At 55.6% G+C, this 141048-nt stretch overlaps 1 protein-coding gene across 6 annotated transcripts; it reads right to left on the bottom strand.

Moving 5' to 3' along the window:
- Nucleotides 1–26112: 26112 nt before the first annotated feature.
- St3gal1 (ST3 beta-galactoside alpha-2,3-sialyltransferase 1) lies at nt 26113–99951 on the bottom strand. 6 transcript variants are annotated; one of them, XM_027950437.2, is made up of 8 exons: nt 99736–99951; nt 57822–57876; nt 40979–41861; nt 35157–35353; nt 34099–34278; nt 32833–32878; nt 31673–31792; nt 26113–30060 (listed from the first exon to the last, which is right to left on the bottom strand). In XM_027950437.2, exons 3-8 carry the CDS (start codon nt 41282–41284, stop codon nt 29887–29889), a joined length of 1023 nt encoding a protein of 340 aa, XP_027806238.2. In that variant the 5' UTR covers nt 41285–41861; nt 57822–57876; nt 99736–99951; the 3' UTR covers nt 26113–29886. The 6 variants fall into 6 exon arrangements, with proteins under 6 accessions (XP_027806238.2, XP_027806247.2, XP_027806256.2 ...); XM_027950446.2 differs by having other exon boundaries at nt 99648–99737; XM_027950455.3 differs by lacking the exon at nt 99736–99951 and adding an exon at nt 63792–63951.
- Between the last annotated feature and the right edge of the window lie 41097 nt (nt 99952–141048).

Below are 141048 nucleotides of genomic sequence, written 5' to 3'. Positions count from 1 at the left end.
ACGCAGAAGGGAAGTGATTTCTGTCTTATCCAAAGAATCTCAAGGACAGGCAGCCTGGGCTGGCGTGGCAGTGTAGCAGACTCACCAAGACCCCAGGGTCCTCTTTCTGTACTTCTTCCTTTACACACAGAGTTTACTCCAGGTCTTCTAGCCCAGGATGGCTGCCACAGCTCCAGCCAAAACAACACCCACATTCCAGGCTACCATCAGAGGGCAGCAGATCAGAGTTGCCTTAAAGGCCGCTTTCTGCAGGTTTTCTATCGTTCTATAACACATTTCCATGACTCTAGCAGCTTAGCACCATCCGCAGTCGGTTTCTGTGGGTGGGGTCAGGCCTGGCTCAGCTGGGTCCTCTGGTTTAGGGTCTCCTGAAGCTGCAATCTAGGAGACCATGGGCTGCCGTCTCCTAGAGGTGGCCTGTTGCTCCTCCCCACCGGCCTTCTTGTTGGGTCCCTTACTTCATCCAGGGAGCAAGGAAGACTGAGCCTCATTCTCGTCTTCCTCTCAAAATTGGAACCACCAGAGGACAGGACCACAGTGGCCCTGTGACAGCTGTGGCTGCATCATAAGACGCTTCTCCTCTTCCCATCAGCCAAACCTGGCCCCACAGTCGCCGTGGATGGAGAAGCTGGGAACCTGGTGCCTTAGCTTTTCAGTCGTGTGTCCAGGTAAGGATTGGGGCTGTGCTAGGACAAAGCAGGCCCAGCACAGCCCAAAGCCACCTCACTACCACTGGGCCTTGTGACAGAGTATGTGAAATTGAAGAAGACCACAGGCATTTTCTCTTTCCCCGAAGATTGTTCCTAATGCTCATACTGTTTGAAAAAAGAGAAAATACAAAAAAAGAGAAACTAAACAGGATCGGTGAGACAGCCCCATTCGGGAGGAGGTGTCCGGTGGACATCGTCCTGCGTTGCTGGCTTCTCTCCCGTGGGACCCATTCTGGATCACCAAGTGCTTTATCATAATACTCTTATTTCTTGACAGTCAATAGGAGAGGCAGAAATAAACTGAGATGCCCAAATAGCTTTGGGACGTGGCCACAGCTTGATGTCCAGCTTTTACCCACTTAGTGATGAGCTGAAGCTAAACCACAGGTGGTAATGTCCAGCTGTCCTAAAACTTAGGTTCACAGTGTTTTTTCCCCACAACATTCATATAATAAAAAAGTGCTCATGGTGTATTGGGTAAATAAAAAGTAGGATGGATAACTGTATACTTAATACTATGATTTTGTTCATGTGTAAATATGGTCACGCAAATCATCTCAAAGACACGTTACAAAATGTGGACCATGTTAATCTCTGGCTGGTGGCATTTCACGTGCAATTTCTTTCTTTATTTCCTTCTACATTTTTACATTTTCCAGACTGTATAATAAGGGAACATCACTTCTTTGGTTTATTTATTTTCATGTTTTTGAGGTGTTTTTCACGGGTGCGTACACACTGGTGGAATTCGTTGCTGTATGTTTGTACATGCACAGGACATAGCCATATAATTTGGTCAACATCATTTCCAAGCACCTCCCCTAGCAAACATCACTTCTGGTGTCATACAGAGGGAGAGATGTGGACACTCCGGGCGCTGAGGCAGGGCATGGCTGCGCCCAGGTTGAATGGCATGGGTGGGTCACGGTTGAGATGGCAACTGGCTGGAAGTGCCCCTCATCAAGCTGAAAATTCCTCCCAAGAAACTGTCACCTGGTGCTGAGTGAGGGACTCTCCACCCAGTAGACTTGAGTCTCTTTCCTCGGCCCCCGTGGTGACCAGGTGTGGAGGAGTTGAGCTGGCCTCGGCCAGGGTAAGGCCGCCCTATCTGGCAAGAGCATGCTGGGAAAGCCTTTGCATCTCACCTGCTGCCAATGTCCTGTCCTACTCCCCAGCAAACAGTTGCTTTCTATCCAGAGCACTGGGGTGCTGTCATGGAGGGGTGTGGCCAGAGGCGCCAGGGTGCTGGTGCACACAGAGCCAGCTCCTTCAGCTGTCAGTAGCACTAGCTAGGCCCCTGCACTCCCTAGGACAGCCCAGGCCACCCGCAGATTAATGTGTCCAGCAGCATCACACCTGTTGCCCTCTGCCTTTCTTCCTGATTCCTGGGCTTCCTGGGCCATTTCCTGAATCCACGACCTTCTCAGATCCCTGTTAGTTTGACTATTGGGAAAGAACTTAAGCTCTGTCACATCCCCCTGGTCCTCCTACTCTAGGGACACAGCAAAGCCCCGTCTACATTTGGAGCATGGAGCCGCAGGAGCTGCCAGAAACAGGCTAATGAGAAACAGGGAGATGTGGAAGGAGCTCAAAACTAAAGAGAATTACAGCTCTGAAGCAGAGAGCAAGTTGCATTCACCCTGGTTTTGAGAAAAATCAGTAATGAAAAGCACAGCAACAGACAGTGGGAAAGGAACACAGCCCAAACCCAGGTGAGGGCACGGACTTCCTCGCCTCATACATTGGGGCGTCAGTAGTTGCTGCTCCCCATCAGAATGTGTAACAACAACCCCCCTGAACCCCATAACGTTTTCCCTTTGTCATTGTGCGTGCTTCAAGACAGGGGAACGTGCTGAGGTGTGTCGCTAGGTGATTTCCTCCTGGCGGACACCATAGTGTGTACTTCCATGGACCTACAGGGTGTAGGTCAGCCGCTCACAGGGCCTGCCAAAGCAATCAGGAGACTCAGGAAACACGAGATCTAGGCGGCCGCTGCCTGCGTAGCATGGCGTATTGTTTACAAGATGCCACAGAAATGTGGGGAGTATGGTCTGAAGTCAATAAAGTACAGCAGAGCAAGCCCACAAACCACCGCACAGTCGGTGATTACATAGGTGCATGCACTGCTTTGGAAGACTGGCAGCAACCCCGGGAACACAGGAGATGGGTGGATGGAAGGACGGATGAGTGCATGGACGGACAGGTGGAAGAATAAGGGCAGAAGAATGATGAGCTCAAGGATGGACAAGAGCTGAACAGATGGGTGGACAGATGTCGATGTGAATGGGGGGAAGTTGAACTCAAGAACAGGTGGATGGATTGAGTGCCTGGAATGTGTGGTGGATGAACTGAACGAGTGGACGCGGAGGCGGATGGATGGATGATGAGTTAAAGATGGATGTATAGTCGAAGGCGTGGATGGACAGGTGGACGGTGGTGGATGAGCTAGTCTTGTCCTGTGCACTCTACAATCATGCTCCATCCTGCTGCTGTCACTTAGAATCCACTAGTCCCACCCTTCTCAGAACCTGACTCTTCTCTCCGTTGCCTGCTAAATGAGTCCAGGCTCTTCAGTGTGGCACGTGATGTCTCTGATTCTTCCTTTCTCTCCATTTTCTCAGGGCAATTCCAGCCCTGATGCAGCATCTTACACACAAGGACCTGCTGCTCTGAGCTGTAAGCCTATGGATTCCTTGACCTGGCTCCCCTGGGTGCTCCCCACCCTTACACGTTTGCTCCCTCTGCCCAGGACTTATTTCTTCCCAAGATCTCTTTCTCTCCTCATTTTGTCTCTCTTTTATTCTGCATAGAAGTGCATCTTTGCATCTCAGACGGTTTGAGTTTTTTGATTTGTTTGCCTATTTCTTATTGGCATAACCCAATGAGAAATTCAGAATAAGGTATTGTACTGCACCTGGCTCGATAAATATGTGTTAAGATATAATAGTGTTGCTGGGCACTGTGGTGCCTGTCTGCAATCCCACCCACTTGGGAGGCTGAGGCAGGAGGATCCACGTTCAAAGACAACCTCAGCAACTTAACGAGACCCTGTCTCAACATAAAAAATAAAAAGGGCTGGGGAGGTAACTCAGTGGTAGAAAGACCTCTCCGTTCAGTCCTCAGAACCTATGGGCATGTTACTTCACATGGAAAAGGGACTTTGCAAATGTGATTAGGGATTTTGAGGCAGGGAGATGGTACCAAACCATCCAGGTGGGACTGTGGTTGACACAAAGGTCCTAACAACACCTTTGTGGGAGGTAGAAGAATGAGGGGAGGAAATGTGAGCATGAGGGCAGGTGTCAGTGACGTGGCTGCCGACCTGAAGACGGAGGAAGGGCCACTGGCCAGAGAATTCAGGAAGCTTCTAGAAACAGGAAAGGGCCGGGAGACATAAATTTCCCCAGGGCCTCAGGAAGGAAGGTGACCCTGTGGACAGCTCCTCTCATCCATGAAGTCCATTTAGAAGTTGGGTCCCTAGAGCTGTCAGGTGATGAGCTGGTGTGGTCAGTTTGTCCAGCAGCCATAGTTAGCCAGGGCAAGCGGTCACTGCTCGCTTATCCTGAAGGCTCCCGTGGCTCAGCATGTGACATCTGTTGCTTCACCTGGTTCCTGAAAGCTGAAAGACGTGACATAACAGCCACTGGGACCTGGGCAGTCTGGCTCTAGAGGCCCTGATGTCAACCAGCCCTCTGAATGAAAGACGCTGGAGACAGGCCTCTCTGTGGTCCACATACTCAGTGGTCAGCACTGAGGAAGAATCTAGAAAGAATGGCTGAGCTCCTTCCTGAATCCAGACCCAGGTAGCTGCAGGAACTCTTGTTCCTCTCCACCGTCCCATCAGCAGGCAGGAAGGGCCTGGGCTGCTTGAGGCCCAGACAGTGCCAGGAGAGCCCAGGGAAGGGGCGGTGGCTGCTGGAACCTCCGCCCTGGCCGTCCCAGTCGAGGTCTCCCACCGAGCAGCAGGCATCGTGGATACCTTTGGGTGCCAAGTCAGTCCCGGGCACTGGCCAGGTGGGCTGTGGCTTTTCCCAGAAACCTCCATGCTATGCCAGATTCTCCTGGAACCCGCTGTGCCGCGTGAGCCACCTCCATGAGGGCAGCAGTGCCAGGTGGCCGCGAGGGCCGACTGTCCAGGCGTGACCGCCAGCCCTGCTCCAACGCAGCACTTGGGGTCTGCACCCTCGGCTCCCGTAGGCTGCAGGGCAGGGAGAGGAAATGGGAACAGCTCATGAAGAAAGAAACAGCAGCTTCCCAGGAGCAAGCAGAGGACTCCCTGGTGCCACCAGCACATTCTAGAAACTCAACAGAAGAGAACACAAATACCAGTTCTCCTGCAGGTCCTGGGACACACCTTCCACAGGCTGATTTAACTTAAGTCTTCCTCTAAAAACCTCTTAACCCTCTGCCCCACTGACCCTACTTGTAGGGATGCAGAGAAAAAAATAAAAAACAAAAATCATCATTGCAGAATTGATTATGAGAATAAAAATTAATAAATAACACATTTGCCAAATCATGGATAAAATATTCGATGATTCCATATCAGAAATCCATATGATGGTATGCTAAATAGATTGAATATTAAGTGAAAGTTTTATAAAACTTTTGAGCTTTTTTCTGATAAAGGGTCATGCAGAATAAAATACAAACATGTCTATGATGCATGATTCCAAAAGGACACACATGCGTGTACCTATGTATGTGCCCGTGCACACTCAGCACACACACTCCAGAACACAAGCAGGGTCATCTCTGTGGCTGGGTTGCAGGTTTTTTTTTTTTGTTTGTTTGTTTTTTTTTGGGGGGTTGCAGGTTTTGATTTCCCTTCTTATAATTATCTGTGTTGTCCAATTGAACATATTAAGTTTATGGGTTTTTTTTTTTTTTAAAGTGCTTCTTGTTTAATGTAACAAATTCAAAAGACGTACAATCAGACCTGGGTGGATTGGTTCACCCGGCCAGGGAGGACCACAGACAGCTGGAGGAGACTCAGGTCACCTAGGACTAACCAAGACCTGCCTCACTGCTTCTAGGGGTCCTTCTAGACAGCACCAGGGCTGGACGGCCAGGCAGGGCACAGGTGCCACAGGCATGGGCTGGCTCTGCTCTACCCCAGGCTGCCAGGCAGGTCTGCACGATTTCCATGACTGTCACTGTCCCATCTAACAAGTCTCCCACTCGCTGCAGAAAAAGGTCCTTCTGTGGGGTCCAGGTGACTCCAAATCCCTGCTATCTCCAGAAGTGGCACCTGCCAAACTTTCTCAAGAAGGGTTGACCTGCTTCAGGGCCAGAGAGATAATGACGGTCATCTTGTTGCTCCTCACAGGTGGCTCTGTGGGTCCATCAAATCTGGACCTCCACCCAGAGGCCACCAAACCCTGGGGCTGTTGCGCATGGTCATGGTTCTGAGGAGCGAGGTAGAGGGTGGGACCCAGGAGAGCTCGGCCTCCACAGCCACCACCGCGCGGGGACCTCAACCTTGTGAGTCAGCATACACACAGCCTCCTTCATCCATCACCAAGTGCCTCCGTGGGGCAGTGCTAAGGAAGCCAGGAGCTGTGGAGCTTGGAGTCCTCAGACCTGTGCGGGTGAGGGCTGGACAGGCCAGTCCTCAAACTCGCGAAGCCTCAGTTTCCAATCTGTGAAACAAAAATTTGAAGCCGAGAGGTCAGAGCCTCTTCCAGGTCTAACGTGTTTTGATGGTATCAGTGGACACTCTGAAATGTCTTTGGCCTTTCGAACTCTCTGGATCTCAAGAACAATCTGTACTTCTGGATGGTCACAAGGATGCCTCCAGCAAGGACACACAGCCAGGCCCTCTGTCCTAGAGGGAGGCAGGTCTGTGGAACCAGAGTCCTGGTGACCTCGCTACCTCACTACTCTCCCCCACCCCACCCCATGGCTCCCGGTCTCCCCAGGGGTGGGCTGCCCTGGGGCGTGTTGCTTATGGCTTTAGGACATGAGAGAACACCTGCATATGCCATCCGGAGTGCCCATGCGCAGTAGTCCCGTCTCTCCACGGGGAGCTCCCTAACAGACACGTCTGGCCACACAGGACAGGTTTTCTGTAAATCGTCTCCCAGTCCTCCTGGCAATCTTGGGGGCTCCACTAATTCTGCTCATTTTAGAGATGAGGAAGTTGGGGTTCTGATTCAGAGGGTCCCTTTCTTGAGGATGCACATGGTGCTGTGTGCTATTTGACCCATAGCCCTCACTGAAGCTCAGTGGGGTCCAGGATAGTAACCTGGACCCTGTTCACCTCCCCGCTCTCCTCTTCCCGACACCTCGCTTAGAGGCCCTGTGTCTCTGGGAAGCCTTGATAGAAAACCCACACCACTTACATTGGTGTCCAGGGCTGGGAGAAGGGGGTTTTTCATCTCTGGGTAATTAATTATTAGGTGCCACACTTTCCCTCATCTGCTGTTCTTCCACTGCATCCTAAACCCCTTAATAGACCACAGAGCTCACAGTCAAGGTGTTCATTGAGTGGACACAGGCACAGCCTTCCAGACAGAAATGGAGGCTCCAGAAGGCTGGACACTCTGGTACTGTAAGGAGAGCAGAACTAAGACCCAGACCAGCTGGCTCAGGGCTAGGTCCCTGTCTCCCCAGAGGCCACTTCTCAACCATGTCAGGTGTGCCTCCCTGTTCCGAGTCCCCAGGAAGGTTAGGGACAAACAGCTGTGTTTGTAGAAGCAGGTGTGGAAGCCTCAGGACCCTGGTTACTCATTACATTTTATTAAATGCTGATATCGCAAACCCTCATAAATAGGTCAAGGGGTGGCAAGTCACCAGAAGGCCAAGTCAGACAAACAGGAGCCTACTTATTAACTAACCCCAGCCTGACAGCTGCTCAGCAGCCCGGGGAGGCCAGCACTGCCACCTCTGCCAAGGTGGCTGGGGAGGGGCTGGCCTTGCACTCTGGGGCCAGTTCCCTGGGAATCCAGAAACGAGTGGCAGGAGGACCCTGCACTTTGGCCCCAATCCCTGGAGCTTCTCCCCAGCCCTGTACCTGGTGTGTTCAGCTGCCCCTCGAGTCCTCCACTCTGACCTTGAGGCTCACGGTGGGGACATGTTCTGGCCTGGCCCGCTCTGAGGCTTGGCCACCTTGTTCTCATTGCACCCAGGGCCTTGGTGCCACCTCTATTTCTACCCTCAAGCTGGAGCAGAGTCAGGGACACTGTCAAACACTCTCAGGCACCCCCAAGACAAGCCCCAAAGTCCTCTCGCCTTCAAAGTGCTCATGAGTATTCTTTGTGGAGAAACAGAAAAGGGGGAAGAAAAATGATCACAAAAGGAGAAAAACAACAACACTAAAGAAAAATTCTGAAATCTTTCAAAGTCTCCAGAGTTGCTGTCTTGGTTGATGGCTGTATGAGATTCATCTGGCTGCTATAACAAATTATCATAACAAATCATCACTAACCTAATGTTTCAAATAACATCCATGTGCTATCATGAAGTTCTGGGATGTTGGAGGTCTGAAGTGGCCTGTGTGGGCTGGAGTCCAGCCAGGCAGCATTCATTCTGGAACTCCAGGGGCCATGTCCTGGTTCTCTGGAGGAAACCACTGTTCCTTGGCTCAGGGTGCTCACCCTCTAGGTTTGTGTGCATCATCACACCTCCAGCTCTGACCTGCCCCAGCTTCCCTGCTCCAAGGGCCCTTACGATGGCGTTGGACCCACCTAGGTAACCCAGGATCCTCTCTTCATCTCAAGAGCCTCAATTGTTTTTATCTGTTCTAATTAGTTATACGTGACAGCAGAATGCATTTCATTTCATTGTACACAAATGGAGCTCAACTTTTCATTTCACTGATTGTACACAATGCAGAGTCGCACCACACGTGCAATCAAACATGCACCTAGGGTAATGATGTCCTTCTCCTTCCACCATCTTTCCTGCCCCCATGCCCCCTCCCCTTTTCTCCCTCCCCTTTGTCAATCCAAACTTCCTCCATTCTTCCCATGTCCCCTCCCCCCATTATGATGATCCTCAATTTAATTATACCTGCAAATCCCTTTTGCTATGCCAGGTAACACATCCTCAAGTCCTGGATATCAGGGTGTGCACCCCATCTCCTTGGATGGGCTTGACTTGGCCACTCATTTCCTGCTCAATACCTTCTTCATCTCTTCCCACATTTGTCCCATCCTTCCCTGGATACTCAGCTGGACTCCTCTCCTAGCCGTGTGTGCAGTGAGGTGTCCCAGGACTAGGCTTTGGCCATGTGGGGACACGAGCTGGCCTATTTCTAGCTAGACCTGACTCACTAAAAATCCCCTGTGATCTGCCTGTCTCTGTCTATCGGGCCAAGTGCAGGGGGTCCAGTGAAGCCAGGAGTCCCTCACTGTAGGTGGGGTCACCAAAAGAACCCCAGATCAGGGGGGCCTCCTGGTACGCATCCCCGTTGGAACTGTCTCCACCTGACATTTTTACTCCTCTTTGCTTACTTGTTTATGGCCTGTCTTTCCCTTTGAAATGTGAGCTCCGTGAGGGCAGGCCCGGCTATCTTGCTCCCTCTTGTTGCCTGGGCAGCGGGCACCGTCTCTGTAAATTGGAGGTTCACATCAAAAGCTTGTTCAATCCATGAACAGGTAGAATTGGCCTCACTCCCTTTCTGAGCTCTGGGGGTGCCCAAAACCCACCCCAAGTTTCTGCAAATTCCTAAGGATTTAGGCTCAAGGACTCAGACTGGGCATTTGGCTTTGCATCTGCTGAGCTCACTCTGTCTTTACTCATGTGACGATAAGCCAGGCCTGCAGCTCCACCCCGCTCCTTGCCCCACATGCCCAGGGCCTTCGAGTGTGCAGGACACTGAGGTGTGTGGAAGGCAGGGGAGGGCGTCCCCCTGACCCACACAGCATGCCTGCAGCGCCAAATGAAGACAACAACTCATTTTTTAATTCCAGGGCTGCTCCACTCCCTGCTGGACAGTCTATTCCCATTCCCTCCATGTGTGTTCCAGCCCAGGCCAGCTTCCTGTCTGTCCTCCCCTCGTGGGCTTCCCTCCCTCTCCTGGACACAGATTATGCTTTCTTCCCAAAGGTAGTTGCGGCTGCCTAATCTCCCACCTTGAAGGCCCTCCTCCATGTGATCTTGCCACCCTCCTTCCAAGAGGTGGGGTCTCTGTCCCCTTCCCACGGTTTTGGACAGGCCTGTGACATCCCATGACCTCTGGGACACTGAAATTCTGCCTCATCTGCTGGAATGCTGGCGGCTATGTTTGAGTGTACCCCCAAGATTTATGCATGGGAAACTTGGTCCCCAGTATGACAATGTTGAGAGGTGGGACTTTAAGAGGAGAGTAGCTCTGCCCTTATGAACTGATTAATGCCAATATATCAGGAGTGGGATATGATGGAAGAAGTCTGACTCCCTCTCTTTTCTCCCTTGCCTCTCATCCCCTCCTCTCTCCTTCCCACTCTGACTTTACATTCTCTTGCCCTTCTGCCTTCTGCCATGGGATTAAACAGCACAGAGTCCCTCACCAAATTCATGACCTTGGACTTCCCAGTCCCCAAAATTTTAAAAAATCAATTTCTCTTTTTTATACGTTTTCCAGTCTCAGGTGTTCTGTTACAGCAATACAAATGGACTAAGCTACTTGCTTTTGGAAACCTGCACTGACAACCCAGTACAACTCTGCTGAGGCCGTGATTCTGTGAAGACGTTCTGACCAGGTGGAGAGGCCATGCTTGATGGCCTGGTCTCAGCACTGTTGAGGTCCTGTGTGAAGACACCTAGTGACAGCTCCGGCCACCTGCTATTGAGCCCCCAACCACCAGAGTCTGCCCAGCCAAGTCCCCAGACATCTTGGAGCACAAGGAAGACCTTTACCATACCCTACTCCAGCTCCTGACCTACAAAATAATAAAACAGTAGTCTCAATGTCACTAGTCCCCGTGCTTTGCTTTACAGTAATACAGCGACAGAAACCCCCTGCCCTGATCTCACAGGCGAGAAGACCCGCCCTGTTCCTGAGCAGAGCTGTGCAGTCCTTACTTCTGTTGCTCCAGGCCCTGCCCTCTGGGCTGGCATTCTGCCCACGTGGCTTGTGGAGATATTTTCCTAAACAAAGCCCTGGGGAGAGGTGCTCCGATGCCAGCAATTAAAATAGCAAAGTCTTCTCTCTGCCAGGTTTCCTAGTCCCTGGAGCCTACTGATGCTCAATTAATGTTGGCCCTGAATTCCTGTCTTTCTCTAACTCCCGGGGTGTGGGAAGGTGAGGAGGAGAGGACGGGGCCAGGGAGTTAGGCTGGACTCCAGAAAATACGCTGCTGGATGCTGTTGGGCCTCGAGTAGGACCCAGCCACAGAAGAGCTCCTACCGGGAAGCTTAGCTGAGGAAGTTGAATACGGAGAATTAGGTGGAAGGTGCTGGAAGAGATGGGAAGCCTTACGGGCAGAGCTGCCAGATAAAACACCAGATACCAGTTCAACTCACATTCAAGGAAACAATGGTTTTGATTCTTTCTTTTCTTTTTCTTAAAATTCATATGAGTATATATCCCATAAAATACTGGGGGAATGATTATATGAAAAATTGATTTGCTGTTTACCTAGAATGCAATTTGAACTGAGCTTCCTCTGTTTTCATTCCTGGTCTGGCCACCCTGCTCATGGGCTGCAGGCAGCTCAAGTCAGAACAGCAGTGGCTTCCTGTTCTTGGCTGGAGGACCGTGTGACCAGGGTCCAGGGGCTGATGCTGTGTGTGAGGTGGGGCCTGGCAGGGGCTTCCTGGCAGAGCTGACACCGGGGAGGGGAGCCTGGGCCACGTGGGGTGAGAGTCCTCCCTCCTGCCCTTGTCTCCCCAGGCCTCCTCTCAGCTGCTGGGGGAAGTCTGGAAATGGAGTGGAAGTCAGACCTTGGAGACCAGCAGGACAGGGGCACAGGGCCACAGTATACATTTTACCCTGCTTGTCAGAAATACAGCGTTAGCCATCTGCTACCACTTCCTGAGCTCTCCGGTTTTGTGTCTCCATTTTTAGCAGCCTGTATCACCCCCTGCAGCGTCTTTCTCACATTGCACACATGAGGACAGTAAGGATCAGAGAGGTTAAGAGTGTGTGGCAGGTCAGGCCCTTGCTTCAGCCGTGGGGTTGGGGGCAGGAGGAGGACAGGAGTCAGGGAATCTGTGGCAGCGTGGAGTCACCAGGCCAGGCTGCTCTAGACCGGCCACGTGGCCCGGCTGACACAGTTCCTCAATGCCACCACCTTCTCTCTGCCTGAGCTCTGAACTCCTTAGCTTGCACTTTTCAATGTTCAAAGCACCACACTTGGATGGAGGGGTTCAGCAGAGGGTACAGTGACGAGCTTGGTCTTCCAGACAGCCGACCAGTTCCAATCCTGCTCTGCCACTTACCAGCCCTGTGACTTGGCCAAGTCACTTGGACCCTCTGAGCCTCATTTACACAATGGGGTGATGAGGAGGAGGATGATAACGGTGACAACAATGACCTCCTCACCGTTGGCAAGCCCACCCACGCAGTCGCTGTTGAAGGTTGCTTGTGGGTGCACGGGACCGGCTGGCCACAGTCCTGTCCCCTGATGTGAAGGATCACTAAATCCAGCAGAAGAGAGCTCTGGCCTGTGCCGGCACATACTGGCTCTGATTATGTGTGTTACAGAACCAACCACTGCAGGGTGGTTTGCTAAGGACTGTGGCTGTGAAGGCCAGGTCCCGTGGACTGAGTCACGGGGAAGTGAGAGGTGGCAGGGACACTGTATGTTGTACTGATTCACTAGCCTCAGGGTGGACGGAGGCAGAAGGGACCAGTTCAGGTTGGTGGTGGGTGGGCTGGCATTCCTTTTAGGCCCAGGAGGAGGAGTCAGGCTGGCAGACAGCACAGGACAGGGCATTATGGTGGAGGGGGCAGGGCCAGGCAGGAGGAGGGCATTGGCCTGGAGGGGAGAAGGGGAGATGTGGGCCAGAGGGAGGCACCGTGAGGAAAGGGGGTGATGGGAGACACAGACGCCTGGGTCACTAACGACTGTGGCTTCCCTCCAGGACAGGGAGGGGCTCATGCAGAGCTGACCTCAGGCCACACTGTGGGGGGGGGGCAGGGGTGCCACCTGGAGGGAGCACTCTCCCGAGGCCTGTCTTCCCCTTGGGTTCCCATTGTTCCCTGTCCCCTCCCCGTCCTCACCTTCCCTTTGCTGCTCCTCCACCCCTACCTCCAGATAGCACCCACGCTGCCAGGACGCTGCATCCCAGAGCCCCCAGCCCAGCCCGAGCTCTTCAGCATGGGCCTGCCTGGGCTGCCCACCCTTGGTGCCTGCCAGGGCCCAGGAGAGCCCACTGGGTGGGTTCCCTAAGGGAGGCTGGGCGTCCTGACTTAGCTCCTCCAGGCCAGTTTTGCACGTGAGCAGAGACCCTCAGAGTCTGAGAAGGGCAGCCATGCTGTCGGCCTGCTCCAGTCCCTGCACTGCTCTGATGCAGAGCTGGTGGCCTCTGCCTGGTGGCCTCTGTTTGGTGGCCTCTGTTTCCTGGATCTGCAAGAGTGGCTGGACACAAATACAACTGGGAGCACTAAAGAATTTGGGAAAAGTCAGGGCTTGGAATACTGCACCATATTCTGGAGGACACCTGGATCCCCTGTTCAAGGCCAGTCTCCCTGCCTCCTAAGTGGCCACTTCTGGGAGAGTCACTGTCCAAAACTCCACTTTGAGACTTGGCTCTTGGGAAGGTTCTCTCTATCCCATGTAAAGACGTGGGCTCTGAGCCTCCGAGAACCTCAGAGGGGTATCATGCCACCAGCCACCTTACCTGGAGATGAGAGCCTGGGCCAGGGAGGCAGCTGGGAGGGATGCAAGGTCCCTTCTAATGTCCTTCTTTCCATTCTGCCTCCACACGTCCAGGCGTCCATCTGCCTGTTCACCCATCTTTTGAAAAGCGATGTTCCTTTCCAGTCCACTCAACGTCCCCGAGAACATGCCCCACCCTGAGAACACCCAGGGAACTCGGAGCCAGAGGTCCCCACCAAAGGAGGTAGACACAAAGAGAAGAGCACTTCTGATGCCACATGGCGATTCTCCGGGTGCTTGGAAGCCGGGGAAGGGGTAGGAAGAGGAACGGACCCTTTGTTCAAGGCTGGAGGGGACAGGGAAGATTTTCAGGAGACCAGGAGGCCTCACTGTGGGTCCCACCGCAGCCTATAGAACAGGCCTGAGGACAGCGCTGGGGGTGGGGTCACTTTTCACCACAGCTGGCCTTGATTCTGCAGGTGCCCTGGGAGGAATCTGAGCCCAGGGACAGCCCGACCAGCCCTGCGTTCCCTACACGCCCACTCAGCCATGCCTACGTGCGTCGGGACAGCCAGACTCCTGCTGTCTTTGCCACAACAGCCCAGAGTGGCCGCACGAGTCTCATGAGCTGCATTTTTCCACCTTAATTTGGAAAGTTTGCTGTTCAAGGAAGCACGTTTGTGTGAGAGGAAGTCCGGTTTCCAGACGTGGCGTGCCATCACAGCTCTACTTCTGGAAGAATGCCCTGGGCTCTGGTTTCCTCAGAACCCCAAGAGAAACCTCCACAGGCCCATGGACAATGGGAGGGCTCAGCTTTCCACCCCATTTTTCCTGATTCTGAACCTCCCACCTCTTCCACCTGAAAGGCTGGCCGCTGGGAACAGGAAATCTGAACCCCTTAATCAGGGCTTCTGGAAGAATCTGCACTCATGGAACACGGGCCACCAGGAGGCTGCCAGGCCCTGGCCCACACCAAGGGCCTGGCCCAGAAACCCTGTGGCCCCTCTCCTCCTCTGCTGGGAGATTGAATGTGTGCTGACCCCCACGGCCACCCTCCATGGTCACTCTGCTCCCCTGTGTTGCAAATTCAGTCACACGTAGGCTCTGGGGGTAGGAAAGATAGTCACACCTGCATTTTTTCTTATGATGAGGTCTACTGACCCCCCACAGACACCTGGGCTTTGAGCTGTGGGGACGAGGTCCTAATCATAGTCCTGAACAACCTAGCTTTGGGACCTCGGGGCAGTGGTTCAGGCTACTATGCCTTGTCCTCCCCATTGTTACCCCGCGAGTATCACTGCTGCTGTGGCTGCAGAGATCTGGGACATCAGGAGCAGGCAGTGGCCCATTTGGAGGAGGAACTCCTAGAACCTATAGGTGGCCACTTGTAAATATCCTTGGATGCATTTCCTCATTTTTAAAATTTAAAAAATTTTAATGGACCCATAACAATTGTACATATTTAGGGGGTACCATGTGATTTTTATTTTTCAGTTTTTTGAGATGAGGTCTCACTGTGTTGCACAGACTGGCCTTGAACTCAGGGTTCCCCAGCTCAGACTCCTGAGCAACTGGAGTTTCGTGCTTATGCCACCATGCCCAGCCATTGTGATGTTCTCATACGTGTGCACGTTGTGTAATGTTCAAACCGGTGTAAACAGATCTGTCTCCTTGAACATTTGTTTTTTTGTGGTGAAGACATTCAAAATCCTTTTTGAGCCTTCGTGGTATAGACAACATGTTGTCATTATCTGCAGTTCCCCTGCTGTGCATTACAACACCGGCTTCTCGTTTTACAGCCAAGAATACCAGGGCCAGGCAGATCTGGTGCAGAACCCCGTATGTGCCACCAGGTCACCATCCCTTAGCAGATGATTGACAGATCAGTTCCACTGAATGTGAGCCACATTAAATATGTGTTGGATAAGAGAAAAAAAATGCCTTAAAAAGAAGTTTGTTTTGATATTTAAAAAAATTTATATTTGCATTTGACAAATAAGTGTATATCATGTACACCGTACTGTTTTGAAACGTCATCATACCGGGGAACGGCTGAATTGAGCTCGCTCCCATAGTCACTACCCCACATACTTAACATTGCTTTGTGGTGAGAACATTTAAATCCTACTCTTTTAGCAATTCTCAAAACCACAAAGCATTGTTATGAGCACACTCACCGTGTTGTACAATAGATCTCTTGAGCTTACTCTAAGAGATTCTTATTCCCCTGAAACCCTGTATCCCATGACCAACTCCCCTGCCTCTGATAACGTCTTACTCTGTGCTCCCATAATTCCAGCTCTTAGATTCCATGTGAGCTCCCTCAGGATCGGCCTTTTTTGTGCACAGCTCATTTCACTTAACACGGTCTCCTCCAGGGTCCTCCGTGACAGGACTTCCCTCCTGTTGAGACTGGAATTGCCCCGGAGAACACTGGAGTGCAGGTGTCTCCTTGCACCTTCCCTTTCTTTTGGCTTTGTACCCAGAAGCGGAACAGCGGGATCATGTCGCAGTTCTATTTTCAGCTTTCTGACAACTCTGCATACTGTTTTCCATAATGGCCGTGCTCATTTACATTCCCACCGCGTTGGTCCTTATCTTGATGTGGGAGCTGGTCAGGGCCTGACCAGGTGGACAGCAGGAGCACATGACAGGTCAGGTGAGGTCGCAGAGTCCACCTCCACCCTTCCATGGCTCTGGGGACAGTGCTCTTCCTCACGTCTGACTTTCAGATTGGCCATGGCTCTAATTAGCTAATGCATGTAACACCCCAAGACTTAGGGTCTCAAAACAACGACACCTCAAAAATCCCCATCAAGATGGGCCTCGGTGGAGAGCACAGCTCGGGCCACACGGTGTGGAGCAGCTCTACTGGGCTGGGAAGTATCTCCTAACACGGCCCACTCACGCCACGGCAAGTCGGTGTGGCCTGGGTTCCCTCCTCACCTGGGATGGGGCTCTGGGAGGGAGTGTTCCAGGAGACAGGAGCTGGGAGCTTGCAGGTTGCTAGGTCCTGGCATAGCTGGCGCAGTCTCTTCTGCCATTTGGTATCCATCAAAGGGGCCACAGAGCTCATCTGGATTCTGAGGCGATGTGCACTGTTAACGGGGGAATGTCAAAGCCTTTGCTGCTACTTTCCACCTGCCTCAGCAGGAGACTTTCTTCAGCAAACCTGGAGTTAAAGGATGTGACAGAAATCATAGCTGAAACGTGCTCTCGTGGTGGTTTTTGGCCCATGTGCCCCTGCCTTCCTCAGATGCACGCGGCAGGAAATGCAGGCTGTGAGAGAAGGTCTGGATTCCCCTGCAGGCTGCAGCCACACTGGAGCAGAGCCTGCTGGGTTCCCTAGACTGTGGGTTGTTACGCAGCATCTTTGTGACACAGCTGACTGATACAGTGGGGCTTGGGTTTTAGATTCACGGGCATGGCAAGAGCAGAGAGTGGCAAGACAAGTAGCAGAGAAAAGGGATCCATAGGGGTTGGTCTTTGATAGCATCAGACTGGAAGATAATTCTCTGCTGAGGGAGCGGGCTGGGAGAATGCAGATTTGAGCAACAGGTGTTTTGGAAGCAGCGACAGGGCTGGGGGTGGAGTAGCCGGGGGAGATGAGGGCGTAGCGTCCAGCAGGGTGGTGTGGCCTCTCCTTGCAGGACGCAGTGTCTCTCCTGTAGTGAGACCCAAAGAGTAGCAGCAGGGAGGGAGGGACTATGGGACCTGAAGGGGTTCCAGGAAACCAAGGGGAGCTTTTCAGAAGAAGGTGAATTTGGTGAACCGAGTGAGGAGGAAAAGAATACGTGTGGAGACGTGAGCACAGGAGACAGAGGAGGAGGGCAGTAGAGGACAGAGGAGGGCCACGGGGCCAAGGAGGGCTGCGGGGCCTGCAGCCAGGACGTCCCTTCCCTGGTTTCCTGTTTGGGGCACCCAGCTCCGCGTGCCCACCCTCCCTTCTCTGGGCGGCTCTAGATTGGCACTGCTGACACCCGGGTCTGGCCCATGCTTTTGGCTGAGGCGACACTGAAACTTCTGGCCCCCCCTGGGTCCCTGGACTGGCCCTTCCTCCGTGATGAATCTGCCCACGGGGCTCCCCTCAGATGCCTCTGCCTGGAGCAAAGCTGAGAGGCCCCCGTCTTGGGCCTTGGAGGCGGCAGGGAGCCGTGGACCCTTAGCCAGGCCTCCCGTGGCTTCCAGCACATGTTCTCTCCCAGCTCGGCCTGCACTTTGCTTACACAGTATCAGGTGGTTTCGGGGTGTGTCTGGAGGCTATCTGGGGGTGTGCAGTGCAGGCGCAGAGCGCCACCGCCCAGTTTGCATTGGGATCCAGGGCTGCTGAGCTGTGCACCGTGGGCAAGGGGCACCAGAGTCCTCCTCAGTGGAACTCCCTGCCGGGGGTTGTGTGAGGAGCAGATGAGGGACCTCATGCAGACCTGGGGGTGGGCTGGAGTGTGGAGCCCCCAGAGCATGCTGGCTTTCAGTCCACCTGCGTGGAAAATGGAAGCACCAGTCCTGGCTGTCTGCAGGAAGCAGGTGGACCGGTCACCTGGCAGGAGCCACGCCATCCTTCCAGTATCTCTTCCCTGATGCCCAAATGGCTGTGCAACATCTCTGGCAGGTGGGCTCCTGCCTCTGCTGGAGTCCCAGATAGAGTGCACGTTGCCCAGAAGACATCAGCTCAGGCCGTGGCTGGAGGGAGTGCCTGGGGGTGTGACAGGGAAGAGCTGTCACACAGAAGGAGCCAGGGAAAAGTGGCAGCTACAGTCACCGGAGCTGAGCAGCCTCCACCCCACCTCCTGGCCTCTGACCTCTCCTGGGCTTGCCCTGCTCTATTGACACCCCCTGAACCTGCAGATCCAAGAGCTCTGTCCCTGCCACTCAGGATTGACCTGGGCAGAGCTATCAGGCCTACTGCCAGCCAGCTCCAAGGACGCAGGGTCTGTGACATGAAGACAGAGCATGGACAGAGATGGTTAGCGGTCCTCATGATTCCAGGTGCTCCATTTGACTCTCCAGCTTTCCTTGCAGTTTGGTTTGGACAATGTCAAGGTGAAAACGAATGGCAGCCTGGGTCACCCTAGGGCAGGCCCATGTGGGAGAACCACCAAACCCCTTAGACAGGCTCAGCAAGAAGTAAGCTTTGGTGTTTTGTTCCGCATCCCTAGGATTTGAGGAGCTTATTTGTTATTGCAGCATTCATCTGACACATCCTGACCAATATAGACAGGTTTTTAATCCTGGCGCATCAGTCATGAGCTGTGTGGCCATCAGCAGATGACGGGCAGTCTCTGTACCTCCAGTTCTCCATAAGGACAATGATCCTATCTGATTCACAGGGCTCCTGTGAGATTTCAGTGAGAAAACACATGTGAAGTGCCTGGTGCACAGGAAGGACTCAGAAAGAAGTGCCTGTCCCTTTGTTTAAGCATCTATGTCATTCAATATCCATTTCACAGAGTAGGAAACAGGTCTCTGGTCAGGTTTCCCCCAGGGGTCTTTCTCACACGGCTCAGTCACAGGAGAGTCACACCTGGCTGCACTCAGCTTTCTGGACTTGGCCGTCCACCCCACTCAGCTGCCCCGCCTTCCCTTCCTGGTCCCGAGGTCCGGGTGGACGGGGCTGTTGTGCATCGAGGCCATAGGACCCTAGCAACAAGGTCACTGCTGTGGAGCTCTGGCCTTTGTCAGCTGAGACCAGACTTTCCTCCTGACCTGTTGACCTGGCTGGGGACAGGGATATGTCTCTTATCTGGACTGTGTTGGCTTGTGAATATCCAAGGCGAAGTCCTCCTCAGGTTCTGACCTTACACGTGGGGGTGACTTTTCTCCTGTCCTTTCAAGCTGCTCCTGGGTCCCGGCCAAACCGTCTTCCAAGCAATCTGGCTGAGGGCGGGTCCACTGTGCCCCCTGGTGGCCACCTTCACCAGGCACGCTGACAGGCACGGCCAACACTACAACCTGCAGCCCTGGGCAGAGCCAGCTCTCGCACAGAGCACCAACCCGTGGAGGCACGTCTCCAGAGAGCTTCAGTGAGAGCACAGCTAAGTGTCCCTTGTCCCCATGCTTTTGAGGGGAACAAGGTACATGTCACCATGGTCCAGGACTCAAGAACCCCCTGGGCTCCTGTGCCCCCCTCACCTCTGATCTTCTCACACAGAGACCTCTTCTGGTGCAGCTCTGCATCTGCAGCCCCCTGTGACCTCGGTCCCATCAAGTGACACATGCGTACAGTGGCTTGTGACCCCCCCCCCCCCCAGGCAGGCGAGCCAGGGGCTGTGACTCCCGCTCTGAGGAGGGGTTAGAGCGGAGTGTGCCCGTGGTCCCGCCACCCTCCTACCTTGGAGAAAGAATCTCCCAGCCTTCTACAAGCCCAGGCCAACTCTGGCTCTCTGGTTTGACAAAGCTTGAGGAAGCCGGGGCACAGGGAGGCATCCTCAGAGAGGACTGGGCCTGGGTCCTGTGGGGCCAGGGGCCCTCAGCATGCTGAGCTTTCCACGCCATCGGCCTCATGGAAGTCCTTTCCCCAGCATTGGAGAAGGAGCTCCCCGGCTTCCGTGGGCCCGGTGCTGAGGCATCCAGGGAGCTACCAGCCCTGCTGGGGGTGGTGTGTTCCCTAACTTTGGAACATGCCGAGAGTGTCCTGAGGACCTGCAACTTTGTCCCCTGCCACTGCCCCAGCCTGCAGCTGCCCTTGTCCAGCTCCCACAGCAGTGCTCAGGAGAGGACCACGTGACCACCTGGCCGCACTCAGCTTTCTGGCCTTGGCCGCCCACCCCACCCAGCTGCCCCGCCTTCCCTTCTCTCCTGCCACCTGGCTGCTCTCGGTCCCTGGGTCACCGCAGACTGCAGACCAGTCGGCGTGTTTCCTCGCAACTTGGAATCCTGTCCTGTGAGGCGGTCATGCCCTGGGTGCTCACACACAGCTCTGGGGACAGGCGACCTTTCCCGTTGCTCCCTCTCATCTCACCTCCTTGCATGGTCTCCCTCCTTACCACCTGCCTCCCCTCTAGGCAGCTCCCGCCCACACCTGGAGCTTCCAGATCCACAGCCCAGCATGGCCCAGACCTCAGTCTCTAAGCAGTGGGGGTTTGTCCCCACAGGCTCTGAGCTGGTGGGAAGGCGATCCTTCTGCATGGGCACTGAGCATTCTCTGAGCATGTGGCTTAGAGTGGCACCAAACCGTGTACGCCCCTCCTCTTTATCACATCTAATGGAACTGGCTTCTCTGTTCACAAATGCAGCCTCAAGCCTGTGGTCACCAGGTCAATTGGCTGGAGGAACAAGGGGTGCTCTGCTTCCAAAAACTGACCTGAGCTGGGCTTCCCTGAGAACCCTGGGTCCCCGTGTGTGCCACAACAAACTAGCACAGATGGGTGCCTACACAGCAGGACGTAATTTTCCCGGAGTTCTGGAGGACGGGAGTCTAAGGCCAGGAAGCCAGGATGGTTGGGTTCTGGCGAGGACCCTCTTCCTGGATTGCAGAAAGCTGTGGCTTTCTTCTTACAAGGCCACTAATCCCATCACGAAGGCCCACCCCCTCCTCGAACCCTAATTAACTCCCAGAGGCCTCATCTCCAGTCCCACCCAGATTGGAGCTGGGCTACAATCCAGTCCATAGGCTTGGAACTGAGTGCCAATAAAATACTAGGAAGTCATGAGCAGTAGATGACCAGGAATTTGTGGATTCTGTGAGAAACCAAAGTCCAGCTGGTAGAGGATCAGGAGGGCTTCGACTTCTGACGGTGGAAGAAGAGGCCTCACCGTGCTCTCTGGGGCTGAGGGCTTGGACCTGCCCGGTGATGGGCACTGGAGGGGGAGGGTGTGGCTGGGCAAATAAACACATCACTGGGATCCTCCCAAGGTGGATATGTTGAGGTTCTGGTAGTTGAACTTGACCCTCAGAGGTGCTTGACTGCAGTGGGCAAAGGACCAGACCCTCCCCAGACAGCAGATGGGGTCCCAGGAATCAGTTGGGCATTTCCTGCCTAGGTCCCCTAAAGCATAGGCATGCTGGGCCTCGGATGACCACAGATCTTTAGTAAGGGATAGGCCTCTGAGTATATAGATGTCCCTCTGAATCAGCAGGGGATTTGATTCCAGGACCCCCTGAGGATGTCAAGATCCGCCTGAAGATGCATGGAACCTATTCACAACCTGTACTTTAAATCATCCTCTCGATCCTTGTCATGTAACACACAATGGAAATGCTCCATCAAGAGTTGTTGAACTGTATCGCTAGGGGATAAGGACAAGAAAAATCTGTACCTGCTCAGTAAAGGCGTACTCTAGAAAACGTATTTTCACTCTACAGTTAGCTAAGTACAAGAACACACGTGGATACGAAGGCTGACTGAGTATGTAGCTTCTTCTGGTGACAAGGGGATCAGTAGTGGATTGCAGGGATGATCCAGATGCCAGAGCAGCCTGTGTGCATCCTGGGGAGCCCGCTCACTCTCGGGCAGAGGCATAGGAGGCTTGTCTTAAACACTGGAAAATCAGCAGCCCCGAGAAAAAAGGAAAGAGGGGAGGGAGGAGCCCGTATGGAAAACAGTGGGACAGAGCCTTGGGGGAGAGCAGGTGGCTCGCCACATTCTCCCTGCAGTCCCTGCGCACACTGTCAAATCCTTACACAAAAAGACAATTAGAAAACGCCGACTCAGAAACTTCTTCTTAGTCCATTAGTCCTTTGCTGAACAACTGAGCATATGTGGAAGACAGACCATGGGTATTCCCAGGTTTCCCAGGACCAATTCCCTGGAGGGTCTGTTTGTGACAGTTGGGGTGTGCAGAAGCAGGTAAGTGGCGGCTTTGGCTAATGTGTGCAGGAGGTGCCTGGAGAGTCCTGAAGGAGTGTCTTTAGATGGTCTGGGCTTGCCAGGCTAATCCCTTTCCATCCTGGGACCCCCTGGGATGTGCAGGGGCCAGGCAGTTGGGCACCTGCAGAGCTACCCAGTGGGAACAACTGCAGTGTGTTGCCACCTTGTGGACACTTGCCTGTATTGCAGCTGTAATGTGAGGCCAAAAAGGAGCTGATGGGGAAGCTTGTCTTTTTTCTTTTTCCCTTTTTAAATTTTTAAAATTTATTTTAATTAGTTACACATGACAGTAGAATGCGTTCATTCATTTTGATATGTCATAAATAGATGGATACAATTTCTCATTTTTCTGAGTGTACATGTTGTAGAATCATATTGGTCATGCAGTCACATATACACATATAGTAATCATGTCTGTTTCGTTCTACTATCATTCCTACCCCCACATCCCCTCCCCTCCCCTCCCATAACTTCCCTCTACCTAATGTAAGGTAATGCTATTCTTCCCTAGTGCCCCCCTGCCTATTGTTAATTAGCATCTGCATATTAGAGAAAACACTTGGCCTTTGGATTTGTGGGATTGGCTTATTTTGCTTAGCATGATGTTCTCCAACTCTAACCAGTTACTGGCAACTGCCGTAATTTAACTCTTCTTTAAAGCTGAGTAATATTCCACTGAGTATATAAACCATATATTCTTTATCCATTCATCTATTGAGGGACACCTAGGTTGGTTCCATAGTCTAGCTATTGTGAATTGAGGTGCTATAGACATTGATGTGGCTGCGTCACTATAGTATGCTGATTTTAAGTCCTTTGGCTATAAACCAAGGAGTGGGATACCTGGGTCAAATGGTGGTTCCATTCCCAATTTTCTGAGGAATCTCCATACTGCTTTCCACGGTGGTTGCACCAATTTGCAGTCTCACCAGCAATGAATGAGTGTACCCTTTTCACCGCATCATCACCAACATTTATTGTTGCCTGTATTCTTGATTATTGCCATTCTGACAGGAGTGAGATGAAATCTTAGAGAAATGATTTGCATTTCTCTAATTGCTAGAGGTGTTAAACACTTTTTCATATATTTGTTGGTCAATTGTATTTCTTCTTTTGTGAAGTGTCTGTTCAGTTCCTTAGCCCATTTATTGATTGGGTTATTTGTGTTTTGAGTGTTAAGTTTTTTGAATTCTTTATATATCCTAGAGATTAATGCTTTATTGGAGGTGCATGTGGTAAAGATTTTCTCCCAATCTGTAGGCTTTATCCTCACTTTATTAATTGTTTCCTTTGCTGAGAAAAAGCTTTTTAATTTGAATTCATACCATTTATTAATTCTTGATTTACTTCTTACATTTTAGGGGTCTTGTTTAGGAAGTCAGATCCTAGGTTGACATGGTGAATATTTGGGCCTATTTTTTCTTCTATTAGGCGCAGGGTCTCTGATCTAAGTGCCTAAGTCTTTTATCCTCTTCAAGTTGATTTTTGTGCAGGGTGAGAGAGGTTTAATTTCATTTTGCTACATATGGATTTCCAGTTTTGCCAGCACCATTTGTTGAATAGGCTGTCTTTTCTCCAGTGAATGTTTTTGGCACCTTTGTCTAGTGTGACATAGCCATATTTATGTGGGTTTGTCTCTGTGACCTCTATTCTGTACCATTGTTCTACAAGTCTATTTTGGTGCCAATATCATGCTGTTTCACACTTGGTTAACAGTGTGAACCAAGCTCTGTCTATACCCTCCACGTGTGCTAGCTCATTTAATCTTCAATGTGTGTTTTCATGTATACTATAGCTCTGTAGTATAGTTTAAGGTCTGATATTTTTTTGCCTTCTGCTTCACTTTTCTTGCTAAGGATTGCTTTAGCTATTCTGGATCTCTTATTTTTCCAAATAAATTTTATGATTGATTTTTCTAATTCTATGAAGAATGTCATTGGGATTTTGATAGGAATTGCATTAAATCTGTATAACACTTCTGGTAGTATGGCCATTTTGACAATATTAATTCTGCCTATCCAGGAGCATAGGAGATCTTTCCATCTTCTGAGGTTCTCTTCAATTTCTTCCTTTAGTGTTCTGTAGTTTTCATTGTAGAGGTCTTTCACCTCTTTTGTTAGATTGATTCCCAGGACTTTTTTTTTTTTTTTTTTTTTGAGGCTATTGTGAATGGAGTAGTTTTCCTAATTTCTCTTTCAGTGGATTCTTCGCTGATGTATAGGAATGTGTTTGATTTATGGGAGTTGATTCTATTTCCTGCTACTTTGCTGAATTCATTTATTAGTTCTAGAAGTTTTCTGGTGGGATTTTTTTGATCTTCTAGATATAGAATCATGTCATCAGCAAATAGTGATAGTTTGAATTCTTCTTTACCTATTTGTATCCCTTTAATTTCTTTCTTCTGTCTAATTGCTCTGGCTAGAGTTTCAAGGACGATATTGAATAGAAGTAGTGAAAGATGACATCCTTGTCTTGTTCCAGTTTTTAGCAGGAATGCTTTCAATTTTTCTCCACTTAGAATGATGCTGGCCTTGGGTTTAGCACATATAGCTTTTACAATGTCGAGGTATGTTCCTACTATCCCTAGTTTTTCTAGTGTTTTGAACATGACGGGGTGCTGTATGTTGTCAAGTGCTTTTTCTGCACCTATTGAGATGATCATGTGATTCTTGTTTTTAAGTCTATTAATATGATGTATTGTCTTTGAAGGGAGGGGAGAGGTGGCCTGTGAACAACTGGTGAGAGCAGCGCCCTGGGGTGGGGGCGGGGTTCGTGGACAGGAGTGATGGGAGAAAGGCAGAAAGGATCTCAGAGCTGAGGAAGCCACTTGCAGAGGTGCAGAGGTAACATAGTGGCCCCAGCCCTGAAGGGGCAGCACAAGGATATGCAGGAAGGGAGGGGTGGGGGTCAACTCAGGCAGCAGGACCCTTGCTCCTTTTGGCCCCTGTTCTGTTCAGTAACAGTGTGAACCAAGCTCTGTCTACACCCTCCACGAGTGCTAGCTCATTTAATCTTCAATGTGTGTTTTCATGTAGATGCTATATCACCCCCAATTTAAGGTCAGGCACAGACAGGTTAAGCAACTTGCAGCAACTCGCAAGCTAGGAAGTGCCCTGGGCTGCTTGGCCACCTGGTATCTGGGGCTGCCTTTGGAGGAGCACCATAGGCCCACGTCTAGAAAACTTGGGAAAAGTCCTATTGCCGAACACAGGGGAGCGTGGGGCAGCTGGCTGCCGAGGAAGCTGGGTCTGCGTCCCGTCTCTGCCTCCACCGTGGCCAGCCTTGGCAGGCTGTGGGGAGAATTCAAGGTCATGCCCAGGAAGGGGGTGTGCAAACTTGAGGACCCCCATTGGAGGTATCATTAACATCTACAATAATTTCACTGCAGGGGCTACTACTGGGTTTCTGGATCAATTTAAAAAAAAATTGCAATGGGAGGTTTGTGCCAACTTTAGACCCAACTCATGTCCACATGCCTGTCTCTGTGGGCGACAGAAAGACATTACCTCAGCCACGTTAGGCCCCTAGACCAAGCGAATACGCAGAGCAGTGGGCTTGTGCCTGCTGGGGTGGTCCCTTGCCCCAGGGGTGACACTGACAGATGGGACAACCACGGGCTCTGGAGGCTAGGAGACTCATTGTCACAGAGCAGGGAGTGTCACAGCCGAGTCCAGCCCTGACGCTGGCTCTGTCTCCCAGGTCTCTCTCCACATGTGACAGAAATGACCCAGGAGGCTCCCGGAGATCTCGAAGCCTCGAACCACTCAGGACTGAAAAGTTCTAGGGAATGGAAACATCGGGCCAGGACCGAGCCAGGACACGGTAGAAAAGCACCCACCACAGCCAAACGATAAAATAGCTCTTTTTTATTCACTTCAGTTCGGATCATTGGAAATATTCCACAATAAATAAAACCGAGCAGGGGCTGAGAGACAGACTCGCCAACGTCAGGTCACTCGGATGCATCCAGGTCACTCACTGCCCTGGGAAAATCAACACGGAAGGGGGCGCGGGGAGGGGAGCGAGATTTAAATCACCAACAACCAAGGGAGGAGATGGCAAAGGAGAAAGTGCTCCATCAGCTTTGGCTTTAAGGGGAGTGGGCCAGGGCTGAAGGAACCCCCGGAGGGGGGACCCCACGCCCACCCCTGTGGGCAGCTCCTGATGTGGGGAGATTAAAGCTACCGTCCTGGTCCTGGGCCCTGGCAGGGGGGCAGCTGAGGGCAACTGGTAGAGCTGAGCTGGGGTCGGGGGTCCTGGGGCGACCAGGAGCTGGAGGCTGGTGGGCTCTTAGGAAGGGAAGAGGCTGGGCACCCTGCTGGGCAGAGGCCTCCCAGGAGTGGCCCTGACGTCTCCTCCCAGGTGTCAGGGGGCACCAGGGACACAGATCAGGGACCCTCCTGACAAATAGAGAGATCTGACAACTTCAAAACTGGCTGGCCCAGGCCACAGGGGGGATGAGCAGCCCAGGGCACGTGGCCACAGACTAGAAGTCCACACTGGACACCATGGTATCAAATAGGGGACTGCTGCTGGTTCCTGAGGACACGGTAGGCATCCGGCCCTCTAATGGCTGGACAGTGGCCATGCAGAGCTGGGTGTCCCTGGAGAAGTGGGTTCCATCATAGCAGGTGTGTGTGTGTGGGGGGGCTCCTTGTTCTTACGCTGCCTCGAGGGGAACAGAGAAGCACGGGAGCCAGGCTGAATGCTCTCTCTGGTTCTGTTCCACCTTTGACCCAGAGGCCGGAGTCACATGGAGGTAGGATTGGCTTCTAGGGCCCTTCTGATGCCACAGCACAGAATTCCTCAACTTGTCCTTTACGGGAGAGTGTCCCTGGCCCAATGGTGCTCCCTGCCTGGCTTCCCGACTCCGCCCCCTAAGCCCAGCCCACATGGTCTGCTGGACAAACCCGGTTTCAAAATGTTGAAGAATTGTTTCTCTGTCCTGTGCTCCTCCAGGGAGCCAAAGGCTGCAGACCTCTCCTTTTCCTAGCAGTGGACATGGGCAGGGATGTAATGCAAATCACTAGCAGGTCAGGGGCCGGCTCGCTGGGGACCCTGAAGGACTGGAAGTTGCTGAGATCTCGTAGCCCCACCTTGGGGGCTTCGGGTTCACTGTGTGTGCTGCAGGCAGGAGCCCCCTGCTCCCCTGCAAGCACAGAGCTGCTTTCCACCCCCCGAGGGGCACTTGCAGTAAACTCTGTGGACACAGAAGAGCCTGTTCACCTGCAGGTGGAAAGACCTGCTTCTCGGCCATCCTCACCCCAGGGCCAATCAGAGCATTGCATTCTGGCCATGTGACTGGCTGCCATGTGGCTAGGTACCCACTGCTCAGCCAGGGAGACGAAGAAGGTTCTGCATTTTAAACACGGAGCCAACAAGGCCCTGATCTTGCTCCAACTCTTGTGCTCTTACAACAGGGGCACTTTCCCTAGTCACATCCCCTCTCTGGGCCCTGCTTTGCTCATCTGTAAAATGAAGAGCTGAACCCGTGGGCTGGAAGGTCACTTGCAGGAGAGAGCAGATGGCCACCAGACTAGCGACCCAGGCGGCATCCAGCCCAGATGCAGGCGGACTGCAGCTCTGGGACCTGCTCTTACGCCGTAAAACCCAGGAGGTAGCCTGTCAGCCTGGACCTGTCACCTGAACACCCGAGCTTTTAGGAGATGGTCAGGCGGGGCCCGGGAGTCAGCGCCCTCTCTGCACCAGGGCCTACCTGTCTCCAGTTGGTCCCTGGGGTGGATCAGCGACCAATAAGCATCTGTGAGTTCTTTACACCACCTGTGACGGTGACCTCTAGCCTCAGAAGATGCACCCAGGCCTCACGGCGACCGACCACCCTTTACCCAAGGATAGAGTCTCAAATAGGGGAAGATCTTAAAGCTTAAACAGATTTAAAACAAAACAAAACCAAACCCCCTTCTGGATCCCGAATCTTGAGTGTCTATAAAGAATACGGAAACTCTCCCATCCCAAAATACTCCTATGCAGACTTGGGAAAATCACAGTCAGTGTGCAATTTCTGAGGACCCTTGTGAATGGCCTGAAGCCACGTGTGGCTCCTGACAGAGGCCCCCAAAGTCCCGTGATTCTTCCCTCCCCATCAGCTGTGGGGACCCTGAGCTGGGGAGAGCGGGCCCTGCGGCTACCATGACGGCAGCCTTCCTGCTCCACGGGGGCACGGACCTCCCAGAGCAGCACTGGCCTTTGGGGAATGCCTTCCAAGGGAAAAGTGGTTCTCTGATAGGGCATCAGTAACTGCAGCCAACCGTCACTGTCCCCTGTGGCTCCCCACCTCCAGCCCCAGGGAGGTTTCATTAAGTCGGGAGTCGCCTGGCCTGAGACTGAGTCGGGTGGGAAGGAGGGACGTGAGGACGGGGTGCGAGTGGGGAGGCAGGAGGGGACTTCCAAACTCCACCAACACAACCCTGGGCCGCCCACCGCCGGCCCCCAGCCACTCACATCCGGGGACTCCCGGGCCCTTCCTTTAAGCTCTCCGCCCCAGCTGCCGGGAAGCAGCGAAAGCTCTGTGGAAACCCAGGAGGGTCGCAGCCGCGTGCGAACAGCTGAATTAAAAAACCAATCAATAAATAATCAGGAAGGTGACGAGGCGGGAGAGTGACGAGTGAGGAGGTGAGGTATGTGCAGGTGGCCGATCCATCCGTGGGTACCCCATTCCACCCCAGGACACCAAGAAGGCAGCCAACACAACTGGCCCGGAGCCCAGGCCCTTGGGAAACAGGCACCAAACCCAGTGGTCCATGGAAACGAGATTGGAGGACCGGTGGCCGAGTGTCATCCCTCATAAACCAGAACCCGAGTCCCCGCCGCCGTGGAGCAAGGGGGTGGCTGGGGGTGCCCACCTCGCGTGGGGCCCTTGGGTCTCTTCAGCCGTGCGTGCATTTTCCCCAGTACAAAGGCACATGGACGTGGTCAGGTCTGCTCTCGGCCACGATCAGAACCACGGAGATTGATCACTCCAGGGAAGAGTTTGGGAAGAGGCGTCTGTGCCCGTGGGAAACCGGTGGCCAAGCAGCTGTGACGACCTCCAGTGTCAGAGGCCTGTCCCGGCCATCCTCAGTGAGCTTCAGGAGGGGATGGCAGGACGAGAGGCCAGGACGAGAGGCCAGGCTTCGTGCACAAGGCAGGTCTCGCCCCAGTGCTGGCAGGGCCCAGTGGGGCTCTGGCCTAGAGGTAGCCGTCACTCACGCATCCCAGTAAGCGTCAGAGAGTCAGGCCTGGCCAGCCTCTTCCCATCTTCCCAGGGGTCACCTGTCTTTTAGAGTAGGGGGTCTTCGACATTGGTCCCCTCCACCCCAGGAGCCAAAATAATTTTCACTTGCAGACTGAGCCTCCCAGCACCTCCCCAGCTCCCCCAGCTCAGGGCAGCAGAGGGGCTGCTCCCACCTGGGACAGGTTCTAAGCCTCGCTCTGGGGCCCTGGCAGAGTGGGCAACTCTGCTGGGTAGCTGCTGCTGAAAATAGGGTGCAGAAGGCTGTGCCTGGCCCTGGGCACACCACCAGGCTGGCCCTGGGGGCTCCGGGAAGGGAGAGACTCCAGCAAGATGCCGGGGCTGGAAATCGAGGTGCCACGTGTGTGCGTCCTGATGCCTTCGCAATGTCATCTCCCCTTAAAGATCCGGATTTTGTTGATGGCTGCCAAGGTGGCGGTCACGTTGGACTCAAAATCGGCATCATGCACCCCTGTCTTGCGGAAAGCCCCTGCTGATGGGTTGTTCTCCCAGTAGTGGTGCCAGTTCCCCTTGCTGTCTGCCCCAAAGCCATACAAGTCCACCTGGGGGGCAAAGTGAAGGTAAGATGAGACACAGGACCTGGAGCAGAGACTCCAGGCAAGGGAGCCCACCCTGAACCCCACGTCACAGTGGATATCCAAAGATTCTAGAAATCCTTCTCCGGGTCCCCAGGGGCTCGACAAACACAAAGCAAATCAAGCAAATCTCAGTCCAGAGCAGCCTGGAGGCCTCAGGAGGCACGGCAGGCGGGTGACCTGAGGGCAGCCCTCGCCAGGGCGACCTCTTCTCCACGCTCGAGGGCCTGGGCAGGGGCAGTGGAGAGTGGGCTTGGAGCCAGGCAGAGGCTCCTGACCCAGCTGGCCCTGGGTGTGTCGGGTCCCTTCTCTGCACCTCACTTTCCTCATCTGGAAAATGGGCCAGGAATGGTGGTCACAGGAGGCAGGTGACAGGAAGTGCTCCTCCCCCGAGGGGAGGCCAACATCTCCTGGTCTGGAGCCCTCGCTGGCCAGAGGCGTGGTCCTCACATGTGGTAAGCACTAGTGAGCAGGCCTCCCATGCCCAGCGCTGGCTGGATACGTCAGAGCTGGGTAGCCCTCTCTCTGAAGCCACCAGACAGGTGACATGGGAGTCAGCCTTGTCTTCTGGGGAGTTTGGGGCTTATGTTGTCACCAGCTGAGCTCCTCGGAGGGACTAAGGTTGAGCTCAGGGCTCCCACGGCACAGAGGAGGCAGGACCCAGGCCCCAGGGGCGGAGGAAGCCCCTCTGAGGTGGAGACATTGGAACTGGGTCTTGGCAAGTGAGTAGGAAGGGGCCACATGGGTCCTCCAGGGAGAGGAGGTGCCATCTGGCCTGGAGGACAGGTTTGAGGGGAGGGGACAGCTCTGCTGCACGTGCAGGTTCTCAGTAAGTTCCTCCACGGACCCAGGCTGACAGGAGGACAGACAGGAGAGGAGCTGAGGCAGGACCCTGGGTGGCCAGCAGCCGGCTGGAGGTGGGGGTGGGCAGTCCCAGGGGGAGGGACATGGGAACCTGCCCCTCAGGGCCACTCCCTGGGATTCCAGCCAGGGACCAGGCGGGCTGGGGGTGGGCACGGGTTGTATATGACAAGCAGGGACATTGGAGTGCCCTGTCTGAACCCAGGGCTGAGGAGGAGGGCAGGTGTGGCCCCAGGTCCTGCTCCTCAGCTACGTGGACACACAGACCCAGGTGGGCAGACATCTCCACAAGGTCATTGGTCCTCAGCCTTGGTGGGAAAGGGCACCCGTGGGCACCCGGCTCCCACTCCCACTCCCAGAATTTCCAGTGCGTCTGGGCCGGGATGTGCCCGGGTGCTGCCTGGGCCGCACAGACAGTCTTCAGGAGCACCTGAGGTCACGACCATGAGTCAGCCAAGTGTCCCTCCCAGAGTCCACACGAGTGTGAGGCTCCACCACCCCGTCCTCGTGCTGCCTTGGCCAATACCCAGAATGTACCAGAACCCTCACTCCTGAGGGCCACCTCACAGAGGGCCGTCCCTCCTGGACGTTCCCCAGGAGGCAGGCCTCACGGGCCACGTGGAGACACAGAATCTGAGCCATGAGGAGCTGGTGGCCCACCCTCCCACCCGCCTCTCTCAGGACTGTGCCAGGGCAGCCCTCGTCCCCAGGGGCCTACCTCGTCACAGATGTGCATGGAGAAGATGACCGAGAGGATGCCAGTGGACGGGTACCGCCCGTGGCCCTGGAGCCAGCTGTCGAAGACGTACTTGATGAAGGCCGGGTGGTAGATGAGGATCTGTGGGGGGGGTCGGGCCCCGAGGGGCTCTGGTCAGCAAAGGTCGCGAGTGCTACTGGCCAACACCATCGTGGTCAGGGGGACACGGCCCTGGAGAGGGCTTGCTCACATGCTGGTGGGAAGGATGGACCCTGCCTACATTGTGCGGTGGCGCCGAAGGGCCGCAGAGCTGGGAGAGACCCAAGGAGGCCCAGGAGTGAGAGCTGAGGCCTCCCACAGAAGGGGTCCCAGGAAACAGCAGGAGAGGGAACCAGGACCCCGGCGTGGCTGCTCTGCCTGGCACCGTGGGGCTCATTCTGACCCTTCAGTGGCCCGGGATGGTGGTTTCCCTCTCCTCCTGCCACAGATGAGGAAACCGAGGCTCAGGGAGGCACGTGACCAATGCGAGGGATCAGTGTCAGGCCACGTGAGGACATGGGGGCACTTCTCAGGCAACAGAGCTGTGCACGTCCAGGAAGCCTGATGCTGCCTCCTGACTGGACTGCAAGGGAGGGTCTGCAGTCTCTGGGGAGCAGTTCACCTCTCAGTCTGGCTTCTAGGTGTTGCCACCTCTGCTCTCCCTCCCTACAGACTCCTGGTGGTTTCCCCTCAGGGCAGGCACAGGGCAGGGTGTAGGAGGAGCAGGGAGACCTCGGTCCTAGCCCTCTCACCAGCTAGCTGTGTGTCCCTGAGCAGGTTAGGGACCTCTCTGAGCCTACTTCAATGTGACGTGTGTGTGAAGGGCCTGCGGTGGGCACTTGGCTTCCTTCCTTCTTTTGCCCTTTACCCGTGTCAAGTCGGCACAGGAAGCCCCCTGGAAAGACGGAGCCAGCTGGGGCTCGGCTCAGAGCCGCTCGGGGAAGGCAGGAGCTGCCCTCATGCAGCCCACACCCCGGATTACGGGGCAGCACCTCGGGTTCGGGGGCAGGTCTGGGGTGGCCTGCAGACTGCCATCTCTGCTGCTGCTGCTCTGGAGACCCCACTTTGAGGCCCGTCTGCACTGGCCTGGGCAACGCAGGGCTGAGCAGGAACCCTCGGCCTACGGGGCAGAGTCCACTCACCTTGTCCTGCTTCACCTTGATCTTCGAGGGCACAGGGACGTAGGTGCTGCAGGTGGGGAGAAGATGGTTAGCACGTGGGAGCAGCTGGAGCCCCCGCAGCCCCGGGGCGTCCACTGGAGAGCAGGGCAGGCAAGGCCAGGGGGGCCTCTCCATCCCACAGGTGCCTCCCCTACCTCAGCGGGGCCCGGCCAGCAGCAGACCCACTGCGACACCAGGGGGCGGCCTTGGCTCAGCAGGGGACTGTGTGGCTGGTTTCCCAGAAGAGTCAGGACTGGGATTTGTTCCCAGCACAGGCTGAAGGACCACAGGGGGACCCGTGAGGCCTGGAATTTGAGGTCCACAGTACCTGTGCTCAGTAGCTGGGCTGCTGGCTGGCGACAGGCGCAGGCTGATGTGGCCCCAGCTGGCCTTGCTCACCTGGGAGGTCAAGGGCACCCACCCAGAAGCCAGAGCTCCACCCACTGCAGCTGACTCGGCAGAGCCTGGGACCACCACCAGGAGACCACTGCTGAGGCCCCTGGGCCCTGCTCCTCCCAGCCCTGGACTCTTCCCTGCTCCCTGAGCCCTGGGGGCACGGACAGCCCAAGCAGTTCCCGAAACCCGAGTTCCTGGCACTAACCGCTCCTAGGAGACCTGGCCTGGGACCAGGCAGCATGTGGAAAGAGGAAAACTGAATCTACTCCCTCCTGGGAAGAGCTCAGGCCTCAGAATTGGAACCAAATGGCTGCCCAGGCACCGGGTCAAGTTTGATCTTGAGCATGTGGTCGGGCCAAACCCTGTTTCCTCCCTGGGAGAATGGACCTAAGGAGGACCATGGCATGGGATAAAGACGATCCCAAGCTTCAAGTGCCCTGTGTGGGGCCTGGTCAGAAGACGGGGCCCCTTCCCCTCCAGGAGCCATTCCTGCTTGCCCATGCTCAGTGCCCACCTGACCCTGTGCCCCAGTGCAGGCCCACTTTACAGTTCCTGGAGCAATGGCTGTGGCCCTTGGGAGCTGGCCAGAGCTGTGGTGGGGGTGGACAGAACATGTGTGCAGTCTTTGCAGCAGGGGACCCGAGTGTCCAGGGCCTCTGGGGAGTGGACCTCGGAGGTCCACTCAGGAGTCCCCAGTAGGATGGTGAGGCCTGTGTCTTTGTGGAAGAGGTTGGAGGCGGAGCCCAGTCAGAGCTGGCCTGGCCAGGGGAGGCAGGAGGAGTGGGGGGCAGGTGCGTGCCCGGGGGCTGGGAGGTCAGGCCGAGCCCCAACCAGTGCGCAGTGGGGACTCACTGGGAGATGGTGCCTGTGGTGGTGGCGCTGACCACCCATTGCAGGTCGGTGATCTTGAAGGGCACGAGGACCATGCTGACGTTCTCCCCAAGCTCCCGGAAGCTCTCGGGGTACACCAGGTGGTGAGTGGTCTTGCTGCCTACGTCGGCCTCAAACCCCGCCGTGGGGGCCTTGTTCATCCTGGGAGAGGAAGGGAGGGAGAGTGCTGTGTGGCACAGGTCACATGGTTTAGATGTGCTGTGACCTCGGGTGTGGCCCCTCTTCCCTGGGCCTCAACTTCCTCCCACGTGCAGATTAAAACAGGGTGAAAGGCTTTCGACTTGTCCTTCTGATCTCAAGGGAGCCACCACCCATGGTTGATGGCCTCTCATATGTAACACCCAGAGGTCTCCATGGTCCTTTATCATGGTCCCTGAGACCTGAGGTCGGACAGGTTGTCCAAGCCATGGAGCTACCCAGTGGCAGCCTTGACCTCAGGTCTGTTTGACCCCGAATCTGACTCTGCCTCCACCACAGACGTTCCCACTGGACACCAGGTACACTGAGAGCCCAGTCAGGGGTCTGAGGACATCATGTCCAGGCACAGAAACCGGGGCTGTTGGAGGAGGTGGCTGGGGAGCGCCAGCCCACCCAGCGTTGTGCCCTGCCCTGGGGCCCTGGTGAGCAATGCGGCCAGGGTCACAGGAAACCCAGGGTAGACTTGGGCCTCTGTGGGGATGTCTGTAACTTGGGACAAGGAAACAGGTTGACATTAGAAGCCTACGGTTCTGTCACAGCCTCGACTGCCAACGGGGTATGAATTTGAAAGACCAGTGTCTTCAGACCCCCGCCCTCTCTCCAGGGCTCCCACGCCAAGCTCCCAGGAACCCCAGGTTCTTCTCTGCACCCACAGAGGCCCTCCTGGCCCACTCAGCCTGCAGAGCAGAGCTGGGGGACACAGGGGAGTGGGCCCTGGGTGCACCTCGGGGCTCCAGGATCAGAACCTTGGCCTTCTGACCTGAGCCCCGCCAGGGCCCTGTGTGCAGCCAGGAGGCTGGGGCTGGGGGTCCGGCCCTCACCTCAGCACAAAGTCGTGGCTGTCTATCTCAGGCCCGTAGGAGGACTCCTTCAGGTTGCCCGAGTTGCCCACGACCGCACAGCGCCGGCAGCCCACCAACCGCTTCTCCAGCAGGGGGTCCACGTCCCCGGGCACCACGCTGAACAGCTCCTTGATGGTGTCGTTCAGGCTGTTGGGCTTCTTCTCCCGCTGCAGCTTCTGTGGAGGAGGGGACGGTGGGCCTGGTGCTGCTGCTGGCCCGGCAGACTCTGTGCCCCGGCCACCTGCCCACCAGCGGCCAGCTTGCCTCTGCTGGCACCTCCTGCTGCCCTGCCTGTGGGCTCTGGAGGTGACAGCAGCTCAGACACAGCTGCCCACCAAGGAGCCCAAGGCTGCTCAGGGGACAGAAAGGACAGTGCCCTCATTCACTCTGCCAATGTCCACAGACGCCTCCTGTGTTCGGTGGCCTGTGCTGACAGCCAGAGGCAGGACGCTGGCTGCAGGGGAGGGCCCAGGGAGGCTGGGGCGCTGCACCCCTCATGGTCCCACAGCCCCTCACCCTGGCCCCCCACCCTCTGGAGTGCCTCCATCTCCCTAAGGTCCCAGTAGAACCTCTGGGGTTGGTCACACTCCTGCCTGCTCCTAATGGCTCCCAATTCTGGATGCCAGGTTCCTGGGGCTCCAGGCCCTTGGTCACGCCTTAACAGAGCAGCAGGGGTGGGCTAGCGGGGCCTGGGACACATGGACTGCCCACCCCACCTCTGTTGCCCTCATGCTCCCACCCTCCGCAGCCCCAGGACTACTGCACCTCCCCATCCTGACCAAAGGGCGGCCACTCATTGGAGGCACAAGGCCCTCCCTCGTGTTGACAGCACACGGCTTGCAACTTCTGAGTCCAGCTCAAAGGCCCCTTGCCCCAGGACTCCTTCCTGGTCCCTTATGCAGTACTTCCTGGGCGCAGTACTTTTGGTGCTAAAGCCAGGACAAGTAGGTCACCCTCTTGGTCCCTAAGGCACTGCCCAGTCTGAACGCTGTCTCCGGTGACACTTGGGCCCTGGAGCCCTCGAGATACGGTGTGAGCTGCGTGGCACCTGGCCCACGAAGACACAGGTGAGGAAGGTGCTCTCAGCGAAAGGTCAGGTGACTTGTGCCACATGCAAACCAGGAACTGAAGCTGGGCTTTCAAAAATCCACCCTAGGTTTCCCCCAAACACAGCCGACGACCTCCAGCCTTGAGACTTGACCTTCAGAAAGCCCAGCCCTGTGGGTGGGGTGGGGGAGATGCTGCGCTATGGGGTGATTCCATCAGCTACTACCCTGCCCCAGGGACGGGGTGGCTGGGAGAGGAAGAGGAGGCCAGAGATGAGGGAGATGAGTACAGAGGTCCTCAGAGTCCAGTCCCCGCCACATGGAAGGGATCCAAATCCCCCCAAAGAGGCGCGTGAGGAGACCCTACTGTTGCTCTGGTCTTCACCAGCTTAGCATCTCCTGGGGCAGGAGACGTGGGACAGGCGCTCCAGTTTGGACATGGATTGAGTGACCCCAAGGCTGCATGTGTTGACACCTAATCCCCGTTGTGAGGTCTTAAGAGGATGGAGACTTCACACGACCATGGTGTTCAGCTGTTGGGCCACCTTGATTAGGATTTAAAAACGACATCAGGGTGCAGCCCCCTGGCTGAATATTTGTGGCTTTACAAGAAATGGAAGAGAGAGGAGGAGACCCACACATGTGCCATCTGTCTATTGTCATGCTCGTGCTGTTGCCTTGGGACTCCACTGGGAAGAAGGCCTTCTCCAGATGAAAGCCCTCATCCTCCAGAACTGTGAACCTAAACAGACCGTTTTTTCTTTTTATAAAATGGTCTCTCTCAGGTATTTCATTACAGTAATGAAAAATGGACTAATAAAACAGGCCACAGGGAAACTGAAGGCAACATTACCTGTAGCACGCGTCACCCCCACTAGCACACTTATAATTTTTAAAAAGGAAAATCACAAAGGATGTGGAGAAAATGGAACCCTTGTGCACTGCTGGTGGGACTGTAAACTGGGGCGGTTACTGTGGAAGACAGTGACTCCTCATGCCATGCCATTGCCAGCTGCCCAGCCAAAGGAGTGGACACAGTCCTGAGCCAGTGTGGGCCAGTATTGGGAGACCTACGCCCATAGGAGCACCGTTCACCATAGTCAAGAGGTGGACAGACGCACGGGTCCAGACGTGGAGGGGCAGATAAGCCCAGTGTGGCCTGCAAATGAGACAGAACATCATCCGCTTACACAGGAAGGGGATCCGCTCTAGGCTGCCACTCTGGGCCTCAGAACGTCACAGTGAACCCGCCTGACGGGCAGGGCAGCTGGCAGGAGTCCCGTGGAGGGGCATTTCCTGGAGAGTCAGACTCACCAAGGTAAGAAGCCAAGGGCGGGTCCAGGGGCTGGTGGGGCGGGGGCAGCTGGCTTTGTGGTGCCGACTTTGGGTGGGGGTGAGCAGTGGTGAGCCACAGGACGCTCTGAGCATGAGGGTGCTGGTGAACTGTCCCCTGACAGGTGTCAACATGATGGACGTCGCGCTCCGCGTGCGTTACCACAACAGCAACCCCATGTCCAGGGTGGACCCCGGCTCTGATAAGATCCCTGGGGCCGCCCCACCTTCCCAACGTGCAGACAACCTCCCGGGGACCCTGCCTGTCTGACAAGCTGAGTGGCACCACTGCTCCTGGTGTCTAGGGACCACCCTGCGCCCCGGGGTAGAGGACCCCAGCCAGGCCCAGGTGGGAATCTCAGTGGAGGCCATCAGAGAGGGTTGCTGTGCCCGCCTCCTCGAGACCAGGTGCTGGGAGCAGCGAGCGGCCTCACCATGTGCCCTTACCAGGGAGCAGGCACTGCGTGTGCCCGTGTCCCCAGCAACGACATTCCCTGGGCACCTACTGTACCGCACACGGGCTTTGCAGGGGCAGCTGGGGCTGAGGGCTTGGGGTCAGCTGTGCGCCCGGCTAGAAGCACAGCCCATGCCCACTTGGCGCCAGGGCAGGGCAGCGAGCGCTCCCACGGGACCATGCCAGCGGCGGTGGGAAGCGTGGACCACAGGGTGGAAGTGAAACTGTCCTGCAGACACAGTGGAGACCGGACAGTACCCCAGGCGCCCGCCCAGTGTGTGCGCGGCCACACATGCTACCCTCTCTCTGTCAGAACCAAGACTGGCCAGAGCTAGAGATGGGGGGGACTTCAGGCCAGGTGATGGGCAGGGAGCCCAGCAGGAATGACCGCAGGTGCCCACAGTGCCGTGCCCTGATCACCTGCCCGTCTCCTGCAGCAACCCTGTGTAGCCCACTCTGCAGGGACCCTGGTCTGTCCAGCTCTGCACTGGGAGGCAGAAGCAGAGCCTGCGTCGGGGAAGGGGCTCGGAGGTCAGCTGGCGAGAGCATGAGGACAGACCCAGGAAGAACTCGGAGGAAACCCGAGCATCAGCATCTGGGATCTCGCACATACGGCATACAAGGGGCGGGTCACTCAGCATTATGTCACTGATGTCACTGGGGGGACAGTCTGTAAGCCAAACACAGGAGGGAGGTTAAGAAGTTCACACACCCTGTCCCTTAATGTCCTGGCCTGTTTCCAGGTACATGTCCAGTGCTGGACAGGGCTTGCTCACCCCACAGCACCACATGGAGAGGCACCTGTCTCCCTGCAGGTGAGTCCCAGGCCTCCCAGCCCCGCCCTGCGCTGGGCCTGTAGCCGCTGTCCCATCTGCAAGCAAGGTGGCCGGTGACCCTGTCAGTCCAACATCAGTGGAGCCAAGGTCAAGGCTGAGCCCCTGCCCTGTCCCTTCTGTGGCTGAGCACACCGCCTCCTTCTCCAGACATGGGGGTCCCCACCGGTCCTGCTCTGTGTCACATCCCCAGAGCCCACTCAGGACCTGGCGCTCAGCACAGGTTACCAGGCCAGGTCCAGCTGGGCTCCAGGCCCACCCCGCGCTGGACCCCCTGAGGCTCACGGGCGTCCCCACTCCTGTCAAGGAGGCCACGTGCTCCTCCCACGCAGGGTTCCTCACAGAAAGCGCCGCGAGGGCAGCCCTGCCTCTGCAGCCCAGTGCACTCCAGGTGTGTGAGGGGTCCTGAGCGCCCCAGGCACGGGTGGCCACTTGCTCGTGATGCCCCTCCGTTCCCGCACTCTCTCTCACTCCTCCAGCCCGACGCACGACCCGACCCCCTGCCCGCAGGGGCCTCACTGCTGCAGAAGTCATGGGGACAGCCTCTGAGGGCCCGGGGGCCAGCTGCTCCTCCTCGGCCTCTGCCCGCCCCCCTCCTGCTCCACACCCCTCACCCAGGCTGGGGACTGTGTGTGCACTTCTCCCTGCACAATGTCGCCTATTCCATCTGCATAGACTGGGCCTGCACACAGAAGTGCTCAGCAGTCCCACACTGGGGCAGATTTCTCACTTCCCTTCCATCCACTTTGCATTTATCAACCAGAATGGCCTTTCAGATGAAGAGGTCAGGCTCGGCTGGGTGGGGTCCCACAGTGGCTTCCTGCTGGACTTCCTTCACTCGGGGTCTTCCTCTTCCTTGCACCTGCTCTCCTAGCACCCCAGCCCCCGACCTCCTCCACCCCCCAGCACACCAGCCACCCCCAGGACTCTTGCACATGCTATCCCCAGGACCTGCAGCACGTTCTCTGGAACTTCTCATGCCTGGTGCCTTTTTTTGCATTTGGGTCTGAGCCTCAGAGTCGTCCCTGACCACCCCATTTACAGTATTACGTCATTAATGTCACTGAGGGGGGGGGGGATATTCTGGCTTTCTCTGTCCTTTGTGAATGGCAGTAGAAGCCCCACAAGGCTACTGATCCGAACCCAGGAGGGGAGGTTGAGAAGTTCAGACACCCCGTCCCTTAACTTCCTGGCTAGTACGTGTCAGTCCTGGACGGGGCCTGCTCACCCCCAGAGCACCACCCCGAGGAGGCACCTGTCTCCCTGCAGGTGGGTCCCAGGCTCCACACTTGTCATGATGACACATCTCAGGTGACCTTCCTGAGAGCACTTCCTTCCAAGGCTACTTTGCTTGCACTGGGCCCTCCAGGCTCATGGGTTCTGCATCCATGGGATCAACCAACCGCGGACACAAAATAGCTGAAAAAATCGCATCTGTACCACACAATGTGCATTCAGGTGGCATTCAGGTGGTGTTGGGGACTATAAGTCATCTAGAGATGGTCAAAGCTCATGGAGGATGTGAGCAGGTTATAGGCAAATGCCCTGGAGCCTCAGGGGCTCACCCCCAGATACGGAGGAACCCCTGCAGTCGGTTTGCTTCTTATCTCTACCTTCCCATGGCAGTGACCTTGCATTCTGACTGCACCACCTGCCACGGTGAACCGCTGGTACCCAAATGGGCCCAGGGGCCAGTCCCCAGAGCCCGAGAATGTGGCCTGGAAGTAGGGCCCTGCAGGAAGCCGTGAGGGACCTCTAGAGATCAGCCTGGACACTGGGTGAGCCCTGGCTCCAAGGACAGGTGCCCTCATGGGAGGAGAGGGATGGGACACAGGGAAGCATGGCCCTGCAGGTGGAGGCGGTACAGCTGCCAGTCAAGGGACAGCGTGCTCCCCAGAGTCCCCCACAGCGCCACGGAGGAACCGGCCTGAGGACATCGCGACCTCAGACTCTGGCCTCCAGCCCTGAGCAGCAGGCTTAGGTGGTCCTAAGCCTCGCGGTCCTCGGCAGTTGCTATAGCAGCCCCTGGAGTCGAGTGCCCTGGACTTGCTCTGACGCACACGTCACAGGTGCTCGCAGGGCTGGCGTGTGGCCCTGGAGCCCCCGCCCCCGCCCCGTGCCCACTGCAGGACTCACCAGCCACCACTGGTAGGTGTCCTCCTCCAGGAGCGCGTTGTGGGCGTTGAGCAGCGGCGGCGGCGTCTGGTTGAAGCGCTGGTCGAACCAGGCCGACAGCCCCTGCTGGCTGACGCAGTGGGCGCAGGTGCAGGGCCGGGGCCTGAGCAGCTTCCTGAGGTTCTCCGAGAGCTCCAGGACCATCTGCTTGGGGAACCAGGCGGCGGGCACCGTGGTGTGCGAGTAGTTGAGGAAGAAGGAGGTGAGGAAGATGAGGAGCACCAGGAAGGTGAGCACCTTGAGGGTCCTCCTCCGCACGGCCACCATCTTCACTGTCTGCGGGGGACCGCTGTGACGGGCCGGAGGAACCCGCCAAACTGAGCAGGAGCACAGAGAAGGTCCTGGAGGCGCAGGCGCGATCAGAGGGGAGGCTGGGGTCCCCAGGAAGGCCTCAGGGGCGGTGAGCGCCAGCTGCACCCCCACGGAGATGCGGCCGCCCCTGTGCCCTGGACACGCCTGGGCAGTGCCCAGAGCCCATTCCTGGGGCCTGGCTCTCGGCCTGCAATCGGTCTTTTAGGAAATAATGTGGCCTGTTTCTTCTACGATCCCAAATGAGCTGATAATGTCTCTTGATGAAGTTTTAATTAAATGTAATAACAGTGATTTCCTTTCCCACTCAGAGGGGCTCGGGGGCAATTAATCTTTGCAACAGTCCAGGGACCCTCGGGGTGAGGACCTGGAAGGACGGGGCTTGGCCCTGGATGCAGGGCGCCCTCCTGGCTACCCTCCTCCAGAACGCGTGTTTTTTGGTGATCCTTAATGAGAGCCGTGTCGCTCCATGCTGTCACCAGGGATGTGGCAGTTGGGCAGCCGTCTTGATGACCACACAGAGGTTGTCCGTCATCTGCATAGAAAAAGAGGAAGAAAGAAAGATGACATCTGGCCACCTCGCTCTCCTGCATGGCCCCAGATGGATTCTGGGGTCTCCCCTCTGTGTGTGGCCAACCTGGGGGGCTGCGGGGACTGGTTTGCCCTCCTGAGCCCCAGGGTATGTGTGTGTGCAATGGGAAGTTCCTGTCTGTCTGAGTGGCTACCAAGGCCAAGGGGGGGGACCCCTCCACGCCTGGCCCAGCCCGAAGCTGGGACAAGGAAGCATTCAGCACAAGCCTGCGGGGTGAGTCGGGGGCTCGGGGTGCACCTTGCACCCAGGATCCCAAACACTTTATCTGACCACCTGTCCTGAACTGCAGCAGCAGAAGCCGCAAGAATCACAAGAAAAATGTCACACTTAGCTCACGGTCCCCGCCTCTACCACCACAGCTGGGCTTCCCATGGCCACCGTCAAGCTCTGCTTGAGCAGTGTGTGGCCGCGGGAAAGTTACTCAGCCTTCCTGGCCCTCGGTTTCCTCCTCTGTGAAGTGGGACCCCCTCCCACCCACATCGTGGCTGTGAAGAGAAGATGAAGGAGGCTCTGGAGCTCGTCTCTCGGGCCTCTGCTGAGCTCAGCTTTTTCCATGTGAGAGTGTGTGAACGTCCTCGATCCCTTCAGGGCCACCGTGGGGCTATCTCCAGATAGTCCTCAGAGCCCACCCCTCTAGATACCAGTTTCCCTGTGTGTCTTGGAAGAAACTGAGACTCAGGGATGGTAAATGACTCTTCCAGGGTCGCAAGGTCACAGGAGAGGAGGACGCTGGATCTAAGCCCCAATCCATAACCCCCTGTCCATTCTTGGTGGTCTCTCCGAGACCACAGCAAGAGGGGGGCAGTGACTTCTGGGGCCCCCACTGGGGCCCTCTCATGGGTCGTGGCTTGGAAAGTCCCCATTCAAATGCCTCAGTGCTGCGGCAAGTTCGTCATGGAGATGTGGAGGTCAATAGCTTGTGGAGGGACAGGGGAGAGCTGAACAAGGCCCAGACAAGTAGCGGGACAGCCCAGACCCAGCCATACCTGCAGCCAGCCCCACACCTTGACTTTCCAGTGAGCTGAGAGAATAAATCCCCGCCTTCATGAAAAGCGGATTCTTTGTAACTTGAAGCAAAATGACTGACCCACGGGTGACAGGTGCTCCTGCCCAGGCCGTCCTACTGTCCAGAAAGCCCAGCCCACTGTGCCTGGCTGGCTGGCACTCACAGGGCTCAGCTGGTATAGAGTCCTGGGGAAGCCCGCTCATTCCGAGGGTCAAGTATAGGTCTTCCTGGCCCCACAAGGCCCCAGCTCCACTCTGCCTGCACCGTCCACTCTCCTCCCTGGGCAGGGAGCTCCGGAAGGACAGAAACTCGGCCTCAGCCCTGTGGTCCTGTCACCTGGCACATACCCTGTGCTCAGTGGAGTTCCATGGCCAGAAGGAATGTGGGAATGAAGGCCAACACAAGGTCTGGCAGAGAAGCACAGAGCAAGAGACAGAAGGTCTGATTCTCGCCAGGCGGTACCACCATGCACTGTGTGACTGTGGACAGTGACCTAACCTCTCTGAACCATTCATTCAACTGCAAAACAGGGCTGATAACTGATTTCTGCTCAAGTCCTGCCCTTCCATCCACCAAGGTCCGCCCATTGAGCTAATTCATTCCCTACAAATATGCTGGTCCTCATGCCATTCCAGGCCCTGGCTAGATGGTCAGGATGCATGATTGAGGCTCCCAAGGCAGCAGCAGGCCCAGGGCTTCAGAAGCAGGAGCATCAGGGTGGCAGGCTGCATGAGAGGGGGTCGGGCTGTGGAGGCCAGTCGAGACCGGGTCGTCTCTGAGGGACAAGGACCCTTGTGTGGGTCGGAGCACAGGGGTGACGTGGTCTCACACACCTGTCTTCATAATGAGCAGGGCTTGAGACGTCCTCACGGACCCCAGTGCGTTGGTCACACAGGTCCTACGTGGAGATGAGGCCCCCAGGCCCTGGCAGGGCTGGGAGACTCCAGCTCTCTGGGTGGATGCTGGTTGGGGTGACCCCATCCAGGGAGCAGAGGGGTGCGACCCCGTCCCTGCTGCAGAGTGGCCATCAGCCCCTGGCCCCGCGGGAATCCTGGAGAGGCGTGGGGTGTGTGCGCCTGAGCAGGTCACTGGCACAGTGGGACTCAGGAGTCGGGGCTGCCACCAGGGGGGCCTCTGGAGAGGGTCAGCACCCCCTCCCCGCCCCGCAACAGGGAGCTGGGGACAATTAGCAGGGACAAAGAGGACATCTTGGAGCTCGTGGACTGTGAATGGAGAACAGCGCGGGGGGAGGATGTTCACTGAGCCCCTGTGAACGGCGGGCAGCGCTCCCCACGCCCCGGGCACCACCGCAGCTGCAGACAAGCCCCAGGGAAGGGGGCAGGCACAGGCAGGACAGGCTCTGCTGCCGGGGCGCCCACAGTGGTGTCGGTCACTCCTCTCCTGGGCTCTCTTCTTCTTGCCATTTCTTGGGTTCATTTCTGGTCTTTCCCCACTTGTCGGATGGCGCCCTCCACAGGACCCTGCACAGTCTGCTGGAATCACACCTCAGTCCTTCCCCGGGTCACATTTCTCTTCCTTCTAGCACGTCCGTCTGATCACTGTCGATGGCCTCCGGCTCTCAGTGCCTTCTCCGTCTTGTCTGTTTTTTAGCAAGTGACGATCGCAGTGTCTTCAAGGTCCACCTCGGCCGCCCTGGGGTGGCTGCTTACAGTGGGGCTGCTCCTACCACCTGGCCTCTCGCCACCCTCTCTGGACGCCTGGTCCTGCGCGAGGCTTGCCCGGCTGCCGTGGACATCCGGGGTGAGGCGGGAGGCTGGGGAGGGCAGTCAGCTGACGGCGGAGGGACCCAGGGAAGGTGCTCCCGTTGGGCTGGGCCTGCCCTCCTGGGCACCTGGCGTGGTTCTGGTCACCGTTCCCGAGGGCGCAGGCTTCTGAAGCCTAGACCTTCCTCACAGCCCTTCTTTCAGGTCTCTGTCCCCTGTGCCGTGACATGGCCCCACCCCAGGGTGGCTTGTCAGTGTCCCCGCTGCTCCTTCCTGCTTGGTTTTTTAAACTCTGAACCCAGGTAACTCGGACACTGAGGACGCCCGACAGGAAGAACAGGGGCGCAGCCGTGAATTCCTCTGTGTGGTCCCCTCGCTCCAGCTTCTTGGTCCCCTGGAACGTGGCTGTCCTGAACCCACACACGTGCTCATCTCCCTACCCGTCCGTTTTAGCTTCTCAGCTTCTATGGTCTAACGCAGCTTCTGCCATAGCCAGACCCGGAAACCACGGTGTCCACCCCTGCTCCTCTGTGTTCCTGGGACCTGGAGGGGTGTCCTATATGTGTTAGGGGCCTGGAAGATGCAGAGGAGACTGTGGGGGCGGAGGGCCCTCGGGTGCCCAGCGTATCTCCTTGCACCAGCCACGAGCAGACGGGGAGGGGAAGCCCTGCAGGTCCACAGGCTGCAAAGTGAGAGATCAGCGCAGCCTCTGCAGCCACCACCTCCCTGTTCCCAAGGCCAGCTCTGGCAGCCTTCACTGGGTACCAGAGGCCCTCCACACACACCAGCTACCCCCACCCATGTGACTTCCCGGTCCCTTCTGGGTTCCAGCTGCTGTGAGCCTTCTGGTCACTAAAAACCAGGTCTTCCTGTGTCCTGACCTGGGGGGACGCTGGCTGGCTGGCTTCCCGTGGTGGCACAGGGTACGCAGAGTAAGTCTGGCCAGTGGAAGGAAGAACAACTTTTCCAATCTGCTCTCCAGCCCCAGCCTTGTCGCTGGACAGTTGGAATCCATCAACTGTGTTTGCATGAAGAATTTGCCAATGGATCCCAGCCAACAATTGTTGGGATAAAAATGTCACATTCAGACCCAAGTTTAATTCCCAACCCTCCTCATTCCTGGCTGTGTGCCATAGGCCAGGCACTTCACCTCTCTGATCCTTGGTTCCTGAGTCTACACAATGGAGCTCATGATGCTCACCAGGGCCTCCTGTAGGATGCAGTGACTCGCACAGTGAGCAGCTCAGCCCTGTGCGCAGAGTAGGTGTGCGACGTAGATCAATTCTGTGCTTTGGCCTGTCCTACTGCCAGAGTTACGTAAAAGATGGAGGGAAACCAGGCACCAGCCAGTACACACCGGCTGCAACCAACAGGTTGCCTCTGACCCACAGAATTCCTTGCTTCCCTTGCTCAGGGCTTTGGACCCTGGCGCTTCATTGCTTTCTGCTTCAGTGGCCAGGACCTCTCAGGGGCTGCCAGGAGGGGGTCATAATGCACTGGAGGGGCCCAGGTCTCCAGACCCTGAGTGCTCAGCAGCAGACGTGCCTCAGGACAGGATGCAGTGGCCTGAGGGACAGTGTGGGGGGGCTGCAGGGACAGACCCGCCTGAGTTGGCGGTTCTCTCTGGCCCCTGAGTTCAGCTCCCAGTCACTCCAGTTTTCCACTCCTGGATCCCTGGGATCCTCTTCCCACAGGCTCAGGAATGCTGGTGCGCCACCCTCTGGAGCCTCTGGGAGTTACAGCACCCAGCACAGGCCAGCCCCTCTCAACTCCGGCTGCCAGTGTCCCACGGGGCATGCTCCGGGCATTGTTCTTCAGTCTGCAGATTCACTGTCCCCATTTGAGGCCACAGCAGCCCTGGGTGCAAATGCTGTATCAGCTACTTCCTGGCAAAGGGACCCTGGGTACAATAATCTACACACCGCACCCCCACCTCCCAGATGAGGAAACAGAGGCTCGGGGTGAGTCCCTGCACCAGGAGAGGCAGAGAGGGCCTGGCCCCTGTCTCCCTACCAAGCACCGTGTCCTCCAGACGTGGGACCGATGGCTGACTCTGCCCCTCCCTGCTCTCTCCTCCCCTCCTTTCCCATCCACTGCACATCTGCTGGTTGCTAAGCCTGGGTTTCCAGGAAGAAGGTGCTGGCTCTGGAAACGGAGTGTACCCTGCGCAGAGTCCCTCGTGCCTCTGAGCTGTTACAGGGAGTGTCTGATTTCTGCTCTATTTCCCTATTCGGAACATCGGCCGAGGAGCAGCCGCAACCCAGTGAGTCAGAGCTGCAGGCTGCGCCTGCCCGGAAGCCTCGCTGGGTGGATGCAGCCCAGCCCTGGCCTGGGCCTCCCGCCACCTGTCCCTCCCCTAGGCTCAGGAGTCCTTCTGGCCACATGTTGCCGTCACTGGATGATCAGACCTTCTCCCTGCTCATGTCTGTGGCTCTGCAGGCTCCCTGGCTGTCACGCAGGGGGACCTCTGTGATGGAGATGTGCGGAACCTTCAAGGAGACCTCGAGGAACTTGCAGTTATGATCCAAGGCCAGGGTCGGGGCTGACGCGGGGGCCAGTTCACAGCACAGATTCTGATTTGGAGATGTAACTGCCTGTGCCTTGACCCTGTCTGGCCCGGAGCTCTTAGGGTGTCCTGCTTCTTGCAGGCCCCCAGTGCAGGTCACTGTCTGCTGGAGTGGGCCTTTGTCCCCACCTCCTCCATGCTGCCCCGGAGCTGCAGGGCTGGAAGCCGGGGCCGCAGTTTCCTGCCGGCAGGGATCTCGATGCCTCAGTCGGCCAAGGACGCTGGGTGGGCAGCAGAGGGACCTTCCTCCTGCCTGCACGGGTTGGGGGGCTGCTGGGCAGCTGCAGCTGCCTACAGACCTGGGTACTGGCCTCCAGACCCATCTGCCTCCGTCTCCAGGATGAGGACCGTCTTGGTCTGTGCTGGCCTCCTGAAGCCTGCTGGCCTCAAAGCCCCGGGCTGCAGCACTGGGCCCAAGCATCTGCAGGTCTTCCAACAAAGGTGCAGCGGGGACCACTTGGAGTTTTGCCTCGGATTCCTCATCTAGAATGTGGGGATGGACTAGTCCCTGCCCCACGTGCTTGTGCAGAGAGGGAAATGAGTCGATGCAGCTCATACATTCAAAATGGCGCACTGAGCCCCAGCAAGGAAGTGCAGAGGAGGGGTGCACCATCCCTGCTCCTTGGTGGCAGCATCATGGTGCACAGCATGTGCTGTCCAGCTTGGAGCAGGTGGCAGTCAGCATGAACCCACCTAATCCCCACCCACCCTGAAGGAGGCAGCTGCACTCCCCTGGCTGAGCTGCATCCGCACACTCTCGCCCCCGCCATCAGACCCAGCTTCTCCAGAAAACCAGAGACATCTGCCACTGCGAGGGAGGCCCGAGAGGCGGCCTTGATCTCCATGATAAGGAGACGGCCCTCCCCAGGGCATCAGCCAGGAACCACCTTAGGACTTCAGGTAGCCAATTCTCCTCTGCAAAATGGGACGGTGATCCCAGCCCTGGCTCACTCTGGGCTCACGGAAAGAGCAATTTATCAGATACTCAGTCAGCCCTGATGGTCACTTCACAAGACCCCTCTGCTATAACCAAGATACTTAGAATCTGGAATATTTAATAGACATCAGAATCAGCGCTGTCCATCTACGGATGGCGAAAAGCACCCACAACAACTCCCGACCCCCAGGAAAGGAGGGATAGTACTGGGGCCATCGGGAATTGCTTAAGGACCTTCTATGCGATGGTGGTCATTGCTGTTGTCTATGACACTGGAGCTGTCATAGCCAGCAGGGCACAAGTATTCCTGGTGACACTGGTACAGACAAGCCTCACCACTGCCAGCATCCGACGCCGAGCAGGGCATGACCTTGGTAAGAGCGGCACTAGTTGAGCCCATGACCTTGACATCGGCATTTCACCAGTGCTCGTCCTAAGAAGAAGCCACACTGTTTTGCTGGCAGCCACCTCTTATGTCTCATGTTCACCAAGGGTCTAGATGGCATCGAGAGGCCACCTCGGTGACCGTCCACACGCCTTTGGCTTGGCAAGGCCTCAGTGACAGTCACAGGATCATGGGAGCGCACAATATGGCACTTCTGAGAAGGGATCCCTGTCATCAGAAAGCGTGTGACTATACTGATATAGCCAATGTCACCTGCCCTGGGATCACCGTTGCTAGAGGAATTCAGTACTGCGAGTGAGGAGCACGTGTGCGAGCACTGGGTGTGGAGAATACATGCTCGTGAGCGCGACACGGGCCGCCACCCCCATGTCCAACACGTCGCCTGGCCATGGCCACCGCTGCCTTCCTCCTTTGCAGATTCCCCTCTTGCTTCCTTCACCACTCACTGGGCACTTGCTGCCAAGCAGTTGCTCCGTCCAGTGCTGGGCAGCTGATGGCCAGGATAAGGAGAGTGACCTCCAGCCTCACCTTCCTTTAATTCAGCCTCCCGGGGTTGGGGCGGAGGCTGAGGAAATTAGGGATCACACAACACTCTGCAGTGGGTGGCTGGATGGATCATCTCAGCTGGGCCACCGTGCCTGGCAGTGTGGCCCAGCCAGCCTGGGGGCTGGCGGGAAGGTGTTTAACAGATGTGGTCAACATCCACAGGGAAGAAAGGAGGGTCTCTCATCCACTGAGCAAGACCAGCCCCAAGACTGAGGTGCGAGGCAGGTCCTGCCCTGCGCATTCCTGATTGACAGCCCCAGGCAGGACTGCGTGAGCCGACTCCTTAAATGAGGCGCTGCACAGGCGTCCATGCCGTGGCCTCTGCCCCTCTGGAGACCCCCCTGATACAGCAGACTGCCCTACCATGATGGGCCAGCAGTTGTCCTGAGCACCTGGCAGTGGCCAGGGCCAAGCAGGGTGGGCAGGTCACTGGGTGCAGAGGACAGAAGCCCCCCAGGCGTGGCAGCAGCAAAGGAGCATCAGGAGAGCAGGTGAGTCCAAGAAGCTCAGGAAAGGTCAGGGGCAACGCCCAGCGGAGGAAGGATGGCAGGTGGGGCTGAGGGCACAGGCAGCCGTCACTACCCATGAGGGTGTGGGCCACATCCTGGAAGCCAGAAGCAGTCCCAGGGGGTTTCTGACTAGGTGTGGGGTCACAGCTGGTGGCAATTCAGGCAAAGTCAGGTGTGACAGAACGGCCCCGCCCACGGGGTCATCCTGTGCCCTGGCACTGCCTGCCAGGGAGGGCTGCCACGTGTGTGCTCAGGCAGCCGTGACCACCCGGGCTCGGGCAGCGAGCTGGGTGTCTGCTCTCCTCTACACGTAGTCCCCCACCTCCTCTGCCCAAGTGACTCAGGGGCTGAGTCCATCAGTGGCTCCCACAATCCCAGGCACGATGTTGGCCCTCGCCAGAGAGGACGTGGCCAGGAGCATGGAGGGAGGGCACTGGACTGCACTGGGCAGGCTGGTCACTGCCTGGAACCCGCTCTGTGGGGCAGTCAAGGGCTGATGGCCTCTTGCTTCTGTAAAATGTCCTGCCCATACATGGGCTCTGTCGAGGGAAGCAGTGAGTCTCTGTCCTCTCGTCCCTTGAGCTCAGGGCTGGAGACACCCCCACTCTTTCCATCCCAGGGACCACACCACCCCTGTTTCCTCGACCACAATGAAACTTTGTAAGTGACCCTTCCACTAAAGTGCCCTCCTCGGCCACCTAGAGTGCCCTATCACCATCCCGCCAGCACAGATGGCCCCACGGTCCTGTTTGTTGTACACTCCAGGGGACACTGAGGTGTCATCTCTACAGACAGCGCCCTCAGGTGGCCGGATTCCCCCTCCACATGGGAGAACCAGGCTACTCCTCCAGAAGCCTGCCAGAGAGCTGACTCCCTCCACCTCAGGTAGCCCCTCTTTCTAGAATCCTCTCCAACCCCATTCAACTGCTGCCAGCGCTTCATCAACTGGGGCGGTCATCCAGGCCTGTCACTGGTGTGGCCTGTGGCCGGCACAGAAGCAAGGTCTGTCCTGCAGCACTCAGGTGCAGGTGCCCTGAATTCCTTCCTGGGGCTCCCTGTGACAGCCACCAGCCCCTCCAGAGCACTGTCTGCCATAAAATGCCCAATGCCAGCAGGAGGCACCCGGTGAGGTGGCCGCAGCCCTGGCTGCTCCTGGGCTGGCTTCAGCTTAGCCGCCCTCTGGGTCTGGCCCCTGTCACCTGCATCTCACCCCTTCAACTCCTGCTAGGCTGCCAGAAAGGATCTTGGCTCTAGTTCTTGCAAAAACCCACAGGAGGTCTCCGGCCAGATCTGGGGCCCCTGGCTGTGCCCTTCCTTGTCCAGACCTCGGGTCTCTTTGGCAGCCCCGACCATCTCTTCTTGTGTGCGCCTGGCCTGCCAGTCCGGGCAGTGTCCGTGTAAGTGCCCCGGGTCTTCAGGCAGCTGCTCTGAGCTCCGCTTTGCAGAGGAGTTAGCTGTGCGGAGAGGCCAGGCCTTCCTAAGGCCACACAGCTCCTGAGGGACTGGCCAGGGCACAAACCAGGCAGATCAGGGCCTGGGGGTGGGGCAGCCAGCCCCAGTTATAGACTGCCACAGCTGGCTCATGACCAGGGACTGCGGTGAGCACAGCGGCACAGGGAGCCTGGAGGGAAGGGCAGCTCACAGGTCACTCCATGGGGATCCAGAGGGCAGCCCGTCTCCATCTAGTGACCGAGGAGGCCTGTTCCTTTGGGGTCTCGGTTTCCCCTCTCCTCCCGCACCAACTCTCTCTCATCCCCTGCCCTCGTCCGTCGCTGCTGTTCATGCAAACCCTCCTCCTCTAACCCAGCACTTCTTGCTGGGGTCCCCCGAGAAAACAAGCACTCCCTTGAAGCAGACAGAGGTTCAGAAGGGTGGGTTGGAGACTCGCCTGGGGAAGCTTGTCACCGGGATCAGGGCCAGGTGAGGAGGTGGTAGCCTGGCTGTGTTCTCACATCCACAGCTGCACACAGGGAACTTAGATCCACGGATCTTCTCATGCACCTGCATCCAGGGGAGTATGTGGAGCCCCAAAGAGATCCCTGCAACATGAGGAGCAAGAGGCCTGCACCGGGAAGCAGAGGAAAATTTGCCCCTGGGCAAAGGGATTTCTGAGCAAGTCCACTGGGGAGACTGGGAGCGTAGGGGCTGGAGCGGAGGAGCAGGCCCTGGCACTGCAGGGATGGGGACTTCAGGCAGCTGAGGCCAGGTGGCCCTGGTGAGGTCACGGCTGGAAAGAGCAGGGTAACGTGCCAGTCAGTCCAGGCTGCAGAGGCCAGTAATACTCGAGCACCCAGGCGGCTCCAGAGCCTGAAGTAGCCAAGGGACAGGAGGCTTGGAGCCATGGAGAGAAATCCTAGTGCTGAGGGGCAGCCAGGGGCAGCCAGGGGCAGCCACGGCCAGCTGGTCCTGGGGAAGTCCACACACTTTGCCAGCCGAGGAGGGAGGGGCAGGGACCTGTCCCTGCAGTGCACAGACTCGGGAGGAGGCTCCTTTGATCCTCATAACAACGTTGCCCTTTCACAGCACAGAACTGGAGTCAGGGAGGGCTGAGGCCACCCACTGACTGATGGCCACACAGCAGGCAACGGATTCCAGAGTCAGAACCGGATGAGAAGCCTGGGCATGCAGGCTGTGCCTGTGAGGAGAGCCACATGCTGGGGCCACACACTCTAAACCACGCAGTCCTCTGGGGGCTGGGGAGCACCCCAAGCTGTCCCCCTCTGCTGGAACCTGGTGGCCCTTGTTCTCACTTCCTGCCTAGTGCCATCAGTAGTCACGAACTGCTCAGAAGCTGCTGCTTGTTTACTTGCTCAGGCAAGTTCAGGGACATCCTGAGGTGGAACCCAGACCTGGATTCCTTCCCAGCAGGGACAGACAGGAGGCCGGGGCTCAGCAGCTCCAGAGCCTCATCCGCCCGCCGTGTGACCTGGACAAGTTTCTTGACCACAGCCAGACACGTCCCACTTCTGCATGCAGAGCAGAGAGGAGCACTCGGGCAGTCCGAGTGCAGAATGGAAAGCAGCGCCCTGCCTACCAGGAGGGCCGTGTCCCCGCCAGACCCTGCCCCAGTAAGAGCCGACATTCCCGTGGTGCGCGTGGTGCGCGTGGCGCTCGGCAGGCCTGAGAACTTTCAGGTTGGTTCCACTGAAACTTCACACACCCACTTTACAGATGAGCAAATGAAGCCTAGAAAGCTTAGGTCACGTGGCCCAGGGTGCGACATTCTGTACCTAAAAGGCGATCCAAGCAGACTGGCTCCAGAGTCAGGTCCTCCCGGCCCCCCGAGAGCCTGTCCACATGACAGGGAGCTTCTCCCACCCAGCCCCCTCTCCTCCCAAAGTGATCACACAAGCTACTCACACTCCACTCCCCCGAGGAGCTGAGCTGGTGGGACAGGCCCGCTGAGCAGGGAGACTCGCGGCTGCGGACGGTCAGCCGGCCAGGAGGTGGGCACTCAGCACTGGGTTTTCCCACCATTCCATGCCAATGTCCCTTCTGAGAGCTGGGGGTGGAAGACTGGACGGCACAAACCCTGCTGCCCATTAAAGCGCCTCCCACGTGGGGCGCGCGGCCATCTAAAGACACCTTGTTCTGCTCCATTTGCTTTAAGACACACAGGTGGCCTTGAGTTCCTAGAATGTGGTGCGACAAGCGGGCCTTCAAAGGGCCAGCTGCTCTCCTTGGTCTTGAGGAGGAACCAAGGCTGACAGTGGGAGGCCTAGAGCTGCTCCTGGGAATAGGAGGACACACGGATACGGGCCAGAAACCCCCTCCAAGACCCCACTAGCCCCGACATCCGCAGAGGGGCTGCAGGTGTGTGTGAGGGCTCCTCCCAGAGCCTGTTCAGTTGTGCAGGGCACAGGGGCCGCCTGGGTTCTCTGCTCCCTGTGTTCCGCCCTCTCCTTCCTTCCCTCCACGAATGACCCCCCCACACACCAGGGAAGACACTGGCAGGCACATTTTGTGAATGGCAGTTTCCACGGGTACGTGTCTGGTGTCCTAGAGCCACGTCCGACACCATTGTTCTCAGTAAACAAAAGGAACAATCACAACCTAGGAGGTTTTTTGCTTCCTCATGTTAATGTGGGTAAGAAGTTTGTTGTTTTTCAGATTCAATCTGTATCTTGAGGTCCCCACACTCTGCCTAGGCGCCAGGGTTCTCTGCCTTGCAGGTGTGACATCAGGCTGGAAGAGAATCAGAGTTCCTGATACACAGAGACCTGGATCTGTCCCACGAACGTTTACTTTTTCTGTTTAGTGAGCTCAGCCCCCGGGTAGGCTGGCTGAGCTGCAATTGTCTCCCAAATTTAGAAAATATCTGATTGAGCTGAGGCTCCATACACAAAAGGGGTGCAATCTGCCTCCCTTCACAACAGTCTCCTTTCTGACCCGACAGTCTCCTTTCTGACCCGGGCGTCTCCTGTCCTCTGCCAGGCCCCAGGCAGGCTATTGTTAGCTTCTGGCTTTGAGGGGATCAGGTTGCACATGGAGGCCTCTCCGTCCCTCCTTTTCGCTGTTGCCTGCTCATGAGCCACCCCCACCCAAAATTCTGCAGGGGTCCCTCCACACTGAGAAGGAGACCTGGGGCTCACGGGGCAGCTGCGAGACCCTACACAAAGCAGCCCCTGCCTCTGTCTGACTGCCTCCCATGCCTTCCTGGCCTACCCTCTTGAGCCACATCGGCCTTTGGGCTAGTCCTCAGGCTCCCAAGTGCGGGAACCATGTGTGGACTATCCACCCTGCCCAGAATGCCCTTCCCACAGACTCAAGGCCTGTCCTTCACTCAAGTCAGGATGCTGCGTCCAATGCCAAGTCCACGGAGAAGCCCCTTTGCATGGCCCCCACCTTGGAACCTCTCACCAGCTGCCACCACCACCGGACAGGGTCATGCAGGGCTGAACGGAGATGCAGCTGAGTCCCTCGTCCCCACCGTGCTCCCTGAAGAGTGATCACACCCGTCTTTAAGGACTGCCTGGAAGGCAGGCACTGTGCCCATTGAAGAGACTAAGAGAAGTTCAGCAATGGCCGCTGGTCCAACCCCACAGCCCAAGGTTGTGCACAGAAGTGTCGCAGTGGAACTTCCAGTGCCTGCCTGTGGTTGGAGACCCTCCCTCTCCCATCCTTGCAGGTCTTGCTGGAGGCATTCAGGGCCCAGGGGCCCGCCACTCTGTAGCTGGTCCTAAGACACAAGGCAAGGCCTCCTCCAAGTAGAAACTTCGCTTGCTTGTTGTTTACCACAAGATGGGTCCCCAGGTGGGGCCCAAGTGGCCCATGTTGCAGCCACTGCATGGCAGGCGTCCATCTCGGCCTTCTGCCAGACCCCTGGGACTGAGGACACAGGGGAACAGCTCAGGCCACCTGTAGAACAGAGTACAAAGTGCCTGCAAGTCCCTGGCCTCAGGGGCAGGGGTCTTGTGTCTGCTGCCAGCTGCCATGAAACACCCCGGGCTGGGGATTAGCTGGTCGGTGCACACAAGCAGGGCCAGGCTGTGCCCCTCCACCCTGAGAACAAAACCCGAAGCTCACGTGGCAGCTGCGGGACTCCTCCACTCTCCACACAGTAAAGCACTGTACTCTGGGTGGTCTGGCCCTGTTGAAGGAATGACTTTCCATCCCTCCCCCGCTCCCCCAGGTGACTTCCCCGGCTGAGCACAATGCCCCAGGACCCTGCCCGGCCTCTGGCCCTCTTCCTCCTTCCAGGATTCCCACGAGTCGGATGTCCCCAGGGGACAGGCCAGGAGTGGAGTTTGACTGAGGGGGAGGGATGTCCGCCCTGGCTAGTGAACACCGCCCAGTGGAGCTGATGACCTGGGGCAGATACTGGGGAAAGCAGACGACACAGAGAAGCAGACACTTTTGCGTGTTTACATTTTGTGATGGCGAGGGGCTGAGCCAAGGGCTCTCCGACCCACCGAGAAGGAGCTCGGGTGGAGCTGCGCTGTCATTGGGGGCGCGGGCACACAGGGTCTTCAGTGCTGTATTCCCAGCAGGATGCCCCTGCCCGCTCCTCTTGGTGGCCCACGTGATATCAGGTAGATGGACAGAGGGCAGACCCAGCGGTGGTCGCAGAGGACGGAGCGCGGCCGACCGCTGGGCAGGCTGCCCCTCAGGGACCAGCCGCCCCTCGGGGACGAGCCGCAGGGCTGGGCTTCGCACCTCCCGGGCTGCAGGTTTTAGAACATTCCTTATGAGAAACTTGAAGGAGCTCACAGACCAGTAACCAGGCAAAATTGCTTTCTGATTATTATTTTTCCAGCTGAATGAGACTCAGTTAGTGGAAGGCTTAATAAGCCCTTCTGGGCCCCGAGGAAAGAGCCATTCTGCTGCCTGCGGAAATGAGTTTCTGGTTGTGTAGCCGCAGCCCAGGCGGGAAGGCGACGAGGGTCTGTCTGCAGCTCTGGGCAGCCAAGGCAGGACTGCGAGGCAGTGCCCACTCACGGGGGCCTCTCCGCGAAGTACACAGCTCTGCAAACCCAAGGGCAGACGACGGGGAAGAAGGCTCATCCCCACGTCTGCTGCCGAGGCTTGGACGCAAGACTAATGGCATTTCGGGATCCCAGGGAAACACATGGATGCCTCCACCTCTCTGCGTCATCTTCGGAGGCTCAGCGAGGGGAAGGATCAGCCCAAGGTTGTGCACAGACTGCAGAGGCGCTGAGACAGAACGGGGGCCCCTAACTCCCTGAGTGCGTCCTAGCACGCCCAGCCCCAGAGGCTGCCCACAGGAGCCTCCAGGTGCCAATACCACCATCTGCCAGAGGGTAGAACGGAGCCCACCACCCAGAGCCTCAGTCTGATGGCCGCATCAGGACAGGTCTGCACGCCCCTGCACCCGACTGGCCCCCTGGACTCTGCCTGCCAGACCTCCCTCCCCGAGGCCAGCGTGAGGTTAGCCAGGCAGCCTGTCCTGTGGTTGATGAATCCAGGCTCTTTGTCTGCTTAGAAAGATGGGCCTGAAGCAGTAGACCACAGCGTGCTGCAGGGGGTTAAGACAAGCAGCTTCCTGTTAGAGAGGCACCTTGCTCTGCCTGCTCCACTGCCTGAGTTTTCTCGGAACCCAGCCCCCACTCCGTCCACACTCCTACAGGCCCTTGGCAATGACAGGAGGAGGAAACAGAGAGATGAGGAGCTGCTGTGCAGGTGGAGGGCCAAGGCAACCAGAGAAGCAGCGTGGGATGGCACACTAGGTGTGTGCCGGCCCCAGGGCCTTAGTACACACTGCTCCCTGTGCAGGAATCTGCCCTCCCCGGAAGGAATCACGGAAGGAATCCACGGGGCTGGCTCCCTCCCTGCACTCATGGCTCTGCCCAAATGCCCTCCCTGGAGAGGCCTGGCCACCCTGCCTCAGAACTCTGCCACTCGGCCCCAGCTCACAGCACACAGAATGACTTCACCAAGAAGGCCGCCCCTCACCACCCGGCCCCTGCTGAGAACGGCCCTCAGCAGACACTGTGGACCAAAGACAGAGGGCCACGACGCAGCACAGCCCTCAGGACCCGGGGAGCAAAGCCTGTTCCCGGCTTGTGCATCACCAGCAGCGGTCACCTTGGTCACCTTCGGGCCCCAGAGTCCTCACATGGAGGACCGAGTGATCATAATGACAACCACGAGTCAGCCTGGACAGCGTCCCGCGGGAGCAAGTGACTCTGGTCTCTGACCCTGTGCTGGACGCTTTCCCCTCGTGGCTGAGCGGACTGAGCAGATCAGCCATCCTGGGGGCAGGGGGGGAGGGCAGGACCCGGCCCACGAAACCACCCTGTGGCCAGTGAGGGTGGCAGGCCCTGCCCTCTGGGCTCCTGTGGCTGGGCAGGGTGAGGCCAACGGCCCATGAGCAGAAACCTGGCCCCGCTGTGAGCCGGGTTCCTAGAGAGGCTGGATCCTCAGAGGGACTTTTCGGGTGGGTGAACTTGGGCCTCTATTAGCCACCAAGGGCTCATTCCTGAGCAGATACCCATGGGGAACAGGGCGACCTGTATCTAGTACAACCCCCTTCTCAGCTCTGAGCCCTGGGGCTCTTCCCTGTCCCTCCAGAAGCCTGCATGAGCTCACCAAAACAGGATAGTCCCAGGTGTCCCCTGTTGAGAGTCCATCTTTTGGTGGAAGGGGACAATCAGTTCAACACAGTTTTAGGCAAAGAAGTCAGGCAATCCAAGAGCACAGCTTCTGGAGTCAAAGGGAGCTGAGTACAAATCCAAGCTCTGCTACTTACCTTCTGTGTGACCTCAGTGAAATTCCTTAACCTTTCTGAGCCTCAGTGTCTTCATCTGAAAAACAAATGAAGTGTTCAGAATTACCACCAGGAGAGACAGTTTCTACAATGTGCTTGACTCAGACATACAGACAGAGTAAAGGTTTTCTGCTAGTGAGGTGGCCTAGCCCTGTCGAGAGCTGGTGAGAACAGCACAGTTACCTAAAGAGCGCTGGGCGGGAGCAAGCAGGCCTGCGCTCACACTTCCTGTCCCAGAGATAACAGGAAAGCTGGTATTGCACACTTGAGCTCTGAGACCACTTCCTGTTCTGAAATGCTAGTTTGGAGTGCCCACCCCAAGGGCGTCACCCAACCTATGAAGCTGGGGTTGGCGGAGCATAGCTGTCCCAAGAGCGGGGAGTGACAAGATGAGCAGACAGAACACGAGTGGAGAGCGTGCCCCCTCTCCCGGCCCCACGTGTGCGGGCACCTGGCTGAGCCCATTCATGCACACCCACCTCCCAGTTGCCCTAGAGGCAGCTCAGCCTCCCGCTCTGCAGAGAGGAGGCCAGGGGAGGCTGAGCAGTGGCTGGCTCCTGGCAGTGAGGGCGGGACTGGGGTCCGAGTCCCCACGCCCCCCCACAGAGGTGCCTGAAACAGGGCTGGTGGCAGGTCACAGGTCACCGTGGGGCAGGAGCAGCAGGGATACTCTAACTGGCAGGAAACAGGCAACTACGCGCCCCGCTGAGGGGGAGAGCTGGGTTCTGAGCACGGGGCAGGGGCTACTGTGGTCCTGGAAGGCTGAGTGGGACAAGGGGCCTCACTCAGGAGGACAAGCGCGGGCGGGGCCTGCAGCTGCCTCAGTCACGGCCACCTGTGCCCTGTCCCCAGCGAGGTGTGTCCTGTGCCTTCCCCCCAGGGGCGAGGAGAAAAGGACTTCTGAAGGGTCCAGGCCCCTGGACTTCTCCTCACGGGGCGGCCCCATGGCCAGGAGCCTGAGCCCACTGCCTGCCGCCTGCCCATCGCGAATGCGTGGCCGGGGCCACGGACACTGACGTTAATGTGGTGCTCAGGAGCCAGGCGGCCTGGCTCAAGGTCCCGGCTGTGCTCAGGGGCTGCCCACCTTCTTGTCACTGCTTCTGTTTCTTCATCCGTAAGGGGGGACGATGCTGGGGCTAAACCCTGGGCTGCTGAGGCCATTCAGAGAGTCAAGGTAAATGAAGGACTGTCTAAGGTCACCATCGCCCAGCCACATCAGGCAGAGGACATGGGAAGGCCAGCTGACTGTCCGCTGATCTGCCTCCCAGCTGACAGGGGCCTCAGACACAGCTCCTTGGGGCGAGGCCAGAGATGGGGGCAGAACACGGCGAGGAGGGAAGTCGGGGTTTCTAGCCTCGCTGCTCGGATCCAGGCGCTGCCCAAGTTCACGACCACACTCAGGCTCCCAGCAGGACTGACAGCCCAGACACGGGGCAGGGTCCCTCCATCCCAGCCCTGCCATGCACGGTCATCACTGTGCCTTGCTGGGGGACACAGGACCTGTGGAGGGGACTTGCAGACGCACTGTCACTTTGGAGCGCCCGAGATGGGTTTTTTGAAACAGATCTCCCTGGGTTGACCTTGGCCTGAACATGCCCCACTTCCTTCTGTGGAACAGGCACAGGAGGTCATAGGAAAACAAAACCCGCTGAGATTTTGCTGACAAAGCATTCTGTGCCCTAGTGTGCGGAGCCTGGTCGTGTCCCAGGTCACAGGGCTGCTGAGCAACGTGGCTAGGGGACAGCCCAGGGTCCCTCCAAACCCTTTGGGTCCTGACAGCTGCCTCATGGTTCCCAGAACGAGTCCAGAAATTCTCTTTTCTGAGCCCAGTTTGTGCCATGAACCGGGGTGGATTTCATGGGTGGAGATATAAACTCGAGGAGGCGCCACCATTGCAGAGAGGCCGCATCAGCAAACGGGACAAGCTCCCGGCAAGGGGCGGGCAGCCTGGCTGTTGTTCAGAGCTTCCTCGGAGTGTCTAACCCACCGACACCATCACAACTCCACAAAGAAGCAGGACCTGCCTGTGCGTCCCTTCTCAACCCCTAGGTTGAAGTCCCTGTCCTCGAGGGGACTGCATCTGGAGACAGGGCCCTCAGGAAGGGGGTGAATGAGGTCACGATGTGAAAAGGCTGAATCCAGTGATCTGGGGACCTTCGGGGAAGTCAAGCAGCAGAGGGATCTCTTGCTGTAGGCAGAGAGAAAAGGCCAGCGAGGGGGGTGAGAGCAGGCCAGGAAGAGCCCCCGCCAGACCCCGCCTGCTGACGCCCCATCCCAGGTGCCAATCTAGAGCTGCCAGGAGAGCCATTTCTGCCTTTGAGCCCGGCCAGGGGTGCTGTATTATGGCCACGCTGGACGGGTCAGGGCTGAGGCTTCGGCCGAAGCTGGGCAGGGTGGGCTTCGGTGAAGCAGGTGCCCGCACTCCTAAGGGATGGAGCCTCAGGCCAGATGTGGCCAGGCCTGGAGGAGGTGCATCTTTATCCCCACCCCCAGCCCCGCCTCGCTCTGGAAGGACAGCACCTCACCGACCCCGACATGGTTTTGGCCAGGTCCTTGCTTCTGCCCAGGGTGTGTGTGAGCAGTTGCAAGGTGTGCGGCCTCTGGAAGAAGGCTGGAACGCCACCACTCCTTGGTGCGTGGTCCCTTCTGTTGTGGAATGAACCTGGCACGCCCCAGCGAGGGATGGCCTTCAGCCTGGACCTGAGGCTGAGAGGACCCAGAGAAGAGGCCAATCCACAGCCGCCTGAAGGCAGCCACCACTGGCTCATTGTAACGTGAACAAGATCCATTACCAGCCACGGAGCTCCAGGGGTGGTCTGTTATGCAGCAGAGCTGACCAGCACACACCCTCTTCCCACTCCAGGATCCCTGAGCAGGGGCTCAGGACATCTGCCTTCCACGCGGCTTTGCCACTTAGCAGCTCGGTGGCCGTGCAGGAGCACTTTGTCTCTGAGTCAGTTTCCTCATCTGCAGAGGTGGGTGACAAGAGTACCCGCCTCCTGTGGTAGGGCGGGTAGTGCTGGGTACGTTGCGTGGCGGCTACGGGCAGGGGCTGGGTCCCAAGCCAGTGCGGCTCTTTCAGCAAATCCTCAGGGCCAGCGCTCCCACTGTGTGGGAGGTGGGCGGTGCAGGGCCAGCAGCCAGAGCTGGTCCCCCAGGCAGGCGGCAGGAAGGAGCTGGGAGGAGGGGAGAGGAAGGCTGGGCACCCCAGGGGGCACAGTCACAGAAGCACAAAAGGACAGGTAGGGTGGGAGGGCTGGTGGAGGGTCTGACTCCTCTCCCCAGTGACGTCCCCAAGGTCACACAGCTGGCCAGCCTCAAAGCCTGGACCAGAGTCCCAGTCTCCTGAGGCCAGCCTGGGCATTACTCCACTGCCTCCTGCTCCCTTAGCAGGAAATGAGACTGACCCCTTCCACCGGCTTGAAGGCCCAGGTCCAGCTCTGCCACCTCGTGGGTGGACTAGCTTGAACTTGGCACCATTCCACAAGCCCTTGTTTGAGTCACTTCAAAACCACTTCCCTTCCCTTCGGGGAAAGAGTCGAGCCTTCCCTCCCTCTGTCCCTCGGTGCTGGGGGTTAGTGGTCAGGGAACCTGGAAGTCCATCCAGGACACAAAATGGGTACTGTGGTTTCTGGTTGGTTTCAACTCGTGCCCCGCGGTAGGTAGGTAACACGGGGGGGAGAGTGGACAGGGAGGGTAGTGCTCAGCCCTTGAGAGGATGGGACAGGATGCCATGTGCCAAGGAAGAGGGGGGCAGTCAGCAAGCTGGGCTGGGCAGGGCGGGCTTCAGGCTGGAGGTGAATTCCCCTGGGAAGACGGAAGGAACATGCCTACAAGGGAGCAAGGGAGACCAAGACCCCAGGTGTGGTGTCCTCTGTCCTGGGGAAAATGGGTGGGAGACTGTGATATCAAAGTTCAGGCCGTGGGGTGGCAGCGAGCCTCTGTCTAGGCTAAGTGGGGAAACGGAGGCCAGCCCCATGGACCCCTGGACTGTGGCCAATGACGTAAACATGAAATAGTGCAGAGTAGCTGCTGTGGACATTTGGGGTTGAGCTGCCAGGAGCAGCAGCCACTGTTCGGAGACAATCCCTGGGGGTCCCCTGCACTGCCTCCCATCTTACGAGCAGAAGCACCAGTGACCTTTCCCTGGACTGTCCTCCTGCGGGTGTGCAGAGCAGGGCACGTAGGAGAAAGGCTGGCGAGGTTTGCTTTCAGCCCCTTTAAAAGAACATGGTTCCACATGTCTCCGGCCGTCCCACAGGGCCAGGGGCTCGGGGAAATGAAATGAAACCCGAAACCTGCTTTTCCAGGGAAGTGGCTCCAAGGGTCACTGCCAGTAACTTGCTACCTAAGAAAAGCCCAGCAGCAGCTCTTGATGACCAGCCCTGCCTCTCTGCGCTGGCTGCTCAGGCTTCCTGCTGTCTTCTGGCCAGCCAGGGGCCCAACAGGAGCTGCTTCACCTGCAGGCGACCACTCCCTCCCGGGCCACCACCCTGGACAGCCCACAGGCCCACGGAAGGACACAGCTGCATGAGGCTGGAGCAGCTTGCCCTGCAGGAGCGGTGCTCCCAGGCCCCACACAGATCAGGCGGCAGGACCCCTCCAGGGGGCGGACACGTCCTTGCCCAGGCACTGCTGCCTGGTCCCCTGCCCTGCCCTGCGCCCGGATGCTTGCTCACAATCCCTGGGGACCACGTCCCTGCCTCAGGCTCCAGGGAGAGGAGCTGAGACCCTGCAGGAGGCCGGGCTGAGAGCAGCGGCCATCAGGAAAAGCCAGCCTCCAAAGTGGGTGCTCTTCCAGGTTCAGAGAATTTTCCAAGAGCAAGATCCTGAGCAGGGTCCTGATCTAGGCTCTTGGCTCTTGTAATGGCTAATTGGAATTCTCAACCTGATTGGATTAAGAGGTCAAGGATTAAAGGGCTATGGGTGTGTCCGTGAGGGTGTGTCTAGGAAGGATTGGCATGTGGGACAGCCAGCTGCAATGGAGACCCTCCTAAGGTGGGCTTCTAAAGAGAAGCCAGAAACCATTGGTCATCCCAAGAGAAACCGAGAACCACTGGGTCTCCAGAACACGCCAAGACTTTTCTTGGATGCTGGTGGTACCAAGCGAACCAGATAAACCCCCTTCTTTTCTGCAAGCTTGTAAGTCAAATAAAACAGGGCAGCTAGTAGGAAACACTTTTGCAGAAAACTCTACAGGATGGGGGAGGCGGGCAGAAAGGCTGCAGGAAGCTCAGGGTCCTGGGTGCTGTGCACAACAAGGTCCTCTCTCTGATCCAGGAAGCTCGCGTCTACTGCCACATCTGCCAGCAGAAAGGGTGACAGCTAAAGAACCCAGGAGCCTCAGTCACCTCCTGTCCCCTGGAGCCACGGGAGTGCGGTGAAGGCCACCGTGGCCTCCTGCACTCTGGGCACCGCGTCTGGGCACCTTGTCCGCACACACAAGCTGAAGTGCAAGGGCAGGGGGCAGAGTAGGAAGGAGCGAGGGGCGGCCATCCCGGGCCTTTCGTCAAGCCTCACCCTGCGTGCTCACGCAGGTGACCCGTGACCTTTCCCCGTGGGATTTTAAATGACAAACAGAAGAGCTCCCAGCCGCTGCAGAAGGAGGGCAAAGAGCCGGAAGCCTTGTCTTTTCCCTCTTGAAGTCTGCAGCCTTCTTTCCCAGCGCCTCAGTCAAATCCTTTTGATACACTTGCACATTTGGGCGGTAAATACTGATCTCTGGGGTTTTAAAAGACCCACAAACACATTTTGAAAATTCTTATTAAGCCAAAGCTTGGTAAGGACAGACAGGCAAGGTTATCTGGGCTTGGGGCCCTTAATTAATGGTGTTTGGGGGGAGGTGGTGATGCATTAAGTCTGCGATCCTTGCAAAGGAAGCAAAGAGCAACAGAATGGAGTTTTTCCAGCATATTTAATAGACAGAGGTGGTTGAATTTATTGAGCACTTACTGTGCACTTGGTACGCACAATGACTCCTCAAACCCTTCATGTGGTTCAAGCTGCCTGATCTTCCAAACAACCTATTAACAGAGCCTTATTGTCACTTCACATTCAGGCAATGCAGAGGCAAATCCCCTCATCCTGGGTCACGCGGGTCCTAGATTGCCAGGGTGGTACCCGATCCAGGTGGGCTCCGGAGCTGGTGCTGACAGCGACTCGAGATCTCAGCCCCTCCCCTCATATGCCCTGTACCTCCATGGGCTCACTAGTCCCCCCCCAGACCTGAGAGGAGGCCCGGACCCAGAAAGGCCATGTGTCCTCACAGGCTCTGTGCAGCCCCGGGCCCATGTCTCCAGCATGTCACAAGGGCAGCTGAGCAGAGGCCTGGGGAAAACACCCCTGTCACCTGTCCTTTGCAAAGCCAGTCGGGATCTTGATCCATAGTTCACGACGGGCACGTTCTGTCTTAAATACCACACTGGGTGCAAGAACATCCCAAAAACTGGATCAGAAAAATGGGGAGAGGGTTTTCCTTTCCTGAGTGTGAAATTCCCACTCAGACCTTAAATCAGACCTGACATTCTCGTCCCTGGAAGGTACAGGCCCCACAGGAAGAGAGGGAAAGGGGAGACCAAAGCTGGGGGTCCTCCCCGGGGCTACCGAGACCAGGTGGCTGAATGGACACGTCTCTCAATCCTCAAGGCTCCTGAGAAAGCACTCACCCAGGTCAGTGGTGACAGCAAAGGTCAGAGAAGGGGAGGGAACCCATTGGAGCATGTCCCCAGCACAGCCCTGCCAGGCCCCCAGACCCGGCATCTGTCCCCTCACCCCCTAGGGACTTGGGGACCCACCAAGATGCAGGCCAAGGCCAGCATGGTCACTTAGCCTTGCCCAGACTGCCCATCAGAGTTCATCACTCCTGGGGCTTTTGCCTTATCTGGTCTTGAAAGCTTTTTCTCTTTTAAGTTTTTGCTTATTCATTTTTCTTTCATTTTAATTTTTGGCTGGAGAGGGCTCTGCTTATCAAATCCTACTGTTACATAAAGGGACGACTGGATACTTGGGAACTAAGCTCTAAGGCAAAGGCCAGCAACCGAGACCCAGCAGGTGGGCTTCCTGTTTTGTTAATAAAGTTTTATTGGAACTCATCACGCACACTCAGTTACATGTGGCTGAGTCCGCTTTCCTGCGGCATAGATGAGAATTGATAGCTGAGACCACTGGCTCTAGAGCCTAATGGTATTTACTGTCTGGCCCTTCACAGAAAAAGTTTGTTGATTCCTGCTCCACAGAGTTAAACGCCCAAAAGGTCATGAAAAATAGATGGCAAACCAGGAAGTACCTGTGCAACGCACATCAACACCTGGCTGATTTTCATCATATGCAAAGAGCTCCAATAAAACAACAACCACACACACAACACACACAAACCCTAACATTTAAAAAAATGAGACCTAAAAGGCACATAACCCAGAAGGTCTGCCAACGACCAGTAAGCCAAAAGGAACGCTCTGCCTCACTGATATTGAAAGCAACACAGCCAAGAGAGACACGCCACGTTTGTGTACCGAGTATCTAAGATGCCACGTCAACCAGCCCTAGCTCATCTCCATGACCGTTTCCTGCCCAGTGCTCTCCTGGGCAACAGGCAGGGGCCCACTCAGCCAGTCTCAGGAGCACAGAACGTGGGGCTGGGACTCACCCCCTGCCAGAGAACTGGGGGCAGGAACCGGGGAGGGCGCAGGGCCGCCTGCGGTTGACCCAGACCATGGCCCCCACAGCCACCCCCTCTCTGCTCTCTCTGGAGGGCTCCTCCCTCGCTGTGCGCCCCCTGCAGGATGAGAGACCCCACTGTCCTCCCAGCAGGGCCGGGGAGTCCCTGGTGTCTCCCTGTGGTTCTTCCTGCTTCTTGGGCAACCTGGCGGGGCCCCACTTGTGCACAGAGGAGCGAGGCCACAGGAACTGCATTGGCATCCCCGAGACGGCGCATCCCGGGTCGGCTCAGAGCCCTGACCCTCCGGGGCCCGGCCTTCGATCCACTCCTCTCCCAGCTCCCAGGGGAAAGGAGGCAACCTGCCCAGGCCTCGCTGGCCCCGAGCTGACCCCAGCCCCAGAGAGCCGTCTCCTGTCTACACGGCCAAGCCCTGCTCACACACACTGGCAGGCGGCCACCCTGCCCCTCCTGGACGTCTTCCGGAGTACCTGCCCTCACCACTGGCCTCTTCGTTTCCTGGACCCTTCTGCTCTTGCCCACGTGGCCTGGGTGATGGGCGTGCCCCAGAGGTGAGCTCCTCACCACTGTCCTGGGGGAGAGCTGCTTCTGGTGAGACGGCAGGCCGCTGGCCACATCACCGCCTGGTCCACAGGCTCTCCCTGCTCTCTCTGTCTGGACATGCCAGCTCCATTTCTGCTCTTCACCTCTGCAAGTTCATCACTGCCTCAGGGCCTTTGCACAGGCTGAATTTTCTGGCTCCTTCCTACCATTCCTGTCCCAGCAGCTCAAACATCATCCTCCAGGGAGAAGGAATTTCAAGGACAAACACAGTTGACATTCCTTTAACCCTTTCCTTGCCAACTCAGGTCCATGTGCTCAACTGGCCTCTCCTTATAGGATGCCAACAGGGCACCAATCATCAAAAGAGCCAGCCTGCAGTCACAGCCAGGGCATCCCGAGCTGGAACTGCTTACGATGCTCCTGACCCCAAGTCCAGGCTCACTGGCTGAGCCCCGGGGACGACCACGCAGGAGAACAGTCCCTTTTCAGTCTGGGACTCTCCAGGCAGATTCTTAAAGAATGTCCAGTCAAGGGCAAGAGCAAGTCCTTCCACCAGACTCCAGGCTCCTCCCAGGAAGGGCCTCAGGGTGAGGGCAGAGTGGACATCTGCGCCTTCAGGGTCACCCTATTAGTTCTGCAGACACCTCTTTCCCCGGGCAGCGTCCTGCCCACTGGCATGAGGGCTGCTTCCTGCAGGCCGGCGGGAGTCAGGCTGCCCCGGCGTCAGTGAGGCCAACACAGGGTGGTTTCTGGCAGGTGGTGGCTGACAGTCTCGGGGACGTGGGCCTGGATGCCCCAGCCTTGCTCTGGATTCTGCGGTTGTGAGCTGTGTGACCTTGAGCAGGTCCCATTCCCGCTGTGGAGAGGACCCCCAGGGGGCAGCATGGCCACACTGAGATGCCTGCTTGGTGTCCACCAGGGTCAGGGCTCCCTGGGGACTTCTGGGAGTCCCTGAGCTCTGAGCCCCAGTTTCCTAATCCGTCAACGACCAGACTGAGTTGGAGCAGTGGACACGGTGACTTTACAGGCCTCTCCTCTGTGCACCCGATGACACTTCCCATTAGCTGCGACTGTTAAAAATCAGAACCTTTAGCCCAGCAGCTTAGGTTGAGGCAGAAGGAAGGCGAGTTCAAAGCCAGCCTCAGCCACTTAGCGAGACCCTGTCTCTGAATGAAATTAGAAGGGCTGGGGATGTGGCTCAGTGGTTAGACACCCTGGGTTCACTCCCAGATACCCAAAAATTAATTGATTAACTTTAAAAAAGAAAACTTAGAACATTTCACATAGAAACGTAGACCCCTGGCTCCCTGGGGGAAAGGAGTCCTGGGCTCACGGTGCCCAGGGCTGAGCAGCAGCCTGGTCCTGCCCAGCAGTCTTTCGCCACAGGCCTCACCACTCCCTGCTGCCTGGCCCATGCCTTGGCACCCATCCGTATTACCTGCGTGGCCCCTGCAGAGATGTGAGGCTGTGACCTGGGGGCTGGGGACTTAGGCCTCCTCTGCTCTTGCTCTCCCTGCTGGCAGCCCTGTCATCCCTCATGGGGTCGACAGTGGAGGGCCACCTGGCTTGAGTCCTCCCGGGCTGCTCCCTCTGCCAGGATACGGGTGCCCTGGTCAGTGGAAAGATGAGACCCTCCTCAGGCGGCCTCTGCGTCAGGCACCGCCCGAGCGCCCCGCTGCAGTTGCGGGCTCCTTCAATTACCTGCGGCGGCTAACACAGGCCCTGTCAGAAAGCTCAGGGAAGACCCGCGGGAGGACTTGCCCCTGGTAGTTGCCTGATCGCAGAACCGCAGCTGGGAAGGGACTTCCAAAGAGGCCTGCAGGCCACCCTAACACCTGACCCTAAAGTCTCCTCCGGGGAGGCCGCATGGCCCCTTCCCGGTCACTGCTGGAAGCTGGGGATACAAAGAGGCAAGCACAGCCCACCAGGAACCCCCAGGCTAGGAGCCCACAAAGACTGTAAGGTCCCCAAGTGTCCCCTGCCCAGCCTTCTAGGAGCTGGATACTTACATCACCTCTCTGCAGTCCCAAGGGAACTCTCCCGGTCTGTGATATTTTTAACCCCAACTTTGCAGGAAGGACCTGCCAAGAGAGGTCAAGGCCCTTGGTGGAGGCTGCACAGCCTGCAGGGACAGGAGCTGGCCTTGGTCCCAGTGGTGTGACATGGAGGGGTCTGTGAACAGGGCCTCAGCCGCTGGTGTGGAGAGCAGCAAGGAGGACTGGAGAGGCCCGAGCCCAGAGCCTCCTGGGGATGAATGGCCCCACGGATTGCGAAGGGCAAGGAGAGAGAGGCCGGGGTGCGGGGGGAGGGAGGCCAGGGGGCCAGGCTGAGGCCAGGACCGGCACAGAGGCCTCCTGAGTCACCGGAGAGGAGAAATGCAGACAGCAGGGACACCGTTAGACGTCCTGGGATGCCGAGAGCTGGGGCCTGCTCAGCCGGGGCCTCCGCCCGGCCGGCCGATGGGAGGGCGGACCCGGCCATTCTAGGGCCCCGCAGGACTGGGGCAGGTTACACAGGGGCACACCCTGAGCCCCAGCCGCTCCACAGCTGGGTGAGTTCCAGACCTATCCCCACCACCAAGCAAATTCCAGAATATTCTCCCATGGGTGAGAGGGAGAGAAACGTTGGTCCACAGGGGACTGGTTCTACTCAAGGCCCAGGTGGCAGGAGTCAGGGACACCGAGAGGGCAACGGAGCCACCGTAGGGGTAGCAGAGGCTCCGGGGAGGTGCACGGGCAGAGCTCAGTCGTGAGCACAACAGTGTCTGGGCGCCTCTGGGGGGTCTCGCATGGGCCCCTCACGCCTTCGCATTACAAGCTCTCGCGAGGGTCAAGTGCTCAGAATCCCCTTCCTGGGATTTTCTTCATGTCATTGAAGCTGCACACGCCACGGGCCTTGCTTGGCCCCCGGCATGTGCAGAGTGTCAGGGTGAGTTCCAAACCAGGCTCTGCAGAGCGCTGCATACCTGTCCCTCTGGGAGCAAAGCCTCTGGTCTGTGCCATCAGATAGCTGTGACCGTCCAGTCCAGGCCAACTCGAACGGCAGAGTAGACGTGAGCAGCAGGCCCAGGATATCAAGAGGCCCTGATGCCATATTGTGGTCTTTGTTACCCAGCAAAAGCTGCCCAATACACCTCCTCTGCCCAAGCACTCCCACCTCGGCTCTGACCGGCCCCTGTCCAGGACAGCCTGAGACAAAGGCATACCTACCCCTAAGCGTCTATTAAGAGCTGGGAGAATTATCACCATTCCAATTTTTCACATAAAAATCTAGAACAGAGAGTCTAAGAACTTGCCCAGTGTCACCCAGCCAATGAAGGGCAGAGCTAGGCAGCCAGATGGACCCCTGGACCACCAGGCCACACGAGGGCCTGCAGGTGACACTGGCAGTCTGCAGATGAGCAGATCCTGCTGATTCTCCAGCTCCCATGAAGTAGCCGTCCCTGGGAAGCCTGCCTGGGCACTGGCAGCCTGCACTTCGGCCAGCACCCGAGCTGAGGACGCCCCTCTGCAAACATGGCAGGTCCGCCAGTCCTAGAACCTGGACACAGGGACCTTGCCCTCCACTCTTCACCCTGCCCGCTCCCATTCCCCAGCCAGTGCTGGTGGCAGTGCTCTGGATCAAGAGAAGGGGAGATGGGAAGAGGGGGTGAAGGTAGAAAGGAGACACTTTGCCTCTGTTTGGCTGCAGGTGCCAAGCCAAAGAACAACCTCGGATCAGCCAGCTAACAACATTCGTTAGAAATCATATAACCTAGCCTCTAGAAGTGCTGTGTGATCTTGGGTAAACAACTTCTGTCTCTGTGCATCATTATCCTCCTCTGGGCCAAGGGGTTGGAGGCAGTGAAATGAGACAGATCCACTCCAGGCTCCTGCGGCTCTGAATCCTTTCCATCATCTGTGTCAGCTGGCACAGTGGCTATAAGCAAGAACCCTGGCATTGGTGTGTCAGGGTTAAGTCACACTTTGACAGAGCTGCTGGTGACCTCAGCCAAGCAGCTCTTCTGTGGTGCAATTTGCCCTGCATGAAACGGGGAAGATGATGATGTCCACAGGGCTGTTAACCACTCAGCTGACCGTTCAGTGAGATGGCGGGTGCACAGCTCTTAGGACAGTACTTAGTGCAAACCCAGGCTCTGCGGGCCCATGTCAGGGCTGCACCCAAGCTGCTCACCGCTCAGGCTAGCCTGCCCCCAAGGTTGCGCCCACAGCTCAAGGACTCCACCGCACCTGGCCCTGCCCATCGGGCCATCACTGCTCCTCTGAGAAGTCACTCCAGACCGGCCCTGGATAGGGCTGCAGCTGCTGCCAGGAGCCAGGCATCCAGATGTTAAGGACAGGGGCTGAGCCCAAATCCTCCCCCTGGCCACCCCGCGGAGACCACGCCTACCCCCACACAGCTCCCTAAAACATTCCAGAAACAGTGCACCTGGAGGAGAGGACTTGGTCTGACTCCCAAGACCTTAGGGCTGAGACCATACTGTGCTCTACAGGAAGGAGCCACCAACTCGCTCCTGCTCCTGATTTGCTCTCACGGGGGCTGGCCGGGGCCAGCACGGAGCCAGGCACTGGAGTGCGGTGATGGGCACAGGGCAGGCTGTGCTGGGGGGCGTCCTGGTCTGGTGGGGGCCCAGGCCTCACAGCTACGCCCAGGGGTGCAGTCCAGGGGCACGCCCCCTAGGTCCGTAAAGGACATGTGTGTCATGGAACACACTGCACCCCTTCCTTCAGGAAGATCATGGCTGCTTCCTGCCACAGAGCAGAGCTGTGATCGTGAGGCTCCACCTGGCCCGCAAACCTCAAGGTTCTTGGGTGGCCCTTGATAGAGCACCCTGCTGCCGGCTGTCAATGGCAAGGGCTCTGGGCACAGGGTCACGACCATCCTCTCTGCTCAGAGCCCTGCATGGTGTCAGGAAGATCATGCTCTGGTGGCCGATGGGAACTGGCCAGGACAGGCATGGGGACATCTGGCCCGAGGGAGGGATGCTGTTGGGTCAGGGGCTGCAGCCGACGGGCAGGGCCAGGCATCTGGGCTTGCAGGCTGAAGCCTGTCGTGAGGGGTCCCCACGTTGCAGGAGCAGAGCTTCCAGGCAACGGCTGTCCAGCCTGGTCCAGTGGCCCTGCAGCAGATGACACAGTGGGGCAGGCCCGGTCCTGGACCCATGGAATTTAGCATCTAGGGCAAGAATCTGCCAGGTTAACTGCCAGGCAGCAAGTGAGCCATGTTCTGCGGAAGGGGAGAGGAGGATGCTTTGAGGGACGGGGTGACAGCACTGCAGGGAGAGACGGCATCCCAGAAGGGCCTCAGGACGCTCCTGGGCAAAGGGGCAGGGCATTAGGATCAGGACCAGCCCCGCCCCATTTGGAGGGATGTAAAGTGGAAAGGTCTGGCTGATCACGAGTCAGCCGGACAGTAGGACAGGCACCCATCTGCCATGGGGGACGCCACACTAGGGGTCCTATGGGGTGCCATGGAGTCAAGGGCAAGGACTCCAGGCCCAGCAGCGGGCTCAGGGGCCATTTCCCAGAGAAGCCCAGGAAATCAGCAAGCAGTAAGTGACACAAGAACTAACAGGCGTCCAGTAGGAGACACTGTGGCCCTTGAGGCACCCTGAGACCAAACGTCACTGAGGCCTCTCTGACCTGCCCGTCCCTTCCTCTCTGACCCACCCTCCCTCCTCTGCCCGCCCCCTCAGCCCTCCATGCTCAGGTTCACCAGGACCCTCCTCCCGTCAGTGGGTGGCTGTGGCCTCACTCTGCCACTGCTCTCCCGGGACCCTCGTGGGCAGCGCTTCCCCTCTCCAAGCCTCTGCTCCCTCTTTTTAGTGTGGCCAACCCCCCTACCTCTTTCTCCTCCTCTTAGCACTTCCAGTGTCCCCCAGAGGGGTGTGGCACCCCAGCTCTCTCACCCGGCCTGCGTGTTTGTCAGTGGCCAGCCTGGGCGCCCAGAATTCCCCAGGTGGCCTCCGGTCACTGTGGTGCAGGCAGGGGGGTGGGAGGAGCTGCCTGCAGGGGGCCTCCTGGGCCAGGGTGGCCTCTTTCCTTCCTTTGTTCCCTGCATTTCCAAAGCCTAAGGGACCTCGGCTAAGGGACCACGGCTGCCTTGGTGAGGCTCACACTGGAAGCTTCCAGACAAAAAGCCCTTCTGGAAAAGGACGCTAGTGTGAGGTGGCCCTGGGGCTTTCCAGGGAAGCCTGGCCAGAGCAGCGGCCTTCCTCTTTGATTCTGTGGTGACTGTGGCCAGCTCTCCAGCAGGCAGCCGAGCAAGCACAGCTCCTCCCCCCCCCCCCCCCCCGCACAGAGGAGGCTGTGGGAGCGTCACCAGGCCGGGATCCAGGCTCCAGGAGGCCAGGGGCAGGGCTCCGCAGGGCCCTGGAGGCCCAGCAGCTGGGCAGTTATGCACCACTGGCACCCTGGACGCCGTGAGGCTGTCACTTTGATTTCCCTCATTCTGGGTGTGGGGGACAGAAAGCTGCCTTAGGAACTGGCTCTTAAATATTCCAGTTCTGAGAAATGACACGGAGTGGGTGGCTTTTGCTGGCGTAGCTGGGGAGATTTTAATGCTTTAGTGCATGTGTCGTGTCTGTGATGCACAGTATAAACGCACTTGTGTGCCATCTACGGCATGCGGGCATGCATGCAGTCATGAGTATGGTGTGCACAGGCGTGTGCATGCAGCTTGCATGGGTAGCATGTGGATTCAGGTACACAACTTACCCAGCCCTTCCTGGGCCCCCTGCTCTGAGAGCTTCCTAATGTTAACTCACTGAACTCTCCTCCTCCTCCTGAAGCAGGTACATCATCCCGGGTCAGAGGGGATGGGAGAGAAACACCCACCAGCCAAGGCCGGCTGCTTGAAAAGCCATGTTCTCAATCGCTGTATGGAACTTGTGCCCCAGCACCGCAAACAGACAAGGAAAAGAGAACAGTTCAGAGGGCAGACTGCGGTCCAGGCCCCACGAGGGGTCATTGCGGCCCTCTGCGGAGTCCAGCGTCCAAGCCATCTTCACGAGGGTGCCCAGACAGTCTGCGCCTTCTCTCACCCTGGCGGCTCATGACGTGACTTCACGACAGGCTGAACACAGGGCCGCCATCCTTCATGTCAGTCGCTGAAGGGGTTTGCAAAACCACCCTTCTCATGAGTGGTTTTGGGGGTGGGTTTTGGTACTTATTTTTCATTAAAACGTTACTTCTGCTATCATATGGTGGATTTATTATAATTCTTTTTAAATGATGCAATACAGATTTCAATAATTTTCCAGTTTTAATACCTAATATGATACATATAAATGGACATGAGTCGTGTGGACAGGCTGCTTGGGATGATCAAGCACTGTGTAAGGGGTGGCTCTGGGGCCCGTGCCGTGTCACGCACGCTGCCCTCCACTCCACATGTCCTGGGCGTTTCCAGAAGGCGCCTGGCGTTTGCTGCTCTTCCTGCAGAGCATAAGGCTGTCCCTTTGACAGGAGGTGGGGCATGGGTGACCTCGGTGCTTGGACCTGGCAGTAGCCTGCCCCTCTGCAGTCTGTGTGGGGCGGGAGGGGCCATCTCTGAGCAGAGGAGCAGGCCTGGGACAGCACCTTCTGCCCGCTCCTCACTCTTCTCACGTACCTTCAACCCACCCAGGGACCGGCCTGCAGCAGGTGTGGGCGGCTGGAGCTGCATGAAGCTCCCTGTTGGGAAGGTGCCTGAAGGGGCCGGGGGCTGTGGCTCTCTGGATTCCCACTGGGCACTGGAGAGGATGTGGGAATAGCCCGGTGGCCCTCTGACTATCATGGACACCTGTGGTCCCTTCAAATCCTGAAGGTCAGTGAAAGTCCTCTGCTCTGTGGCACACAGTGGCGGGGCAGGGTGGGGGACCAGGGCAAAGGATCTCCAGGTGTGATGGACACCTGGAATTGTACAAGCCTTGTTTGCGCTATTTTCCGCCTGTGGATTACCAACACCCCAATTTTGCAAATGAACTTGAGGTGAGCCAGATTCCAGTCCTGTCCCTGCACCATCTGTTAGTGCTCACCTCTCCCCCAAATAACACAGTAGCTCCCCCCAGACGAGGGACACGAGGAAAAAGCTCTTCAAACCAGGAGCAAATCCCCTGCCCCAACTGCCTGACCCAGCACTGGGGCCCCCTCCCCGACCAGGACGCTGGGCCCATCCCAGATCCCACTGCTGCTGTGGGGTCTCCCTCCAGTCTCTCTGGCTCCTGTCCCCTGACCTCCCTTCCACAGCAGAGTCACAATTGGCAACAGGTAGCAAGAACCCTCAGGACGTTTTTGGTATCTCTGGGAACTCATCCAAGGACAGGGTTCAAATAAAGGGAAACACTCCAGGCAGCAGGTGGCCATCGACTGACTTACACTTCAGCGTGGAAGGAGCGTTACTTAAATAAGCCAGGGCCACTCGACAGGGTGTTAGACAACCACACAGCAGGATAAGTGCTCAGCACAATTGCAGGAACACTCCCTGAGGGTCCCTCCTTGACCCAAGTACCGGCTTCAGTGGGAAGGAGGCAGCCCTGGCCCCTGGAGGCTCCTGTTGAGGGGCCCGTCTGGAAGGTTGGTGAGTACAGGGAGCCAATTCCACTCTAGTGGACCATTTCCCAGCCCCAAAGCCTTCCTTCTTCCTCTCCGGCAGCTGGAAGCCCCGAGGCTCACTGGAGTGCCCACAGGAGGGAGCCTACCTGGAGACCGTTGGGCAGCATGGTGACGTGTCTTCCCCACACAGCCTCTCGGACGGGGGCCGATGGCTTGCCAAGTGGACTGAGGTGTGCTGCCTTCGGTTCCTCCCCTCCCGCCCCTGGCCAGGCCATTGATTCAGAAAGGGCAGTGGACTACCGGGCACTGTGTGTTGGCGTCACTTAATGGGAGGCGTGGAGACTCCTGTACCAATGGCGGGCACTCTGACCCGCACACGGAAGGCCCAGGGAGGGGACCCTCCCACAACCAAAGGACCCTGAGTCCACAGACACGGGACCCTCTCCGTTCCAGTTCTCCAAAACTGGAGGCCGAGCGGGGAGGAGGTGTGGAAGGCCGGCTGGTGCCTGAGACAGGATCCCTGCGGCCTGCCCAGCCATGTTTATGAAGCCAGCGGCTGGGCCAGTTCTGTCGAGGAGGCAGGTGGACCAACTGTGCTGCCTCTGGGCGCCACACTCAGTGGGGAAGATGCAGAGATGCTCCTGACCCAGTGTTTCCTCTCTAAGTCCCCAAAAGAGGAAGCACAGCCCCCAGTCCCCAAGGGGCCCCGCACAGGGCCACCCACGCAGGATAGTATGTGTGCCCTGTGAGCAAGGGCGCTGTGATGCCAGGGGACTGGGCAGATGCAGGAGCGGCCCTCATTGAGGGGGAGGATTCCCAGAAGAGGGGATATGTGATCTGACAGGCAGGTGACAAGATGACGCAGCAGGATCAGGGCCCTGCAGATGGCGGATGGCATAGCAAGCCACACAGGCCCTTCACTGGGAGGGGAAGCTGCTTGGGGCAGGAGGACATATTGATTTCTATTCCCACAGCCACACCTGTGCCTCCTGGTCCTGTTCGTAACACGGGCTGTTGGAGACACTGTGACCAGAGCTGGCCAGGAGGGGGGCCCTGGCTCTCGTTCTTCCACATCACTGGGTCCCACTACAGCGAGGCCCATGTCAACCATAACAATATCTAAGTCTGTCATTTATTCAGCACTTGCTGTGTGTCACCCTGTCATTTAACCTTCGGGGAGCCCAGCAGGTGGGCATTCTCTTCTCCTTTCTAACAGATGGGGAAACTGAGTCTGAGAAGTGAAATACATGCCCAAGCCCCAGCACTGGAGAGGAGCAGAGGAGAGGGGCACCCCAGGCTTCTCAAACCCCAGGCTTGCTCTGGAACCCTCGACAGGTCATATACCCATCTCCCCTGGGGTGTGGGGTGGGCCCCAATTCATAAGAAAGCAAGGTGTCCACCGGGTGCAGTGGCGCACTCCTATAATCCCACAGGCTTGGGAGGCTGAGGCAGGAGGATCGTGACTTCAAAGCCAGCCTCAGCAATGGTGAGGCACTAAGCAATTTGGTGAGACCCTGACTCTAATAAAATACAAGATTGGGCTGGGGATGTGGCTCCGTGGTCCAGTGCCCCTGAGTTTAATCCCTGGTACTGGGAGTGAGCGAGAGAGAGAGAGGTGGGGGGGGGGGAGGCCGTAGGTGAAGGTCCTGAGCTGGCAAGCAGCAGAGTCAGGAAGGTGCTGGGACTTAGGAATCTGAGGCCCATCACCCCACCAGCCCAGCAGCCCTCCAGGGTTGGACCCTGGGCACCTGGGAAGGCACTCACTGCTGCTGGCTGCTACGGCTCCAGGGTGGGCCTTTCTAGAGCAGGGTACTGAGGAGCTCATGTGTGCCTCAGCCTCCAGCCACTATCCCAAGAGCCCCGAAGCACTGACCGTCTGCTGGACCCTGGAGTCTTCTACACATGAGCCAACAGGAGCAGGGAAGGTGGGCGTGAGGGCGCCCGAGACCCCAGGGCTGTGGGAGCTGTCCCTGGTGCAGGGCAGAGGGAGCGGAGGAGGCAGGGAGCAGCCCGCAGGCTGGACCATAGCCATGACCACAGAACCCACCCTTCTAACTTGCCACTGTATCCCCAGGCTAGGGAGGGGACAGAAGGGCATCCTGGTGAGCCTGTCCCAACAGCCCAGGAGAAGGAGCAAGGGCGGGGGAGCTCAAGCCCCTGACGCCTGGTCTTCCCTGCCCAGGTACAAGTGCAGCCTTCCGCCTGGCACCTGAGGGTCAAAGCTGCCACCCCTGACTCTGCATGGATCAACTGTCCAAAAGTCCCCTCAGGCTGTCCTGGGTTTAGCCATTCTCCTAATCTTGGCCACGCAGAGAGGAGAGGAGCGGAGGGCCTGCCATGCAGGAGGCCTGGGCTCTGGAGATACTCTGTTTCTTCCCAGTCCAGCTCTCCGGCTATTGGCTGTGCTCTGTGGGTTAACTGATGCACCCCCTCTGAGCCTCAGTCCCATCATTTGTGAAGCAGGAGAGGGCAGCAGTCGCCCTGGGACGGCTGTGGAGCTGTACCTGCCCGTGTGCAGGGCTGGTGAAGTGCAGGACCCCAGTCAGCTGGAGTTCAGCCGAGCCTCAGAACCCAGGGCAGATGTGGGTTAGCCTGGAGCACTGACACCGAGTGCCTTGGAGAATCCCAGAAGCCCTAAGAGCCAGGGTCTCCAAACCCACTCCATTAGCCCCAAGTCAGGAAGCCAGGAGTTAAATCCCCTACTCTGAGCACCAGTATCCCCCTGATGGCCCTTCTTCCAGGCCCCTGGGTCTGCTCAGCCCTGCAGGTCCAGATGCCCGGAGAGACAGCATTCACAGCTACCCTACAGCCTCCAACCCGGGTGGTGACAGCCAAAGCCCCCTTATCACAGCCCCACCCCTCAGCGGCACTCCCCTTATCTGGAGCTTGCCTCTTGTTTGAAATTCACACCGTTGTATTATTTTTCCTCAAAGAGGCCTTCCAAATTGTAAAAGCTTCAGGCCCCAGAACCAGGACTTCACCTGCACATGCCCTAATTAAGGTGTCTGTTTTTCCTTTTAAATCATGAAGATTTTGAGGACATGGCTCTTGTCCTCTGGTGCTCAGCAAAGTGACCACGAGGTGCTCACGGATGCTCTGATCGGGGTGAGAGAGGGAGTCAATGAAGGGGAAGGGAAGCAGCCCAGGGGGAAGTCCTCTCCTCCCGTTTGCTCAGGCCGCTGGGACCCTGCCTTAAGTCCCCTGCATGTAGCCTCCTCCACCCAGCCTCAGACATTCCAAGGGGCTCCCCCGTTCCCCTCTGTTGCTGCCACTATTTCTCTCTTTTTAAAGGTTATCTAAAAGGGAAATTCCACCAGCTCCTCCCTGCCACTCAGGTCAGCAGCAGGAAGCCCTCTTATCTCACTGGAGTGCCTGGGCTGCTGTCTCTGTGCCTGCTGATAACACTTTCTTTTTTTAAAGAGGAAATGCCTGAGTTCTGAGTGGCCCTGCCCGTAACTGTGTCTAGGAGAAAACAGGCCTGGCCACAGCCTGCCCACAGGGAAGAGCGTGCCCGGCTGACCTCTGAGCAACGTGTCCCTCTCACCAGCAGTGGGGTCTGGTTCCAGACACCTGGCACAGCCCGCCTCACCCACACCTGGCTGTGTCCTCCGCCTGCCCCCTCCCTGCCACTCAGATGCCTGTGTTTCCTCGTCCCCATCCCCAGCCCTGGCGAGGAGCTCAGCTCCCTAGGACTCAGTCGGCTTTGAGCAACACTTATTGAGGACGCATGAAGGGGCGGCCGCTGGCCCATGCACATGCTGCCTGCTTCTGCCGGTCCCAGTGGTACAGATGTGTTAAAGTCAAGGCTCTGCCAGGAAAACCCCAGGGCACAAGAGGAAACGCTCTCACTGGCTCACAGAGAGGAGGGTTCTGGGGCCACGCCCTAACTCTGAGGCAGGGCTCTGCAAACAGAGCTGCAGCCACGCACCCTCTGCCTGGAAATGCTCATGACACATGCAGAGCATCATGTGCGTTCACATGCCGGGTGTCTGCACGCAGCTCCGTGGAGGACTGAATCGGAGCGACGGAGACCACACACAGGGTTCTGGGAGTGAAGGACGCCGTGTCCCATGAACACGATTCAGATGGCCTTGCCACCATGAGAGCCAGAGAGACCTGTGGAAAAGCCCTTCTCCACCTTCTGCCCTGCTTTACTCCTGAAACTTGGTGTATTCCCGGGCCGGCAGATCACAGGCTCACTGTGGGCTGCCAGTGTGACTAGGTGTGCAAGCTGGCACAAGTCAGTCAGCTACCCAGGGCCTCGGGTTGCTCATCCGTTGGCATCAGCGGTAACAGCACACGACGTGGGGTCTGAGACAGGGCCTGATCCACAGCTTAATAAGTGTGGTTTCTGGGGGTGTGCATTTGGGAATGGGAAGATAGCTCAGCCCCAAGACAGGTGTAAATTTCAAGAAAGTTCTCGGGGCAAACACACGGTTTTAACATATAGGTAAGTGAATTCACAAATGATGGAGATGACGTACATGGTTAGATATGGGAATGTGGGTAGGCGTGGGCGCTGAGCCTTCCCCCCTACACCCCGATTCTGTCTGCTCAGAGGGCCTAGAAGCAATGCCACCCCAGGAGGAACACTCTCCCAGCGGCTGGATCTTGGTTTCTAGACACCCTTCTCCACTGGAAGGAACCGAGGTTTCTTGACCAAATGCTGAGTCCTCAGAAAACAAAGGCTATTTTCAGATCTAGATCCACAGGGCACAGAGCGACAGAGCCTCTTCTCACCAGCGGAGCCTCTGCCTGCCTCTTGCTAATCCTCGGGCAACCTGAGGATGAGGAAGCCAGCACCTGTGCCCAGCTGGGGCCTTTGCCCAGACCTGGTGGCCACCTGGAGATCTCTCTGGTCCCTCTTGGGTCCTTCAATCAGATCTTCTGACCCGCCTCTGATTCTCGTTATGCACCAGGTGGAACCTCCTATTGTGCCCCAAGTCCTGTCCCATCCAGGATGCTGGGACGCCAGCCAGGTCTTCTGTGTAAACCTGGTCATGTGGCCCCTGGGTGGCGTGCTCCCTCACAGCAGGTTCAGGGGCGTGACGGGCAGCCCGTTTTCTCTGCACTGGTCCTTCCTCAGGCTTCCAGGACTCAGAGCCGCCCTGTCCTCCGCTTGTATCCTTCCTCTCTCCGTTTCCTGATCTCTCCGCTCGCATCTTCACGCTCATGAGCGTGTGGCCTGGCTCACTCCTTCTCAGGAAGGCTTCCCGGGCGACTGGCCTGCCTGTGACCACAGCAGGCTCCAGCTCCAAGCTCTGCTCTGTCCCCTACACAAAACAATAAGCCCCAAGGCCCACGTGCCTCGCTTGACGGGCAGAGACCCGGGCTCCCCAAAGGGGTTTTAAGTCATCCACATTCCACAGGGGTGGAGCAGTTGCCTGGCAGGGGCGGCCCCGTGTTCAAACTCCAGAGCCACGGGGGGCGGGGGGGGGGGAGAGAAAGAGGAAGAACGATTCTCACCCATGATCACACAGAAAACAGCCACAGAGGCCCTCTCACCAACCTTGGTGGCCTCCACGGGTACAACTGTGCCGGAGCTGGGTTAGGGACGGGCAGAGGAAAGTGACAGGTCCCAGGGTGATGACCATCTTCTCAAGCCATGTTCTGTGAGGATGGAAATGTCCCTGGATCCTCTCTGACTCATGTGGTGGCCACCAGTCCCCATGCGGCTACTGAGCACTTGAAACGTGTGACAGAGAACTGGGTATTTCACTGCCTTTACTTTTAACTATTAAAATTGAAGCAGCCACAGATGCGGGGGCTTCATGGGGACAGCTCAGCTCTAGACGGGGTGGGCGCCCTTCCTCTGTCGGGGACCCGAGAGCACCTACGTCAGGCTTGTCCTGGGCCCTGCTGCTGGGCAGTGGAGACCCTGATGCCTGGACATGAGACGCGGCGGGCCGGCTGGATCTCCCTGCTGACAAATGGTCCCAAACCTCAGTGCCTTCAAACGGCCAGAGTTAGGACTGCTCCTGATGCTGCGGGTCGGCGGGCCTCTCTCTTGGTCTGGGCAGCTTGGCTGGAGCTCTGTTGCTTTATTTATGAAAACCGGCCACGTTTTAAAGCTTTCTCCAAGACACAGTAGACTGCCATGCCAGACCTCCTCGGGGGTGACAGAACATTATTAAAGCATGTTCCCACCCAGGTGTCCCTATCGTCTTCTTGAGAACTCGCAAGGACGTCCTTGGAGGAACAGCCAGGCTGCCTATGACCTTAGCAGAGCTGCATCGTCCCCGAGGGACAACACAGAGGACATGCACCTCTTCCACGGGCAGCCCTCTTTACGGAGTGTCTGGCCGAGTTACAGAGGCTGAGAAGCAGGGGAACATCTCCCCTCCTCTGCAACATAATCCACAGAAAAATCTGGAAAGTCGCCTCTCACCAGCACCGGGTGGAGACAGTCGCTTTACTCAGCTGGCTGAGTGACTGTCCACCTCAGGCCCACAGGTAGAGTCGAGCAGGCCCAAGGCAGCACAGACTTGCTGACCACAGCCTGGGAGATGCCGAGGGCCCCCCGCGGCCACTTGCAGGGGGAAGACCAGCTGAGCACAGAGGGAAGAGGGGACGCAGAAGTCAGCCCTGACGCTGGGTTCATCCCCGGCCTTTTTGAGACGCGACTGTGTCAAGGCGGCTGGCCCCAGGCTTGTCCCCACCCCACCAACCACTGTCAGGTCACTCAGGCTCCAACAAGCACCCCTCTGTTCATGCTCACCGCAGGCACAGAGAGGGCCTCGGAAGTCCTGCCCAGGAGCTCAGGCGGGCGGAGGACACAGAACGACGCACAGATGCTCAGGGCACTGGGCGCAGGGATGAAGGGCATTCTGGAGAACGAAGTGTTCTAGCCAGCTTTCCGCCACTCCGACCAGAAGACATGACAACATAGAGGAAGAAAGGTTGATGTGCTCGTGGTTTCCGAGGTCTCAGTTCACACGCGGCCAGCTCCGCTGCTCAGGGCCCAAGACGAGGCAGAACATCAAGAATGCAGTGGGGGCGCAAAGCAGCTCAGAACACGGCCACCAGGAAACAGTCCTGGCACCTAGGACAAAACACAGACCCCAGAGAGACGGCCCCCGGGGACCCACCTCCCCCAGCTACACCCTGCCCACCTCTGTCACCTCCCAGTTAATCCCCACCACGGATCAGTCCACGGACTGGGTCAAGGCTCTCATAACCCAATCGTTGCACCTCTCAACTTCCTTGCATCGTCTCACACACGAGCTGCCGGGGTCCCCTCATGTCCACGCCATAACACTAAGGAATGACGAGCTCCGTCCCAATGGAAGAAGAACGTGAAGAGCCCATTGCCTTTATAGCTGCTGCTGGAGTGAGGCACAGGTGACATGCCATTGGACAAAAAGCAAAAGATTTAAGGGACGTTTCTCCAACGAGCAGGTGAAGGTACGAGGTCAGGCCAAGGCCAGAGAGCAAGGGCTCGAGAAGACCAGCTGGCAACAGGAGCAACGCCGTGCCCGTCCTCGGGGGCCCCTCCTCATGTCCCAGGGTCACCACCCCCATCATTCCCACGTTACGCGGGTAGCTGAGGCTTGGAGAGCTTTTGAGAGTAAACTCGACCAGGATCACAGAGGCAGGGACAGCCAACAACGGCGACGGAGACCATCGCCGTTCTGTCTGCACCGGAAGTTTCCAGCGTAACACAGCTGCAGTGGCCTCTGCCTCCCCTCCCGACTTGAGCTGGAGTCCATTTCTCCACCCCACGAATCTGAGCTTGCTGCGGCCAGTGGCACAATAGCAAAATGTGACACAAACAAAGGCTTTTACAAGTGTTCATGCATCAAGTTCCCTCTTCTGGCTGAGGATCATGCTCCACCACATTGGGCAGGCCCTAGCCAGCCCCTCAGAGGATGAGGAACAGCGTGGAGACAGGCCACCAGCTGGCTGAGCCCCCACATCTGTTTGTGAGGCCATCAGAAGCAACAGAGCCCAGCCAAGACGCACAGACCACAAGAAATGCCCACCGACCTCAGAACCACAGCAATCACAACTGTTCGCTGTGGTAAACCCTGAGGCCTGGGGCTGCTGGGCTGCAGAGAAAGTCAGCTCACGTGACCACCAGTGATGTCCATGTCGAGGGCCATGGCCACAGAGCATGTTAGGAAGGAGGGTCTGTGCTGGCGACTGGCAAGAGGAGGACTGGGGGCAAGGGCAGGAACAGGAGACGCAGAGCTCTTTCAGGGGTGGGACCAACAGCCTTAGTGACCGACTGAGCCCAGATCTGTCTAAAGGCATCCTCTGGCTCTGGGCCAGGCGCGCTGTTGACTGTACACAGACCTGCTTGGAGCTCACTGGTAGGAGCAGGAGGTTTACATGGAAGAACTCAGAAGTGGCCACAGTGAAGGCCGGGCAGGTGAGCGTCTGGAATGGAAGGCCACGGGACCTAGGCTTTCTCAGGCCCTCGCCGCTGGAAGGGGAATGTCAGTGAGGGAATCACAGGTGGCCTCTATGCCACCTGCTCCAGGCCAGCCCCTCTCTTAGCAGCAGCCGGAGGGATCCCACCAAGAGTCCCCAGGCCACAGGTCACCACATCCCAACCATTCCCAGGGAGCTTCCAGTTGGGAACAGCCCTGAACGCTCACTGCTGAACCGTCCCTACAGCCGGCTGAGACACAGGAGCCACACGAGCAAGGAAATCACCAGGGCCCATTTTCTGGGAGGGACTTTATGTGACTTGCAGAGACCACAGAGGAGGAAACCAAGTACCACAAGGTGGTTCCTCCAGAGAGGCAGGCCCTGGGTCACCCCGCCTCAGAGCGGAGCAGTGGATGGGCCGAGGGCTTAGACTCCAGCCTGCACCGATGGCGGCCTCCTCCCATGGCGGCCCTTCACCTATCCCCTTCACTTGTCCCCACCCCACCCACAGCCACAGCTACCAACTCGGGACCTCAGCTGGCACTGCTGAGAAATGTCTCCCAGCTCCAGCTGGAGCACAGATTAAAACAAATTCCAGTCAAACAAATCACAGTTATGTTCTTATTTCTCCTGCTCTGGACCCATAAATCTTCCTTCCTTGACCCCATTAGTGCATCCGCCACTCACAGCCCCCTCGCGCCGTCCCTCGCTCCGTCAGATGTTCCTTCCTACTACACAATGTGATGCAGTAAATCTCATCAGAGATTTGTTCTTCCATTTTGCTCCTTCTCTGGGTAGGACTGGGGACTGGGACTCACACTGGACAGGACTCCAGTCTGCTTATTAAATCAAAGCGTTCCCCTCCAAGCAGAAAACGATCGGCTGAGTAAATGTGAACACGGAATCTGGCTGAACACTAGGGCACATTGTGAATTACAGGAATCTTTTGCAGAGGCCTGTGGGCATGTCATATTCCCAAACAGGGTGGCCTGCTTTTGAGGTGTGCCCCTGGGGAGACCGGTCTGGTTAAACTGTGTGATTGACAGGAACAGCTTTCTCGTGGAGATTACTCCTTGGTAAGACACAAAGTCTTACCTACTCCAACTATTTTTCAGGGCTGGGTTGAAAAATAAATGAATGAAATCACTTTCATAATAATGAAGTAAAACTGGCGGTGGAAACAGAAGATAACATTTTTAAGTGCTTACTACCACTTTGCTAGAAACTCAGTCTTTTGAACCCTACTCAGAAACTCAGTTAATCCTCTCACAGTGGCCTTTGGAGTGGATACAATTATTTTCATTATTTTGGAGATGAAGCTTTGGAGACTTGAGATCCAGTGCTTGCTCACGGTCATATGGCTAGTAGTGAAGTGTAAACTAATTGCAAACCCAACCCAACTGTAAAAGCAGAACTCACAGCTTACTGCAGGTGGCATCTGTCTCCGAGCCCTGGCCCAGGCTGTGCCAAGCTGTGTGCTCTGCCCCAATGGGGACCACAGTACACAGTTGGACTCTACCCTCAAGGAGCCCACCATGTGGGAGGGGGACACAGGCTCAGATGCAAGGAGCCACGCACGGTCCCTGTGGAGTGCCGCACACGCACACACGGTGGTTTCCCAGTCAGAAGCCCCGACCAGCCCAGAGCATGATGCTGATGAAGAATGAGATCAACACAGAGGCTGTCTGGCCGGGTCAGTTTGCAGGGAAGCTGACGCAGGAGTGGGAGTAGCCAGGGCGGGCAGACGCTAAGCAAGGGGCAGGGCCGGCCAGGAGAGCCTGTGTGAGTTCCCTCCACCGTAGGGCTGCTGGCCAGGCTCTATGGGGGACATGGGACCCGGGGACAGGGCTGATGCCTAGGGCATGGCGAAGCTGAGCAAAGAGTGGAACACAGGGCCCTCCCCTGGATGCAGCTGCCCCCGTTCCCTGGAGGCCCAGGGGCTGCAAAGGCCAGCAGCTGTTCTAAACTGGAAAGACAGAACTCCAAACAGGAAGCCTGTGTGCGTGGCCGGCTGGGAAAAATGTTCTCCCGCCTGGAGTCTTCCTCCCTGAAAGCTTTCCTCACAATGAAGTGGATTTCTGGATCTGAAGGTCAAATGCCGAGGTCTGCTGGCATTGCTGGGAGGGGTACAACTGACCACAGCCACCCTGGGTTGACGGACAGGGCAGCTGACGCCATGCTGAGCCTCTCACACACTTGACTCCACTCCCTCTTCCCAGAAGCCCACTGAGGCTGGAAGTCTTAGCCCCATTTCATAGATGTGGAAACTGGGGCTCCATAGTTCTCCATGGCTGCACAGAAATTGGCCGAGGTGAGGTTAAGCCAGGCTGTCTCGACACAAGCCCCCAGAGTCCACAGGCAGAAAGCTGCACCGTCACAGGTCCCCAAGGCACCTCTGTCCACTCCCCACGTCCCTCTCTTCATGACCCCTGTTTGACACAAGGAACCCTCCCCTTAGCTGTCAGTGCCTCTCAGCAGTGCCCAGCTGTGAGCAGGTACCAGCTGGGCAGCGTCCAGGCAGAAACAAAACTGAAGCAGCCTGTCCCCTCGTGGATGCCACCTAGGATGCCACCCTACGTCCAGATGCTGGGCCAGGAAGTCACCTCTTCAACTGCCTTGTCTCACTCAAAGCCTGCTTTCTCGTCTGTAAAGCAGAAATGGTTGTGATGACGGTCATGGAGAAGACAGAGGGTGCTTCACCTTGCCTGCCACTCACAGGGGACAGACATGACAGTGTCTCCACAGGTGGCTGGCCGCTGGGTCACTGGCAAGTCACCAACTCACACAGAACCGTGGTCTCCCTCTGTTGATGGGGAGGATAGAAGTCCCTGACCACCACGGTTCCCAGATCAAAGTCTGTGACAGGTCAGAGCTGGCCTCTGCAGGGAACATCTAAGGGACCCACAGGGAGCGTCCAGAAGGATCTGGGCAGCATGGTGGTAAGGGCCAGGAGCAAGAGACGGGGAGGAGCGCAGGGAGGTGCCTTATTCCTTCTGCAGCCCCCACCCCTTGAGCCCCAGCAGAAGCAGGCCTGCCCTATAGGCTGTCCCCCAGAACTGTGCAGCTGCTTCTGATCCCGAAGGAGGTGGAGTGAGAGGACCGTGCGTGGCCTTTTGTTTTTTTTTTTTTTGAGAGAAAGAGAGAGAAAATTTTTTAATATTTATTTTTTAGTTTTTTTGGCAGACACATCTTTGTTTGTATGTGGTGCTGAGGATCGAACCCAGGCCGCACGCATGCCAGGCAAGCGCGCTACCGCTTGAGCCACATCCCCAGCCCAGACCGTGGCCTTTGAGGACCAGGACCACTCATGGATGAACTCCTGCTGGGTGCCAGGCGCCTTTCCAAAATTTAATTTCATAACCAATAAGAGTGAGGTGCACTGCAGACATCTTTTTTCAGCATCTAAAATGCCCTTCCTGAGGTCAGCAGGCGGCTGGGGCAGCAAAGCCTGGATGCATGTGCCTGCGCCAAGCTACTCCCACAGAACAGGACCATCTGAGCCAAGTTCATACACAGCTGAGGCCCCTCCATCCGCCCTGGCTACTTGACGGGGAGGTGAAGGCAGAGGCAGGCAGAGGGGCCTCTGCCTATGAGAAAGATCAAAGAAAAGGGGCTTCCTGAAGTGGCTGCCCACTGCCCGGCTAGTGACCAGCTCAGTGTGGCCAGCAAGGAGATCTCCTGCTGCTCTGTCTCCTTCCCCAGGCCTGCAACTTGGCCTCAATTCAGGTTTGAGAAACTTCGGGTAACACCTAGATTCTCCCAAGTGCTGGCCCCACCCGATGGCTCGGGTATCAGTCTGGGAGGGACCGTCATTGGAAAGTGGGGGATCTCAGTGCAACTCAGAGGCCTGTGGGAAGCAGAATGCTTCCTGCAGACATGGAGCCGCCTGGGCTTTGCCACCTGCTGCAGTCAGTCTGGCTGGAGAGGTCTGTCTGGCCTCCTTTCAATCTCCCAGCTCTGGACTGGAGGGACGGCCCTCCCCTCCCTGTCGTCCTGCGCCCTGATGTCAACCATACTGCCCAGTTCTCTAGGTCACCAGGTTGGGGATCCCCAAGCTGCTTTCCATTTTGAGATTCCAAGCACCAAAATACCAATTCGTCCTCACACCCAGGAGAGATGAAGTCACCGAGTCTTACTCTGGAGCAAACGTCCCAGACTCCCAGTCGTGACTCACAGAAACTTTCACCTGGACTCCTGGAGGGACAGTCAGCCCTGGAGCCCATCCATTAACGGTGGCCACACTGGCTGTCCTAAGCCACGGGGTTCCAAGAACTCATTCTGCATGAAAGAAAAGACCTGACTGCACCTCGTTAGAGCAAGAACACGGGTCAGGGGCCCCCTGTTCTCAGGCTCTCTACCCGACTGACTGCAGCTGTCAGCAGGTGTCCCCAATCTTCCTAGTCCCAGTCTGAAGTCTGCCTTTTCTCTGGGGCTTTCCCCACTCTGCCCATGATGTCAACTCCCCCTGAAAAGAAGGGTGACATTATCCCTGTGCAGAAGTCACTTGCCCCAAATCCCACTGCTAAGAAATGGTGGCCTGAGCAGGAACCTGTCCTCTCCTTCGCCAGAAGTTCATGGCTCTTCAGGGTGACTGCTGAAGAGGTCTGCAGGGGACTTGAGAGCCAGGCCCAGGACTGTCCTTCGTCAGCTGGGAGAGGGACAGTAAAGTATGGGCATTTGCTTTCAATGAAGGAGGCAGAATCATGTGCTTTGGAACATAATTTCACGGAGAGGGGAAAGAGGGAGGGAGGGAAGGAAGGAAGGAAGGAAGGAAGGAAGGAAGGAAGGAAGGAAGGAAGGAAGGAAGGAAAGGAGAAGAGAGGCGTGAAGTAGGAGAGAACTCTACTAACCGTGGAAACCTCGGGCCAAAGGACAGGGCTGACATCACAATCTGTCCCTGGTGGAGGTGACCCAGAGTGCCACCACTAGCTGTCCTATTTATAACCCTCTGAGATACAGTTCAGTGTGTGGGGGGAGGTGCTTTGTTCTTTGGGCCTCTTATCTGTTTCCCAGGGACACAGATAAGGGTGGAGGGAGGAAGGGGGGGGCGGGTGCCAATAGTGCAACCAGTGAGACCAGCTACACTGGGTCCCCGACCCTTCACGACCTGGGACCTAAGTGTGTCAGAGGGAACCAGGGAGGGGATGGGGGAGAGTGGTGACCCCCACCTGACCACCCCCACCTGGGGAGCTTTGGGCAATGGCCACTCTGGGGAGGTGGCCAACTGACAGGACACTAATGACAGACACCATGGCCCTGTCGAGGAGGTGAACGAGATCAGGAGGCACGGTGCCTGGCAGACCCTGGCAGGCAGGAAAGAGAGGACAGACACCAAAGGGCACAGACCGCACAGCCCTGCTCAGAGGGGCCGGGGGAGCTGGAGCTGCTGGTGTTCACGGGTGGGGTCTTCCCGGGCATCGGGACCTGGAGGAGACCTGGCAGTGTGGGCAGGGCTGCTGCTCCAGCCCTGGGTGCAGGGAGGCCAGAGATGAGGCAGAGACCAGCTGGGCAGCCTGGTACAGACGCCAGCCCTGCAGAGGGTCCAGCAACAGCCCCAGTGTGGCCTGGGCTGGGCCATCTTCCCAGTGTAAGGAAGGGTCCTGAGGTCACGCTCACGTGCCGCTGCCCTGCAGTCCTGTAAGTGCACACACCCAGGTGACGTTCCTGCCTTAAATTCACATGGCCCTGGAGAGAGCTCACTGCAGGAAGAGCTTCCTACGCCAGGGGTCCAAGGGCCACCACGTGGGATGGGGCAGAGAGCACCCCATCACCAGGTGTGTGCAAGCAGGTACCGTGTAACCACGTGGAGTCTCATCCAGAAAAACTGCCCCAGGAGCCTGGGCAAGAGGGTTCTAAACCAGAATGGTGAGGGTGGATGACAGGGGGTTACTCACAGCATGTAATCAGCAAATGGTCCCAAACATTAACTCATTTGATGCTCATTCAGTACCTCTTGGGAGCTCCATACTATTATGATCCCTATTTTGTAAGTGACAAGGAACAGAGAGAGTAAGCAATTCACTCAAGGTCACACAGCTAGGAAGTGGCAGAGCCAGGACTTTTAATAAAAGAATCACTGACTCAGTAGATGGCAATTGAAGTCTTGGAGTAGAAGGTCAAACAAGGGCACCGCTAAGGCGCTTTGCAAGCATTCAGATCTTACTTGTTTCATGTTATCTAAATGTGCATCACCTATAACTTATCATTGAATCGACTCCCGCAAGTCCAACCCACCCCATCAACACAGGTTTGCTCCCTCAGCTCTGGGAAAGGAGGGAGGCTCCCGTCCTCCACGGCAGGCACAGGTCCCGACCGTGCAGGGTGTCCTGAGCGTGAACAGGGCTCTGTGCCAGCCTGTGCTTCCTCCTGGCTGGGTATCTGGCTGTGGAGGGAGGGCTTCCTACAGAAGCTGGGTTCCCGCTCCTGCCTGCCGGGCTCAGCCGTTCACCTCACAGTAGACCCAGCAGCTGGCGAGAGCCTGGAGCCAGCTCTTGGGCCACCAGGAAGGGTCGTTTTCCATCTCAAGTCCCCACCAGGAGCGGGGTGGGAGGACGCTGTCCGCTGGCCTGATCTCCCCCTCCTTTTAATTTCCTTTTCTGCCAGAGACTGAGCTTGAGAATTTGAGATTAGGCCGCAGGAACACCCATTCACCCCCGAGAGACATTCTTATCTGCGGCAGCGACACTGTTCCGCAAGCCACGGGTCTTGATCCCTGAGATCCTCCGCCAGGTGGTGGGATTAACAGCGCCTTCCGTTCCAGGAACAGGAACAACCACCATCCACCGTCCTCTCCATTGTGAAGATATTAAAAAGGAATTTTCTAAAGTTGCAGCAGTGACTTTTACAATTCAGCTTACAAAACACAGGGTGCGCCCAGGAGGCGCCCATCTAGAGAGCAGGGTGAGTTCACAGGCCTGATGGCAAACTCACTATGGCCTTGGTGCTCCATCCGGGTCTCCAGCCCCGGGACTCACCGTGCCCCTGCCTTCCTCAATCCCCAGAAACCAGGGCAACATCAAGAGCAGCACCTGTGATCAGCAATGTGGGATCCACTGGAGATCAGCAATGTGGGGTCCACTGGAGATCAGCAATGTGGGGTCCACTGGAGATCAGCAATGTGGGGTCCACTGGAGATCAGCAATGTGGGATCCACTGGAGATCAGCAATGTGGGGTCCACTGGAGATCAGCAATGTGGGATCCACTGGAGATCAGCAATGTGGGATCCACTGGAGATCTCACAATCTGGCGAGACCCTCACAGGCCAGGTGCACCCTCAGAGCCCCCCGAGAGGAGAGCAGAAGCAGACCACTCAGGCCCCGGCTTTGGAGCGTGAGGCTGTGGTCTATGACTGGGGAGTGGGCAAATGCAGAACCACCAGGATCTCTTGCAAAAAGGCAGCCCACGATTGGGTCCGTGGCCACCAGAGGACACGGGTGGGCCTGGCGTGCTTCGGGGCTGGGCTGGTGCCTCCTAGAGAAGCTGTCCTGCCCGCCGTGATGGACACCCGTGGGAGGCCCTACGAATTCCACAGCGGGAGCTGGCGGCCTGGGCTCTGGACAGTCATGGAGGGCCTTTCTGGTTCTGCCACTTTCTAGCTACGTGACCTGAATTTTGTGACTCACGCTCTCCAAGCCTCGGTTTCCACATCTGTAAATAGGATCAGGAAAAAGCCCCAACACAGGTCTTAGAGGGCTGTGGTAAGAGAAAGGGCACTAGGTCAGAGGGACGAGAAGCCCTGGCCAGGGGAGCCGGCCACCTGGCCTGCCCAGGGTGTGGAGCTGCTGCCAGCCCCGAGCAGATGGACAGGAGCCCAACAACCCATCCAGCCCCCTTGGCAGGTGAACTCCTAGGCCTCTGATGGCTTTCTGTGAAACTTTGCTCAGAGTTTGCCCAGAACAACCTCTTTGCTCCTCTGGCTCATGAACTTAACCTCCAACACTAGGCCTTCCTGTGGGCAGGCGGGTCTCCCCTCCTCCCCCTCCCCTCCTCCCGAGCCTCCCCAGGCCTCTGTTCTTTGGCTCTGGTCCCACCCAGCTGCTGACCCTTCTCTTGTGAGAAACGACTGACTGACATATAGGATGCGTACCCAGCGGCAGGGCGAGCTGCCTAACCAAATGCCCGAGCTCCTCCCTGACCTCCGGCCCACTCTGATGGCCTGCTCACCAGCAGGGCCCTGGGACTAGCCTCTCCGGCCTACCCTGCCATGCCTGGGCTCTCTGACTCGCTAAGGCTGAGCTGGTCCCTTGCCAAGCCTGCTGCTGGTTCCGGCTCATCCGGAATGTGGTGACATGGACTGTGAATGGCAGTGTGTGCGCTGTCCGGCTGCTGTGTCACTGTGATGACCAAGTTTGGATCCCAGGAGCTGGGCTTGGTTGTGTTTTTGTGCTACTGTTCTCAGGTCCCGCGAAGCAATGAGGGGAGCATGGGGTGAGCGACGGGGCAGACATGGGGTACTGGGATCAAGCAGGGTGCTTCTGGGGCTGGAGGCCACACTTGCCCTTTCCTGGCCGCTGGCCTGGTACTGGGCAGGTCCTCCAGCAGAGCTTCCCCCTCACCTGCGCAGGAGGGAGGGGGGCGGAGGGCTGAGTGGCGTAACTTCAGGGGTGCCACGTGGCCACAGGCTGTCCAAAGTGTGCCTCATTCCCTCCCCCAGAGTGGCCCAATAGTGAGGCCTGTGTGACCTTGCTAAAACCCAAGCTCGAACAGATAGCATCCTCAGACATTTTGCTACTTTACGAAACAAAACAGATTCCATCTGGAGCCCAGGTCTTAATCTGGACAGTGGCGGGACCCTCGTTCCAGGCTAGCGCTCAGAAGAGCTGAGCAAGGGCCAGCGAGGGGCCGGCTCAGACGTGCAGAGCACTGTGCCGTCTGTTGCTTCCAAGGTGTCTTAGCTCTCGCCACGGGGACCTCTGTCCTGTGGCAGGCTACAGGGCACTGAAGGGCGGAGGGCAGCGGAGTCCTTCCTGACTCGGCTGGACAGTTCAGGAGATTTATCTTGGGCCCTGCTCTAGTCTTCTAAGGATCTAAGCAAAGGGTTGTGTGTGTGTTTGGTTTCTTTTCTTTCCGTTGAACCCTTTCATTTCTGAAAAGGTAAAATGCCCAATCAGAGGGATCTTCCTCTTTCATTGGCAGTTTTTTCAGGCTTTGGGGGCCACAAAACAATATTCTGGAGTCATTCCATCTTCTCAGAGAAGTAGCTAGGTTTGCTGTGGTTGGGTTTTTCTCCAGAGCTCTCTGCTAAGTAAATATGCAGGAAGGGAATTTTTAGCCACTCTGGTCTATGAGTTCACTGCGGATTCAAAAGGATTCTATTTTGTTGTTTGTAAAGCAGCAAAATTTATTTGGATGCTGTCTGTTTGGGTGTGGATTTTTTTTTTTTTTAACTGTACCTAGTGACATTCCCAGAAAGTATTTGCAGAACAAAATGTGAACTTTCCAAAAGCCATTTGTAACGCTCTTTTCAATTCTGCCAAACAATTGGGAACTAATGCTCTTTTGTTCTCTCAGCTGTTCTGAATTTTAACTCTTATATTCTCTCAAAGGTTTACCTGGCTAGATATCTTTTATGTATTTTAGAGGAGAAAATATACCCACACAGAGATAATCAGAATCACTGTTCCAAACATTCCCGGACTAACTAGGAGAGAGAAACTTCTGCCAGACAAATAGTCCAATGATAGCATTTGAATGTGAAGAGACCAAGGGGCCAGGAGCACAGCCCGCCCCACACCACCCAGCTCAGGAATAAGAATGAGCGTTTGTCGAGTGCTCCTGAAGCCTCAGGATCCACGGGAAATTCCCTAATGAATACACTTGTCCAATTTTCATGACAACTGTACAATACTCCTCATGACCAAAGAGGACACCAAGGCACAGAGAAGGCAGGTGATCTGTTCACTGTGGGGATAAGCCACGCACTGACACCCCAGCAAACCCCAAACCTGAAAACCTGAAGCCATCTGCCTGGCTTCAAGATGGTGATGGTGACATCAGGGCCTGCTTTGGTTGGAGGGTGGTTTGAAGGGTCCCACAAAGGTTCTGTGTCGGAAGTTTGGTCCCCAGTGGGGTGACGTTAAGAAGTGGTGGGACCTTCCAGAAGTGGGATCTAAGGGGCGTTCCTGAGACTGACCCCTCCCCACCGTCTGGCTCCAGAGCCTCCATGTGCTCTTTCCCTCTCACACAGGGGTCTAGTCATGAGGCCACCGGCCACAAGGTAAATCAGTCAGGGGTCCCTCACCAGAGCGCATGCCAGGCTCTTTGGACTTCCAGCCTCCCGAACTTTAAAGCTAAAAAAAAAAAAAAAACTCTTTTCTTTACAAATTTCCCAGCCTCGGATATTTTGATACAACTAAACCATAAAAGGTCTTAATAATATCACACATTCGATGCGTTTAATTTACATTCAAACACGATGGGTTAAACCCCGGGTTTCCACCTTCAGTTCCTTGGGATTCTCACCTGACCCTGCCCTGGGCTGTTGCAGAATCCAATGAGATGACAGGAGTGTGCCTACTCTCTCCGCCACCCTCCAGGCCAGCTCCTGACAGGGCTCCACCCTGCCTCGAACCTCTCTCGCTCCTGTGCAGAGTGGCCTGACCACGTGAGCTGGCAGAATCTGTGTCTTCCTGCCTCCTCCTCTGCCAGCTTGACGGGATGGCGGGCAGAGGTCTCTCTCCTGCTGAAACCCACACTCACAGGGTGTTTAAAACCCCTGACGGCCCTGGGCACAAGCCAACAGTACAAAGTAGATGCCACTGAAGTTATTCTTAGTAAGGCCTGGTCAGGCGCCTCACCCTGAGGGCTCCTGCCTGCTCCCCGTGGCAGAAGCATAGTGGGCACTTACCCTGCCGTCCCCTACTTAGGAAGCCGAGAGCCCAAGATAGTAAGTGAAGTGTCCAAGTCCCCAGCCAGGAGCAGGTGGGCTGGGCCAGGCCCAGGACCCAGGACACAGGAGTATAGGGATTTCCCTGACCAGGAGCCCCCCTATTGTCCAGGGTACCCGCAACAGACAGCCCACCTGGGAGCCTCAAATTGACTCCAATTACATCCCTGCTGAGCAGCCAAGCCACACAGGACAGCACCTCAGGTGCCCAGGGTTCCTGGTGCTGAGTACCCTCCCCTTCCTGACAGCTTTGGGGCAGCTTTTAGGCCCCTGCTCTGGCTAATTAGTAATACTCTGTGTTCTGCCACAGGGAAAAAGACATTTTAAAAGTTTCACACAACCCAGAGAAATGAGAAGGGCATGCAGCTGCGACCAGCCCTTCGGCCTTGCTCCTTCAAGGAAGGTCATTAACAAGCCACTTGACCTTAAAACTAGCCTCCTATTTCCAGAGTTTTTCTATGAGCTTTCTAGAACATTCTGACACCTGTCCATTCCTACATTCTGCACAGGCTCTGTGCTAATGCCAAGCCCCACACAACCACTTCCTCTGAACCCCAGGCTTAATTCAGCTGGAAGGAAGCTCTGGGGTCTCTGCATCGGAGCCCTACCAGCCATCCCCTCCTTTCATCCTCTAAGGCCCTGCAACCTGGGGTGGGACCCTGTGCCCTGGAGACCTGGCCCACCTCAGACTGCAGTAATACACCCTGTAAACCTGGCCCTTTTGCTACCCACTACCCATCTTGCCCTTAAACCTCATCCTCCCAAATTAGCTATTCAAATCGGAGACAAATGATAAAAACAAGTATTCAAAATACAGCATTAGGCTTTAGTTTTTAAAGTAAATACATCACTGTTTCCCACGCCATCTTTCTAACGCTAGGCTCTAGGATGCCCCACAGCGCGACGGTCTGTGACAGTGGTCCTCTCTACGCCATGAATATAGCCTGGTAACAAGTCCCTCCCACCTCGGCCAGCCAGAGACCAGTTTCCATGTCTGTGAATTGAGTAACTGACTCATGGAGCCAAAGCACCAGAGCCTTCCAACTCCCAGGCCCCTCACCTCTTCAGACGGCACAGAAAGGCCTGTTGGCAATCTGTTATCCGACTTTTAATTTTCTTGCACACGCAGGGCACAAAATCCTTGGTTATTATTTTTATACATTCAAGAAAAATACCACAGACTGACTCCTCTTAAAAGAAACCCCAGGTTCTTGGGGCTTCAACTCCCCAAGGAATCCTTCTGTGGGCCCCTCAAGGCAGAGGGAACCTTGCAGCCCCCTCTCAGCACATGCATATTTGAATTCTTAATACAAACAAACCAGGCATGACTCTTGAGGTCTCCAGGCGCCTCCTCAAGTCACTGGGACCTCTGGGAAGGCAAGACGGCAAGTATTTCCACCCCAGTATTTTCAGCACCTTGCAAGGTTCCTGCAACAAAATAAGCTCCCAAGAAACACAGGCTGAGCTGAATCCAAAACCATCCAACTACCACCATCACCAAAGCCAAAATCAATACAGCCCCAGCCTTCCAGAACAGGTGGGTTTCCAACAAGAAACCAATGGGTGGCTCAAATGCATGGAAAAGTGTGGGTTTGGGAGCGAGGAGGCACAAAGGGTTAACCCGTTAGCTCTGTCACCAACGATCCTGGTGAAGTTCCCTCTGACCTCCTAGTTTTGCATTAAAGCAAAACAGTTGAACAAAATGATTGCTAAGGTCATTTGTAGTTCATAGGTAGGAATGAACTAGGCCTGGCAAGGTCCCCGTGGTTCCTTTTATAATATGTATCCCTTGGAAGTCCCCATTGGTATCCCTCAGTGCCATTAGGTGTGTGAAACTTCTGGGCCATCTTTCAAAATCTAGTGTTAAGAATTGCTAGAAAATGACTTTGCCAAGTAAGTGCGGACTCCCAAAGGTCCAGAGCCACCTGTGTGTGAGAGGAGGGATGCCCTTGGCACAGGGTAGTGGCTGGTCCAGTCTCCCCAGTCAGGGCTGCAATGCCAGGCCATTTTGAGGAAGAATTTGTAGCCAAAGTAAATGAGGTGGGGCCTGTCTTCACAAAGAAAAGCTTTAATGGAGCAAAGGTGACTGTCAACAGAACTGCAGAGCCTCTCATCTTGCAGAATGAAACAGATCCAGAGCCCAGAATAGCTTGGGTGCCAGGCTGCAAAGCAACCGAGCACTAGCAGAGAGGCTCAAATGCAGACTCTCTCGAGCCCACATCTGGCTCCTGTGACCAAAGCAGAGCCCGAGACGGCTCTCAGATTCCCAGGTTTGCACGCAGGGCCACTGAAGTTTCCCTTCGGGTCACTGTGCATAAACCTTAGTCTAGAATTCTTCATGCCCAGGCTGGCTCTCCCTGGGCCTGTGGAGGCTGTGCACACATGTGCCCAGGACTCACCACAAAACTCCACGGAAGTCCCCAATGCATGGTTTTATTTCCCAGGTTTCAGTTCCTCGATTTCAGTTCCTTGCAATCAACTAGAGCCCAAAACTATTCAATGGAAAATTCCAGAAGTAAATAATCCGTACCTTTTTAACAACTTATATCACAGTATATGGTTATAAATGGTCTATGTTGTTACTAGTTCTTATTCATCCCTTCCTGTGCCTAATTTATGAAGTCTATCACGGCTATGTACATCTAGGAGTGCCTGTTCATGGATGGTTACAGGCATCCACTGGGGTCATGGAACATACTTGAGGATGAGGGACAACTATTTAAGGACAAATGGCCCGTAGATTTTGTCTTTCTTGGTTGCTCTGTGGTACCGGACAGGTTGAAATAAGAGTTAAAGTTTAGATCCTACAGGATCTATCCACAGATAATTCCTGAGTCAGCAACCTCTTATCAGGGATGACCCCAGCAAAGTTCAAGGTAAACTGACCAGGAGGTCAGAAAGCCAGTCATCCCAAGAGGCTCCTCCCTGGGGGTCTGCGCATGGCTTGCCTCTCGAGTGGTGTCCTGGCTTGGGGGCTGCTTGGAGGGGAGACAGAGCCACCTGGTGTGAAGTCCATACCCTTCCCTGCCAGGCCCACACATGGACCTGCTCCCCATGCCTGGAGGTGGGGGATCTAAGTGCTCCCAATATTGGTGATGGTCCCCGGACTTTAGGAGTGAGGTGAGGCAGGAGCCTGATACTGCATGCAGGATCACAGACCTATCCACGGCCACAGACACGCTCAGAAGTTGGCCTCTGCCTGCTACTGCAGAGAGCTAAATCCACACTGAATGCCACCCTCTGCCATCACTTCCAACCACACTCCCCCTTCACCCCAAGAGCTCAGTAGGCTACTGTGGCCTCTAGCCTAGGAAGGTGAGGTGAAGCCCCTGCTCAGTCCAGTCCTGGCCTTGCTTGCTAATACCACGCCAACAGAGACATGCAGGACACCAAATGTCAGCACTTGTGCAATTTCAGAAAGGCAGGAGAAGGAGCCTTCTATCCAGTCTTTCCTTTCTTTATTCAGCCAAAACTGTGTGGTGGATCTCCTGCTGCCCAGACCTGAAGTCGGGGCACATGCATCACACATATGCATTGAACTTATGTGTACACAGTTCACACCAATCCACACACTCACATTTTATATGGAATACCTATTTTGCGGGACACAGTTTGGAGATAGTAGTAATGGACTCAAGTCACAGATATGGAAACTGAGACTATGGGAGGTGAAGTCTCATCCTCAAAGTCAGAGAGGCAGAGGCAGATGAGAGGAGTCAAGAAGAGAACCCACTGGCACCCAGACCTGGGCAGAGGCAGGAGGTTTAGCAGGGTGAACTCTGGTGTGTCATTTCAGTCCATTAGGGGATTTCGGAAAATCGCCCTGGTCCTGGGGCTTGGGGCAGGAAGGGGAGGTACAGGAAAGTGCAGAGAGTGACTCTGCCTAAGTAAGGCCTCCAGGCCCCTTCCGCACCCAGGAGCCAGGCGGCAGTTTCCACAGTAGCCAGCAGGGGGCAGTGCACCTTGCGTTTTCGAGCCCTGCGCGCTCTCCCGCAGCACCCGGGAAAGAAAACCAGGGGGCACCGCCCGCAGCTTCTAGGAACGTGCCAGGAGTGGAATGTGGCACGCAGTAGGGACTGAAGACATGTCCAGAAGCCGAAGGGCTAGAGCAAATATATGAGTTTGAATTTAGTAGTAGAAATGGGGAAGAGAAGGAGAGAAGGTGTCGGGCCCCTGTCAGCTCCCCCTATCGTAGCGGCCTTGTCACTGAACAGTGTATGCACCTACTGTGTGTCAGGTGCGGTGGCGGCGACTGGGCAATCTCGTTCCCTGCTCACGCCATTTTCCGGCTGGCGAGGCTCTCCCCATCGCTCCCCTTCCCCACCCCCACTCAGCCGCAGAGCGGGGGTGGGCGCTCGCTGTCTCCCTGGGGAACCATCTCCGCACAGATCGTTGGGCGTGGGGACCCTCGAGGGCGATAAGCCGAGAAAGGCGAGAGGTCCCCGGAATCACACGTGAAACCCGGCGAATGTCTGATGCGGCGACGCGGCAAGCTTGTCCCTGCCCTCAGGGTCAGGGCTGTCTCCCTCTGCGGGACTCGCCTGGCCCACGAGACGCAGTGGCCGGCCCTGCCCCCACACACTCTTGCGTTTCTGGGCCCGCACGTGCCCCGCTCGCGGAGTGCCACCACGCCGGGTGCGTGGTGGGTGCCGGCTAAGACCCTCCCATTGGAGAGACGAGAGACTCAGCTCCAGCGTACAGAGCCCAGCTGGGAGACCTGGCCACCAGGCAAGGCGAAGGTTTATCTGTGCTAAACTGGGGCGCAGCCTCAATCCCCATCTCAAGTTCGGCGGCGCTTACTCCTGCAAGGTCACTCTCAAACACTCACGCTGAAAGTTGCGCCACCGTCCCGATTCCGAACTAGCTGTACCCCCAGCAACTCGCCAAGCCCCAGAGTCACCGTTCTCCATCCCAGTGCACTCCTACAAGGGGCGGACCCTGCTTGCGCAGGTCACACACGCTAGAGACGCAGACAAGTTGCTAACTTTTGTCACATTATTTCTTGGCAGCTGAGACGCCTAACGGGGCTGGGGAGGACTCAAGAGTTTCGAATTGCCACCAACACCACCACTGCCACTGTGATCCCTCCGCCCACCGGAATCCCCCACCTCCCACCACGCCGCGTCCAGCTGACCGGTCCCTGGCGCCAACTTCTCCCCCGATCCGGGGCAGCCTAGGCTGGAGTCGTCCCGGGAGCTGATAGCCTCCACCTGAGTCTGCGCCTGCTCACAGCAGATTGGGAGACTGGATCCGGATACTGTCCCACCGCCTCCGGGCCGGATCACTAGCGGCCTCTGCGCGCCCCCGCGGTATCCCAGCCAGAGACCCCGGCTTCACTCTAGAGCACAGGGGACCCGCTGCCCCTACGGGTCTCCTGACCCCTGGCGCGGGTGGGGTAGATCCAACCGGTGCCGGGCGCAATGTCACTGGGGCCGCTACGGGACCGCTGCCCCAGACGGCCGTAGGCTTACTGCTGAGCTCCGGGCGGTTCCTCCAGTAAGCTCTGGAGACCCCAGAGCCCGAGCCTCCTCCCATACCTTCCTCTCCAAAAGACCCAGGTGGCAGCTGCGGCCCGGGAAGGGGTCTCCCTACCGGTATCTTTCTTCCAGTGCCTGGGGTCTTCATTCCCACCTCCACCGTCACACCCTGCTAGTCCCCTGCCTACCCCTTCTGTTCCTGGGTCCGGACTATCACCCCTGCACTAGGAGAACACACAGGAAACTGCCCGAACCCCAACTCGCGCGGACGCAGTCCCCCGCGCACCCCGGGCAGCATTCGGCTTCGCGCGCACACTCACCACGGCTGAAGACAGGCTAGAGTTTCCCGGCTTTGGGCATGGAGGGGTTCCGAAGAGTATGTAAGACGCGGGTGTCCCGAATACTCACCCCTGCCCAGCTCACAGAGCCTCTTCCTCCTTTCTCCCCTTCTTCTCCTCCTCTTCTTTCTCCTCCCTCCGGTCTAGGGCTCTTTGTCTTTGCAAAGTGTCGAAACTGTCTGGCATAGTGGGGCTCCTCCGGCGGAGGCTAGAGCCGGGGAAGCGGGAGGCGGGGTGAGGATGGGAGCGGTCTCGGGAACACCTTCCCCGGGGTGTAACGGGAGCGGGAGGCGGGGCGACCACCGAGGGGCCGCCTCCCGTGGCCGGCCGGGGCCGCGAGCGGGGCGCGCCTGAGCCCGGCCACCGCCTCCTCGGCGCGCGGCCCTCCCCTTCCTCCGCCCTGCGCCCGCCCTCCGCGCCCCGCGCTTCCTTGCGCCCCTCCCGCCGGACTCGGCTCGGCTTTCCCCTCTCTGGGGCTTCCTGAGAGCCGAATATAGCTCTGCCGAGCCACGTGGACTGCCGCGGGCTGGGCTGAGGCCCGGCCGGGGAGACGCTGGAGGCGGCGGTAGCGGCGGCGGCGGCGCGGGGACCGTATCACCGCCCAAAGAGCGGCTGTGCTGGAAAGCTTCGCGACTCCCCGGGTCCGATCACCGCCGAAAGCGGGAGAGGCTAGGGAAGAGCGCCGCGGCGGCCCAGGGGCCCTGGGGTCAGCCCGGGGAGGAGGCGATGGGCGCACACCGAGCGGACTTGGCGGTGCCCAGAAGAGCCCGAGTCGGGTGCACGGTGGCGAGAGGGGCCGATTCCCCTGCTGGCGACCGGGCAGCCAGCCTACTGCCTCTAAAGGCGCGGGACTCGAGGTGGGATTTAGAGAGAAGGAAGAGGGAGGAGCGCGGTGAGGGCGTGGGGACTAGTGAGGCCGGAGCCCCGGCCGGCGCATCCCGGCTTCGGAGCCGCATAGCTGGTACCGAGATCTGGCCCCCGCCCTTCTCTCCTCTTGCCGCGGATTTTCCTCCCTGATGCAGAGGCTGCCGCTCGCGGTCCAGAGCCCGGGAAGGTTGGGTAGTGGGAGCCAGTGCGGGAGTCGGCACCGAGGCAGCCTGGGTCGTGTGCTTTGGGGTTTGGGGATTAGGTTTGAAGTTATGCCCTCCCTCTTATAGGGAAATGAGGCGACGGAGACTTATTTTGATGAATGGCAGAGAGCTGATCTTGGAGGCTAAATGCTGTACACAAGATTTAAGAGGGATTTCCAAAAATCTGTTGTTTCTGCCTTATTTATTCCTCACTGGTTGGGACCCTCTCTTTTGCAACTTCTGGTGGAATGTTAAGAGGAAGAGGCAAAGCGTGCCTGTAGGTCAGTTTATTCTTCCAGCTCCCGTTTCTCCAGGAGGAGGCCAGCCTTTTGTAGTGGAAGGTGAGAGAGAACTGCCTTGCCATTCCTTCAGCCACCTGAGGGCTGCTGCGTCGCATGGTTTCAGCCCATCTGCAAACCCTGCGCTGCGCTCCATGGAGGGGTGATCTTGAGCTAGTTCCTGGGTCCCTCCGCATCCTGAGCTTTGTGCCTTGTTTTCCTTTTTTGTGAAAAGGGGCCTAATAACAGTGTCTGTCTGGTGGGGCTGTGGCGATGATGATTCGCTCACATATAGTTGATCCCTTGGAAGCGTACTTAGCACCTACTGAGCGCTCAGGTGGATTTGGCCTGGAGGCAGCGCACCTTTCTGGCAGGTGGCCTGCCCTAGGTGACGAGGTGGAGGTGTGCTGAAAACTTCAGGGGCATGGGAGAGAAGAGAGATATTTAAAGAAGACTGAAGTAGAAGAGAAACTGATCAAAAGGAGAGGAGGAGAGAGAATGAGAAAATTAGCCACTACCTAGGGAAGAGATGTCAGAAAGAGAAAAAGGCCAAAACAAAACAACTAAGCATTCAAAAAGCGCATGGATCTGTTGGCCGCCTTCAAGGACCCTGTGAGCCCCATGGGCCTGCCCTGCCTGACCAGGAGTTTGACAGAAAAGGTTTGGTGCTTCATGAACTGCTGTGAGCCCTTGGCCTGGCCCCATTGCTTTTGGTTTTGATGCTAGGGAGTGTGTAGGCACTTTGTCCTGTCTGGAAGTGTCTCCTGGGGTCAGACTTTGCCACAGTTGGCACTCCCCAGAATGCTTGTGTTGGAAGGAGAGGGGGAAGCAGAGAGTTCCAGAATCACCAGCTGCCATCCTTTCCAGCTGAGTGACTTCAATCTGGACCACTCAGATTCTCAGCACCCAGAGGTGTGACTCATAGCATCATCCTTGTGACTCTGCCGGTGGTCGGCTGCTCTGCTGTCCTCACAGGGAAAGCTGAGCTGGCAGATCTGCATGGTTCTCTCTGCTGGCTGTGCGTCTCTGGATTTGACAGCTTGCTGTGCATAGGGAACACGCTGTGTTTTGCCCCCTGCTGACTGCAGTCCCTGTCTCTGCTGATCACGTGGTAGATACTCAGTAAAGAGTTACAGGATGAATTAATAAAAGAAGTGTTGTTTATTGTGAGGATCAAATAAAATAGTGCATGGGGAAGCACTTTGAAAAATGAGAAAATGCTGTACTGATATGAGACTATATTACTCTATTCTGGTAGAGTTTATAGTCAGAATTTCAGATTAGGCAAATAAATAGCTCAGGCCATTCATTCCGTTGCTCCACTTTGCAGCCTAGAACTAAAACTAACTCAGGTTTTGCCCCGGATTCTTGGTGGGTCCCTGGATATCTCCACAGTGATATGGAAGTTTGTGATTAAAGTGACACAGTGGTTAAGCACGTGCACTATCACCTTATCTGTATGAAAGGCTGCACACCAGCAGCCTCTGTGTCCAGTCTGGTGGGTTAGCCCAGGCATGGCCTTTCTCTCCACCCACCCTGCTTCCTTTCTGTTAGAACACTTTTCTTCCCAGGTAGCAGGACCCTCTCCTGGTCTTTTTTTGTGTGTGTGTGAGTTGTGAAATTCCATGCAAGTAGCTCTTTTGATGCCCTGGACGATTTCCAGGAGCTAGGGAAACAGGGCTGGGTGCCAGAGGCCTGTGCATGCATTCCTCCTTGTCACCCCCAGTGGATCTCCCCACAGGCGCTGCCAGAAAACAACTGGTAGGAGTCCCTGGGGGGAGCACCTGCATAGTGGGTCTCCTGGGAGCCTTGACATTGATTTAGTGCTCACTGCTACCTCCCACTTGTTCAGAGCAGCAGCACAGCTCTCAGTAACAATGGTTAAAGAAATTGATTGCTTCCCTTCCCTACCCCCTTCCTTGGCACGTCAGAGTGGAAAGATCCTAATGGGTTCTGAGCCCATTGGGGTGATTGTGCAGAAAAGGAAAGGGCCACCTAGCTTGTGAGAGATGAGCTCAGAGGTGCCAGGCACATGGAGTTCTGTGTTTTGAACCAGGCTGTACTTAGGTCCTGGGACTATACAGACCTCTATGTTTCCTTAGCAAAAAGAAGTTGATCCTATGCCCACAGAGGAAGCTGGGAGGAGAAACTGCCCGTCTACATGCCTGTGTGTTTGTGCATGTGTGTGTGTGTGTGTGCACATGTGTGCAGGCCCCTCCTCTCTTCTCCCTACCCCCAGGCTTCCTCTGTTGAATCCAGGATCTCCCCTACAATTTTCTGCATGTTGGTGGCCCCGGGTCATGGCAATTGTAGAAACAGTCTTGACTTCATTTTCCCCTCTTGATCCACTTCACATTTTAGTTTTCCCAGGAGAGGAATCTGATTGACAGGCCTCATCCCCAGGGTCATGGGTCACCCACCCAACCTGACCTGAATAGGCTGCCCAGGCAGCATGTGTCCACCCCACTGGTGAAGTCAGAGAGCCCTGCAGAAGATGTGGCACTGTGGGGAATGCAGGACACATGGCACTTAAGCCCCCTCTAGCCTCTAGCACTGAGAATCCGGGGGGGCTTAGGGTTAGCAGAACTATTCAGCAGAACTGTAAACTTGACACCGTTCACACAGACCCAAGTTCCCACTAAACCAGCTGATAAGTTTCAGTCATGATCACCGTAATCTCTTTGTCCGAAATGGGCTCAGGAATGAGACTGAATCCATATTTGGACCACCAGGATATGGAGACAAATATGCCTGAGTCTTTCAGGAAAAATGTTAAGAGTAAGTCCTGGTTAGGGGGTGGGGGGTGTAGCTCATGGTAGAGCACCTGCTTAGCATGATCAAGGTCCTGGGTTCAAACCTCAGCACCACCAGAAGATAACAAAACAAAACAAACAAAAAAACACTAAGCCCTAGAAAGCTCATTTCCAATTTGACATGAGCAATAAAATGTTTGTGGCATAGTTTCTCCGAGTGATGTCTTATGTGCCTGGAGGAAGTCAAGTTGAAGACAGGTTGCTGTGGTTTGGTGGTTTAATCGTGTCCCCCAAGGATCCCTATATTATAGGTTTAGCCATGAGGTAGAAGTACTGAGAGGTACTGTGGACTTCAAGAGGTGGGGCTTTGTGCAAAGTCCTCAGGTCATTGGGGGTGTGTCCTTGAACTGGGTTCTGACCTTCTGTGTGTGCTCTGGTTGGAGATGTGACTGCTCCTATGTAGGCCCTGACATGATGCTTTGCCATCTGCCACCTTCCCCAGAGACTAAGCCAGTGGAGCTGCCTGTGGAGCTAAATGAACCTTTTCACTTTGTAAGCAGCCCGTGTCGGGATTCTGTTGTAATAGCACAAAGCTGACTGATACCAAAGTAGATCCAGAAACCTGGCCACACCACACCTGAGCCTCCCTCCAGACTCCCTGTCATATAAGTCAATGAAAGACCTTGTTTTAAACTATTTTGGGTCGTGGTCCTGCTACCTGCTGCCACTCATTTATTTTCCTGAAGACGCCCTTCTTTCCCTTAAAACTGCAGTGGCTCCCCATTGCCTAGCCAAGAGAATCTGACTTTCCTGAGGTCAGCAGTTCAGATCCTTCTTAAAGTGGCCCCAGTGTGTTTCTCACTTGTTTTCTTCTAATACTTTTTACAAACCCTGTATTAACAGGCCTGACTCAGCCCAAAAGCACTGGTTAAATTCTGTGTTGTATATTCCTGAAAACATATCTCCATCTTGCTGGGGTGCTGAAGATTTCCTTATCAGCCATGATGGGGTCTCCCCAGCCCCCCAGGGCACACAGAAGTCCCGAGACCTAGTGCAGGGCCCAGCGTGATGGAACCTGCTTCTTATTGTCCTCTCTACTCCTACAGGGATGCCCACCGCCTTGGATGGCAGATGTATAGGGCCGTGGCTCCTGAGCGTCCTCACCATAGGGTCCAGCCTTCCTAGCTGGAGGGGGTCTCCTAAGCTGCCGTGACAACTTACCACAGACCTGGTAGCCAGAAGTGGAGGAAATTGGTCCCTCTGTAAGAGGCCAGAAGTTTGATATGAAGGTGTAGGCAGGGTGGGTTCCTTTGGGTTCTTAGAGAGAACCCGTCCCATGCCTCCTTCGAGTTTCTGAGCTAATGGCAATCCTGGGCACTCCTCGGATTTCCTGCCCCTTGCTCCTTCAACTCTCTACATCAGGGACACCAGACCTCCCCCTGCTCTGCCTTCTGTAAGGTCCTGGCCTTGAGCAGTGGCTTCCTCTCTTGAGCACCAGCTGATGGCACCATCTGGAACGTGTTGTTTCTCCTTTCTTCCTCCTGCTCTCAGGAGAGGCTCTTGCCCCTTTTCCTGTGCCAGTGGGTTCAGGTTTGCCTTTCAGACGACCCATGACGTAGGCTCTTCTTTCCGGCAGCAGTTCCTGAGGCCAGAGAATGACTTCGGCTTGGACTTGGCCTACCCAGGAGACCAATACAAATGGACGTTTGGGTGAAGTGTCCCGCCAGGCCCGTTAGCCCAGGTTCCACTCACGTCGGCCAGAGGAACGCTCCCAGATACCCACCAGTGGGCTTCACATGTGGACCACCCGTTCCCTGGCAGGACCCTCACCACCCGAACCCTGTCTGATGCACTTCCCTCTTTTCAAGGCAGAGTGCAGGGGTTGTCCCTGTGTGGAGGCTTTGCCATTGTCCCCTGTCCATCCTGTCTCCTCTGCTCATGAACCCTTCCGTCTCCCAATCGGGTATTACTGTGTATTTAGTAGCTGTTTGATTATTAAGTTCTATTTCCACTTAGATGGAAGGACCTTGGAGAAGAAGTACCATCCTTCCTTCGTTCAACAAAAATATGGGGAGCCACTTTGCCAGAGGTTGTCCTAAGTGTGGGAATGTGGAGGTGACCATGACAGTGCCCATCCTCAGAGAGCCCAGAGTTTGTCAGGGGATGGCCACTCTATCTCACTGGGCAGTGCTGTGATATGGTGGAGGGTATACTGAAGCCACTGTAAGGGCTCCTTCCAGGGTCAGACTCAGGACCTGTGAACGTGAGCGAGACGTGTGAGCGGAATGTCTGCAGCACCCTAACTGCACGGCTCTGGAAGCCAGGGAGCAGGCAGGGCTCTGGAAACAGCTGGAAGCACTGGACAGTTCTCCGTGGTGGCGTTGGCAGTGCCAGATGATCTTGGGCATCCAAGGCGCCAGGGTCTGACATTAGGAATTGTTCTGGAGGGAAGCTGGAAGGAGGTAGCTGCAACTTGGGAGCATGAAGCAGAAGACAGGGCAGGTCGGGCAGTGAGACAGGCAAATGCTCACACTTCTGTTCCCAGCATGGCAGGCGGAGGCGAGGCTAGTGGCGCAGTCCCCAACAACCGTCTCCTGCCTCTTTCTTGCAGTGTAATCATGTTGGCTTTCCTTTAAACACATGTTTTATCTAGAGAGAGCAGATTTTTAATGGCCACCCAAAGTGCAAGTGATTAGGGTGAGAGGCAGAAAGACCTTGACCCTGAAGGCGCTTCCATCAGTGGGACCAACACCAGTGGCATCTTTGGGGACTCTCCTGTTTTGTGAAAGGAACTGTGCAGCAGTGTTTAACCACATACCTAGTGCACGCAGGTTTTCTGTTACTGCAACCCAAGTAAAACCGTGACTCTGGGGGAATGGTGGAAGTCTCCTGGGAAGGAGGAGAGAGAGAGGGGTACTATTTTTATATGTCACATTTCAGTTTTTTATGGAACAATCATTTGCAACTCATTCTGATTACCAATCTTGCATAAAAACCTCCCCAAAATTAGAGGCAAAAGAAAAGACAGCTCTTCCTTATGACCATCTGCTCCATGGGTCAGGGATTTGGACAGAGCTCAGTAGCATGCTGATCTGTGTCCCATCATGTCTGGGTAGACTTGAAGTCGAGGGCAACTCAGGGCTGAGGGATCTTCACTGTGTGAAGGCTGAGGCCACGGTGGGCTGGACTGAAGGCTGAGCACAGATACATTGACCAGAGCATCCTACGGCCTCTCCATGTGGCCTGGGTGTCTTGCAGCATGAAGGCTGGACTCTGAGAAGGAGTGGCCCAACTGAGCTGGTAGCAACCGCATGCCTTTTATGACCTAACTCATCAGCTAGTCGTCCCTTGGTATCCACAGGAATTGATTCCAGGAAACTCCTTTAGACACTAAAATCTGCCAGTGCTCAAATGACATAGTATTGACGTAAAATTTATATATATATCCTGTTTGTATTGTATCTAGCTTACTTAGAATACCTAAGACAATGTAAATGCTACGTGAATAGTTGTTAGACTGGATTGTTTAGGGAATGGATCATTTACAGTGTGAACAGTATAGATGCAATTGTTTTCTGAATATTTTTGATCTGTGTTTGGTTGAATCTGCAGATACAGAATCCGCAGGTGCTAAGGGCCAACCAGTAAGTAACCCTCTTACAGGAGGATTGACAATGTCTGTTGCTATGTTTTGGCCACAGGCCACTGGGTTTTCAGGACTTGGGAGGCAGACTAGATTCACAGCCAAAAGGTAGAGGTGGGAGGCTGTGGATGGGATAGCCTGGGACAGTGTGGCAAATGCCTGTCCTCAGTAAAGGCTTAGAGGATGAATCATTCACTCGGGAAGGGGCTTCTACAGGTGATCTCCACCCCTGCCTAGAGCAGCCACTCTTTGATCTGGTCTGAATAGAAGGATCTCGGTTGACTGAGCCCCCAGCTACCCCCTGGCATTGGACAAGGAACCCTCAGAGTCCTGCTTCTCAAACTTTAATGTGCACGAGAATGACCTCAGGAGATTCATTCTAAGTACAAAGCCATGGGCTTCCTCCCAGGGATTCTTTCCAGTGGACCTGGCAGTGTAGGGGGACAGGAATCTGTCTTTGTAAAACTAGTTTCAGCTGTAATATGGCTTCAGGGGCTGGGCCACGGCGAGACATGTCAGTGTTGTTTGTATAATTAGTAAATCAAGTTAGAGCAGGATTTCAAGCGATGTTCTGTGGGGCCTGAGGGTGCCACACGGGACACCCTTCTGCATCAGTGGATTTAGTGGATAGTCATTGGGTGCTTTAGGCCAAGCCTGGGGTTGGACATCAGGTGGAAGACAGTATTCAAGGTGGACACTGTGTCTGCCTGCAGAGAGCTGGCGTCCTAGCAGCCGGGGAGGATCTGCGGCGTCAGGAGCTCAGTAAGGTCATTATGAAAGGGAAAGCACAGGGTGCCATGACATGCAATAAGAAGGAAAGGGGGGTGCACCCATGCCACTGTGCGCCCCCCTCACTCCACATCAGGGCACACTCTTCCTGGGAACCAAGTCACCGAGGTAGGTGATCCCTGAGGGTCTCTGCACCAGAACCTTTCATCCTATGACGTTCTGTGACTTTACCTCTGAATAAAGTCAAAACAGGCCGAAGGCATGACTGAATTTAAATTTGAGATTGCGTGGTTAGTACCCTCATTCTTGAAATTGCGAGGCTCTTTAGGGATCAAAAACATCCTGTGTCATGGTTTGGAGACACCTGGAAACAAGGACCTTAGCCTGGGGGACTGAGTGAGAGGTCAGGAGAAGACAGCAAGCCATCTGAAGCAGGAAGCCACAGGTGGGGGCTGGCCCTGGAGGGTGGGCCCGGCTGTGGCTCAGGTGCTTTGGGCTTGTGCATCTGAGTTGATGAGTTTTCATCTGCAAAATGGGCATCATGGTGCCCATACCTTGAAGTCGTCTTAAGGAAAACAATTATATGGAAAAGAATTGCTAGCTCAGTGCCAGATACTTAGCAAGCACTCAATAAATGATGCCCATTACTAATTTAAGTATCTTTCCTATGCGTATTGTACTTGTCAATATATCTGCAAATGTTTTATAAATGAGAATGGAAAATTCCATAGTTTGGGAGCTGCCCAATGTCAGGGCCCTGCCCGTCTGTGCCTGCCTCCCCGGGTCCGGGAGCCCGGGGGTGGTTTTCTCCAGTGTGTGCTGCCAGGCTGGCCTCTGAGCATTGAGTTCACCCCCTCCTCATTTTTTCTTGCTTTGTGCAAAAGAGAGAAAGTTATTTTTTCCAGTGGACACCAAGCATACATATCCAAATTTGGACTGTTAGGCTTCCTTGTTTTTAAAGAATGAAGATGGTAGCCATGTATGTTGTTGAAAAAATAAAGAGGATCCTGAAATATTTTTTTTCTCCCTCTCTCCCTCTCCCCCTCTCTCTGGTGCTGGGGATGTGAACCCAGGGCTTCACACATGCTGAGCTGCACCCCCAGCCCTTCTTGTAATTTTGAGACAGGGCTGTGCCAAGTTGCCCGGCTGCCCTCAGACCTCGGCTCTGAGTGGATCTTGGGGCTGCGGGCATTTGCCTCCACTCCTGGCTATTCTGATGGGTTAACTCTCCTATCACTGAGCTGCAGCTCTTTTTCTGTTTTTCCTTGATTGTTAAATAACCCACAGTGCACAGGTAAGCAAGGGCCTCTGCAGCTCCCTGGTCTGAGGAGGGGCCGGCCGTGGCACCCAGCCTCAGCTCTGGAGCCTCCAGAATGAAAGGGGACAATGGCAGAGGTCACTCTCCAGTGCTGCTGCTGCAGCTGGATAAAGTGGTGTGTGCAGAGCTCAGTGAGCTGCTGTTGCTGTTTCCATGGGAATTGACCACACACCCTGGTACTGACTGACAGCTGAACCTGACACGAAGTCCCATGGAGCTCTGGCCCCTGGTCGAGGCATCCACCTGTCTCAGTCACTTGGCATCGCTGGGACCAGAAGATCCTTCAAGAGCAACATAAAGGAGGAAAATTGATCATGACTCCTGGTTTCAGAGGTCCAGTCTCTGGTCACCTGACACCATGGCTCTGGGCAGAAGTGAGGCAGGCATCATGGTGGAAGGGTGTGGCCCGAGGAACGCAGCTCAGGACGTGGCAGTCAGGAAACAGAGAGAGGGATCAAGGCACCAGGGACAAAAAGTGTCCCAACAGCATGCTCTCAGGGACCTGCTTTCTCCAGCCACACCCCACCTGCCCAGGGCTACCACCCAGATAATCCATCAGTGGACTAATCCCCCGACAAGATTATACTTCTCATAGTCCAATCCATCCACCTCTGGAAACCCTTGCATTGTCTCACACATGAGCTTTTGGGGGACTCCTGATACCTAAACCATAATAACTTGGTGTCTAACTCAGAATAATATAATATCTAACTCATAATAACATGACCACTTATTTTGAATGTCAGTCAGGTAAAACCACCTAAGTCATTGGGGTGTCTTACGAATGTGACCTTGAGCCAGATCTGGGAGAAGCCTGGATCCATGGACCAGCGAAGGTTGGCTGTGAAGCCCTCTGTGTGGAGGGGTGGAAGGTTCGGGATTCACTCATGTCGATCAGGTGGTGGTGTCAGGAGCAGTCAGGAGTAGGTTTCCTTGGAAATAAAGATTCAAAACTGTGGCTTCATCATGTAGAAATTAATTTCTCCTTCACATCCTCAAAGCAAGGCTGGTGTGGCATTCTTCGGTGTTAGGGGGGGACCCATCTTCTTCTATCCATCTTCTTCTATCTATCCATCTTCTATCCATTCTTCTATCCTCCACACAGGGAGTAATAAGAACCGCCATCTATTCCCAAGTTTACCTCATAGTCTAAGTTGGTTTTTCCAGTTCCTGCCATCAAACCTTTATTCCAAGCATCCAGAAAGAGAGAAGAGCAGATCCTTTACCTTCAAGGACATTTCCTACAGAATTCATACAGCACTTCTGCTTACATCTCATTCCCTGGGATTCTCTTAATTACCTAGATTTGAGGGATGCTGATAGATGCACTCTTTATCCTGGGGACACAGATGCCAAGGGGACTATTTATTTGGGACCCATAAGCTATTATACTGCAGGGTAAAGGGGGTTAGGCCCCTATGCTTAGACCAAAGCCAAGGCTATGAAAACCAGTCCCATCTGTAAAATGGGGAGCTGTAGTTTCTGGTTGCCATAGTAATGGAGAACAGACCCTGATCGGGAAGTGGCTCATCCTTGCACCTGAGGCCCTGAGTGTGCACCCTAACTCTCAGAGGAGACTTTCTTATGAGGTCAGACACAACTTGTTGACTCTGGCTCTAACTCCCTGCCCACCGTGGGAAAGTCTAGCATGGAGGCTGGAGAGGAGGAGTTCGCAGGGGTGGTACTGTGGTGAGGCGTCCCGTCTGCCACTACGTGCTGGGTAATAAACGAGGTCTGTGATGTGCGGATGGTAGATTCGTCTTCAGTGGCATTTAAAAACGGGATTGGGTAGTCACTTAGTTTAGATCGAAGTTTTCACGAAGAGACTTTAAAGAAAATATTGCAAAGCGTCCCCACTCAACTGTGGAAGAGAACCTGAGAGCCTTCTGGGTGTGCCTCCTGCTGCCCTGTGCCCTGAGTGCTTTCTCCTGTCATGTCACAGGAGCACATTGGCCTTAACCATCCATCATCAGGATTCCTTGTTTAAAGCTACTGAGGGTTATTGCAACATTAAGAGACCCCTGGAAAGTCACGGTCAAAACATAGTCTATGTTGAAATGGATTTGCAAGTTGAATTCAAAGACCTAAGAAAAACTGGATTTTTATTATTTTAATATTAATACATTTATAGTAATCAATGCCTACCTTTATCAATACACAAAAGCCACCCTCACAGGGGATGTCTTTTGTAAACGCATGTTGACATATTCACTTTCATCTTTATTGATTCATATGCAAAATAAGAGGGCTCTGGGATCATTTTTTTCTTTATTAGTAGAGCCAGTGTTTGTTTGTTTTTGCTCCAAATTAAATCCTTATATGTTGACCTATGTTTTGAGAGGTGACCCTCCACGTAGTCTGGGGTGCTTGGCAGTTGAGGTGTCCCCAGCTGGGTTCACTCGGACCACTTACTAGAGGAAACTATGCTTTATTTATTCTATCTACATATCTGACCTCGACTTCCCATTTCCTGAATTTAAAGTAGTAGTAAGAATCCCTGATTCCAAGTCCAGGGTTTGTGTGTTCAAGTTAATCTCTGAAGCTTCCTAGCTGCGTGACCTCAGGTTCCTTACTTAGCTTCTCTGTTTCTTCATCTGTAAAATCAGGATCTTTCTACATTCCTATGAGTACGTTAATACATGTGAACTTCTTAGAATGACAACAGGTCTACAGCAGGTGCTCAATATATGTCAATTACTATACTTTATTATGGTTCTCTTATTATTATCATCTAGCTGCTGAGCTTTTCCTGCAATTGTATGAATTAAACCACATTTTCCCACTGGATTCTTTTTGTCCGCCTTTTGAATTAGGATTAGCTTCTGCTTCTTGTAAGTAAAGTTTTCTGGCTACAGCAAGCTCAGTGTGAAGAAAATGACATCATGGGGTGCACAGAAGAGGCCTGGCCTTGCCCCCAGGCCTCCCTTTGTCTGCTTCACCAGCTTAAGATCACCCCCATGGACCAGGGACCACCTAGACCCTGTCTCAAAACCCAGTAGCCTCCGTGACCTGCTGGGTCCCTTCTTGGCTGGTGCTCCCATGGCCTACTGCAGCCAGCGCTGCCGTCCTGGGCCACAGGATCCTGTGCAGAAGAGGGACTTCAAACAGGCACAACATCCCCCGTGGCTCTGTGACGTTCACAAGGATGCCTTCACACGGGGACCCAGAGTGTTTATAAATGGGTAGTACACTCAGCAGAGGTCAGCCTGGGGGGGGGGAGGGAGGAGGAGCAGTGGAGGGGGGGGATGGAATGGATCACACTGATAGCTGCACTCCATCAGGAAGGGGAAGGGGAAGAGGAGGAGGGGGTGGGGGTGAGGAAGGAAGGAGGGGGAAGGGAGCAGGGGAGGGGGAGACCCAGCCCACCCAGATGTGCATCTAGCCATTGGATGTCTTCTAGGACACCTGTCATCTGCAGGATGAAGGTGCCAGCCCCTGCCCATGGCTCCCACAGACCTGCGTGCACAGCCCCTGCCAGCCCTCCGTCCCCAGTCCTGCCCCTCCCTCCCCACCTGGCCTTATGATCCTGCTCCTCCTATTTGAGCTCCTTCGAGCCACCATTCTCGGTGTCTTTCCTTCCCTGCGGGCCACCTCGTCCCCCTGGCAGTGGCCACAGTCTTGGCCACACACGGTCTTCCTGACTTCTCCACCTGCTGCCCCAGGTGCCTCCCAGGTAGCCCTGTTCTAGCCCTCCTCATAGATCACCTGGCCTCCTTGACGGCGGGTCTGTGTGTGGTGCCCACCGTCAGCCTGGTCCCTGACACGGAGCCATGGTGCCCAGTACTGACAGGACTTGGCCTCCCTGGCCACACTGCCCCTCTCCATGAGGGTGAGGAGGGGCAGTGTGGAGCACGGTCCCCTGGTGGTTGTGGTGTGGGTCTCTCCTGCCCGGGTGCTGCAGGAGGGCACAGGCTCTCCTCCTTTCTCACGGAGGGCCCCGGAGCTCACACAAGTGGCTTGAGATGCTCAGAGGGACGCTGTTTAAGCAGGATAACAAACTCACCCAGCACGCGGAGGCACATCCTGTCCACCACGACCTGAAATGGAGAGGCGGCCGGCCTTGTAGGTGGACCGCCATGTTCCACTCAGCCCAGCAGGAGGGGTCCCCAAACTCTCCCCAGAAGCAGAAGCAAGGTCCCTGGAATCCGTGGATGCCGGGGTTCAGTGTCAAGATGCAAGAGTTCTGATGCCCCTGAGCAGTGTCTGGGCTTGTGACAGCCAGGTGAAAAGCGAGCGTGTCAGTGCCACTCTCTGGTGACAGCGAGACAATGTCAAAACAACTCACAGCAAATGCCACTGACTCAGACTGCAGGGAGCTGCTAGGACGTTCGAAGGGAGACATGGTGGGTGTGGGGCCTCTCCCTAGAGGCCCTCACCTGCTCCATGTCCTTCTGTCCCCTGCAGCTCCTCAGTGGAATTCAGAGCCTCTGACATTCTCCCCTTGCTATTCTGCTATGAAGGTGACAAAAGAAACCATATGTTGTCTATTTTATGCAACCATTTCTCTTAATAAATCATGATGTTTCTTGAGAATACAGGCAGGATATTGCAACAAAAACCCTAACAAAACAGACTTATCCAGAATTGTTGGGGACCCTGCAATGGCCACGGGAGGCTGTGCTGGGCACCCACCGTGTGTCCAATTTGACCTGTACCCTAGCAGGAAGGAGAGGAGCCATTCCCACCTCCCACAGCTGCCTGGACCATTTGGCGGTTGCTACTCTGTTCATTACAGTCCACCACACACACAGGAGGGTACACAGTCAAATCCCAACGTCACCAGGAAGCAGCCAGTTCCTGGCCACATCTTCAATATCAATGCTGCTCTCTGCAGGTGCGCTCTGCCCACGGCCCAGAAACTTCAGGCAGTGCTTTCCCAGTGACCTTGGAATTCACTCTGCAATTCACTCTGCAACCACAAACGGGTTTCTCAACCTCTCTGAGCCTTCTTTTTCTCAGCTGAAGCAAGAAGGAAACTCTGTGACCTCATGGGTCTCTTGCAGGGACTGATCATGGCATGACTCCCATAAATATCAAGACATTTCTGCAGCACAGGAGCTGGAGGCAGACGAGTGTCTGGTTCTGCTTAGAGTCTCACAGTCAGAACCTGCAGGTGCTCAAAGACTCGTTGCAACCTGTCATCGAGCTGCTCAGGAAACTGCGGCCACAGGAACTCACAGCTTCTCAGAGTCCTGCATGGAAATCCCCTGCGAGGAGCCTTGTGTGCTGATTTGCATGTTTAATAAGCACAGGTCCCATTTTGACCCGTCAGTCACTGTTGACGGTGTGTGGCAAATATCAGCACATTTAATACTAATCAGGCTTCACAGCCAAGGAACTGGGAGGTTACGTAACTTGACCAGTTGGAGGCTCACGGTTACTGGAAGAGGACGCCAACCCAAGTGGTTGGCTCCCAAGTCTGCGCCTTGAACCGCTGCCCCGTCTCACTTCATCCTGCTCCGCATCCTGTCCTGCTTCTTTAATAGCCCTGGCAGCCAACACCCCCTCTCAGCTCTCTCCTCGGCCTAGGCTCCCTCCTTCCACCACTGTTACTAAGAAGGAGAGTAGAACTCCCGCTGCCTCCCACTGGGTTTCCTGGAAACCTCACAAGCTGCTCCTGACCCAGGAGGGTGATTCCAGAGAAGCCCCTGGAGAGAGCGGAGGGCAGGGTGGGGCGGGTTGCTCCACCCCGGAGCCGGCCCTCACTGGGTTCCAAGCACAACAGATTGTTCCACCTCCAGGACAGTCTTGCAGGACACCTGGGGACTATTGCACCTCAGTAGAACTGGTGGGGGCCTCAGGGTGTGTCCAGGGGCTGCAGGCCGGCCATGGGCACCAGCTCTGCAGAGGCTGGGCTGTGACCATGTGGCCACAAAGGGGATCCCGATATCCCACCCCTCAGCAGCAGTGGAGGGGCGGCCCTTCAAGAAAATTGTCACCACCCCTGCAGAGCTGGGGCAGAGCAGCTGGGTGGAAAAGGGGTGCTGAGACATAGGAGCCCCCAAGTCCTCCCGGGGCAGCTGGTGTCTGATAAACCTGCCCCATGGAGTTCCAGGGCCCGCTGGTCACCCAGCTGTGGCCCTGAGTTCCAGCAGAGAGGACGTGGCTGACTCCCATTTTATCCACAGGCTAATTGTAGCTTGGGATGGGTCTCGATTTCTGTTGCCATTCACTTATTAAATGGGATAGTGTGAAGATCCAATAAGGTAGCAGACAGGAAGGGGACACTTGCAAGGTCACATGGTGGAGTGGGGAGGGCAAGAGAAATCAGGTCCCCGCGCACACTGGGGAGGGAGCCTCACACTGTCACAGGCCAGGCACTCAGGGATTCACCTGAGGAACCTCACCTTCACCCCACACCCCGCCCAGCAGCACCTCAGGTCGGTGGGCTCCTGGCAGTCCTGGGGCAGAGGCGCACCTCACTCCCCGGTGGCTGAGTTGGCTAAAGGTTTTGTACTCAAATACCCAAGGCAGACAGGAGGCATCACTAGATGGGAATGCATCCCTCGTTGCCTTGCTGGGGATGGGCTAACAGATGGGAGGGTTAAAGTGTTTGCTAAAATGTGAGATTACAAGAATAATGATGAGCTACAAGCACTGCTCAGGTACCAGAGGCTGTGCCAGGAACGGGATATCCATCAGCATGATTAGCACTTTTTACGCCTGTCTTGTATTCCAGGCACAGCTCATTCCACCTTCCCAACAGCCCTGGGAGCAGTACTCTTGGGAATGTCTCTGTCTTGCCGATGAAGGAAATGAAGTTCAGAGAGGTTCGGTAACTCGCCCACCTCACACAGCTGGGAAGAGGTGGAACCAAGATCACAGACTCTAGACTCCCAAGTGGTAAAGACTTGGATAAAGTGCTGATTCTTTGCAGGATGGACAACTCGGCCAGGATCCTGATCACCCATGCCCCTTTGCTGGTTCCAGGGAAAGTGTATTCCAAATCCTGAGTCAGTTATGTTCTAGTTCAGTGACTGTCACCTTGTCAACTGCACCTCTCAACTCCCACTTCCTTGTCTTCAAAGGAGAGACCCTTCCATCCCATGGGTCTGGAGAGCAGCTGGACACTATGGGGTAAATGCCCAGTTTGGTGCCAGGCACCCCAAGCTGTTTGGCCGATGCCCCTTTCCTCCCCCTTACACCTCTGAAATTCTGAACTTCAGAGATGAGCTTGCAACTCACTGCCCAAATGCCCCAGTCATGATGCTTTTCACGCGCAACATGTGCCGTGGCCAGGAGCATACGGCACGGTCCTTGGGTGGTGTGTCTGCCCTCTTCCAGGGTGATCTGAGGGCCAGGCTTTTGATTTTACCTCTTAGCAATGTCTCAGAGCCAAACACAGGTCTTGATGTCACAGGAACTCTATAGATAAGTGGCTGAATGAAGGAGGGAATGACCGTGCCCTGGGTTTTCTGCATTATCACTAGGTGATGGGATTTGACCTGGTCAGATCTGCCTGGCTTGGTCTCCAGGAGAACAGGGTGCAGTTTTTCTGCACTCAGTTCAATTCAACAAACATTTCATTAATGTTCACAATGAGCGTGAAGAGGAACAGACAGGCTTGCGCTAATGAATGGCACGGAGCCCTGCCCTAATTCTGGCCTCATCATGCCAGTTCTTCCAAACCCTGCACAAATGAGCCACTTGAGGAGCACTTTGAATGAATGCACGTTTGTCCATGTGCCTGGCTCCGACTTAACATCTCAGCAGAAAAAGCAAGCAGGCAGGCTTCACCGTAAAAGGGACGCAGAATGTTTACCTCCTGTGTTCTCTCCGGGGCCATCTGTCTGTCCCTCACTCACACACACAGGTTGAAGAGTGAGCCATCTGATTTCGAGCAGCACGGAACCAGTGGTCCTGCTCTCCTTGCAGCTTAGATTTCACCTAGTTTTGCGGCTGCTTCCTGGAGGTGGGCTATGGAGCCCTTCACACCGAGCAGGAGGACGGAGCCCGTGCATCTGGCTCTGAGCAACGGCTGCTCTGGGGCTGAAGTAGCCCACACCAGGAGCAGAGGGCCACGAGTCCACCCTGCTCCTCCCACAGCCAGCTGTTGTGGGGTGCATGGTGGCCACTGGCCACTGAGTCAGTCATGAGGAGTGGGTGCAGCAGAGGGGGAGAAAGGCCATGGAGGCCATGTGTCCCCACCTCCAAGTGACCACTGGCCAACAGAAGATTCCTTGCAGCCTAACTGACCTTGAACCACCTTCAGACAAAAAAGTGGGAGTTTCTGGGAGACCAACAGAGCTCCCAAGGACAAGTGGCAGGGCTGGCCCTCTGTTCTGTCACCCGTCAATCATTCCATACAGGAGTGCAGTGAGGAAGGACAGACAACACCTGATGGACTCACACCACATGTGAAGAGGGTCTGTGGTGGAGAGACACCTCGCAGGACGCTTCCTCTTTGTATGGGGCAGGTCTTCTCTGGTGCCATCACGTAATGTGGAGGTTGATGCACGGAAGTCCTCGTGTGCGAGCCCTGAGCACAGAGATGGCGCCTCTCAGGAGATGACCACATCACTGTGCCACACCCAGCTGTCTCCGTTCTAGGGACTGTTAAGGTCCCTGTCTCCTTCCTTTCCCTCTCTCCTCCCCTCGTACAATCTGCCTTCCTGTTCAGCCTCTCCCGGGCTCCCACCTTACAGGACACAAGAGACCTTGACATGAGCCCTGCCCTGGGAACTGAAGGTGACTGGAGATCCCTGGTCCATGGCTCCTGGGTTGCCGTGATTATTTCCCCTGAGTGTGTGCTGGTTGTAGTGACAGTCTGGTGGCCATTAAAAGATTCTGAGAAACTCCCTTCCCCAGGAATCTGAGTTTTTCAAGAAGACATGGAGACTGGCTTTGTCCTGTGGCCACTTTCCTGTCAGGGACTCCCTTGTCCAATCTGGCTTATTTGTAGAAATGTCCTTGGGGGACGCAGAGCCAGCTGCACTCCAGCCTGTGGCCTCAAGCAAATAGGTCTGTGCCTGAGCCCCAGATTCCCCATCTGCAGAGCACCAGGAGCAATCTCGGCTTTGCCATCCTTTGTATTTAAGGTAGAAATGCTTTAATTTCCCAGTCCCGTCAGGCCTGGCTCCCTCCAAATCTCCAGGCCGAGAGCCAAAGCACGGCTGGCTTTTATGGCATTTCTGCATGTTTAGAAATAAGGTGCACCAGCTTAACTAGGAGTCAGCTCCGAGGGGCACAGCTCAGGAAGCAGGAGGCTCCTTTGGGAGAGGAAGAGTTCCTCTTGCTCTGGTTGGGGTAGTCCTGCACAGTGCACATAATCTGGCCACGAGAAGGTAGGCTGGATTTCAGCCCTTACTCATGGACCCCTTTGTGCAGTGAGCAACCTGCGGGACTGCTTGTGATGACCTGCTCAGAACAGTTGCCTTGTTCTGGGTCCTGGTGGGAGCCAGTTGGTAGGGTCTTTTGGTCAGTCTGACAAGCTCTGTTGGAGGATTCCCCATCAGTTGCTCTTCCAACCACCCAGGGCTGCTGCACACAGCCATGCGGCTGGTGTCCTGCTCCCTGCTCCTCCTCACAGTGGAGTCAGGGCTCCTGGGCACCTGAGGGCAGAGAACAGACCTGCTGTTTCCTTCTGTAGGCTGCACAGCACAGGGCTTGTGGTCAGGCTGTCAAGCTCAGATGAAAGAAAGGAGCTAAGGTAGAGGAGGGGAGGGGGAGGTACCAGGGACCCTCCTGGCGGGGCGCTTCCCCTCCCTCAGCGTGGCTCAGCTGGGTGGCTGCACCTCACTGTGGCCTTGCTGAGTCAGGCCTGAATCCTGTACTGCTCCCTGCCCACGGGTTCCAGTGTGGGGCGGAGTGGGCCAAGCTCAGTTTTGCAGGCTCACGTACCTGCTGTTGTCCCCGCGCACAGGTGGGGCTCACTACTGTAAGTGGATTGAGGGAGGAGTGGAGAGGGTGCCCCAAGGCCACTGCACCCTCCCCTATCACCCTGACACAGGGCTGCCGTCCCTGCACATCTCCGCCCCTCTGCACCCTGCTCCTGCGCTGACCACTGCGCTCCCTCCTGACTCTGGCCTCCCTCACAAGGCCATGGCTTGGCTCTTCCTCCGTGGCACAGCAGATCCAGGGCTTCGGGGAATTATCCTTTCTTGGCTTTGGGTCTTTGTCAGGTCACCTTAGAAGGCCCACAGTAAAGTGAGTTTTCCCCCCTATAATAAAGTAATCGGGTTGAGGCACCTGTACTCAACCCAGGCTCAGCCAGCCACTAACTTCGAACTTTTTTCCTCTTGAAGGCTTGTTCTCCTGTCTACAACTGAGACTATGGTGTTGTCCTGCTAGCTTGCTGCGGAGACTCGCTAGCTTCCAGGCTTGGGCAGGTGACCTGTCCTCGTGGCTGTTGTCACCCAGGCTCAGCAAACTTTCTGCAAAGGGAAGACAGGGAAGCTTTTAGGCTTTGGGTCATATAAAAGGCTTATGTTGTGGTTTTTGTTTTTTTTTTAAACCATATGTGGAGAGAACTTATGTGGTCAACAGAGACCTTCTGTTTTCACAATCAGCTTCCTTATCTACAGGTTCTGCATTCACAGATTCAATTGGTCAAGGATCAAAAGAACTCAGAAACAACCTCGCCCATCACTGCTTCCTGGTAGTCTAGTGTAGCAGCAATTACAGGGCACTTGTACTGCACTAGCTTATAACTCAGAGGTGATCTGAAGTGTGCAAGAGGAGGTGGCATAGGTGATATGCAAATACCACCATTATATAAAGTGAATTGAGTGTCACTTCATCTTGGCACCTCAGAGGGTCCTGGAACCAAGATCCTGGATACTGAGAGATGACGGGATGTACGTGTGTGCATATTCATAAGCATAGATGTGTGTGTGCACACATATAAACACCTCCCACATGTGCACACTCACATACACAGAAGTTATTTAAAAATATAAAATCCATTCTTGCTTTGCAGGCCACAGAAGGTATGCATAGGGGATAAGACCCTGTCTAGAAAGAAAGGAAGGAAGGAAGGAAGAAAGAAAGAAAGAAAGAAAGACAGACTCAGGATGCAGCTCAATGTAAAGTGCCCCTGGTTTGATTCCCAGTACCCCCCAGTATAGGTCTGTGTAGGTGGCTTTGTCCCAGAGGGTGAACACTGGCTGGTGGGCCACACTTCGCCCAGCCCTGCACGTCATATAAGTTACTTTAAGTGCCTGGAGGAGTCACTTACCTTTTTCTTTTTCTGTCACTCATTTCAAATAATATGTAGAAAAATGTGCTCGTCTGAGTAGCCCCCATCATAACTCTTTTCCGGTTTTGAGCAGATCGATGTTGTGAGCAAATTTCAACCCTGTCCATCTAGCAAAACTGGAATTACTATACTCACTGGACAATGATTCCACAAACGACCTTCCCTCAGCCTGGCCACCACCATTGCATGGTCTGTGTGACCTCAGCTCCTCTGAGTACCCCGTGGAGGGGAAGTCTCACAGCACTTGCCTTTGGCTGAGTTCACCTACACCGTGTCCATGAGACTCTTCTGCTTTGCAAAAGTGTCAGAATTTCCCTCCTTTTGTGGCTGAATAATATTCCTCTGTCTGTATGTAGCACATTTTATTTCTCTGTTCATCCATCCATTGACCCTTGGGTGGTTTCCACATGTTGACCATTATGAATAATACCACTATGAACACGGGTGAACAAATACCTCTTCAAAACTCTGCTTCCAATTCTATAACCAAAAGTGGAATTACCTGGTCATATGGTCATTTTATTTTTGACTTTTGAAGGAACTGCCAAACTATTTTCTAGGGTGGCTACAACATTTTTTACTCCTACCAACAGCACACAAAGGTTCCAATTCTTCCACATTCCTTCCAATATTTGTTTTGTAAGTTTTATTGTATTTTTAACTTTTTTAATATTTATTTTTTAGGTGTAGATGAACACTACACAATGCCTTTATTTTTATGTGGTGCTGAGGATCAAACCCGGGTCCCGCCCATGCTAGATGAGCGCTCTACCACTGAGCCACAATCCCAGCCCCTTATTGTATTTTTTAAAAAATACTTTTTTAGTTGTCAATGGACCTTTATTTTATTTATTTATATGCAGTGCTGAGAATTGAACCCAGTGCCTCACACATGCTAGGCAAGTGCTCTGAGCCACCACCCCATGTTTTTTAATTGATAAATAATAGTTGTGTCTACTTAGGAGGTAAAATGTAATCTTTTAATATATGTATATATGGCAGAATGATCAAATCAGGGTAATGACTGTATCATCACTTCAAATTTTATGTAAGAGTTGAAAGATTCATGACATTTGTAGTCTCCATTCCTCCATGAATTATTCCATAATCGAATAGGCACGGTCTCTTTTATTGAGCCTCTGCATGTGAAAAACATCCAGGCTGCTACAACAGACCAGGTGACCCAAACAAGAGACAGTCATTTTTCACGGTTCTGGAGCATGGAGGTCTGAGCCCAAAGTGCTGGCAGATTCCGTGTCTGGCAATGGCTGCTTCCTGGTTCGTGGATGGTGCCTCCTCACATGGCCTCGATGGCAGAAGGGCAGGGACAGCTCACTGGGTCCCTTTAATTAGTGCACTAATCCCATCTGGGACTCATGGCCCAGTCACCTTGCCAAGGTGCGCCTCCTGACACCATCACCTTGGGGTGGGGCTACCGAGGGCGCAGTCCTTTGCTTCCATGTCTAAATGAGGACCCAGAGCTCAGCATCAGTGTCTCATGTCACAGATGAGGCCGGGAGGCTGAGTGGGTGAGGAATGTGCCAGTGTCTCTGTCACCAGAGCCATTGACACAGACCCACATGCTCCTGTCTTTCCACGGCGTCGGACGGTTTTGAATATTAATAATTTCACCAGCTCCATCAGCTCGTGGGCTTTAGTTCCCCTAATACTCTGTTTTCACCTGGTGCATGGCTGAGGCACCTTAACTGCTAATGTCCCTAACACTCCAATCACGCTGCCCACGATGATAGATAAGTTGTGGAAAGGCTCAGAAAACGTTCAAGAGACAGAGCTAAGAGCCAAAGCCCAGGGCTGATAAAAATGCAGAGTCGAGGTGGTTAGATGGGGTTTAGTTCACCAGCTTCAGGGCTAAGGGCCTGGGGGCAGGATTTGGCATGTAGGCTGAAGTGTCCACTTGAAATGGACCTTTCCCCAAGGGCAGGAGACACCACCTTGAGCTGAAGCCTGGGGACAGGCGGTGCCTTGCTCAGGTGATCTTCCAGGGCAAGACTTCTGATAGTAGCCAGGGAGTGGTCAGCAAGCCGTGCCGGTCTTAGGGTGCTCTTTCTCTTATGGGTCTTAGGTAAGGGGTCACATCTGGTGTGATTGATAAGCTCCTGCATCTGGCATTTCTAAGGTGATGCCATAGGTCCACGTGTCTCTGTGCTCCTGACGTAATTTGATAAGTTAACGGGTGGTTTTAAAAATCAATATTAATAAGTCATTTATCAGTTTGTGCCTTATGTTTGTATTGGGAACCGATGGCTGTTTTTCTTGTACAAACATGATATAGAGTCATTCTTCCTTAGCACTTTTGTTCAAAGTGAAGCAACTCTTGGAGAACTTCGGCACTTTCAATGGAGGAACTCAGGGCAGATCATGGCCTGAAAGCTGTTGTTCCACCCAACACGAAGTCACCTGGGGCAGTCGCAGCTTGCTCATCATGGACGCAGCTGATACAGGGCACAGCCACTTCTGGTTTTGGCCCACTCCAGGGCCTGGACAGCTTTCCAGCCTTCTGGGAAGCATTTAGGGCTATTCTTTCCCCGACCTCTGCCTCCCCTCTCTGGCTGCTTGGTCTAGTCCTTGGCCTGATCCACCCGTGACCCACTGTATCCCCCATCATGGGGACAGGGGGACTCTGCTCAGTGTTACCTGTGAGCCTTGCACACCACAGAGTTGGGAGTCATAAAAGGAATTTAATCAAATCCAAAAATACCTCAGAGAATGGAAGGCAGTGAGGTCTGAGCCTCCCAAGGCTGCGCGGGAGCCAGAGGCCCCACAGGCGGTCTCCTCTGTGAGGAGGGACCAGGACACACAGGACTGGAGGAGCAGCCTTTGGGGCTTTCTGTAAGCTTTCACAGTATCTAGGGTCAAGGCGTGTCAGGAGCACAGGTAAATCAGTGTATCCGAAAGAATAGAATGATTTACCTGATCTGTATCTGGACTGATAACTCTATAAACATGCCACCGAGCCGTAGCGCCTCATCATGCCAATGGAACATCATGTTTTGCCAAAGGTCTGAAGGTCTTTGGCTTATCAGTCAGTATCTATTGTGTTTTTTTTTCCCTTTAGGTGATAATTTGAACTTTGGACCAGTCTGTGGTTGGATCTGTATCCTAGGCCCAATTAAGATGATCCCTGTTATAATCGTCTTTTTTAAAAAGTGGTAAAATGTCCTCTCAAAATCTAACACCACACCCGTGGATACATGTTTCCCAAACTGCCAGGTGCATTGGGATGGCCAAGGGTCCTTCAAAGGCGTTCCCATCAGCTGGGCTGACAGGGGCTTGCTTCTGCCTTTCTCACTAGTTCCCAGGACACACGGTGGGTCCACAGACCTCTCTTGGGAGCAAGGTCCCTAAGCCATGTCCTATGAGCAAGTCGTCTTGCCTTTAAATGATCTATAAGGTTCACTTGCGACCAGGTGACCTGTCTGTGGCTGTGTTGGAGCAGAGGGAAACCACAGCTCTGGGTCAGGAGGTGGGGGTGCCTTTAAGAATCATTTCACTCTCAGGATCCCTGTGGAGGGGAGAAAGTACCTATTCCATAGAGCTGCCGGGAATGAAGGGAGCCAGCATGCGTGGGGACGTCCAGCGAGTGGGGATGTCCAGCGCGTGGGGACATCCAGCGTGTGGAGATGCTCTTGGTGTGTTTTCTGCACACACATCTGAGTTTGCGTCTTCTCAAGGGCAAGTTCTCCTTCAGATGCCTCTTGGGAAGCCCTTGGGGGCCACCGCTGCCGCCCGAGGTTGCCCATGATTCATGCCTTCCCCCAGGAAGGGCACCAAGGAGTCTGCTTGAGAGTGTGGACAATGAGCGTCTCTTCCCACATCTGTTCCAGTCCCCTCCGCCCAGGAAGTTCTCCTCCGCCCAGGAAGTTCCCCTCCTTCTCTCCTCTTTGTCTCCGCCTCTTCTCCCTGGCTGTCACCCGTGCCCACATGATTGCCCAAGTTCCCAGGTCAAAGTCCTTCCTGTGCAGCCCTCGGGAAGCACACGGGACAGGGAGCCCCCAGCTGTTTGTCTGTCTGTCCATGTGGAAAGACCAAGTGTCGACATCCAAGTGGAGAAACAGCCTCCAAGCCATGCTGGTAGGAATGTGCAAGGGTGCAGGTGCCGTGGGAAATGGTGTCACACAGTCATCCCATAACATGGACTCCACGTCCAGGCATTCAGACCAGGCCTCGCACACTAGTGTCTACAGAAGCAAAGGGCAGAAGCTACCCTCGTGACCACTGGTGGGTGGAAGGACAAAGGATTGTGATGTGGACTTGCAGTGGCATTTTATTCAGCCATGGGAAGACAAGGAGGAGATGTGTTAGGAAGGGACAGCCGTCAGACACAAGGGCCATCACCGTGTGACTGCTCTGTGTGAGGTGCTAGAGCAGGAGAACCCATGGGCTGGGCACACACTGGCTGCCGGGGCTACAGGAGGCCGTGGGGCAAAGCTGCTGGTGGGGTAGGTTCTGTTTGGGGCATATGAAGACGCCTTGGGTCTGGAAAGTGGTGAGGGTCATTCGATACTCTGGAGGCACTAGCTGCCACTGAACGGTGCACTTCAAAGGGGTTACTTTAGTGTGATCTAACTTCCAGCCAGTGGGGTCAAAAAGCACCAGAAGTGAAGAATATGAATAACATGATCCCCCTTTTATTATTAAAAACCTAAGAGAGTGTAATGGTGTGACTCTGGGTAAGTCCCTCAGTTCCTCCAGTTGGTTCCTGTTCCATGAAATGGAACTGTCCCCTGCCGCACTGAACTGCTCTGGCAATTAGAAGAGAAGCCCCCTGATGTTCTTTAAGAAGAACATGAAAGGACGCGAAATGCCCACCTAACACACAGTCGTCCACCTCCTTTCTTCCAAAATCGGTTCAACTCCATGTCTTGTGCATTTCATCAGTTAATGACACCTTCCTGACACTTGTCTTCAAAGTGGCTGTCCCTATCCGTAATGCTGGGAGCCATTAGCCAAGTAGGTATGACAATTTCCTTGCCAGCGTACCCCATGTTGCAGTGACATTGAATGTAGGTGACCTTGCTCAAGGACCAAGGCGGATTAGGGCGTTCCCGGTTTAGGTTCCAGGTTTAAGGTTTAAGATTATTCCTGCTGGGAATAGGGCGTATCCTGCTGCCTGAGTTCCCCTTGAGTTCTCAGGGGATTCAGACAGTATATTTTGGAGATAGAAGCCCAGTGGAGGTGGATTTGGGCAGAGAACGTGGATTTCCCCAGAACGTGATTGTAGACGGCTGGTGTGAGTTCGGGAATAAAGAGTTGCTGTTTGAATCTACAAGCTGTGTGGTGGCTCGTGATTGTGTGCCCAGCCAGACTGCGGCATTTGTGCCCAGCCAGACTGCGGCACCGTGAGCCTTAGCTGTTTATCACAGGCCCGTGAAGGCAGAGAGAGTGCCCATCTCCCCCTCCATGCCTCCCTGTGCCTCGCCCAGTGCCCACTGGTAATGAAAAGGGTGTTTCAGGGGCTGGGTCCGGGCACCTTGTCTAGTGCAGTTTGCTGGGTTCTTGCAGCATTTCTATAAGGTAGGTATTACTGGGCCCTGTTCCCAGCAGAGAAGGTGCATTCAGAAGGTGAGGACTTCCCCGACGATGTGCCACTGGTGGGTGACAGAGCCGGGGCCCTCTCTATGATTCGACCCCAGGGATGGAGAGCTCTGTCCCTAGACCGTATCCTAAGGCTTTTAAAAGTCTTGCTGTTAAGTTTGATTTGTCTCCATGCCTGGATATAAGCACAGACCCATCTTGGCAGGAAGGAAGGGTAGTGGGGTGACGGGAAAAGGCACTGCTCTGACAGGCGGGAGGTGCAGGCTCGCGTCCACGTTGGCCACTCTTCTCCCTGGACCTGGTTCTGCGGCCAGCTGGCTGCTCCTTCAGCTGCTGTGATGGGATCATGACCCGAGCAAGAATTTTCGTGGTGCTCCTCATTTTTCTAGGAGGACCACAGAGAGTCAGTCCACTATTTGAGAAATGACTGTACCTCCACGCTGTCACCAAAGTGATTGTCAAATAAGATTCTGATGAGATTCCCTGGACTCGCAGCTCAGGGTCTTTGCGATCATTCCAGGTGTGGCAGACACTGTCCTGGGCACTCAGGACACCTTCATGGGACGGTCTCATCCCTCACCTGCAGGGAGTGCTGGCAGCCATGTTCAACAGTGAATTCCCCCACTGTAGGATTGCCCTCATGAAGGCCACCCTCCTGTCCCCAGGCCCCTGGGAGCACAAAGCCAGGCCCCCAAGCCCCAGGTCACTCAGCTCAACTCTTCAGGGCCCAGGGCTTGGGCTGCCCAGAGGTCAGCAGAAGACTTTGTCACCCTGCAGTGGTTGCAGCTCCTCCTCAGGCTCCTCCTCCTCCTCCCTCCCCCACAGGGCTCCATGGGGCCACTTTCCAATGCCTCCTGACCCCAAGTCTCTTCCCCAGGTTTGACTCCTGGGGAAGAACAGTGCTGTGAGTCTTTCTTCTTGTGCAATGAAGAAACAGAGGGGCCAAATGGGGACATGACTGGCCTCACGCTGTAGTGGGAAGTCCTCTGTTGGAGGGAGCTGGCTGCCGGGGCCTCCACCTGTCCACCTAGCGGGAAGCAGTGGTCCTACCCTCCTTGCAGCTTGGGTTTCCTGTAGTTTTAGGGCACTTCCTCGAGGCACTCGGAGCTCTTCACACTAGGCAGGCGGAGCCCTGCCTCCTGCTCTGAGGCTGAAGTAGCCCACACGGGGAGTGAGGGCCACAAGGGCGCTCTGATGATTCCACCTGCTCTTCCCAGAACCCGCCTGTTGTAGGGTTTAGGGTGGACACTGGCCACCAAGACGGTTATCCTGAGGAACAGGTGCAGCAGAAGGAGAGGAAGGTCGTGGAGGCCGCGTGTCCCCACCTCCAAGTGACCATCAGCTGACAGAAGATCCCATGCAGTCTAACTGACCTTGAACCACCTTGCCACTTGGAGTTTCTGGGAGATCAAAAGAGCTCACAAGGATGAGTGGCAGGGCTGGCCCTCTGGTCTGTCACTCATCAATCATTGCACACAGGAGTGCAGTGAGGAAGGACAGACTACACCTGATGGACTCACACCACGTGTGAAGAGGGTCTGTGGTGGAGAGACACCTCGCAGGACGCTTCCTCCTTTTATGTGGGAGGTCTTCCCTGGTGCGATCATGCAGCATGTGAAGGCTAAGGCACGGAAGTCCACGTGTGCGAGCACTGAGTACAGAGATGCGCCTTAACCTTGACACGGAGCACTGCCGTGGCAAGTAGAGGTGACTGGAGGTCCACTGGTTCATTGCTGCTCTAGTTGGGGGTGGAGAACTAGCAGTACTCATCCCTGCTACCCTATGACATCAGTGGAGAAAGGGGACCTGGAGGAGAGGGTTTCAGAGCATCACCATGCGCAGGGCTAGAATTTGGAGTTTGTGATGCTTTTGTATGGGCTAAAGAGCAGAGAGCCGAGTGGGTGGGCCATCTCCCAACCCACCCCATCCTGATTTCATGACCTTGAGCAAGCCCCTGGGCCTCAGCTTCCTCAGCCGGTCAGTGGACAGCAGTACTGCCAGACTGGTGGGCACGAGGTAATTGTCACCATTCCGTTTGCATACCCAGATGGACATTGCAAATTCACAGGAGGTACAGACTGCCTCCATCGACCCAAGCAATCCCACTGAGATCAATTTACATCCACGTGACATCATGAGGATGTGCTTTTATAATGAAGTTGTAAGCAGAGTTTCTGGAGTCCACCTGACCTGGGATCAAGTCCCAGCTCTGTGATCTTGGCCAAGAATCTCCTGGTGCCTCCAGCCTGCCATTTCCCCAACTGTGAGCGCACTCCCTTCTGGGTGGTTGAGAAGAGAAACATGCCCATAAAACCCTTGCTGGGTCTTGCGGGTTGACAGTGCCTGTCATGTGGCAGCTGGTTCGTCCTGGGACTTGCCATGGCAACTCTTAGCAGGACACATGCTTCTTTCCTGCAGGCAAAGAAAGACAGAAGCTTCTGCAGGCCACCCTGCCGCACCAGCTCTCCTCTCCAATTAATCAATCAATTAGTGTCTGGTGCCGCACCCGGCCCTACAGCACTGTCTCGGTCATTTGTTCCGTTCCCGTGTTGTGCAATTTCCATTCAACATACATCATAAAATCCACAAAACATCTTAAACTTTGCTTTGCGCAGCCAACATCCATTTATCTTTAGCCTTTGCCGTGTTCTTTCGTTCCGGCATTTCCCTATTCCTCTCTGGGGATTGTTTCCATCTTGTCTGAAGAAAACTATTTTGTGTGAGTGCATTTTTTTTTTGTCTATTTTGTCTTTTTCTACAACTTATTTTGTCACCTTCATTTTGGAAACAGACTTTTACTGTCCGTGTGAAATTCTAGCTGGCAGCCGTGGTCTTTCTGCATTTCGGAACGCCCTCCCCTGGTCTTCAGCTCATCTTTCCATTGAAGAGTCAGCGCTGGGTCTTCCTTTGGCGGAACTCTCTCTCTCTGCTCTCCTCCCTCCCTCTCTTCCTTCCTCCTTTCTTCCTTTTCTTGTTATAAAAATATAAGTCTAAGCACAGGGACTGCGAGGTGCACCTGGCCTACGTGCACACGCTCCTGAGTGAGTAGATCACATACAGCAGCCAGCAAACAGACCAAGGTCCAGATGGTGACCCGCACCCGGAAGCCTCCCCGTCCCAACAGCACCGTCCCAACGGCACCGGCTGCCCCCAGGTCCGACCCCACACCCCCCCCCACCGCTGTCAGAGCAGGTTAGTTTTCTCTTCCTGCTGTTTGTTGGAGGGGTGCAGTCTGGCACTGGGTGCCTGCTGGGTGCCGTGCTGGCCAGGCTCCCTCCTGACCCTGCTGCAGGGTGGCAAGGGCCCATGTTCTCCAGCGCCCTGAGAAGCCGATGTGGCGATCCCAGGTTCATTATCACATTCCTTTTACAGCAGTGGGCACTTGGGTGACTCCCAGCCAGAGGCAGTGGTGCCAGGAGTGTCCCAGTGTGGACTCAGGTAAACACAGGTAGGGGTGGCATCTCTGGTCTGGTCGGTGTGTTCAGCCTGCGTAGGAGAGGCAACCAGACACGGAAAGTGGCTGTGCTCCAGCCCCTGTGACCGAGAGGCAGCCGCCCTCGTCCCTCGACTTGCTGACCCAAGGTGACTTTGTCTTCTACATTTTAGTCACTCTGGAGGGTGCTGCCCAATTTTTGCAGGGGAGGGTACCAGGGATTGAACTCAGGGGCACTTGATCACTGAGCCACATCCCCAGCCCTATTTTATATTTTATTTGGAGACAGGGTCTCACTGAGTTGCTTAGCACTTCGATTTGTCCGAGGCTGGCTTTGAACTCTCAATCCTGCAGCCTCAGCCTCCCGGGTCGCTGACATTACAGGTGTGTGCCACTGTGCCCAGCAACTGCTTCCCAGTTTTTGAGCTTGGTGTTGATACCACCTTGTCTTGGAAGCCATATTTTCATTTCTAAATCTCACTCAAGTAAATCTTAGTCCCATCTCCCCTTCCTTCATTCCTCTTTGTTTAAGCCCCTGAATTTCTGTTCTTCCCTCCTTCCCCCTATTGTGAGTTAGCATCCACATATCAGAGAAAGCATCAGACCTTTGGCTTTGGGGGATTGGCTTATTGCACTTAGCATGATCATCTCCAGTTCTATTCACTTACCAGCCAAAGTTATAAAGTCACTATTTTTTATGGCTGAGTAACATGCCATAAATGTGTATATAAAGCACATTTTCTTTATCCATTCGTCTGTTGAAGGGCACCTAAATTGGTACTATAACTTAGATATGGTGAATTGAGCCTCTATAAACATTGATATGGCTGCGTCATTGTAGTCTGTTGATTTTAAGTCCTTTGGGTGTATGTATGCCAAGAAGTGGGATAACTGGGTCAAAAGTGGTTCTATTCTAAGTTTTCTGAGGAATCTCCACACTGCTTTCCAGAGTGATCGCACCCATGTGCAGTCCCACCAACAATGTATGTCACTCTATTTAGTCTTGACCATAGGTGACTCTTCAAAATCTTGCAAATAACCTGGTAATGGCTGTAAGTGTATGTGTGAGAAGGCACACACGCGCACACACACACTCATGCACACATAGAAAGGGCTTCTTCAGTGTCCCTGTCTCAAGCGTAGGTAGTGAAAGCACTGAAGAATACCTATGATGTTGGGGAACATGTTTACGGCTTAGTCCTAGATCCTGATTCTGACCCAGAAATGGAGGCAAAGAAAGGAACCTGGCTTGTGATGTGTGTCTGTCTGCTCACCCTGACCCATCCATCCACGACATTCCCATGCACTGAGCTGGGGCCTGAAGATGAGCAAGACAATCCTGTTCTTCCCAGGGATTTGGAGAGACACGATCAAAAGGAACGGGCCATTCTGTGTGAGCACTGTTCTGGCCAGGCACAGCACGGTGGAAGCTCCTTAACGCTCCGGCTCACCTCTGAGTCCCTCATACCCGGGGAAGTCCCAGGAACACAGCAGGCCCCCATCTACATGCTCTGTGGGGAGCACGAGGGTGGCGCTCCTGGGGCGCAGGGAACCAAGATGGCGGGGGGCGTTAGTGAGTTCTGATGGCTTATCAGGGGGCGAGCCCAGCTGGTGAGAAGCTGGGAACCCTGGCCTTTCCTCCTCAGGTGTCCTGGTTCTCTTTTCCCTCCGGTGTAGGGGTAGGGGAGCTAGGGCGACTCAGTTCAACATGACCTGGGCCGGGCAGAACCAGGGTGACAGAGTTGAAGGCTCCAGAGGAAGAGGGGCAGGTGGCCCAAGGAGGGCAAGGGGCTTCCCAAGGGAAGCAGCATGGGAACTGCCTTTACAGGCAAAGGACCGTTTTCTGGGCCTCCTAGGACATGGGGTTAGATGCCAGTGAGACCATGGGGCCACCGCAAGGGACGTTCCCAAGGCCCGAAGGCCTCCATCTGATGAAACCGTCAGCACGTTCCAACACGACTGTGTGTGAAGGAGCTTTGTGAACTGTGACGCACCTGCAAGGGACCACGGTGACCAGAGCAGGACCACAGTCTCTTTGAGAATTTGTGACTCTGGCTCCAGGAGTCCATGGGAGGGTGTCAGCTCCGGGTGTAGCCCTACACACCTGGCACCACAGAGGGCAGTTTTGCTGCTATTGTTCAACAAAACTCCCAGCCATTGGTTGCGGGAGGAGACCCTGGAGCACCCCTCACCATGGGGTTTGGGTTTGTGTACTGTTTCCTTCATTATTCACGTGGAGTCCACGCACAATCCAAAGGAGGCTCACGTGGGCATGAATCAGAGAGAACTTGCCAGCATCCTCCTCCTTCGTGTGCCTGGAGCCCGGTGGCAGCCTCTGTGGTCCTTCAGGACTTCCAGGGAACTCAGCTGGAACACTTGACCTTGAACGTAGCAAGAAAGAGCCACAGAAGGAGAGTGCATCGCTTGTGGTCCCGGAGCAGGGCCAAGGCGGAGCAGGCAGAAAACCCAGGCCTCCTGCCCCCTGAGCAAGCTCCTTTCATGGCATCCTTCGCTCCAGAGCCCGCCCTGCTCCCCTCCGGCTCAGACAGGGCCCCTGGAGAGGCCCCAGGTGCCGGGCACCACACCTTCAGCTCCTTGTGTATGTCACATGTCTTGGGCTCAGTCTCCTCCTCTGTGAGATGGGATTTCATGGAGAAGGAAGGGCAGGTGACACAGTATGTGCTGAGCCCAGAGCCCATGGCCAGCACACAGTGGGCCCTGGGTAACATGGATTCTCAGCCAGCTCTATTTCCTTTCTCTTTGTTGCAACAATCATTTTATTACAGATGTTTTCCATCTGACCCTGTGGTTTCAGGCTGGCCAAACAATAATTAGTCAGAGCTGTCTCTGTGGTCACCCAGCAATGTTCTGTTTTCTCAGATCCCAGCTCTTTAAAGAGTCAGCCTTTCAAATGAACCTAAATGGGTCTGCGGTGCTCCTTCTGTTTTCGCCTCTTGATTCTGTCAGGGGAGGTCTGCAGGCACCTGGAACAGAGGGGTAACAGGGACCAGGAGCAGGCGCCAGAAACCTCCCCACCGTCCCTCCTCCCCTTCAGCTGGGAAGGGGGGGATAAAACTGGCAGTGGGAGAACCACCTGCGGCTCTTATTTATTTATTTAATGGCAAAGATCTGGCACAGCCAAGCAGAGTAAATTTTCGAAGCTCTGCAGAAGACTAACAATTCGGTTCCGTCTTATTCATGGTCCATCAGTGAGAAATTACTTTGAGCCAAACCCTGGTGTAAACCCAGGGCATCGGAGCTGGGTCAGCATCGTCTTCCCCAGTGGTGGGAATCTGAGACCACCTGCTGACAGTGCAGATCAAGGAGTCCCACCCCTGCAGCCCCAGAGCCCAGGAGAGGACACTGGACAGGGGGGCCCCAGTGCTGCAGCCCCACTGGCCAACAGTGCTGGATTGGAAGTCATGCTCCAGGAGGCCGAAGTCTTGTGTGGGACACAGGCAGGCACAGAGGCACCACTGTGGTCAGGAGCTTGGACTGGAGTTTGGGCCATTGCCAGTCTGTAGTGGAGCACTGGCCGCACATGACAATCAGGGAGGGCTCTCGCTGGGGTGATGTCCTGGCTGAGTCTTGAAGGTCAAGGAGGACCTGGCAGATGAGAGGCACAGGCAGGTAAGAGGGTGGGTGGACTGTTCTGGGCAGAGAGAGAACAAGGGGGGAAACAGAAAGCCCAGAGGCCTGCAGAGACGGGCAGCGTGGCATTGCTCTGGGTGGGGTGACAGGAGAACAGGCTGGGGGTGCAGGGTCCCAGGCCAAGGGCTCTCAGGACACTGATGGGAGCAGTCCCTTCTCTCTGCAGCTGTTGGCCACCACTGGAGGACTTCAGTAGGGGAGGATGCTCTCTGACAGGTGTTGGAATGAGAAACATGGAGCTTGTGGGCAATGTGCCTGGGCCAACCGGGGTACAGAAGCTGATGAGGAAACTCCAGCCAGAGCTATGGAACAGAGGAGGGACCCCAGTGAGGACAGAGGAGAGGGGCCAGGTGGAGGTGGGGGCAGAGCAGAGAGGCCAGGTGGGGGCAGAGCAGAGGCCCAGGCCTCTGGGGCAGCGAGATGGGCTTCAAGGCTGGGTAAGAGGGGCGACTCACTCAATTTTCTTCTCTGATTGGGTGTGTGTGAGGGGGAGGCATGGAGCCTCACCTTGAGAGAGAAGGGCCAGTGCGTCCTGCCTGGCCACCCAAGCCCCTCTTCACGTGGATGGAACACTGACAGTAAGTTCCCAGAAGGCCGGCTCGATGCTTAGTATCTTCAGAGGCCAAATCTCTGCAATTGCCAATTCAGTACTGATTCCTAGTTCCCTTGGACGCTGGCTCCCAGTGTCAGAGCTGATCTTGGAGACCATCCTAGTGAGGGAACAGGGAGAGGGAATACAAGTGACCCGCCGTGGCAGCCTGTAGCACCTGCCCGAGGTTGTCTCTGCTGCTGCATTTCCAGTGATGGTGGGCTTGCTACTTCATCTCCCCTGCCACGTCCTCATCTGCAAGATAGAGAGGCTCACCCTGTAGGATTGCTGTGACGATTTGGCAAAGTGGTGACTGTCCTGTGTTTTAATGGTGTGGCCAGCCCTCTGAACTCTGAGTCTTCTAGTTAACTGTCGGGGCAGACACTGGATTTCCGACTCAGGCTTCCTGCCTCCTGGGGTAACCTGGGGGGAGCAGGGAGGCTTTCCAGAAGCAGACGGCCAGTGGGGGGGCTCGGGTGGTCCTCCTCCATCCCTGAGTTCCTGTCACTGGGGCTCCCTCGGGTCTTCTCAGCAGCAATTTCTTCTTAACATAAAGGCCTGAAGGACCCCAAAGAAGTCCACTGAGACCCTTCTGACCCCCAGGTGGCTCCCAGAATTTCTGCACTTGCGTTTCTCTGTGGAGTTAGTGACCAGTGAAAGTAAGCAACAGCAGACTCAGTGCCCAGCTGGGTTGGCTTCAAGTCTGGATTCACAAGGCCCTTCCACAAACAAGGACAGTCAACAAATAAAAAGCAATTCAGCTGTTTGTGTTATTTGCATGGTGGAAATATCAGCCCGTCTTGCTCCGTCTGCTAACATTCTGATCCCCCCACCCCCAGCGTCCTGCTGGTGTTCCTTGTGCATCGACTGTGAGCAGACGGAGTGCAGGCCTTCCCCAATTTGTCCTCACTGAGGCCTCGCTGCCACATGCAGGGGTGTGGGGGCCTTTTGGCAGGTGAGGAAGCTGAATCGCAGAGTGGAGCAGACAGGAGTCCACAGACCTTCCACCCCACGTAACTCCCCGTCGCCAGAACCCGCTGTTCCCCACGTTCCTTGGGTTTGACCCCAGCTCGGCAGCTCCTCTTCCACACAGTCCCTCTGCATCGCCTCCTGCATTGGTGCTGTGCTCGCTCATTGACTCATTGAGTGGTGGTTGGAATGTTCTGCCTGTGGACACACAAATATCGATGCTCTGATTTTTCCAGGGGTCTTTCAGCTTCTGAGGGAGGTGGTGGAAGCAAAGGGTGCAGTGTGTTCTGCCCCACCTGGGCTTCCAGGGGTCTTGGAGGAGTGGAGCAGGAAATGGAGTCAGACCTGGCCTGAGGCTCTGCAGGGTCAGCAACCCCCCCTCTGGAATTTCCCAAGTGTGAACTCTGACGTCAGTGTTGGCTTAGTCACCAGTGTCAAGCCCCCGAGAGGGGCTACCCACAGCAAGCTGTCAGGGCCGGTAGTGAGGGTTAAGATCACCCCTCTTCTGGAAGTCACATTCACATTCAAGTCCAGACCCTCAGGCACTGTGTGCAAGCATGTTTGCTGTCTAGCGAGGTGGTGGAGAGTGCAGGTTCCTGAGTCCGGCAGTCTGGGCTCCAGTCCAGGAAGAGATCTCGAAGCAATCCATTTAATCTAGGTCTCAATGTCCTAACCTGAAGATAAGGTGGTAAGAGTACCTGCTTCACGGGTTATTCCCAGAATTGAGTCTGTGTAAAACATAGCTCTTCATGCAAAAGTAGATGGTAAAAATCAGGGAGAAGGAGCAGCAAGTCATGTTCTATCCACCAAAGCACCAAGGTCCCACAGATCTAGCTCAACACCTGTCCCATGGGACTAGGACCAGTGCAGGAACACGCCCCTCCCAGACTGGGACGTGCTCTGCAGACAGGGTGAGGTCAGCGTTCGTTGTATGGTCACTCTAGTTGTCCTTACTAGTTTGGAGGGCTCTGTCCATGTCTTCTGTCCTCTAAGACTATCCTGGCACATAGTAGATGAAGTCCAGTCACTCTAGAGATTGACCCCGTATGCAGCACATCGATGGGGTCCCTTGAGTGTTTTCTGGGCTGCTTGCATCTGCAAGGAGGGCTTGGGGTCCTCAGCCTCCTTCCCTCTGCACTCTGTGCGTGCTATCCCACCCATGGCAGCCGCTGTAGCGCCTGTAATGACAGACACTCACATGGACAGCTCTTTTCAGATTTAGTGCTTTGAAAACGTTCATTAATGTTATTATCTGCCAAGGGAATCCCGGATGTCAGCTATCCTTTCTCAGAAAGGGAAAGAACAGATTATCTGTTTGCAATATGCTTCATCTACCATTTTAAATATGTGGCTTATCCTGCTTTTTAGAAAAAAATGGAAATTAAACCATCTCCAGGAATTTTTCTTCTTCTGAAATTATTTCCACACTTGCACGCGTCCTTCAATTAAACCTGAGACCAAATCATGTTCCCCTCGACTGGCCGTTTGAATGTTTGTAAGTTTCTCCAACAGAGAGATTAGAGGGAGCAATGGATTCCATGAGCCCTCTCGTGCCCCCAGAGACACTCCTGGATGTAAGCACAGCCTTGTGACAGGCCTGGAGTAGCATGCCGCTCACTGGGTCCCTCTCCTGTGCCCTCCTCCTGAGGGGCTGAGAGCTCCTTGGGCACTCTGTGCCATGAAACCCTGTTCTTGTCCTGGGTGGTTCCCACTCCTGGGCACGTCCTCTCCCTCCGTGTCCATTCTTGCACCTTCCTGGACTCTGAGCAGGACGTGTCTCGCCCTAGCCCCCCAGCATCTGTCCCTGGGTCTCTGATCAGGAGATCTCCATTTTCCTGGGCAGCAGCAGCTCCTGAAGTCCTAACAGTGGATTCCAAGGTGCCCCCCCAACAGCCCTCCTCCTCTGACACACTCTCCTCCCCTTGGCTCGCTGGGGTCAAGTGAGGACCATTGCTGCTCCCCCACTCTGTCAAGCCCTCGCTGCCTCTGGCCCTGGCCACTGCCTCCCTGGACTGGTGGACTGCTCCAGAGTCACTGGGCTCCGCCCCTGGCAGCGCAGCATCTGCCTGGTGCTGTCTCCTTCAAGTCCTTCCCTGCAGCCCACCTCCCTCTCCCAGAAACACACCTCATCCTGGGCTGCTCCCCCACCCCCACCCCCGACTTGCACTTCCTGTGCCTCCCCACGTGTGAATTCCTCATTTGCAGGGAGCTCTGTCCTTTCCGTCCTGATTCAGGGTCTGCTCGCCAAGGCTTATGTGTCCTCTTCCTTGTCCTCTGACAACAGGGATGGGCACAAGGCCCACACCTGCCTAGGCAGCAGCTTCTGGGGGGCAGGGAATGGCCCAGGGAGACACAGACCCAGGCAGGCCGACGTGCTCAGCTCAGGACTCTCTTCCTGGGGCTACTGGGAGGAAGCTTCTTTCCCCTCTGGAACGGGGCGGGGAGGGGGGGGGCTGGTAGATGTGGGCCCCCAGCCACAGGAGGTCTTCTTACCAGTTCCAGGGAAGTAAGTGTGCCTGAGGCTGAAGCTTGGTGAGAGCAAAGCCAAGCCTGGAGCCTGAGAGACGTGCCTGAGGACCTTTGCATGGTCCTTTCCTTGTGCCAACTCCCCTAGGTCCCTAAAACCAGAATTTCTACTCCCGTACTGTGTTTATATAGACCAATAGAATCCATTTTTGTTAAGCCAAGTTGAGTTGATATAATAAACCCCCAGCACCAGAAAGAGACTTGGATGGTTTGAGTCAGAACGCCTCCTCTCTGGGAAGCACCCTCCCTCCTGGAGGACCACATCTCCCCGCCACCTTTCCTCCCTGGCCACTGCTCGCCTCTCTGATGGCCCTCAGCACTGTCGGGTGATGTGTGGCTGGCCCGTGTGGTTCCTCAGTCTGGGAGTCCTTGAAGACTGAGATCTTAGGCGAGGAGCCGACTCGGCCACGGAGATGGCTGCTTGCTTCTCTGCCAGGCGCCAGCCCATGTCACTTAAGCAAGTGGCATTTTAAACAGATTAAGGTCAGCGAGCTGAGCCCTGAAGTAAATTAGAAATTCCTTTTGATTAAAAAACACCTTTTATTTCAAACACATAGGATCCAGACTGAGTTTATGTTTTTAATAAGCTCTTCCATATTCTGAATTGGATTTATTTTTCAAGGTGGGATAAAAGCAGAACTGGGGATGGGGACATAACTTATTAATATTTGTTCACAAGGCCAAAGTGTCAATTAGTGAATTGTATTTGGAGGGGAGTAGGAGGGAGTTGGGGTGGGTAAGGATTTGTGACTCAAATGTCCTAGACCTGGGAGCAGGCAGAAGGGGCAGGGGCTCCCTGGTCTTGACCCCTGAAGCCGTGGGAAGCCCCGGGATGGAAGCTGGTGTCCTTCTCCAGCTTGATGGGATGGTGGCCCCTGCTCCAGGCCCAGGCACCCAGTGCCCAGCCCAGCCGGGCAGGGCAAAAGCATCTACAGCCTCGGGAGGCATGGGAAGTGACTCGAGGCCCAGGCTGGCCTCTGGGCCTCCGCCCACAGCAGGTGGAGGGCGTCCTCCGCTCCATGCTGTTATTCCTGGGGAGTGTGTGGGAGCAGAGGTGAGGACACCATCCCCTGTTCTTCATGGTCATTTCCTTCCCTTGCTCGGGCACCTGTGAGGTCCAAAGCACTCTTTTTAGGCAAGGCCCAGATGGCCAGGACAGAGGGTGGGGCTCAAGCTCCCCTGAAGGGGGATTCCAGAGATGGAACCCCAATCTTGGCCCTTCCTCAGCTGTTGTGTTTGGGGAGAGACATGGATGTCTTCAGGCTGGCCAGGAGGGAGGCCGGACGCCTCTCCCTGGGCGGATGCGATTATCCCCCTGGGATTTCTGTCTCGTATTTGATCACATATGAATGAGCGTTCCCTCTGTCAGCTAGCTGTAGGGGGAGATGACAGACTCGGGTTAGTCAACCTTTCCATGATAGGAGCTGGCTGGTCCATCCTGTGTCTGGGAGTACCTGTCCGGGCTCAGGCGTAAAGGCCTGGGCGTGTCCTCAGCTCCGACGTAGTTTCATTTGCTCCTGCACCTGCTGAGCTGATTATCTCTCTGGCACCCATCAGCCTCTGCTTCCGACCCTTCTCTGCAGGTCTCGGCTTTGCCGCGATTTGCCTCTCCCTTCCATGGGTGGCTGCAGCCTGTCTCCTACCCAGCTTCATCTCTAGCCACACTCCCCACAGCCGTCTCCCGGACACAGCATGTTTCTTCAGGTCTCTGCACTCCATACCCTGGTTCCTTGGTTAGGAGCCCTGCTTCTCCTCTTCTCTACTCAACAAGCTCTTATTCATTCTGCAAAAGCCAGTGCAAACAGGCCCTTCTCTCGGATGCCCTTTCTGGCCTCTGTGGGTAGACTGAGTTTCCCCAACTTTAATTTCCACAGTGTGCCTGATCTTCCTCGCATATCTATTAAAAAGAGCTTGACACAGATTTCCAGATGGCATCAGGTCCCCACCCCAAGACAAGTAAGTGAGTTACAGGCGTCAGCAGGGTATGTTCAGGGCTTTGCAGAGGAAAGTGGTTTCTTCTACAGGCTTCTACAGGCTGCTGGGGCAGGGCCTGGCCCCCATCTGAGCACCCCAAGAGCCAGAAGTAGGTCAAAAGCAATGGCTTCTCTTGGAAAGCCCAGGTCTCCTAATTCAGGCACAAGAGAGAGCCTGAATTATTACTTTTAGTTCAGAAACTATTTTATATTTACCAAAGACTCACGAAGGCAGCCTCGGGCTCCTGTATGTCCTGGGCCCTGCTGCCTTCCTGCTGACGTCTCATGGGCCCACAGTGCCCTGGCCCAGCTAGGGACTCATTACTGCTGAGATGACTGGCTCTCTAGAGAGGTGAGGCCAGCTGAGCCGCTGGCTCAAGTCTGCCCCCCTTCCCTAGTCTCCTCTTTCTCTCCAGGATCTGACCCAGGAGCCCACCTTGCATTTTAGCCATCAGATCACATTAATCTCCCCAGATCAGCTATTGTTTCACAGAGGAGCGGTTACCGAGATGGAATTTGACCTTGACCCTCTCCAGCCTTATCTTGACCATTCTCCCTGTTCTCTGGTCACTGGTGCACAATCTTGAACATTCCCTGCTCCTTCTTATCTTAGCATCAGAGCTTCATGGTTTTCTCCACTTGAATATTTTCTCACTTTGTTGACTAACACCTGTTGGTTGTTTGGATGTCATCTCAAATGTCCCTTGTTCAGAGAAACCTGTCTTCCTGGATGACGGGGGCAGTTTTGTTCGAGAGCATTCATAGAGTTGTCACAGTTGGTCGAATACATTATTTGTTCAGTTAGTTGGTTAATGGCCCCTCCTTCCTGATGGGGACTGGATATTCTAAGTTTCAATGTTGTTGTTTCTCTGCTGTGACCGTCCCCGCATTCGTCACAGGACCTGGCACACACCAGGTCTTTCCAGGTGTGTTTTATGCAACGGGTGAGTGGGCAGTGGGGCTCCAGGGTGGGTGGGGTTGGTACAGGCTGTGCTGTGCTGGGAATGGCCAGCCAGGTCCCCTGACCTCCCTGATAAATGCGCAGGTGGAGGCCTCCAGGGGGAAAGCTGGGGTAGGATGACAGTGGGGCTGGGGACAATCCAGGTCATCTCAAAGTTCCTTAAGAGACTCATCCCAGAAACCCCCAAATGACTGCGGGGCCACACATCCACACAGCTCAGAGCCAGGTCATCCGTGTCCTCGCCCTCTAAACAGATACATAGAAATAATGCATGCATGGGTGCTTCCAGGATTTATTTCTACTAACTAGACTTTGAGAGTATTTGTATCTACTGGAAACATATAAATTATTTGCTTTCTTAAATTATAGATGGCATATTTATAGCAAGAGCACAAACATTGTGAGCACATTTTATAAATATATAATCCTCTTTGCGAACACTTCCTGCAGGTTTGCTGTGTGCCCAGCTTGGTGCTGAGTCCTGGCGGTTCATCATTGGATTCAGTCTTCAACACTAGCCCGTGGAGGAGACGGAGGGCTGGGGTTTCCACTTTCTTTTCTAAAACAGAAACATTTTAACAAATAAAATAACCTTCAACATTCAGTAGAGAGGAAAGCTCTGCTGTGTGTGTCCCTGCTCCCCCGATTCTCCAGGGGAAGAGGGAGAGTTGGGGGGTAGCGTGGGGTTCCTGGGCTGAGACGCTATGTGATCTGGGTAGGCTGAGACATCTCTGATC

Source organism: Marmota flaviventris, chromosome 15 (genome assembly GCF_047511675.1).
Source record: "Marmota flaviventris isolate mMarFla1 chromosome 15, mMarFla1.hap1, whole genome shotgun sequence".
Classification (NCBI taxonomy): Eukaryota; Metazoa; Chordata; class Mammalia; order Rodentia; family Sciuridae; genus Marmota; species Marmota flaviventris.
The sequence above is the reverse complement of the archived record's forward strand: the minus strand, read 5'-3'. Positions and strand labels throughout refer to the sequence as shown.

Excerpts from the sequence above, each read along its gene's own strand:
- St3gal1 (XM_027950437.2), bottom strand. The coding sequence starts at position 41,284 with ATGGTGGCCGTGCGGAGGAGGACCCTCAAGGTGCTCACCTTCCTGGTG. Across the intron at positions 32,879-34,098 it reads ACCACAGGCACCATCTCCCA|CACCTACGTCCCTGTGCCCT; the intron begins GTGAGTCCCCAC and ends CCCCACCTGCAG. Across the intron at positions 31,793-32,832 it reads TCAAGGTGAAGCAGGACAAG|ATCCTCATCTACCACCCGGC; the intron begins GTGAGTGGACTC and ends CCCCCCCCACAG.